General features: G+C 46.4%; 1 protein-coding gene across 2 annotated transcripts; it reads right to left on the reverse strand.

Annotated features, from left to right (window-relative positions):
• Nucleotides 1-22,284: 22,284 nt before the first annotated feature.
• Nucleotides 22,285-95,369, reverse strand: ST3GAL1 (ST3 beta-galactoside alpha-2,3-sialyltransferase 1). Of its 2 annotated transcripts, XM_080939149.1 has the most exons (9): nt 95,244-95,369; nt 76,250-76,386; nt 47,087-47,141; nt 32,085-32,445; nt 31,119-31,315; nt 29,933-30,112; nt 28,752-28,797; nt 27,313-27,432; nt 22,285-25,978 (listed from the first exon to the last, which is right to left on the reverse strand). In XM_080939149.1, exons 3-9 carry the CDS (start codon nt 47,098-47,100, stop codon nt 25,805-25,807), a joined length of 1,092 nt encoding a protein of 363 aa, XP_080795275.1. In that variant the 5' UTR covers nt 47,101-47,141; nt 76,250-76,386; nt 95,244-95,369; the 3' UTR covers nt 22,285-25,804. The 2 variants fall into 2 exon arrangements, with proteins under 2 accessions (XP_080795275.1, XP_080795276.1); XM_080939150.1 differs by lacking the exon at nt 47,087-47,141.
• Nucleotides 95,370-144,179: the final 48,810 nt, after the last annotated feature.

Consider the following 144,179-nt stretch of genomic DNA (forward strand, 5'->3'; position numbering starts at 1 on the left):
CTTCCATTTCTGTGGTCAGCTAAGAATTCAGGCTGGTGGGGCATGGTGGCCTAGTCTGTAATCCTAGAGACAGGGTTGTATGCTGAATCAGGAAGATCAGGAAGTCATGGCCAGTGTTGGCTACTTAGTGAGTTGGAAGCCAGCCTAGGATACATGGGACCCAGGCTTAAATAAAGACGTCAGTGTGGAGTGGCAGATGTTCAGGCTTACCAGAAGCTCCAAGACCCAGCCTACTGCAACCCCACCTCCATCTTTTAAGCTGCACCCCCCACCTCCATCTTTTGCTCCACAGGCCTGACCTCCCACTGAGAAGAAAAGGCTGATCATTGGGCCATCACTAGGGTGCCAAGTCAGCCTCAGGCACCAGTCAGGTGAGCTGTGGCTTTCCCAGAAGTCTTTGTGCTGTGCCAGATTCTCCTGGAATACACCTGTTCGGGCTGCCAAGCAGATTCCTGCTGTGTGCTCTGATCTCCAGGAGAGCAAGTGGTGGAGGGTGCAGTGCGGGCAGAGGCTGGACTGGAGCTAGGGGTGGGCGTCCAGGCATGACTGCCAAGGTAGCTCCAGAGTCAGCACTCACTGGAGGTCTGCACCCACTGCTGTAGGAGGTACAAAGTTCCCAGGAGGAGACAACAGGCTTCTGAGAGAAGAGGGAAAGCAATGTCCCTTACCCGCCTACCAAATCCTCGCACCTGTAAAACTTACTGATAGGCACTGTTCTTGAAGGTCCTGAGACACATTTTCCAAGTGTCAATTTATCTTTATGTATTTCTTGAACACTCTGCTCCATTCTCTAGACTCCGGGGAAGAAAGCAAACAAAGACATCAAGCAGAACACCGCAAAACTGAAAAGCAGCCCATTTTAATCATGATTTATGTTGAAAAATATTATTCTAGGATTGTTTCTAGGAGTATAAACTAAGAAACATACTAATCAAATGGCAAGAGATGAGCTAAATGAAATTTAGTAATTCTGTATGATATTAGGCTAAACTGACTGTAAGCTGAAGTTTTCATGACATTTAAAACAGGATGACAGGAAACAGGAAGCAAATATGTGAGACTGTGATTCAGCAAGGAAATGTGTGTGTGTGCACGCACACACACACACACACACACACACACACACACACACACATACACACACACACACTTCCGAAAGAATGCTCCAAAACATTCAGCATAGTTCTCTTTAAGGCTGAGGTATAGTTTGTAATTTTCTAACATTTAATTATCTGTGTTGTCTAAAATTACACATTAGTTTATGTGTTTTTTTTTTCTTCTTTTTTTCAAGACAGGGTTTTTTGGTATAGTCCTGGCTATTTGTAGACTAAGTTAGCCTCGAACTCTGCCTGTCTCTGCTTCCCAAGTTTTGGAAAGCAAGACATGTACCATAACATCTGGACATATCTTATATATGTTACATTTTAAGAAACAACTTTTTCTTTAGACAAGGTTTAGCTCTGTACCTGGGCTAGCTATGAACTCCTACCAGTTCCCTTGGCATCATGAGTGCAGGGATTACAGAAGTGTGCCACTATGCCTGGATAAAGTGCTTTTTAAACATGTATTTATTTGGTGAGTGTGTGCCCATGCCATGGTGCATGTGTGACAACTTGTGTCAATTAGTTCTTCATGTGGATTCTGGGGACTAAACTCAGGTTGTCAGTCTTGGCTTGTAGTACCTTTACTGGCTGGGCCATCTTGATGACCCAAAGTACTTTTCTTTTTGATGAAATAAACTCAGAGGATGTGCAGTCAGCTTGTGTCCTGTTCTGAGAATGGAGAAGAAGACAGAAGAAAGCTTATGGCAGTGGAAGTCAACTGAGCCCTGGATGAACCAGACACCAGGGACATTCTTCTGGAAACCTTCAGGGCTATCACCATCAGCTGGGGCATAAGGTCAGCCATGGACCAGTACCAAGTTGGCCTCATCTTTCACTTTGATAATATCCCTCACCTTTTCTTTTTTAGAGGCCCTGGCTCTCTGAGTCTCCTGCATGGACGTCCCTGAGCTCACTGGAGTCCTTAGATGGTATCCAGATAATCTTATGCATTTTCTTTCTATTCTGACACATGTCCCACATGTTAACACTGTTCCTTAAGCAGATATGGGAATAACCCTCCAGATGGATTCTGGAGTTCTTAGGGGTAATTCAATGGTGCCTCCAAAGCTAGTAGAGAGAATAGGTCAATGGCTATCTGGTTCAGGACTGGGGTTTCTCTGTTCAGAGGAGAGCATGTATTCTTAGCCCAAAGTCCCCAGGGAGTTGGGGCCCATCAAGCTGTGTTTATAAAAGGCAAGTGGAAGCCTCGGGACCCTGGTTATTCATTACACTTCATGAAATGCTGATATCTCAAATCCTCATAAATAGGCTAAGGGGTGGTGAGTCACTCAAAGGCCAAACTAGACAAATGTGTGCCTTACTGATTAACCGGCCCTGCAGCAGCCTGCCAGCTGCATGGAGGAGGCTAGGGCCCTTGCTAAGGTGGCCAAGGGTCATAGTCTTCCCCTGTTCTGTGGCTCTTGATCATCAGGAAACTAGACATTGCCCTTGGATTTTAGCAGCTTCTGGACTCTCTTATAATTTTCAAAGCTCAGAGGAGTTGTCCCTGAGCCCTGCCTTCCTGGACTCTATGAGGCCCATTGTGGCCTCATGGTCATTATTCATGTCCTACTGGAGACATTCATGTTTCCTTTCACTGAGCCTAGGGTCTCCCCTTGAATTTCTGCTCCACACCTTTAGCTGAACCAAGGTAAAAGTATACTTAAACATTCTTTGGCACCCCTAGGACATCTAAAATTACCCCCTGCTCAAGCTGCTCAAGATCAGTCTCTGTGCTAGAAACAGAAAAAGATGACCTCGGAGGGACATGAACCACTAGGGACACAAAGTTTCAGAGACAGTCTTGGTTGATAGTTAGATGTGGTTATAATCTAAATGTAAAATATCTCTCTGAATACTTAGTTCTTAGCTGTTGACATTATTATTGGAGGATGCCCAACCTTTCAGATGTAGAAGCTGGCTGGTGGATGTAGGCTGCTGGAAGACTGATATTAAGGGACGGAGCCTTGGCTTCTTGATATATGAAAAGCCTTCTTTATAGGCTTGGCATCACAAACTCCACTGAACCTTTCCACCATAATGATCTATACCCATGCACTAAAAATGCACCCTTTCTTCCTTAAGTTGCCACTGTCATGTCAGTTACTAGATACTGGGCCTGCCTCAGAAAACCAGAATAACCTCCCATATCAAGATGCTTAGTCATGTATGCCAAGTCCCTTTGGATATGCTGAATGAACTCCTCCTTGATTCTGGAGATGAGGAAATGGACATCTTTGGAACTAAACTGTCAGCAATGGGCAACGAATGGGTCCTTTGTTCTAAGGATCTTCTAGCTTTCCATTAGTCTAGACACAGTGTTTCAGATTTTTTTTTTCTTAGATTTCTCTCTAGGGCTGGCAGAACAAGACCTGGAACTCTTAACTTAGTTTGACAAGGTAAGAGGAATTTATGCTAAAATGCTTTGGCTCCTTGACAGAACCCTGTGGATACCTTCCACATCATGGTACTGGTGATCCTTGGCTTCTTCTCTATTGGTTTGAATTTAAGCCAGACTTAACTAAGAAAAGGCCACAGAAGACTTTTGGTAAAATGATGCCACCTTCACACTCTGTTTCTTCATGGACACAAAAGGGCTCAATGCCATCTTATCTCCATGACTTTTATGGGAACAGCCTGAAATGTTGGTTGGGTAATTTAAACACCAAGAACAGTGTCCTGACCCCTTGGAAGCAAGATAAAGTTTTCAGAACAAACTCTGGTTCACACTCATCCCCTCACAGTAGGACTTTCAGCAGGTTCTGGGAGCACATCCACTTGAAAACCAGCATCTTTCCTGGAAGTATGTATGCTGTAGAGAAAATCTCTGGTTGTATCATTTGTCAATAAAAAAAAACCTGTGACCTATAGAAAAGGTTCGAATAGAAGATGGGACATATGGTAGGCAGAAAGGATTTTGGGAGAGAGATGAACACAGGAGGATTAGCCAGGGAACATGGAGGAGGTCAGAAAGATGGGAGCTGAGCAGAGGTAAACAGCCATGTGGTAGAACTTAGATTAGCTTAAATGGGATATTGAGTTATAATCTAATCAGGAAACAGTCAAAATTTATGGCCTCGGTATTTGCTAATATTTTTGACTCTCAGATTTGTTATTCCAGGAAACTGGGCGCAGGAGGGAAAACTCAGTTTTTACACCTGGCCCTCTCATATTTCACGCCAACTCATCCTTCTTTCTTATGAGGCAGCAGCTCTATTTGCCTGGTTTGTTCCTCAAACACATTAAATGTGGTTTCCATTCTGGAATATGTATTTGCTTTCTATCCTGCCCAGAGCACTTTGTCGCAGTCACTGGAGCAGCTGACTGTTAATCATCCTCATCCTTTCAGGCAAGCCCCTCTCTTCCTTCTTGGCCTCAGTAAGTCACTTTTCCTACTGGCTCTCTATTTCCATTGCTCCTCAGTTTCTTTCTTGTACTTGTTATGTTCCTTCTTTTAGTGAACCTGGCTGGCTCCATAGCCAAGATATACGTTCAGTTCATATTACAAGATATGTAATCAGACAAGGTGCCAAGCATCAGGGAAAATAATGACTTCCTACCAAAGGAGAAGTCATAAGATTTAGAGCTTGAACCCTCAATCCAATGCAAGACCTTTGATAGACATCTCTAATGGATTCCTCATGACCCAATTATGCAGTTTTTGTTTGGTGCTTTTACTCTTTTGGGCTTATATATTGCCTGTCTTTTCCTCTGAAATACAAGACAAATTCAGGAGATGGGAGCTTGTTCTTCGTGATCTTATTATCACTAAGCATGGTCTCTGGCTTGAAGGTGTATGCCCAAGGCTTGCTGAGGAAAGCAAGCAAGTCCAATGAACCAACTGCCCTTTCCAAGCTCTGTGGATAGGCACCCCTACTCCAGAGTCCTATATCTCCACAAATTCCCAGATATTTAGGTTGAAGGGTTCAGAGATCTGCTGTTCCTATTTTCTTTCTATTGAAAATTCAAGAGCTTTCATTCCATCTTCACATTACAGTAAGTCCTACATCTTCATCTTTTTCTGTGACACACAAATCACAATATATAGACACACACACACACACACACACAGAGAGAGAGAGAGAGAGAGAGAGAGAGAGAGAGAGAGAGAGAGAGAGAGAGAGAGAGAGAGAGAGAGCTTCCCAAGGTCTTTTTGTACAAGAAATCCAATTCAAGTTCAGGGAAGGGTGGTCACCCCACAGCAATGCCTAACACTGCCAAATGAAATCAACAACCAGTTTTCAGCCTCCAGGGCTGTTTTACTCTGCTTCCTCACTGGCCTAGGTATTTTAACTGCCCTTTCCTTCCAGTATTGTTATTCCTGCAGGCTACTTCTCTATTCTTCCTTTTCCTCTTTGGCCTCCCTCCCACCCTCTTGATACCAACTATAGTTTTGTTTTGTTTTTCAAGATGAATGGACCCTGTCTCTCATCTTGCACACTCTTCTAGAGCACAGCCCTGTCATCTTCTTCTTTGAAGAAGGGATGACCCATGGCCTCTAAGACCCATGGCAGCTTCTTTCTTGTCTACTGAAATGCTGCTGCTAGGGCTTCAGTGTGTCCTCTAGATGTGTGTATTGTAAACTTAGGCTGTGGTGTGACAGTACTGGGCAGACAAGGCTGCTCTTACCAGTGGCCAATGCCATGGCCAAAGATTGGGTTACTTATTTTCTTCTCATAGAAGGATGAGTTTGGCTCATTCCTTTTCTTCCTCTACCACCTTCCTCTTCACCTTTCTTTCCACCTCCCTACCCTGTCTCTCTTTGCCTGCCTTTATCCATGGGATAAAATACTTAGAAAGATCCTCAACAGATCTAACCAGATTTGATCTCTTAACTTTAGAATTCCCAATCTCTTCCCAATATGGTAAGAGACAATTTTTTTATTTTATTATTTGAATATATTTTTGCATAGGTATGCATGCACATATCTATTATTTAGAGAGTGTGTGTGTGCGTGCGTGCGTGTGTGTGTGTGTGTGTGTGTGTGTGTGTGTGTGTGAGAGAGAGAGAGAGAGAGAGAGAGAGAGAGAGAGAGAGAGAGAGAGACAGATACACAGAGAATTTGCTTGTCAGTTCTCTCCTCCTTCCATCATGTGGGTTCTGGGAATTGAACTCAGGCTTAGCAGAAGGAGTCCTTTACTTGCTGAGCCATCTTGCTGGCTCAACCCTGTTTTTAATAAATGTTCTGGTCTCCAGTACTCTCTTATGGTGACATAAAACAGATCAAAACATTTTGTTTTGAAAACCAGAGCTGACAAGTCAAAGCCCAGTTCTGGATGTCATATTGGCCGGAAGTTCTGGCCACATGATGCTCTCTGATAAATGTCCTGGTCACAAGCCTCAGCCAAAGCTCTATCTGTGAAAGGGTGAGTGAAGACACAGTTTGATGAATGGTTTGGCTCATGCAACAAGCTGAGGTCCCAGACATCACGGGGCATCCCTGCCAGGCCCTGTCCTACTTCCTGACCCACAGAATTTGTGAGCATAATGAAATTGTCATTTGACGTCACTAGCTCTTTGGAACATTTTGCTTTACAGTAAAACAGAAACCAAGTGGTCCCTTCCCTGTTCTCCACAGGCAGGATGACCATTGCTTTTCTGAAGCAGAGCTGTGTGGTCACTTCTCTTTTGTTCTCCTGTCCTGGCCTACCAGTCTCACACAGTGCCCCAACGTGACTTATCAAAATGTTTTCCTAAACAAAGCCCTCCCAGGGGTGCCTCTGATGCCAGCAATTAAAATAGCAAAGACTTTTTTTCTATGCCAAGGTTTTGAGTCCTTGGCACAGACACAGGGACACTCAATTACTGTTGGTTTTTATAATTCCTGCTTTTCTTTGAAGTTGAGGAGCAGAAGGGTGAATAGGAGAGAGCAGGTTGAGGGAAGGGCCAGGGCTAGCATTGCAGAAATACACTACTGCCTCACATCAGGCCACAACTCTGTCTGGCATGATTCAGTCATAGAAGAGCTCCCATAAAAACGCAACACAGAGGAGCAGGTACAGCATGCTGGGGGGCTCTGGGGAGCCCTAGGTGAAAGCTTGACAGATAAAACCAGGTAGCTAGTAAAGTTGGCAGTTCAAACAAAGATACCTCCACCCCAGGAAATGTGTGTTCCATGCAAATTTGAATGATTTTCACCAGAAAAATAATTTTGGGTTTGCTTTCTTTCTCTCAATGAAAATGTAACCATAACAGGGCTTCCTGTATTTTCATTTGCTAATTTTGGTAATGCTCCTCTGGGGACCTACTGGGAAACTAGAGGTTAGAGCAACAGGGAGCTTCCTTCCCTGGGTTGCAGGATGGGTGGTGCCAGAATTCAGGGGACAAGGCTGTCCTATTAGGTGACTCAGGCAGTCACTGCCTGGTAAAAGCTAGGATGAAGGCAGCCCCTCGCATCTCTACTGTGGAGGTGTTGCCTGGGCTAGCTACCTGAGTCAACTCCGTTCCAGCTTCTTGCCAATCTTCCCACTCCCTAGTGTCTGAGGCCAGCAAGAGTCACTGGCAAGAACTCTTTGAAAATGTAATTTGTCGAAGTGACTCTTGTGGGACCAGCAAGGCACAACAAAGATACTCTACATTTTATTATGTTAATAAAAGCTATTACATTAGATGTCTAAACCACTTCTTCAACCCTCATGGTGTTTGCAACATTATTTTAAGCAATCTTAGCACATTCTTTCAAATTCTTCTTCCCACTCCTCAGGACTTTGAAGTTCGGAGAGATTATTAAGAAATTTGCTTGATGTGTACACAGAAGTAGGGGTAGTGCCAGCCCTTCTTATACCAACAGATGGCAACTGGTTAGAGGAAAATCAGAAGACAGGGATCCATTAACAGCACTATTTGCCACACAAGGAGGGTCTAGAAAGGATGCTATCATGATACTGGACACATACTTTATTTACTAGTGCACCAGAGTAGTGCCTTTCATTCCTATTCTTCATAAAAACAGCAAACTCATGAGTTCTTCCTTCTTGATTCTCAATAGACATGTGCTGGCAGCAATGTCTGTTTTTAGGAAACAGCAGGGAGTCCAGGAAAACTAGAACTGCAGTCCGATGTCCACTTAGAATCCTGGCTGTCAGTTGCTAACTCTGGACACTGGTTGAGATTCTATGGTTGTTTGTGTCCTCAGTTTCTCATGGACACAGTGAAACTGGCATTACAGGGATGACACTCACGGTGATAATGGTGTCCACATCACAGCTGGGCCCACCTAATATGGCTGTACTTTTATACCAGGTTCAGGTATAAAATATGCCTAAAATGTCTGTATGATGAGCTGGCAACTGCCCTACCCGATGACATGAATGGTTGGTGGATCAATTCATAGCAATCCAGGGTCATTGCCAGGGCCAAGAGCACAGTCTGTACCCTTAAAATATTGATATGTTATATGTTATATGTTATATGTTATATGTTATATGTTATATGTTATATGTTATATGTTATATGTTATATGTTATATGTTATATGTTATATGTTATATGTTATATGTTATATGTTATATGTTATATGTTATATGTTATATGTTATATGTTATATGTTATATGTTATATGTTATATGTTATATGTTATATGTTATATGTTATATGTTATATGTTATATGTTATATGTTATATGTTATATGTTATATGTTATATGTTATATGTTATATGTTATATGTTATATGTTATATGTTATATGTTATATGTTATATGTTATATGTTATATGTTATATGTTATATGTTATATGTTATATGTTATATGTTATATGTTATATAACCATCTACATTCAGGGTTATGTACTGGGGACTCCAGGACAAAAAGCTGAAGGTCCCATACCATGTCATGGGGTAAGCATGTCGTACTGAAGTTTTACTCAGCTACCATCATGAGCCTCTGACAAGACAAAGGACAGAAGGGACCAATTCTTACTGGCAGGAAGATTGGCATTCCCATCAAACTATGGAGGAGGCAGTCTTGTAGAAGATATAGGAGCAGCATCAGAAACAGAGCAGAAAGGTCAAGGCTGGACAGAGACCAGCCATACCCTGGTGAGAAAGTGCTGAGCTGTGGCATATACCAAGGGCAGAATGAGAAAGCAGGGTGGCCCGAGGCATGGACACCAGAGAGCTCAGCAAGAGGCATTTGATGTCAGCCTACTAGGAATGACGGTTGTCTTCAGTAGCAGAGGTTGCTTTGCTTATAGCTGAGTTTGGGTTGGGTGGCTAAGAGAACAAGAGCGAGCAAGTGAGAAGGAAAGACCCCCCTCCTGCCCTTGGTACACCTTCTCTACTTCAAATTCATTGCAGCCCCTCCTCAACCTGCACGAGGCTGTTCCTCTGACCCCACACCCCCACGTAGCTTCCGGTCTGGCAGGGCGCTGGATTCCAGAGATCCCAGTCTTGTCTACCTCCTTCCAAATAAATCTGACCTCTGTCTCCCACACTCAGGATCCCCCCTGCTTTGCTCTGCTCTGAGGTTAGCTGAGCAGTCCACCCAGAGGTCTCTGGCATCCGAGCTTGAAGAATTCCTTCTAGGTCTGGTTTGCATTGGACGGAGAACATTACGGTCTCGTTAAGGCTATCAGAGTTGTTTGCTGTAAACTTGTGGACACAATCATTGTCTACACTTTCCCGAAGAGGAACTTGTGGCCTCTCCTCCTTGGCTCTCAGCAGGGTTTTAGGAAATAACATTATGGACGCAGAAGTACACAGGAAAAGTCAGAACTTGGAATACTCTACAAAATTCCTGAGCACACTTTGGTCTAGCACAAAGAGCTCTTTTGTTGTAGGCAACAACATCAAGAGGACATTCTGTAGGAGGTCGCTGTCTAAAACTCCCCTCTGACCTGAGCCTCTGGCTGTGGCCTTTCCCCTCCATTCCACTTAAGGCATAGGGTCCAGTCTTGCAGGGTGCTGCATTCCAGAACACTAGAATCAGACTGGGAAAGATCCTCAGAAGCCCTGCTATGTTTCAGAACCCGGAAAGCCTATTGTATCAGTCATAGGTCCAAGAGTTTGTAGCTTTGTGAGTGGTTGAGAGGAGGGGTGAGGCTTGGGAGATGGCTCAGCAGTTAAGAGCCCCAGCTTCCTCCTTCGTTTCTTTTTTAAAATCATTTTTTTATTGGATAGTCTCTTATTTACATTTCAAATGTTAACCCCCCTTCCCCCATTCTTGTCCCCTCTCCCCCTCCCCTTGCTTCCAGGAAGACCTCTCACTCCCACCTCATGGCATTTCCCTACACTGGGAAAACAGGTCTTCACTGGACCAAAGGCCTCTCCTCCCATTGATGCCAGACAATGCCGTCCTCTGCTGCATATGAACCTGTAGTCATGGGTCTCTCCATGTGTGCTCATTGGGTGGTGTTTTAGTCCCTAGGAGCTCTGGAGGGTTTGGTCGGTTGATAATGCTGTTTTTTTCCATGGGTTTGCAGACCCTTTAAGCTCCTCTATTGGGGTCCCCATGCTCAGTCCGATAGTTATCTGCCATCATCCTCATCTGCATCAGTGTGGTTCTGGCAGAACCTCTGAGGAGGCACCCATATCAGGCCAGTACCCAGTTTCTCTAGACCCAGGTTCAGTTCTCAGAACCTACACGGCAGCTCACAACCTTTCGCAATTCTTATTCCTGGGTACCCAAATGCTCCTTTCCAGCCTCTACCGGCACAAGGCACATATGTGGTCCACAGACATACATGCAGGGAAAACACTTGTATATATAATAAAATAAAATGATAATAAGGAAACCTCCTTATTTTATTATGAAAAGGAGGAGCCCATCGTGAGAAAGTTAAGTCATTGGAGACATGCTACTGAAGCAGATGTTGTGAACCTGCCCCCTCACCGCCCCTCCCTGTTTGTTCTAGGCAACACAAGGAGATGGTTTCTATCTCCCCAAAGGTTCAAAATAGTTTTCTGCCTTGTCACAGTTACATGTCCATGAACTGAAAAACTATGAGCCAAAATAAAGTGTTTTTCCTGATTGAAATTAGGAGTCTCAGGCATTTTATAACAGTGACATAAAGCATGCTGTATACCTCTTAAGCTCCAGAAAAAATCCTGGGATAGTCTTACTGCTTTCTAGTGAGTTGGGGATGATACCCTTTGTCTTTGTTTTGGGTGATAATACTTCCTCTCAGCTGCTTATATACCTGTCTAACTTCTAAAGACTGGTGCCTTTCTCCACTTAACCAGCTCTTCCTGAAACACCTACTAGATGCTGGGCATCAAAATAGGACCTGAAGATCCATGGAGAGAGACAAAGGAGAAAAACATGATTGTGAGAATTTGGCAGATGGAGCATTTTTTTTTAAAAGGCGATTAATCCTCTTGGGCAATCTGGAAACCTAGAAGAGATGGGACAGGGTGACTGATCCTGTTGATAAAAATGGAGAGGACAGAATGATATTCTTTACATTCAAAAGGCTGTTTGTGTCACCAAGAGTCACAGCAACTAGTCCTGCTGGCTGAAGGACAGGTGTTGCGGGGCGGGTGGTTTTCCCACCACAGCTTGGGTTTAATCTTGGGCATGTGGGCAGGAAGAGAAATTCGTTCAGCCTGAGTTTTCTAGGACACTTGCCACCAACAATACCTACCTGAGTTAGGCTACGCGAGTGCCTGCTGTCCACACCATAGTGGCTCCAAATGGCTTTAGACCGTATTTTTCACCTTGATTCCGTGAGTTGGGCTGACAGAGGGAGGCTGGCTTGTGTACCAGGAAGTCCATTTCCAGGACGTGCAATGCAATCTCAGCTTTATTTTTGGAAGACTTCTACAAGTTCCTCCGAGTTTGTCAGAAGCTCACATAAAGCATACACAAACTAACAGGCATTGTGTGTGTGTGTGTGTGTGTGTGTGTGTGTAGGGGGCAGGGCTCAGCTTCTCTTTGCAGAGTTCCTGCATCTGACTTTTACTCCTCTTTCATCCCTTAGACCTACTGCAAAGAATGTGTAGCCTGTACTCCACAGCTGGGATTTAGAAGGATCCCAACCCGTAGACCTCAGGCCTTGACTTGATGTTTATGCATCCTCTGAACTCCCATTACTGGCCAGGAAACTTGCCGGGTAGCCCCAGGTTCTCCTCTAGTAAGGAGAAGCTGGGGAAGGGGGGCTGAGTCTGAGCCCCTGTGGAGCTTAACAAACCTGTTAGCCTCCCAGGACCATATCTCCTTTCTACACTCTTGGAGAAAGAGCAGCATGCTGCCTCTGAAGGACAGCCATTTATTTATCACAAGAGAAGAGCTTTAAGATGTTATCGTTTGTTATTTTGGTGCCTTGAATGTTCAGCACACTCTCAGCCTCTTGGAAATAAAATCCTGACCAACACTGGCATGTTTGGAGCACGTTATTTCCACCTCTACCTAGTTGTAAAAAAATCCCCACCATTCGTTTAAAATAAAATCCTCTACCCATTAAGCAGTTCTTTACCATAGCCTACCCCAACCGTCTATAAACTCTCCTATGTTCAGCCCCTGCAAACCACTGTTCTGTCTTTTCACTTTGGAAGATAGGGTCTCATGTAGTCAAGGCTGGCCTTGACCTTGCTCTATAGCTGTGACTCTCCTGCCTTCATTTGCCAAGCGCCTGGTTGCAGGTGTTTTCACCACGACTGGCTTATAGCATGTTGGAGCCCCATCCTACCACTGTGTGAATTGAAACTGTGTCTTCAAGCCTTGTTCTTTCTTTGGTTTGTGTGAGTTTGCAGACTATGGACAATCATAAAGCAGGCAATCGAATCAGGCTTCTTTCCCTCAGCACCATTCTTTGGGTGGTTGTCCACACCGAAGCGGGAGACTTGAGTAACTTCTGTGTCCGTGTAACGTAGCACCATGTGAAAAGAGCAACCGTTCCTCGCTCCATTCTGCTGCTACTGCTGAATGTGGGGGTTGCTCTCTCATTTCCCCTGTCAGGAGTATTGCTGTGGGGGTGGGGGTATTTGTGGACCTGCTAGCAACTATCTGCAACGCATATCTAGGAACAGAATTGCTGGGTCATTGGCTAAGTTGGCTTAACTTTCTGAGTATCTGCCAAACTATTTTCCTCAGCAGCAGTGCCATTGCATCCCGGCAGCCAGGCCCCAGTGTGCCAGTTTACCCACTTCTCATCAACACTGGCTCTTTCCCACTGTGCTGGTCCCAACCCTGTTGGCTGGTGTGTGTGGAGTATCTCCTTTGGGATCGGTGTGAGTTTGCTTTTTCCTAGTGGTGATTGTTCTTGAGGATCTATTCTTAGATTTGTGGTTCATTTGTATGTGTCCTTTGGAGAATCATCTATGCAAATGACCCCTTCACTTTTTATTTCTATAATTTGTGTGTATGTGTGAGTATGTGTGTGTGTGAGTTTGTGTGTGTGTGTGAGTGTGTGTGTGTGTGTGTGTGTGAGTGTGTGTGTGATTGTGTGTGTGAGTGTGTGTGTGAGAGTGTGTGTGTGTGTGTGTGTGAGAGAGAGTGTGTGTGTGTGTGTGTGAGAGAGAGAGTGTGTGTGTGTGATTGTGTGTGTGTGAGTGTGTGTGTGTGTGTGTGTGTGTGTGTGTGTGTGTGTTTGTGTGATGGTGGTGGTGGTGATGGTGGTGCTGCATTCTGGCTGTGAGTACAGGCACCTATTTCACAGTGACTGTAGCACGAGAGAGAAAACCCCCTAGTGAAGACTTTCACCTCCCACCTGGTTTGAGACAAGGCCTCTTGTTCACCACTGTGTATGACAGGCTAGTTGGCTTGCAGACTTGCCAGAATTTTCCTCTCTTCTACTTCCTTCTTCACAATGTGTGTGTGTGTGGGGGGGGGCAGAAGTAGAGAGACACAAGCTACTTCATCAGACATGTTCTGTGAATCTGAGCTTGTGATTCTCTTGTGCAAGGAGCAGTTTATCCACCTCCAGCCCATTTTCTCTATGTTTAAACAGGATTGCTCAATTTTTTGTTAAGTTGCAAGGGCACTTTATGTATTCTGGGGATTGGACCTTTTGAGGGGGGATATTATTTTCTCCTATTCTGTAGATCTTTTAAAGGATTTGTTTTGGGGACTGGAAGAATGGCTTACCGGGAAGAAGTGTTTGATACGAGCTGTCAACCTGAGCTAAACTGATGTGTCTCATGGTGGAAGGAGAGAACGGACTGCTCAAGGCTGTCCCTTGGCCTCCACATGTGAGCAGACCCTCCTCAAGGACATGCATGTTAATGTGTGAGCATATGCATGACAGGCACATACACACACTTTTAAAATGCTAGTAAGAGATTATTCAGACGAGGTGAAGAGAATTGTTGGTACCTTCTGACACTACACCCCTGGTCTTCATTAAGGACATTTGATATATGCTAGCAAATATCTGAATATCATCACAGGTTTTTTCTATTTATTCCAAAAAATTAACCATTCTTCTTTCAAAGAGGCAGAAACAGAGAGGCAGGGAGAGTTTGCATGTGACTTTTCTATCTACCTGAACACTCCACTCAGACCTGACCTGGCTCCATTTCTCACTGAAGCAATCACTTGGCATTGTCTGAGGACACATTACATGGTGGTTACAATGCATGACAAACCAGGTCTCTTGGACTTACGACTGTTGTTCAAATAAAACTTTGTCTTTTGACTAGCATCTGCCCAGTGCTTCCCCTGTGTCTAATAACCCTCACTGTGCCCTCTGCTTCTGTTTTGACTTCTCCAGATGATACACCTAGGTGAGTTCACACATTATTTGTCCTCTGGACTCATTTCACTGACTACAGTGTCCTTCAGGTTTATCGTGCAGAGCTGGCAGGATTTCCCACAGTTTTTGGAGCCTGACAGAACTCCTGTGTACTGTGTTCCTGCTTCCTTGCCCGCTCATATGTGGGTAGGGTCCCCAATGTTTACTTCATCTGTTGACTGAACGGCGTTGATGTGAACACAGGGCGCAGAGATTCTGACATTATTTTTCCTCGAGATATACTCAGAATAGGAAGCCCTGGATCACACGGAAGTTCTATTTTTAGTTGTTTTGAAGACTGCACATTGTTTTTCACAGTAACTATACTGATTTACATTCTCTCCCACAGAAGTGCACTAGCTGTGGCTTTTTCTTGGCTTGTTGTGAAACGCAATGAAGGTTTATGCATGGGGCTAGAATGGTCTCGGTGATGCACCAGGGAGTGGCAACAGAGCTCCACTTCCGGTGTGCCCTGCTAGGATTCAGGGGGAGGAGGGAATTTTCTCTCATTTAACTGTAACCGTAGCCATAGCTTTTGGTCCGCTGCTAGCTGCTACGGAAGACTGCCCCATAGGACTCTCACTTCCCCAGCCCGGAAGCCTACACTGGAAGCAGGATGAGTGATGAAGGCTCTTCTCAGCCTCACATGCTACAAACTGGGTCAGCTCTCTGGGGGTGCATCTAGGTTCACCCGTTTGCCGAGTTGTTTTTACCCGGGGTTCCTGTTCACACCACAGTCTCTGCAGGCGGTGGTGCTTCCTTCAGTGTAGTGTGTCTGAAAATTACAGAACCAAGAATTCGAAGCTCCCACAGTTTGGAGAGCTGATTTAAGCGGCACAATGATTTCTGTCATCTTGTTAGTAGTGGGGGGAACTTAAGAGGAGGAATATCAAAGAATCGGAGGTTGTTTTTTGATGTTTTTCACTGGGTGTTAGAGGACATGACAGGAGCCAGATCTTAACTGTGCAGGGGGTGAGCAGAAGTCTGTGCCTCTGGTTCTCCGGCTTTTCACATATGTGTCTGGTCAAGAAACATGAGAGAAAATAGAAACATCCTGAATCCCATGTGTGCAAAAGCCTAGTGCAAGTGAGCTGAAGCCTCAATGAGAAGACAGCTATGTGTTACAGATGGCGGATGTGCACTGGCTTGGGTTTCAGGCGGACCGTGTGTATACGTCACGCACAGTGGGTGGGTGAGTGACGACACAGTAGCAGAGCTAGGAATTGATGGTGGGTTGACTTTTATATTATCTGACCGGAAGATGGACATATCCTGAACACATGCTGAGGGACTGGGGCTGTGGAAAGTGTGGTTACGAACCATGTCTCTTTTAGAAGCAGAAGGGCCAGGCTGATGTTACATAGGGGAAGGGAGGAGGCGGCAGGGTGAGCCTTCTCAGGTCTCTACTTGAGATATATGGGCACACTAGTCCTATCGTGGAGATTCATAAACAAGTGGGGACAGTGAAGGGAGGGACGAGGAGGTGTGTGTTAGGGTCTGTGGAGTTCAAGAGGGTAAACATGCTAGGAAACATCTCAGAAGGCTGAAGAATATAAAGTTTATCTCCACAGGTCAAAAGCAGTGTTGCTAGTTTGTGAGAAGTAAGTCAAAGGGGGAGTCTTGGGAAGTCTAGGTACATGAATGTGGTGTTGGGAGATGAGGGATCTGAAAGGTGTTCTAGAAAGATGTAAACAAGAACGGAGGCAGGCCGTGGGAAGTAATAAGAGAGCTTGTGACCCTTCAGCTGGAAAGGCTCTACTCTCTGGTAAAGTCTGATATGCCAGCCCAGGGGCTCCTCTCCAAGGTGACTCTGTGTGGAACAAGACTTAGAGATCAGTCCCCTGACCTTAAGAGCAGAGCCGTTCTCTCCATTTGCATGATCTCATGCCCCATGTGACCCAGTTTCTCTCTGGGAGTTTGGGATTGAAGTGGCTCGTGCAGTTTCAGATGCCTTGGTGATATGGACACCATTCAGCTATTCCAGGGTACCATGGCAGGAGAGGGGCAGACAGTGTAGGTTCAGAGTCTGAGTGCCTGGCTCCCACTGAGGTCTGCTGCAGTGGAGTTGAGCCGTGTGACTCAACTCTTGGGATGCTAGATTTGTGTAAAACGTGTATGTCAGCGTGGCTGCCTGCCCCGAGTCATGTGAGAAGCAGGCAAGGGGCCGTCTGAGACCTGGCTGGAATGATTTAGCTCTCAATACAGTCTAACATTTATTCTGTTTAAACAGAGTTTGATGTGGCAACCAGTATGATTCCCACCAGGTACCCAGTACTTTGCTGGATGCTGGCTATTCAGAAGGAAAATTACTCCTACTGTCTCTGCCTTTTTAGGACTTCTGGGAGTGAGATGACGGGGTCGGATGGAACCTTGAGATAGATATAAAGCTCTTGTTCAAGCCTTCCAGTGTGTACTTTAGGTATGAAAGTGCTGAAGTCAGCACCTAGAAGCAGTCACCTCGAAGTGCCTGGGAAGGAACATAGCTTGGATTTCTGGTCAACCTGCGACCTTTCTGTTGTATTTTTCCTCATGTTCAAGGTACCATTCAGCATTCTCCACCAAGTCTTCTTTGCCTTTACTTGCACATGACTGAGATTGGGGTGAGCAGCCTCGACTTCTCTGATGCTGCGCTTCCTGTCCCCTGGGGTGCCTGTCTATGGCATCTTCTAAGCCTTCTGATCAGCTTTAATCCAGGGTTGACCAGAGCTGACCTGCTGGATTGTCACAAATTGGCTTTAAGACTAGGACCAGATCTCTGACAACAAGGAAAGATGTTGGCAGAGGTGGCCAGTTGCCCTCAAGGATTCTGGAAGCTCTAACCTACCATTCATTTTCCCATTATGATGTTGTTTGGTCACTAAAACTCCTGCTGGTCAGTGGACCTAGTATGAAAGGGGTGGGTATCAGATCTAACTGGAGACATTTGAGAGCTTATGAGCCATTACCAGCTTCTTGTGCAGTGACCTTGAAGGCCATGTGCTGAAGGAGGTAAAGTTGGCAATGTCTTTCATGACGGGCTGGGTCACTTCATGAGGGAAAGCCCAAAACCCTGAAATTGCCTCCAAAAGAAACGAGACCTGTTTTACGTTAGTGTGACTTATTTGTTTTAGCAGCATTAGCCTGTCCCAGCCTGACAGATACACAATCAGCTCTGGTCTTTGTTCTTGGCTGAGGAGTTATGACCACAGGGTGACCACAGGCAAATGACATTATAGTCGTAGGCACTCTGTGTAGGCTGCACTGCCATTTCAGTCCCTTGGGAGAATTCGGGGAGAAACATGATAAGTGTTAGGCACATAGGAAATGGCTGACACATTGCTTCATGCTTACATTAGGAAACTGTGATTCAGAGAGAACAAGCTCTCTCATAGGTATAGCGTTCAGAAATAATAGAAAGCCAAGAACAAGTTTCAGGTTCAGGGGTCCCTATGGTCCTGGGTTTCATGTGAATCATGGGAAAAGGACACGGCAGAACATTTATTATCTTGTCCACACTGGCTGGGGACTTTGGCTGTCCCTTACTGGGCGCAGACCTGTTTTCTTGACTGGTTTACTCAGTTGAGTGACAGAAATAGCAATCTTATCGGGAAGTGTTGCACTTCCTCGTATCTAAGGCAAAGTCCCGTGAAAACCCAACTTTGTTCACAGGTGTGTGTTTTTCCTTCTGCATATCAGCTAGACTCAATCAGGCATGATCTTAACTAAGGTGGCTCTGTTGCACCCTCTGGTGGCCACCACCACTGAACAATCTGGCTGGCAAGGGGTCAGAAGAACCTGGGCAGCCCTGGGCTGGTTCTGTTTTACTGCCTTACACCATTGTTTTTGTGTAGGGCTCATGTCTAGAATTCTGCTAGGAACACCACCTAGAATCTTTGTCCCCCAGGTCCCAAATGTCATGATCAGTGTTTAGGACACAGTTACCCAGACCTCACTTTTGAGGTGCTTGCTAGCTCCACCCTCTGACACACTTCAGGTCTCCCTGAGTCTGCTTCTCTTCCTCAAGGTGCTATGCCTCATCAAATGCACTTTCTTGTTTTCTATGGGTGTGACTGCTGTCTTGTTATCTGTCTGTCACCATGGCTTCCAACCTTCTCCTGGCAAAGACTTATTCTTGTCCACAGCCTTCTGCAGTGCCCTTAATGTTCTTGTGTTAGATGAAGCACATACTCAGCCTACATTTGCGCACGGTATGAACAGTGGCATTGCTTTCACTCCATAGAGGTCCATCTCTGGATGAAGGCTTTACCAGTCACTCCTGGGACCCATGGGTACCCTTGGTCCAATCAGAGTTCCTCTCGCAGGGGAGAAACCCTGCATCTATGGGAAGACTCAAGATCAACTTGAGCTCCTTGCTTCTTAAAACAATGCGTCCACAAAGCTAGTTCAGGTGCTAGAACAAGTGGAGGAAGAGTGTCTCAGAGTCCAGAGGCAGTTGAGAAGGCTGGGTCTAGGAGCTTGAAGCTGAGAAGCCCTCAGCCCATGGAACTTTCTGTTTCAACAGTATTCATGGAACCTTGACCTAAGAGCTCAAAGCAGACACCAAGATCTGTTGTGTTAGGTCTGCCGCAGGGCGGGAGTACTGTGCTGAGCTGATGAGGACCTGAGGGAAGCAGCTCGACTCCCTGACTGTGGACCACACCTGCAAGTGTCCAGGGGACCCGCAGCCCTGACCTTTGCCACTCTCTCATCCGTATCATTGCCCAATGACCCCATCCAGAAGAGGTCCCCACCATCACTTTCTCACACATGTGAGCTTCGGCTGCTTTCTCTGCGCTGTATTCAATCCAGCTACTTGGCCTCAGCAGCCTGACCCCAGCACCTGGCTGCCTGTGTTCCCCTGTGCTGGTGACTCAGTGGTGTGACTCAGGTTCAACTTTGGTACAGTTGTCCTCCATGTCCCACTGCATTCATGCACATCCCTGGAGACTGGTGGCCTCTCTAGCTCTTCTATTTCCTGTCCACTTGTCCCTCCTCAGGTCACCCCCTCATCTTCCGGCAGCTGTGATCCAGACTCAGGGTTTCAGAAACTGCAGCTTCAAGAGGCCCCACTCCTGGGATCAAACGGCTCAGACACAAATCCTCGACCCTGCTTCAGGGCCCAGTTGAAGTGATGGAAAAGCTAAATCAGCAAACAGTGGAGGCTAAGTATGTTCTCTTCCGCTATAGACTAGAGTATAATGCTTAGCACTGCAAGGTGCTGCGGACAAAGCAGCTCTTTCTCATCTTGACCATTGGAAGTGTTCATTTAGTTTCATGTGTGCATGTGTGTGTGTGTGTATGTATGTGAGTGTGTGTATGTATCTGTATTGTATGCGTGTGTGACCGTGTGTGCACGTTTGTGTATGTGTGCTCATGTGAGTGTGTGTTTATTGTATGTATGTGTATGTATATGTATATTTGAGTGTGTGTATGTGTGTATGTGTGTGTATGTGCATATATATGTTTGTGCACATGTGTGCATTTATGTGTGTACATGTGAATGTGTGTGTGTGTGTGTATGTGCACCTTTTTCTGCAGTACTGTACCTGAAAGCTTGCAAAATACTAGATGTGAGAACCAGGAGCATCCAGTTTTTGTGAGGTGAGTGAAAATCGGGACGACTGAATTTAGAAAAGGATTCACTTTACTTCCTGGTTCGGGCCCTGGACAGTCCCTGTGCAGGACCTGAGAGGTAATGCAGTGAGGGGAAGTTCCTATGGTGGTAGGATGGTCCGAACCACATCCTCTGCGGTACCCATGGTGGGTGAGGCTGAAGCTGAGCCAATCCTTCGCCGCAGCTCCTGCTTAGCTATCCCAGTACAGATAAAGTCCATTACCACTTAGTAAGAGATGGGCCTCTGAGCACAGTTTTCCCTGTGTATCAGGGCACTCGCTCTAGCTTTTGGATTTCAAGATCCACTGATGCTGAAATACCTTATATCAAAACCAGGAACAGTCTGGAGGACTCTCTGGATTCTCCAAGACACGGTGGTCAGATGGGATGTCCCGAGGGCTGGACGCTGTTAAAGGCCACTGTATGCAAGAGGTGCCAGGAAATGATTTTACCCCCTTACTGCTCTTTTGCTAATGTACATTCCAGGAACTCAGGTCTGAGACCCGGCACAGGGAGACATACAGGAGACAATGGAAGGAAGGCAGGTTCCTCAGGGACCGACTATAGCATGCTGCCACCATGTGGCTACTTGCCCACTGTGCAACTGAAACCATAGCCAGAATAAGGGAACTGGGTCTGGAGTGTGTGTGTTGTGGTTTGGTATGGTATAATGAGTGTGCGCATGTGTGTGTGTGTGTGTGTGTGCATGGTGGTTTTTGTGTACTGTATATGTGTAGAGTGCATGTTGTGTTATAAGTGTGTTTATATATTTTGTGTGAGGTCTGTGGTGATTGAGTATATGTATATATGTGTGGTATGTTATATGAACGTGTATATATATATATATATATATATATATATATATATACACACACAGAGAGAGAGAGATGTATATGTGGCATGTGTTGTGTCTGTGTACACTGTATTGTAGTGTGTTGCAGGTATTGTATCTCTGTGTTGTGTGTATTCTCGTGGGTTATGTGCATTTGCAGTTTGTATGTATATTCTGTATGTGCTTTGAAGATGAATGGGCTTGACCTCTGGTGAAGAAACAGAAGTGATAGAAGAAAAGGAATTCTAGAGATGAATGAGCCCCGCGGAGAAGATGCGTGGTGAAGCCTGTCACTGAAGATAGGAGGCAGGGATGGAGACAGGAAGCAAGGGTAAAGTCAGACCGGGCTGGACCTAGCTGAAGTGCCTCTACCCAGTGCTGGCTTCCTCACTCAGCCCATTTCATGTGCTGTTACTGCTTACTGTGTGTGAGTGCTCAGGTGTGTCACTATCCCGGCTTTTCCAGGGACGGCAGGCACCGGGTTACTCAGCAACCGCTCACACAGGCAGGCAGTAGCCCCCACACTGTCTGGCTTTAGGGCCACATCTGTACATGTTGTCTTGGACCAGCAAGAGCAAGCGAGGTGGCATAAACTGTGGAGTGCTGTACCAATTACGAGGGAGGGATCACAGACACAAACCAAGTTCACGTGGCAAAGATCCATTCTAAGGTTTCTGGAAATACTTCTTTAAACATCCAAGTAAGAGTGCTTCTGTCATTCAGACCTGGCCTGTGCTCCTCGCAGGGTGTGGCTGTCACCTCTGTGTGCACTGGATCTCAGCCAAAGAAACATCAGAGCCACTGACCCTGTGTCCACTTGGGCCTCCTGGGATGCTGTTTCTGACCTCAGGCCCCTCTAAGACTGGCAAGATCCAGTCCATGTGATGAAGAAGAGCAGAGGTTCAGGGAGTTAGGTACCTCTCAACAGTCACACCGCAGGGAGTGGCTCCACTCTGTCTCCTGAGCCCCCTTCCAACGGGGCAGAGCAACATCCCAGGAGACCCTAGAATGTGGTGCAACCAGCCATTTCAGAACTGGGCAGAAGTCTCGAAGGGAAACAGCATCAAAGCAGAACTCTGAACACACCCGAACAATAAAATAGCTCTTTTTATTCACTTTGATTCAAATCATTGGAAATATTCAACAATAAATAAAACGGAGCAGAGGAGGAGGAAGGCAGATTTACTAACATCACTGGAAATGCATTCAGACCAATCAGGAGGATGACAAGAAAAGGAGGAGAAAGCAAAGTTTAAATGGGCAACGCTGGACCACAGGAGGCAAGGAAGGAAAAGCTTTTGGGCAGAAAGTACATGGGAAACTTTGGCTCTGAAGCGGACTTGGGAAAGGGATAGAGTGATTGTACCTGGAGTGCGGGAGGGACCTTGTCTATCTATTAGGGTGCGTTGCAGGTCTAGATCAGGCTCTTGGAAAATGGTTAGTGATTGTGCAATAGTCTGGGTGGGGCAGAAGTTACCCATGTTCACCTAGTAGAGTGTGCAAGATCTGGATTAGGCTCTGGAGAAAGGGTTAAAGCTGTTGCCATGGGGCCGACCCTGGGCCAGGAGGAGCTGAGGTAAAAGCTAAATGAGCAGAGAGGTTAGGGAGGTAGGGATTGGGTTCAGCAGATGGAAACAGGCCAAGCCGGGCTGATGATGCATTTACTATATTCTCAGGCTGAAGGCTTGGGGCACTATTCTGCTGGTCTCTGCTTTCTCTCTTCACACTCCGTGCTTTTTACAGGGATTAGGTAACACCTGGGACACAGAAAAGGGTGGGTGACAAAGAGAAAAGCTGATGCTAGCCAGGCCACCTGGCTATGATGGAACCAGTGGCTCCAGCTGCCAGGTCCTGAGGGCAGACAGCTGTCACTCTATCCTCTGGGCGGGGTTACCTAGGTTCTCCCCCACCCTGCATGTTGGGAGCTACTTTGACAGGCACAGGTGAAGCCACCCTCTGGGTTCTCAATATTCCACCTCTGACAGGGACACCACATTCCCAGGAGGTGTGATGAGCCTCTAGCAGACGAGTGGAGACTGCAACACCATCTGTATCTTTCTATGGTCTCCAGACCTTCAGATCATCACCCTAGATAGTTGCTGGCCTCCCCATTTTATCCCTGTTTTGGGGTGTGTTCCACTAAACCCATCCACAGATGTGTTTCTCCCTGAACAGAGGCCGAGGGGCATGGAAGCCTGCCTGCCACCAGTGCAAGAAATACCAAATAAACATCAAGAAAAGAGCCTCTTGGTTCACTGCAGGTTAGTAGTCTTGGGTGCTGATGAGAACCCCCACCCCCAGGTAGATGCTTGTGCACTGGAAGCCAGCCCTTTGCTCTCTGCCTGGAGCCCAGCTTTTTTTTTTTTTTTTTTTTTTTTTTTTTTTTTTTTTTTCTCAGCCAACCCTGTCTCTTTGAGGAAGGCTCTTCCTGTTCTCAACCACCCATACCCAACGAAAGCTCCAGTTACCTTAAAGTAATTGGTGCACTTAATTCTGGCCACAACTGACTGTATTTTATTCAGTTGAGAGCCCACTGCTAAGCCAGTGAAAGGCAGGGGAAGGATGAGGTTATGGTAAAGAGAACCATTGGCTCCGGCTGGAGGAGGGACAGACGGAGGGATGGAGAAAGGCAGTTAGGCAGGGGCTCAGGGGTGGAGACCAGAAGGGCCTTTTGGGCAACACTCAGCTAGACATGTCTACACTCTCCTCGCAAGCATTTGCTCTCATGCAGTAGAACCCAGTTATACCCAAACTCACCCCTAGGCAAATGTCCACCTCCTTTGATTTGACCCACAGACATCTGCTGCATTCCCCAAACTGGGACCTCTGAGCCCCCCGGTCCCCCAGCAAGGACCTCACAGGAGCCCAGCCTTTTCGGCCAAGGCTGATTTTAAAAGTGAAACATATTGTTCCCTCATGAAGAGCCTAAATTCTGAGTCACTGGAAATTAAACAAAAGCAAGACCAAAGCCACTCACTGGACAGACTCCTGGAAAATGGCAATCTTGATGTCTGCTCTTTGGTGATGCCTGTGAGTGGCCCGAAGCTGAGTGGGGCCCCTGAGCTCTTACTTGCAGAGAGGAACCTGAGCAGGGGTTACATCTCCCAACCCTCAAGATAACTCTCTTATAATCTGCCTTGATGAAACTGTTGTGGTCTTCGGGGAGTATTTGTCAACAGAAACAGGTTTCTCTTATGAACATCTGTAAGGAGGTGACAGTTGCCTCTAAGTGCCTGCTCTCCTTCCTTCTGCAACGAGGAAGAACTCGCCACTTGTACTAGAAAGGGAGGTAACAAAGATTCTACAAAGGATTGTCAGCACCACAGGCTCGGCCCAGCAGCAAGCTTTCGAGTCCAGATGTCTCAACACACATCCAGGACGCTTCCCTTCCGCTCCTGCTGCCACGTGAGAGGTAAAGCAACAAAAGACACCGTGATTAGCCAAGGGGAGGTGTGCACAGGGTCAGCCCAATCGACAAATCAATAAATAATCAGGATTTCGGTAGAGAAAGGAGGAAGAGCAGACAGAACTGAGAAGAAGAGGTACATGCATTTCAATTGTAGTCCTAGAATGTCCCCAGTGCGACCTCACACAAGTCCAGGAAGGTGACTGCTGGGGACTTGGCTCAGTGTTCAGGACCCAGGGGAGGATGCTGGTTGTCAGTGGTCCTGAACCCAGCAGCCTGAGGAAATAGAAGTGAACACCCATCCCATGCCTGGCATACTCTGGGTGGTGCAGAGTACCATCTGAAAAGAGATTTCGAGCTATGCAGCAAAGCGGGGTGCTGGTAGAGGTTCCCTTTCTCCAGCTGGGGATTTTGCTTCATGTCAGCTAATGCATGCATTTCTTTCTCAAGTTCAAAGGCACGTGGAAGTAGTCAGACCTGCTCTGGCCATCAGTATCACTTTGGAGGGGAATCACACAGAATGGTGACAAGGGTTTCACTCCCGTCAGCAATACATGGCCAGGTTTCTGTGGAAGACCCCTGGAGACAGAAGCTTTGCCTAGCCATCATCAGTGACTGTTTTGAAGAAAGGGACAATGGGGATGTCATATCAAGTGACAGGCTAGGCTTCATGCAAAGGAGAATGATATCTTGCCCCTCTGCTGGTGTAGCCCAGTGTGACTCTTCTCTGCTGATGACTGTTCCAAACATTCCCAGCCAGAGTCTGAGTTGAACACGAGGCCCACAGTTCAGTGGCAGCCTCTAAATGACTTCCTAGAAATGTTTGCTCTTTTGAACACAAAAATCTTCAGGATTTATTTTCCCCATACCCACCCTCTAATCCAACCAAATAACCAAAATAACTGTTGTTGGTTAGAGGTTAGACCTTTCCTGGTATCTGCCCACTTTTCCCCAGCTATGGGACAGCAGTGGGGAAGTGCTCCCACTGTGGACAGGCCTGAGACTTGATCTGTATCCTGGGAGAGTTGAACAACTTTGCTAAGTAGATGATACCAAAATGAGGGTATAAGAGGCTGCCAGAAGAACTGGGAACACCCCAAGTTCATCCCTGGAAACTTCTGGAACACATTGGCTCCAAGGAGGTGCTGGGGCTGCAAGTTGAGAGGTGTGACAGGTTGTGTCCATCCTTAGTGGGTTGCAGCATCATCTCCCCTTGAAGATGCGGATTTTGTTGATGGCTGCCAGGGTAGTTGTGACGTTGTACTCGAAGTCACCATCGTGAACTCCTGTCTTTCGGAATGCACCGGCTGATGGGTTGTTCTCCCAGTAATGGTGCCAATTTCCTTTGCTGTCTGCCCCAAAGCCATATAAGTCCACCTGTGGGGCAAAGCAAAGATGAGATCCAGATAGCAAAACCATGGTGGTGGGATGGGGGAAATAGGAAAGGTAGCCTGTATTTGTCTCTGAAATTTATGTTAAACCTTAGTGATTTATAAAAACAACTTCCTTCAGAAAGCCAAGTCAAGCCAAATAAGGCTCAAACCTGACTCTAACTCAAAGGAACTTTGGGGTGACTTTGAGTGGGTGGTCCTGAGGTCTACTGGAGCTCTTAGGAGTGTTGGAGAGAAGGTAGGTAAAGGGGTTTAGAAGGGAGGCAAATCGTCCCTGATCCAAGCTGACTGTTGACACATCGGATCATTTCAGAACCTCATTTCCTCATTTGGAAAGAAGGCCAAGAGGCATGACCACAGAAGGTAGGTGACAGGTTCTAAACCCTTTCTTCTGAGACCAGCATCTGAGGCTGAGGCCCATGCATACAGGAGAAACAGAAATGGCTACCTGTTGTGCACCTAACGTTGAGCTGACCAGTCAACATGCAGGCAGGCCTACTTGTTTTAGTTGCTACCTAGCAGGTATTGGGGACATTGGGGGCATACCTATCAAGTTCACGGACAAAATGTCACTTAGAGACACAAGGGTAAAATTCAGGGTCCCCAGGGCACCAAGGAGAGGCCACAGACCCAAGGTGATAGGGGGTTCTTTTTAAGAGGAGACATTGGAGTTGGGTCACCTAATGAGTAGGTGGTGATGAGTATGGAGTCACTCCAAAGAGCATTACATTCATTACAAGAAGGACATAGCATGTAGCTACAGGGTGGGGGACAGACTGGAGCTAGAGAGGGGTGTGCACAACAGAGCTGAGGGAGCGCAGTTCAATGCATTCAGTTTCTTAGCCAGGCCTGCCTTGGAGCAGGGATCTCCCGGTGGAATTGGAGATAGGAGGTGTGAGTAATGTCTTTGAAGTCCCACTCCGAATCTCACAGGTGGTGGGTAGTGGAACCTCCATAGGCCTGGTTGGCTTCCTAGCAATGCTGGCAGAGTGTGTGGGTCAGGATACAGAACCCCAGGTGGCTCTAAGAAGCAAGCAGGGGCTGGTGACTATGGCCTTTGTAGCTCTCCCTGCCTAAGCTGTTTAGAACCTGCCTTTTCATTTTGAGCCAAATCAGAGCCTAGCCAACCTTCACTGGAATGTGTCTGACATCCTGCTCCTGAGAACTCTTACTCATGCGTGGTGAGATGGGTGCCAGAGACCCTCGAGGAGATGTGGCTGGAAACTGTCTTCTTCCCTTTCCCATATCCTGGACTCCCCTGGAAACATGGGGTGATAACCCTTGTCCCTGCAACGTTTAGGAAGGCGAGATGACACATACCTCATCACAGACATGAATGGAGAAGATGATCGAGAGGATGCCGGTCGATGGATACCGCCCATGGCCCTGAAGCCAGTTGTCAAAGACATACTTGATGAAGGCTGGGTGGTAGATCAGGATCTGCAGGGAGAATAGACTGGGTGAGTACAGTCAGCAAAAGGCACAAAGCATCCAGTGGGTGCCATACTGCTGTGGCCATAAGAACATGGTCACGAAGGGCTCTGACAAACATCCTTGTTTATGAACTTAGTGCTGGGGACACTACAGATAACCTGCAGCGCCGAGAGCGAAGGCTGAAGAGTGATGTGGACCACAGGCAAGAATTAGCACAGAAGAGCTTCCCAGCACCGGGGGATGCCTTGAATGGGGCAGTGGTGCTGAAATAAAAATCCTATGGGGACAGGGAGTGTGATCCAAGACTCCAGATGTGTTCCAGGAAGCAGTGTGAGGGACCATGACAGTGGCATGCTGCATTAAAAACATACCCATGGGCCACCTGCTCTGCCTGGTACTGACCGGAACCTCTGACCTAAGGCAAACTAGATGCAAGGCTATCCTCTCCTGCTGACAAAGACATTAAGGCTCAAGGGGGCTAAGCAGCATATTCAGTGTCACATATCCAGGGAAGTTTCCCTGTGACAGGCATGTCTCCTGTGGCTGCCTTGGGGACACTAAAGAGGACTTTAGGAACAGCAAAGGCTTTAGGCAGCCTTATATTGATCCGTAGGGAAGGGTGGAAATGAAGGGTTTACAGACCTCTGGAGGGCTCTTCATTTTTCAGCCTTGCTTCAGGATATTAGGGTCATAGCAGAGAGACCCACCTTATAAGATGCTGTGGCTTCCTTTTGGGACTGTGGTGCCTAAGGCCAAGGACAGCATATCACAGGCCCAGGGGGCCTTCATCTAGTCCTAGCGTGACAGAGGTAGGCTATGTCCCTGGGCAAGTTACTGGCCCCTCTCTGAGCCTCCTCAAGTATGACAGTGTATGCAACGGTTCAGTGTGCTGGGTTTCACATCCATGTTCCTGCTTTCCTGAGGACTGGACCTGCCTAGTACAGGGACCCACTGGAAGACAGGGTGAGGAGAGGAAGGTAAATGTGGCTTGAGAAGTTTCCAGGAACAACTCAAAAAAAGCCACTTAAGCCTCTACTACCCCCGTCCTCCAGGGGCTAGGGAGATATGGATGGCCGGGTGCTACCCTGGGTTGGCTGTAGTAGGTTTGGGTACTCCTGGAGGACCACGTCTGTGGCACATTCCCAGTTGGTACTGCTATTCTGGAGATGCCCTTTGAAGACCTATCCTTAGCAAAGCTCCACAGGTACCAACAACTGCACCAGGCCAGGGCCTGAGAACTCTGTGTAGCCCAGTGTAGCATCCCAGCCCCAAATCTTGGAAAAAAAAAATCATGGCAGAGTAGGAGGGTCCCAGCTGCCTCTTACCTTCTCTTGTTTCACATTGATCTTCGGGGGCACAGGGACGTAGGTGCTGCAGATGGGAAAGAGAGGCATTTAACGTGGAGAGTGACAAAGCCAGGGTAGCATGGGTAGGAAGGCTTAGGCTCCCAGAATTCATCTTCCTGCCCCAGCATAGCTCCTTCTGCAGCAGCTCCAAAGAGGCACCAGGGAAGGGGTGGCCCAGGCTGGTTTGGGAATGTTCTATGGCTAGACGGGCCACAATGGAGGCGTGCTGCAAGCACAGCCTTTCAGAGGCCTAGGGATATTTGTCTCCATTTTCCAGAGTCAAAACATCTGTGCTCATTAGTGTGGCTCAGGCTGATGCTGGAGAACTGATAGGGGTGACCTATGGCTGTCTCTAGCTCATGCAAGGAGACACGAGCTTCAGCATCAAGGTTTAAAATCCACTGCCACATGGAATATAACTAGAGCAATTTAGGCTCTCCATGTGGTAGAGTATCAGGCGAGCATCTCGAGCCTGGCCCAACCTCTTGCTGAGCCCTTCCCTTGCACTCTGTACCCTGGAGGCATGGAGTTCTTGGAACCCGAAGTTCTTGACTCTGGCTCTTCTCCTGGGAGACCAGGGCTAGGGCTAGGAGTTATGTGGACATCTGGAAATGGAATCCACTCCCCTTTGAGAAAAGTCAGGGACAGAGGAATTAGACCCAGATGGTTGCATGGGCTCTGGGTCAAGTTCAGTGTTGGGCAAGGGGTTTGGCCCAGCCACGGCTGCTCCCTGGAGGCCAGAGCAGATGAGAAGCACTGCTGGGAGGGCCAAATGAGATGTTAAGTCTCGACTGATAGGCGCCATGCCTGGGGAACAGATGGCAGCTCTTACTGTGGGAGAGCCAACCGCTAACTTATCCACAAAGCATGTGCTCAGCAGGTCCTGGCTGTTCTATGCTGCAGTCTAATAGCAAAGGGGCTCCCAGCACTGAGGACCAGCATGGAGCTGAGCTACCACATGCTTTATCTAAGAGATTCCAGAGAGTTTGGGGAAAGCAAAGCACAAAGTTACAGTACCAATACTAAGAGGTGAGGGGACCAGTCAGGTAGGACTTGACACGTGTTCCAGGAAGCATGGGAAAGAGGAATCCTATGGGGAAGCCCAGCAGGAGGGAGACATGGTAGAAGACGGACACAGGACAGACATTAGAGAAACTCACTGAGTGATGGTGCCTGTGGTGGTGGCACTGATCACCCACTGCAGGTCGGTGGTCTTGAAGGGGACCAGGACCATGTTGACATTCTCTCCTAGCTCCCGGAAACTCTCAGGATACACAAGATGGTGGGTGGTCCTGCTCCCAACATCTGCCTCAAAGCCCTCTGTGGGTGCCCTGTTCATCCTGGGAGGAAAGAAAGATGGGGTATGTGGTGGGGATGATGGAGTTGGAGTTACCTGTGTGGTAACTGCAGGTGAATCCCTTGTTCCCTAGGCTTGTGTTTCTCCATGTGTAGACATGTAGACACAAGCCAGACAGGACTAGCAGACTAGGTCTGAAATTCCAGCTACTTGGGAGGCTGAGCCTAGAGGATGGTAAGTTCAAGACCAGCCTGAGGTGTGGGAAGCATCTAGGTCAGAGGAAGACAGCTTGCCTAGTGTGCACATCCAAATTCCATCCCTAATTCAGCAAAACAGAGGCCAGGGCATTTCGATATTTACTTATGAAAGCAAGTTGGGTGGGCCTTGTCCTCTTATCACTGACGATCACCTGTGTCATGAGTAACTGCACCTAGTAGGTACACATTTTTTGTTATCCAAAGCTCATATAAGCTGTCTACCAAATGATAGCTTTGAACTCAGGTCTGCCTGACCCAAGCCTGACTCGACCTCTCATCATAGTCATTCCCACAGGATACTACGCACATTGTAAGCCAGGAAAGGGGCCTATGGACACAAGGCCAACACAGAAATAAGGTGTTCTAGATTCTAGAAGGTACCTGGAAGATACTGAGTTCCACCTCTAATTATGCTCTCTGTCCTAGAATAATTCTGAGTACGGATTATGGTAAACTCACGGGAGGCCTTTTCCTAAGAGACCAGTTTCACTCAGGGTCAGAGGAAGCAAAGCATTAAAAGTTTGTGGTTCAGGGTCTAGACCGAAAGCTGTGGGTAGACTGAATCACAGAAACAGACTTCAAATCAGTTTTCCACTCAGTAGACCTTAGGTGCCAGGTCCACAGCCCACTGGAAATGTCTAGCAAAACCTTGCTAGGGAAAGATGAAGAAACTAAGACCCAGAGGCCAGTCAGTACAAGGGCTGTAGGTACGCCTTGAATCTTGGCATTCTGAGCTAAGCCAAGGTGTTTCACACACCTCTGAGGAACTTTGGGATCGGGTCCATTTCTCACCTCAGCACAAAGTCATGGTTGTCGATCTCAGGCCCGTACGAGGAGTCTTTCAGGTTACCAGAGTTTCCTACAACAGCACAGCGCCGGCAACCCACCAACCTCTTATTCAACATGGGGTCCACATTCCCAGGCACTAGGCGAAACAGTTCCTTGACGGTGTCGCTCAGGTTGTTGGGTTTCCTCTCCCGCTGGAGCCTCTGGTGTGAGAACAGAGGGAATGCCTAGCTTAGCCCCACTGCCTCTGGCTGAGCAGAACTGGCTCCCCGGCCACCAAACCAGCTATGTGTGAAGGCACAGTGACTGCCACCCCCATCCCAGGAAAACAGACAGGAAGAAAACTCATGTATTCATTCCCCAGGTACTTTCTGGACACCTCAGTGTGAGATTAAGACTTTAGCTGACCTTTGGGCATGTAAGAAGGGGCCGAGGCTAATCTCTAGACACCGAGGACCACTGAATTTATTGAATCCCACGTTCACAGCACCTGTTAAGATCTAGTTATGCGATTGGTGACAGGTGAGACCAGCCTGGATTCAGGGTACACCCTAGGAGAAAGGTCACACACCCTTCCCAGGAGAGGATACCAGAGACACAGGAAAACTTTGTGATGTGGGGACAGAGACTGCGTGCTACAGCCGTGGGCCAAGGGCTGCCATGAATAGTCAGCAGAAGCAGTAGCAGCAGCAGAAGAGAGGCATTGGGAGGGGGGTGATTCTTGGCCTCCAGAACGGTGACCTGTGACCACAACTGATGTCTTAAGCCACCAAGCCCATAGTGATTTGCGATCAGAGCCACAGGAGAAAAAAAAAATAGTATGGCTTTTCTCTGATCATACATAATAGATGCTCAAAAAACAGTTGCTGAGTGAAGGGGTGGTGGGAAAAAACCGATACTCTGAATGCTGCCAGATGCTTGGTGGGTCCCCAGGATTCCCCCAACCCTGCTCCCAGACCCTGTTCTGCTCACCAGCCACCACCGGTATGTGTCGTCCTCCATCACAGCGTTGTGGGCTGTCAGCAGAGGCTGCATGGTCTTGTTGAAGCGCTGGTCGAACCAGTATGAGACCTTGCCCTCGCTGATGCAGTGTCTGCAGGTGCACGGCTGGGACTTGATAAACTTGCGGAAGTTCTCTGAGAACTCCAGGACCATCTGCTTGGGGAACCAGGCACTGGGCACTCCCTTGTTGGAGTAGTTCAGGACAAAGGAAGTGAGGAAGATGAAGAGCAGGAAGAAGGTGAGGTACTTGAGGGTCCTCTTCCTCATGTTCATTATCTCCACCTTTTGCTGGCACCTCTGTGTTGATGGGAGGGTGGAAGAGAGGAGACCCCTAGAGTTGAGCAGAAGCACAAGAGAAATCTCAGAGACACTGGAGCAGGAGCAGGGGAGAGAGTCTGCAGGAAGGTCTCAGATGCAGCTAGGGCGAACCTCAGCCTGTCAGAGACACGCCTAGGTATGTGTACTGGACATCCCTGTGTGGCACATAAGGGATACTTGTGCAATGCAGTCTCAGCCTTGTTGGTAAACGGTGTGGTCTACCTCTTCCGCATCCCAAGCAAAGTTAAGAGTGTGGCTTGGCGACGCTTTAGTGAAACTTGGGAAGAGCAATGTTCTCCTCAACTCAGAAGGGATCAAGCTTAGTTAGTTAATCGTCAGCCTGGATGAACCCCTAGACGATCTGAAAAAGGGTCTTGGTGCAGGATATGAAGCTGTTAGGCCACCCTCCTTCAGAAAACGTGGCTGAGGACAATCCTTAATTAGAGAGCTGTGCCTCCGAGGCTGTCACCAGGAATGAGAACTTAAAGGATGTCTCCAGGGAGGCACAGGGGTTGCTGAACATCTGTGGAGAAGGGAGGAAGAAAGAAAGATGAAGCCTGGTGCCCATGCTACGGAAATTATTTCTCTCCAGTCTTCCGCCACCAGCCTCAGGGGCTCTCTGTGGGCTACGGGGGGTGGATAGCATGCTTGTTTTTCTTGCTTCAGGCCTGAACTTGGCCTCCTCATCCACCCGAGTTTGTCCCTGCTGTGTGTTCTCTTTTGCCACCATGGAAAAAGACGCTCTGGCTTCCACGATTTGCCCAGCACCCTGAAGCGATACACCCTGAAATCATGAATCAAAGTAAATCCAACCTCCCTCAAGTTGCCTCTTGGCTGGTATGCTGTCACAGCCAAAACCAAACCAAACAAACATAAAAGGACCCAAGACAAAGCTTTTTAGTTTCTCAGCTTGCTGTTTCCTGCTTCTTAAACCATGAACCCCAACAACTTACACATGACCAAGTGCCCTGCAATGAGGGAACATGGTTCAGCGCCCAAGTCACTTACCCCATGTTTTCCTTTGCTATGGACACAGCCTCTCAGTGTTGGACGTAGTGCCTGAAAATTTACTCTATCTCTCCACCCTTTCAAGAGTATCTCCGTTTGGCTCACTGCTGTCCTGGGATGCACCCCATGCAGGATTTGGTGAGCTTCATCTCCACTTTATCTCTCCTCTTCACCCTACTTCACCTCCCACCCTTCAGGCCTCGGCTATTTCTACCTGGAGTTCTCTGTTTTGCAGCCACTCATGGATGTGGGGGAAGAAAGGGTCTTACCTGTGTTAGAGACCCCGTGTTGGACAGAAAGGCTCCAGAGAGCCCCGGCGATCTCCCTGAGCAGGTGTCTAACCACGAAGGGGCAAAGTAACAACTGGGGCCTCAACAGCCCCTGCCCTGCCCAGAAGGGCCCAGAAATATCTTGTTTTATTATCTCTATATCAGACTTTCTTCTCACAGCAGCCTTTGACTGATGGCCCAATGACTTTTGGCCAAATCTTGTCCTTCTCATCAGTGACAAGGAGACCCTCTCCAGGCCTCTGGGTTATGGCTCACTGGCTTCATATAGCAGAACCCAAAACCAGAGAATAAGACCCAGGCCAGTGGAACATTTCCAATGTGCTATGGAGAAGAGAGTTCCTTCCTCAAACTGCTCTCAAGCCCTGTCCTGGCCAACCGCACCAGAGCAAAAAGTAACAGAAGGCACACCACACAGTTCCTAATGCACATCTCTGATCCTTGCTTCCTGAAACTCTGTTCCTCCAGGCCAAGGTGGAAAGAATGACTGCCATTAAGGGGACCAGCTCAGAGCACTGAGTGTAAATACGACACCAAACATGGCTGTTTCTATTCCTCGAACCCCACATGCCTCCTGTGTACAATGTAGCCCAGCAAGTTGGCTGGACTGTCTCAAAGGCAAAGTTAGTTGAAGAACCAAATGATATTAGACATGAAAAAATACAAGCTTAAGACACCATGTCTGTTCCTCCAGGTAGTGGCACCTGACTCTTCAGTGCTTCTAGAGAACCTGGGGAAAAGGGGTCCTAACACATGGTGTGTGAGTGTGTGCGTGTGTTAGGTGTGTTAAGGGTCCCAGAACCTGAGATACAGCAAAGACTCAAACAGTGAGACTGATCCAGGGAACTCGCTGTAAATTGTGACTCCCCATGAGCTCCTTCACAGTGGCTTTACCTCCACGTCACCAGCCTGTCCCTCCGATTCCCTTCCCCCATGCTTGGGAGTACAGATGTATTGCCCTTTGGAACCTGTGAGAGTAACACCCCCAAGAGAGGCCCGGCACCCTCATAGCACTGGGCCCCAGGGTTGGATGGGGCAAACTTGTTCTTTGTACTTTACAAGTCAGGGTCCTAGCTGCCACCTGTTAGGCCTCTGAGCAGCCCCACGCACTGGGCTATCACTAGAGCAAGTCTTGGTGGCCAGTCAGGCCCGGTGAATGTGGAACCTGTCTTTCCTGGGTGAGAGGCCCTGTGTAAGTCATTCCGCCTCTGGTGGGTCTGCTCCATCAGGCAGAGTGGTCAACACTTCTTTAAGGGTCTATAGAAAGTATGAGCAAAGCCTCCTGGCATCTAACATTCACAGAAATAAGTCATCTTCACAACCAATGCACAGGCGACGTGGGACTGTGCTTAGTGGGGAAGCCTCTGACTGAATTCACGCACCCAGGAACTGAACCATGTATTTGAACTTCCTCCTTTTCTTCAAATATGGTGCTTTCTCAGACTTGGAAGTGAAAAGCCTAGACACCCCCCACCCTTCCTTTCCTGTCTCTGGCACATCTGCTCTGTGCTAAGCAAGAAATTCCAGGAAGATGCTGGCTTTGAAAGTAGTGTCCCCTGAGTAGGATCTGGGGTTTCTGTGTTCTCATTCAGGGGTGTGCCTCACTTCTGCTTTAACCCCTCATTTGGAGAACCCATAGCCCGGTGAGTCAGAGCTGGAAAGCTCCTGCCTAGAGTTCAAATGTGGAGGGAATGCCGCTTGCTTTGGCTTCCGTGCCATCCATAACCTGCCGTTGAGGACTCCTCAGAGCGTCTTGCTGCCGACACGAGGTGACTAGCTTTCTCCCTGATGACATTTCCCAGTACAACTGGCTGGGGAACCTGGAAGACTGGCGATGTGGAAATCTTCCAAGAGAATTCTAAGACCTTGTAGTTAAAATCAAAGCATGAGGCAGCCAGGAACTAGGGAGGTATCTGCTTTTAAGATGGCTGGTTCCTACTCAAAAGTGTCACTGCCATATACCCACTGAGGACTTTTAGGGAGTGCTGCTTCTTGCTGACCTAGACCCCAGTTTGGGTCACTGTCTACCACAGTGGGGATTTTACCTACCCTCCTCAATATCCCCTCCCCCTCCAGTGACGCAGGACTTGGGCCTCAACAATCTCATGTTTGAGCTTTTACGGCTCAGACAGTTCTGGAGTCAATTAGTCAATGTCTGGGTTGACAAGACAGCAAGGGGTGAGGCTTTTCTTCTGCCCTACCTTAGTGGTGGTGGCTGCAGGTGGCTTCACTCTGCACTGCAGGACCTGCCTTCTCTTCCTTAAGGCTGAAGGTTGATGGGTTCTGTGTACTGACTTCCTGAAGCTTCCTGCTTTCAGGGTCCCAGCTAGAAAGGGATCCCTAAACACCTGAGGTCTCATACCTCCTCCTTTCCCTCAACTTTGCAAAAGACTGGTCTCTGAGGAACACTCATTTTCTTCCATCCTCCGTGCTTGCCTTATAATCCCTAGGACATCTCCAACCAAGCTGGGAAGCCCAAATGACTCTCCATTTTACTCTACTTGGCTGGCCCATCCCAGACAGAGCTACCACCGAAAAGTCTCTGTGCATAGTATGTGCGGGTGTGATGGGAACTTTTCTTGTCAGATCAACTGGATTTAGAATTATCATGTAAGTACAGTAGGTATGAGTGAAAAAGGAGGTAGCTGGAGAAATGGCTCAGAGGTTAAGAGCACTTACTCCTCTTATAGAGGATGGGAGTTTGAATTCCAGGACCCACAGTGGATTGTGTGTAATCCCAGTTCTGAAGAATCTATGCCTACTTTTGACCTCCACAGTGCACGCACTCGAACACACACACACACACACACACACACACACACACACACACACACAAACAAGTTTTTCTTTTTTAAAAAGGATTTCTATGAAAGAGGTTGTCTAGAAAGGTTTAACTGAGCTGGGAAGACCTTCCTGAATACAGGTGACATCATACTGGACTGAGTAAGAAGGAGAATGTCAGCTGAGTCTAGCATTTATTCCTTGAGTCTAGCATTTATTCCTTGCTGTGGAAACACAGTGATCAATCACTCCCTATCTACTATGCTACCCTTGCCTAGGTGACCTGTACCCCAGCTGTGAGACAAAGCAAACCCTCTAATGATGGCTGGAGCAAAAAGTGGATCATGTATTTGAATACTTGGATCCCAGTTGGTGGCACCATTTGGAGAAGTTATAGGAATTTGGGGACGTTGAGGCTTGCTGGGGGAAGTACATCAGTACTCTTGTAGACGCTGCTTTTGTTCAGAGTTCTTGATGATAGCAACATAAAGAAACCAGTATACCTCCCTTCCTTCCTTAAGTTCCTTCTGTCAGACATTTTTTCATATCAGTGAGAAAAGCAACCGAAACTCGGAGCTCAAGCACCTGAAAAATCTCTGAGCAACTCTCTGGAATCCTTTTTGGTAGAGGAGGAAGTTGGGCTCTGAGAGGATGACCTTCACAAGCCACATGGAACTGGTAAAAAAAAAATCAACCCCGTTCAACAGAATGCTAGGTGAAGGCCTTGAAAAAGGAGCTAGCTCTGGGCCATGGGTAGAAAGGGCTCCGCTGGTTCCTAAGTCAGTCCTTGAGTGGCATGCTGTCTTGTCCCTTAGAAACCCGCAACACTCTTCTGAACATAGTAGGTGTGGTGACTTAATTGAGAGTGTCCTCTGTAGGATCTACATTCTTACATTTGGTCCCCAGTTGGCAGCACTCTTTGGCAGGCTTAGGAGATACTTCCTTGTTGGAGGAGGTATGCCACTGGAGGTGGGCTTTGAGAGCTTAAGGCTACCTAATCCTAATCCTAGTTCACTCCCTCTCTGCTTTTTGCTCGGGGTTCAAGACATGAGCCCTCAGTTTCTGCTCCAGTTGCTATGCCTGCTACCTGCTGCCTTTGCTCCACCGTCCTGGACTTTAACTGTCTAGAATCCCAAATAAACTCTCTTTTTTATCAGTTGCCTTGGTTACAGTGCTTTATCTCAGCAGCAGATAAGTAACTAACACACCTGTGTGCGTCATCATCACCAGTAGATAATGAAGCCACAGACTGGGCCAGAGCCATGAAGTATCTTGACAGTCCCTGTGTTAAATCCACTCAGAGGGGCCAGTGCCTCCTGAGAGGCCTCTCCAAAGACTTAAGTGACTCTGACATGGCCGATGAGTGACAGCTCAAGAAAGGCTCCTTGGAACAGAAGGCTCTGCAGATAGTTGAGGCTCGGTAAGGATGAAGGGTGAAGGGTAAGAATGGAACTCATTGCAGCATGTAGTAGTGACAGTGGCAATACCAGTCAGGACTGTGGAGACCTGGGTGCCCTGTAGGATTATGTCCAGATCTGGGAGACACTGCCTGGCCTTGGAGTATTTGGAAATTCGGACTAGAGATGAAGGCAAAGGGGATCCACAGCCAGTGTGTGAGAATCATCAGGGCTACAGTGAAATTCAAGACTGGATGTAGACGGGGCTTGTGACATGCTAAGGAGGCTAGAGAGCAGCTTCATCTCATCCCAGAGACCGACGAAGTCTATCTCCGTTAGAGGCCTCAGGTTCAATGGTCCATCCCGTACACTCATCTATCTCTCCAAAGCCAGGAGGTGCTAGCAAATGGGAGAACTGGTGGCTACACTTGCAAGTCTCTTTCCGGACTCTCCTACCTGCCCCTCTTGCTCATTTCCTTGCTGGGAGGATAGAGGAGCAAAAACTCCCTTAAAATGCAGATAGCAATTCAGGACACAGTTTAGAGACTCTGTGAGAAGTCTGATTAACCAGAATTAGAGTCACATAGGGGGCAGCCAGGTTGTGTTTTCCTATTCTCAGCAGAACAAAAGGAATTTAAGTCCTCGGATCTTCTAATCTGGAAGAAAGGGTACTCAACTGGAGTATGAAAATGTGCAAACAGCAGAAGTGAAGAACAGGACTGGGAACCTGGGGGATCCTGCTGCCTGGGTCCAGGTACATGGGTTCTCAAAGGACAGGGCATCCCTGATTTGAATGGTGTAGAAAGCACAGCACAAGAAAGGCGGCTCAGGCACCTCCACCCCACCAAAGTGGCCTGTGGACCCGTCAGTTGCTCGCAAGGTGCTCATGTGAGTGAGAAGTATCAGCTAGGCTGCTCAGAGCTAAGCTTCAAAAAGCTGATTGGTGACTCAGAGGGTTCAGATAGAGGCTGAGAATCCCGTCGGTGTGCCAGGGATGGGTACCCAGACTATATGGTACAGAGTGCAGCATTCACCAGCAGGTACCTCTGAGAATCCCTGATACGGAGGGTTCAGGCATGCCTCTGTGTGCAGTGGGGGCTTAGGTAAAGCTGCCTAGTCCCCGAGGTGAACAAAAACTCATCAGAAAGAGCCACCCTTCCACTTGACAGTTTACTGCACCCAATTTGCCTGTTGACATCTCTCCTAAACTAAGGGAATGATTGCCCTAGGTAAGGGACCACTGAGAAATCCTCTTGAAGAACTGAGTTATCAGGTTGGAGTAAAAGTTTGGGGACCAGCAGTGTAGAAGCAGAGAACTCACAAAGCAGCAGCTGGGGGAGAAATGTTACTCTTAATGTTTCCCTATGTGTACCCTTGTCGGAGCAGCCTGAGCACAGTGAAGTAGCCCTACGCTGTGGAAGACAGCGCGGGGACTGTCTTTGGTATACAGCCTGCTCTGCTGAGTGGCTCGGAGCTCATTTTTTTCTTAGTATACTGGGAAAATGGAAATAGAAAGGGCTAAGGACATAATTTATGGTGAGTGACTTTTGGGTCATGCTGCCAATGCCTGTGATGGATACCTTGTGCTGGGGACCAGAGGCATTCTGATAACACCCTGGTACCTGACGGGTCCCTGGTGCAGTGGGTGGTCACAGAGGTACTTCCTCATCGATCATTACATGATCACAAGGCTTCAGGCTGCGTGGAAAAACTCACTAAGAGAACAGGCCGTAGGTCTGGGGTCAACTGCAGGACGATAGCCTGCCATCCTTCTCCATGGAGGAGACGATATAACAGTTCCTTCACTGTCCACTAGAACAGAGTGGGAAAGTGCAGGCCTTGCTTCCAGGCGGGCGTTAACGCGCTTGCCCCTGCTCTGGTCCGTGTGCACTTCTGCACCGCAGGCAGAAGCTTCTATCTTCTCTTCAAAATGATGAAAAAAAATATTTTGAAATTGAGAGGCTAGAAAAATCAATAAGATTATTTTAAAAATATGATCATCCAAACCACCTCAGTGTAAACTCAAAGCTAAAATAAAGGAAAAATTCCAGGGGTGGGGCTGGGCTTTTAAGGCTGTCATCAGATGGAGGTGATATATCCTTTATTTGAAAGGTGGTAACACTGCAATTCCTTATTATCTACTCTCCAATGTCCGATTCTTGGGACACTATGAAAGTTCAAATGCCCACACTACCCTCATATGACAGCACTGTACACAAATGGAAGAAAGACACAGCTCTTTTTTCCCTCTGTAGAGCCGCTGTATTCGGTATTCTGCCCCATCTCACCAACCTGCCAATGTGTTCACTAGATGCATTAGGATAACGAAGCTGAGAAAGGGGAATTCACTTGCTCACGTATGGGACATTTTATACAAGTTATGCTAAATGGTTCTTTCTGCTGAATCTCTTTTTGGGGTAGAGCAGCCTCCTGCCCCAGGAAGTCCGTGTGAAAAAGGAAGAGCCATCCCACCCAGTGCTGACCCTCCCAAAGCGACCACAGATGCTATCCTCTCCGTCTAACTGAGGATGCATGGGTGGAGGAGAGAGGTGTCCTGGGCTTGTCCCAGTTATGACTGGAGGTACAGCGGGAGCAGAGCCAGGCAGCTGGCAAGTGGGTACTTAACACAGACTTTCCCATGCCCCCCACCATGCAGCCTGTTCTGTATGGGGAAGGGGTGAGAGGACTGTGGTACCTCTTGCTGCCCCTCAAAGGCCTCTTCATAGAGAACACAGAGTTTTAAGAGCACCATGTTTTGGTCCATTTGCTTTAAAACATACAGGTGTCCTTCTATCCCCTCCTAGCACTCGTGGTGAAAGGCAGCTCTGGGAATGTATGGCTGCTGCCCTTGACTCCTAGAGACATGTCAGGACTGGAATGTGGCAGGGTATGAGCAGGGCACAGTGTTCTCCGTGAGGGAAACACACTCAGGTCGGGGTGAGAAACATCTCCTGAACCTTGCTCTCAGACGTGGTCAGTCAGGTACAAATCTTTCCCGAGAACACTAACACGGGCACAGGGCACAGGGCACAGCTATGTAAGGGAGGGAACCGTATGGCTGTGTACAACGATGCACAGTTCTAAACAGGGGCAGGTCCTTAATATTTCCTTTTGTCCAATTTTTTGACCCTGGTCACCTTCCCTCTCTTAATCCATCCTTCTCTTTGACAGGAAAAAAGTTGAGAGGTTAAAAAAAACTGGACGAGTGTGTGTGTGCATGTGTGTGTGTGCTGTACTCTGGAGTTCAGATTAAACGTCATTTTCAGTAAAGAAAAGGAATAATCAAACTGAAAGGGTGACTATGAGGGTGAACTGGGTTTTCCTGTGAGCACGGATAGTACACATTTGCAAGGTGCATAATATGTATCCCTGTAGTTCACTGAGGTCTTCTTCCTGACCCAAAAGTGTCATGTCCTTTGCAGGGTCTGGAATCACTTAAAGTCTGAGTGGCTAGTTCGAAAACATAAAACATAAAACAGAATCCAGACCCCGTCTCCTGCTCTTTTGATTCCTGTGTTTCTCTTTACCGCAAAGCTTCTCAGCCCCTCCGTAACTGGAATACCACCCAAGCCCACATCACCTCTGCGAGAGCCTAGCTGAGGGACCTGCTGGCCTACGACAACCACTACCCTGGCAAGACATGGCGTCAGTACAATTGTGCCATCACAGCCACGGGGCACCAGTCACTCTCTGACTGGATTTAGGGCTCACTCACACATATGCTCCCATGCCTGGCCAAGAATCCATGCCCCAGGAGGGCGGAGGGAGAGGATATTAATATTAGTTTACTAAACAGACATAGTTCAAACTGCTTTCTACATAGCTGTTTTGTATTCAGAGATTAGTACATCGATCGGCCTTCATCAGAGAAGCTTCTCTTTGTACTGGATGGTGGTTGATACAAAAATTCACAACTGGTCAAGTGTAGAAAATAAGTGATGGAAGAATATTCGTCACACACACACACACAAACATACACACACAAACACACATATACACAAACACATACACACACACAAACACACACATACACAAACATATACACACAAACACATACATACACACAAACACATGCACACACAAACACACACAGAAACACACACACAAACGCACACATACACAAACACATACACACACAAACACACAAACACACACACATACACAAGCACATACACAAACACACATACACACACACATACACACACACAAACACATACACACACACAAACACACACACATACAGAAGCACATACACAAGCACATACACAAACACACACATACACACACAAACATACACACACAAACACACACAAACATACACATACACTAACACACACATACACACACAAACATACACACACAAACACACAAACATACACATACACAAACACATACACACACAAACACACACACATACACAAACACACACACACACAAACACATACACACACACACACACACACACAGACACACACTAACATGTATAATACACCAGAATGTATCATCTGTATCACACCTCCTCTCGTTAAAGGTTAAGGTATGTTGCAAAAGGGAATAAAAAAAAGCAAAACTGAAAATGAACAAACAAAAACTATAGAGACAGCATTCTCAAAGGCCAGGGGAGAAACAGTGTTTTCTGGACATGTCAGGACCACTGTACTCTTGAAATCATAGCAGTGGCTGCCTGTACAGGATAAAGCACTGTGTACAGATGTTTGTGGATGGGGGGGGGTTGTGCATGCACACGCGTGTGTGCTCATAAGACCCACTCCTCTAGCTGAGAAGCCATTGATACTTAATGGCCACTCTTGGGGAGGAACAGTCAATTTCTTCAGGAGTGTGGCCCTTGGTAGGTCAACCATGCTTCAGTGTATGTGTAGGGTAAAACTAACTGAACATAAATAGCTACAAATTAAGAAAATTTCAAAAGATGACATGAAGTTGGGGGGTCTGGGAAGAGCAAGAGGGGAATGAGGAACATATGCGCAAAATATATTGTACACTTGTTAAATTCTCAGAGAATAAATACAATATATGTATACTTAAGCACACCTTCCCGTGAAGGCATTAGCTCCATCATTACTGAAGGCTTTGCTGTGTTTCTCCCACGTGTTTGCCGTGACACAACCTGAGGTGACTGGCACATGAAGAAAAGGCCTTGCCCTGGGAACATGTATTTTTGTCATCAGGAAGACAAACACTGACTAAGAAACACTAGAAAAAAATTCCACTGAAACTGGCTCTCTTCGTTGATTGGGTATACAGAAGACCCCAAGGGACGCCAAGCCAACAGGCCCAGGAACTTGCACGAGCTATCTGCTCTTCCCTGACAGACCCATTCAAATCAGGATGGTGGGTGGGCCAACGGGTCTGACACCTCTTAGGCCAGACGCAAGCTGTTCCTATGGACTGTGAATCTTCCTGTTGTAGGCCACACAGGGATTAGGGAACACCATGGGTTGTGCAAAGCTAAAAGGGTAGGGCTGAAGCTAAGCATCCCCCATGGCCTTCTTTCCACCCCTCCCCTAGCTCTGTCTTTCATTGTTTCTACTCTGTTCCTAGAAGTGAGGCCAGGAATCCCTTTCACAAGGACAACAGGAATCATACATATACGTTTTACAAAGGAAACCAAGGCTGAGATATATCTAGTGACTAAATCATTCAGTCTCCACACCGTAACTTTTTTCTTATGCCGCCATGGTTGGAAGCCTTCCTTCCTATCTCTTGTGCTCTCCAGGGTCATGCTGATGGTCCTGCAGGGCCAGGCAAGAGGGCTCTGCACCCATCTGTTGCAAATGGTGGCACCCTACACTTGAGGTTCCTGTCTGAGAGTGCAATCCACTGTATGGGCAGGCATTGGTTCAGGCCTTTATTTGCCTCTGAGAACTTAGGGAAGAAAGATTGGAACCCTACATCCTCCAGGAAGCAGGGACTGGGTAGCACATTCACTTACAAATCATAAAAATCAATCATACCCACATGTCCAACTATTTTTATTAATAATATACCTTGTTGCCAGAGCAGATCTCTGTCCCTGACTCTTCCCAACAGGTGCACCCTAAGTCACAGCACTGCCTTCCTCTGAAGCTTTGAGGTCTCCAGCACGCCTCCCCCCAGGATCTTTGGGATGTTTGCATTATTGGATAGAAGGCACCAGAAACAAACTGACCTGACTGACAAGTGAAATTAGTCGTTTCAACAGGACCATGGTAAGCCAACGGATTCTGGGCAGATACTGGGGAGGAAGAACACGCAAGTGGGAAATTTCTAAGTATTTACACCACGCAGCCTGTGAGAATGAATTAGCCAAGAACTCTCTGCAGTAATGCCAATAGGGAAAGGCTGTTAGGATGAAGGGCCCTCACAAAGAGCATCCTGTTAGAGACACCTTTGTCCTGTCCCCCATTTAACTGACATATGATGTATTTTTCTTGTTTCTAGCCACCATCCAATACCATAGGCCCTTGTAGATGACAGACAGAGGGCAATAAAGAGGAGTGGTGGCTGTGATGGTGGGGGAGGGGGCAGTGAACACACTGTTTAGTCAAGGTGGAAGAGGTCAATGGGGTTACCAAGTACCTCTTCCTTCCCTGTCTCAGGGTTGCACACACTGCTGTCTACACAGTGTCCTTATCCCAGGGTCTACAAGGAGGGTCTGACCCTCCTGTAACCAGAGTCTGAGTCTGTGCTGGAGACTGGGTTCTTGACCTTCATGAGGATCTGTTTCCTATCAGGCATATGGGATCAGGATAATCCGATGATGCTTGGTGAAGCAAGATTGCTGGCCAAGCCACAGACTGCCCCTGGGGCAGGGCACCAGAGGACTGGGTTGAATGCCACCACACTAGAGTTTTGGCCTGTTTCTTATGAAATACTTAAGCTCCTCCAAGCCTGGATCCAGGAAGAATAGCTTTCCAATGGGTCCTTTTCCAGGTGACTAAAATCCAGTTCATGGAAGGTTTAATAATTCCTTCTGGGCTCGCAGAAAAGAACTGCTCAACTATTCCCAGAAAAAAAGTTTCAGCCTGTTCACTTTCAGGCTACAGAGAGTCTGGAGATACAAGGCTAGCCCGAACTCCAGCTCGCAAGCCTTGGACAGGAGTGCCAGAGTTAGTAGATTGTAGGGTGTTTTTTTGCTAAGAGAAAGAGGCCTGGAAAAAAAAATCCTGGATTGCTACCAGGTTTGTTCCCCTGCTCACTGCTGCAGACCTCAGAGACAAGCTTTGTCACATCTCTGGATTGCAGAAATGCTCCAACGGCTTTAACATCTGAGGTTCACAGAGAAGATGGGACCAGCCCAGGGATGTCCACCAGTCTGCGGTGACATTGCGGCTAAAACGTGGGGTTCTTGGCTGTCTGAGCATATCCCCTATAGTATGACCAGCTGTAGGAAGTGCACAGTGGGTGCCCGGTAGGTGCCAATGCCACCACATGTTGGAGAAGACCTGGATAGAAGCCATGCCTGCTAGCTGCTGCCTCTGCACCTCTCTAGCTCCAGCCTCTTCCTGCTGGGCCTCCCTGTCCGAGGCCAGCACTCCACATCAACCTAGCCTTGCTTTATAAATAGAGCCTTCTGCTCCACTTGGAATTATGGGCTTGGCGTCATGATGTTCAGAGGGCTCACGGTCCTATCTGAGAAATGCATTTTGAGAATGAATACAAAGTGACAAAATGAAGTCATTTCAAGTCTCACTGAGGGCAGTGCACTCAGGACCAGCAAACTGCTTCCTGCTAGAGACAGCCTTGTCCTGTTCTCATTTCACTGGCTGAGGTTTTTGTTCCCTCTGAATCCTATAGGCACTTGGAGATAACAGAGAGAGATAGAGAGGAATGGCTGCTGTGTTGGTGGGAAGAGGGGAGACTGAACACAGAGTCAAGGTGTGGAAGACGAGGCAATGGGAGACCAAGCACATCCCCTGCCTCAAGGCCTTGCGCACACTGGTGTTTAGAGCAGTCTCCTTATCCCGGAGTCTTAATATTCACTGCATTCACTTTGATATTCTGGGTCTATGCAGGTATACATGCATGTGCATGGGTGTGCACAGGGACACTCGGAGGCCAGAGGTCAATGACAGATGGCATTTTTGTCAGGACCCATCCACCTCGTGTTTTGGGGCAGGGACCTGGGATCACCAGGTTGGCTATGCTGGCTGGTCAGCGAACCCCTGGGATCTGCTTGTCTTAGTGTCCCTGGTGCGGAGAGGGCAGGCATGTGTCACTATACTCAGCGTTTGAAAATGTTGGGTATAAAAAGCAGACCCTGGTCTTCATCCTCACGAGGCAGGACTTTACTGACACCATGACCGCTCACTGAGTTTGTGATTCTGCCCTATAGTTCTCCTGACCACTTTAAAGCCACCTTGATTCACTCCCTGGCTCTGTAGCATGTCCCCTCCTGCCTTCACCATGAGATGACAGACACTGCAGCTCAACTTACTTGTTTTTCTGGGTGTCCCCTGCTGACCTGTCCCTGCTGATCTGTGGGACTGGAGCTCACTAGTCTGTCTTACTCTGGGCCCTAGTTGAGAACAGTGACTTGGGACACAGGTGAGCACTCAGGGCTGGGAACAATGTTCTTCCTGCCTATGCCTCACAAGGGCTGAGACCTCAGTGAAAAGAGGAGCACGTCAGACAGCAGCGTCCACCTGGGACAAGCAGCCTATAACCTTGAGACCTTAAACCTGGAGTTTGGCTTTTCTGGTTGGCCCTGGCTTAACAAATCATTGTTTCTGGGATGGCCTTCCTTTGGCTTTGCAAAAACCAAACAAATAAAACAACTGTCTAACCAACCACCTAAGACTGTGTCACCAGGGGTGAGATGTATCTGTGGGCACCTCTGAGGGCTGAGGTAGCATGAGATGAAATCACGAGGAAGCATCTGGTCTCTCTGAGGGCTCAGAGTCCTGCTTCCTAGACAGATGGATCTTCAGAGGGCGTTTTGGGGACATGGATTCCTGTCAGTCACCTAGGACTGACATACCAGATCACTGAAGCTCTGGAATGTCCTAACCACATACCAATGCCGCCACCACCCCCAATCTCAGTTAAACACCCTAAAATTCTTAGTGCATGAGGTCACATCACAAAAGCCACAGCCCAGCCTTTGGTGAAGGATGCAATCAGCCCAACACCATCCCAATCAGAGCAGGGTCTCTAGAGTCAAGGAGAATAGAGTGCTTACCGGAAGTGCCACATCAGTGGAGTTCCTTAACCTCTCTAAGTCTCAGTTTCTTCATCTGGAAAACAGAAACAAGGGCTCAGCTTCACCATCAAGAGGGCAGATGCTTGTAGGACCAAAAAGAGAGTTCCTATAGTTTGCCCAGCTCAGCCTTACACAGCAAACACAAACATGTGAAATGGAGTGACGACCCTGTTAACCATTCAGGGCCAGGGGATAAAACATTAGTACCTAAAATAGCACTGGGCAGGGTGAGAGAGCCACAGGTCTCAACTTTCTGTCCAAAAGAGAAACTGCAAAGCTCTGGGGACCAGGCCTTTAAGACCACTTTCAGTTTCAAAATGTTAAATTTGAAGCACTTGCCCCAGGGTCTGAACTACCTGGGGATGCTGTTGGGTCCAGCTCCTCCCACTCCTGGGGGGATGATTAGCACAGGAAGCAGACACAGGAGCAGGGACTAGCCACTTCCTGTGCGCCCACCAATACACATCCTGCACACATCCTAACCTCCAGGGCATAGCAGCCTCACAGCGAGGGGGCAGCAGGAAGACTGTGAGCTTCACTGGAACCAGGAGGTCACAGCCTGGGCTGGAGATAAGGTGTGGCCTTCTCTTAGGTGAAAGGCCATGACCTCTGACTTGGGCGCCTGCTGTAAGTGCTGCAAGGTTCTCAGAATTGGGGGTCCAGGCACAGATTGTCCTTCTCGGTAAGAGATTTATTTATTTATTTATTAGGTGGGTTCTGAACACTACGGAAACCCAGCACAAGAGGGAGAAGGGCTCTTAGAGGTTTCAGAGGTGGGGGAGGGACTCCCCTGCCATGTAGTTAGTTGATGAGTAGCCTATGCCCGCATTCAGCTTGTCTCTGATTCCAGGGACAGAAGAAGGCAGAAGTCCTGCCCTTGAGTTAATGTGTGTCCATCATGAGGGACATGTGACACATAGCCCCCTTTGTCTAGGGTCTCAACAATCTTCCTTTAAGTAAGAAAGAAAGCTCAAAGTCACAGACAGGTGGACGGTCGCAGTGCCTGCCATTGCCCTGTAGCAGCGGGGATTACAGTCAGCTGACTGCGGAGGTTGCTGGAAAAGCCCTGGCTCAGACCTAACCATCTTAGGTCACGCTGGGAGGAGGCAGGAAGAAGCTGTGAGTGGATGCCATTCTTTCTCGGGGGAAGGAAACAGATAGTTGGTAGTTTGTAGAGGGAAGGAGGTGAGTCTGAGAATGAGGGAAGTCTGATGGTTGGTTGAGCTGATGCCCTAAGTTTGAAGAGGGATGGAGACATCACCAAACACCATATACTGAATAACTGCTCCTCCCTTCGGCCATTCCTCCTGCCAGGAGGAAAAGAGCTTTGTGAGAGGCCAGGCCCTTCTCTTTCACTGGACTACTCCCATGGCCTTGAACCTGGGTTAACTGAGGGCTGCCATCAAAGTGGATGATCCAGAGCCCAGATGTTCATGTGTGCTCAGGGGCACCGGCTACGGATCCAGATGCCTGGGCTGTCGTTCAGTGGCTCCACACCCTCAGTGAGTCACAGCATGTAGTTACCTCTCAATTTTCCCATCTATAAAGAATGCCAATAGTGTGTATTTCCCACAGCTGGTGGGATGATTCAGAGAACAAAATAAGGACAGCACTTACGATGTGTATTATAAATGCAATCTAAAGGCTGGGGATCATCCTCGTCACCATCATGGTCATAACCACAACCAACATCAGCACTAGCACCATCATCACTACTGCACAGTGCAAATAGTTGTTTCCTGCCTTGTACTCATCACTACTAAAAAAATGATCGTCATCACAAACACGATATCAACTCCTCATATCACCAACCATTACCATCGTTTTTTATCAGAAACATTGCCACCATCATTATCATGATCAAAAAGAACACCACCAACATTGTGGTGACCATCTGTCTCAGTTTCTTTTCTGATGCTGGGATAAAATGCCCCTACTAAAGCAACTTAAGGAATAAAGGCTTTGTAGGGATCACAATTCCAGCTTACCTCCCATCATTGAGAGGATATCAAGGCAGCAGAACATTAAAGGGAATGGTTATATCACAGTTGGCCAAGAGCTGAGCGTGACCCTAACGGATGCATGCCTGTGGTCAGTCTGCCTTCTCTAATCTTCAAAAGTTCATGACTCCCACTTCTCATTTCTTTATAACCCATTTCAGCTCTCTCTCTCTCTCTTTTTCTCTCTCTCCCTCCCCCCTCCCTCTCTCTCCCTCCCTTCCTCCCCCCTCTCTTATCTTCTTTTCTCCTGGTTATCTCCTCTCCTTTCCCCCACCCCTCTTGGTCTTAGTCTACTAATTTCTCTCCCTGCTCTCTACTCTCCTTAATGCCTCTGTCTATTTTCCCATCATATCTTTTTTCAACCACGTCCCAGAGCAGCCATGTCCTCTATCCATCTGGTGCCTCTATGAGGGAGGGCACAGCCAGAGGCATCTGAGAGGAGAGAGAGCAAGAAAGAGCGAGAGAGGAAGAGAGAGGGAGACAAAAGAAGACCATGAGAGAGAAGAGAACTAAGAGCAAATTGCCAAAATAATGGGTTCAGTAGAAAAGGGAAGCTGGTGAAGAGAGGCAGAGCTTAGGGGCTGGAGATGTTTAGAGTGGGGGTGGAGTGAGAAATTCTGAGAGGTGCACAGACTCTGTAAAGGGTACTTTTGAGGTTGAGAGAGACTAGTAGCCAGAGTCTGCTTTGATATGTTAATAGGCACCTCCAGTTTCTTTGAGACCCAACAGGGTAGAAACCTTCAGTTCATACATGTGTTGCTGTATTTTCCATATTCCCGTGCCTAGGGAATGGTGCCATTCACAGTAAACTGATCTTTCTACTTCAGTTAATGTTATCAAGATAATCCCCTATAGACATGCCCTCAGACCCACTTAATCTATACCTGTTTATCAGGTGAGTCTAGACTACATGGGGTAGATTATTCATCTTGAACTGTCACCACTATCGAGACAACCATCGCCATCATCATGACAGGTATCCTCACTCCATGGTCACCACTGTCATCACCCTCACCACCGTTACCACCATCATTACTATTAGTCAGCACCATCATCGTCACTTGCGTTTGGCCAAATGGTGCACATTTCCCATTTTCTTGTGCTTGCTTCCCAGATAAGGACGTTGAGGTCAAGGACAAACAATTAGAACCAGTCATTGTCACAATAGTTAATAATAGTGCACTATGGGGAGGCCAAGAACGTGATCCTTCCCCAACCCTGCCAAGGTGGGTCATGTGCTAAACAGCCTCAAGTTCCACAAGACTACATGTGGCACCAGAAAATATGACAGGATAGAATCGTATCCAGGCAGAAAAGGAAGGAATGAGGGAGAGAGACAAGCAAGTTTGGAGAACCCCTCAGCAGAGCCAGAACTGACACCTTGACTTTGAACTTCTAGCCTCCAGAACTCATTTCTAAACTGTAAGCCTCCTGATGATGGTATGTTTTTTATGTTCAAACCCAGCAAGGAAATGCAAAGTCATTGCATTGCTATAAACCCACTTTAAGATGGGAAAGCTGAGGTAAGGTTGTTAGTTACCCTACAGCCAAGTGACAGAGGTACAGGTAGACCTGGGCATTCAGCTACACAACCAACTGGCTTGTAGACAAAGGTACTGGGAAAATATTTATTACCCATCCATGTTGTGAGAGGGAAACACACCATTGGCCCACCAATGTTCAAAGGCTCTGAAAATGATGTGTGCCGAGGGTATAAACGGGATTGTGTGGTCCTTTTAGGTATCACAGAAGTTAGTCATGTCGCAGTTAGTGACTGCCCTCAACCTGATGAAGGCTGAGAAAACTCTCAGAGTAGCACTGAGCCACCACCGCAGATAACATTCACTTGACACATGAGCAAATTCTTTTACTGGAGTTAAGCGTTTAGGGTATTGTTTTTATGCAGCAGAGCTGAAAGACCCTGAGCACTGGCTACTTCCCACCACCAAGCATTCGATTTGTAACAAAACTACCCATGGTGATGTTTAGCACCTCAATGGCCATGAACAAAGCCACTTTAGCTCTCTGACCCTCTGTCCACACCTGCAGAAGAAGGGCAGTGTTAATAATCACTGCAGGCTCATAGAAAAGAGGTGACACAGAATTACCCTTCAGAACCTTATTAGGAGAACCTTGTGACCATGGGCAGCCATGGTGGAGCCTTGAAGTAGGAGAGAAAGAGAGAGCAGCCATATATAACATGATGGAAGACCTGAGGAAATAGCCTTGAATTCCCGAGAACAAGGTAGAGTTTATACTCTTAAATTAAGAGGGCTGCAACAGGGTGTGGCCTGATTCTAGGAGATGGGGAGAGGGAGAGTGGAGAGTCTGTGTTCTAATGTGATCTGGACCTGTGTTCTAAAGCAATTACTAGAATCACATTTGAGACACAGAAACAGTGTACCTGACAAAGGAGAGCTCAGGGATAGACAGCTCGGGATGACTGATGTACGAGGGCTGAAGACAGGCACAAGGGGCTGAATCTAAATTGATAAATTGCTTTCACATATGCTTACAGTAGCTCTTCTTGGGCCCACTGGGTAGGAAGTTCCCACTGAACTTGGATAGGGTGATGGCTTCTGGGAAGGGAAGGCTGATATCTTTAGGCACACAGAGGTACAGAAGGGACAGTAGGGTGGGAAGCACATGTGAGACACCCCTTATTCTTTGCAAGATCTTTTTTTTTCCTGGCTAGCCAAGGAATTTAGAGATCTGCCGAGCTTCATCCTGCTGCCTTCTTTTCGAATAAGGGAAGCAAGTCCCTCCACCCCCATGCTGCCCTCAGAACAACGACAAGGGTCACCGCTCTCAAGTGTGGGCTGCTAGTAGTTTACACAGCACACCAAAGTCTGAGTCACTTCCAAACTCCTCCTTTGCCTGGGAAAAAGCTGTCACACGTGGTGTCTCTAAAACAATCCACAGGACCCAAGGGATCTTGGGTATCTGAATTCCAGCCAAAGAAATAAACACCTGAAACCTGCCTGTCCAGTGAAGTGACCCCAAGGGTCACTGGATTCATTTACCACCCAAAGAAAGCCCAGCACTCGGTCCTGATCAACAAGTCCTGCTTTCTCCTTTGCTGCTCAAGTTTCTTACCATATCATATAGTAGTTGCTTCACCTTAGAAATCCCTTCCCTTCTGGCCCACCACCACAGGCCTTTTCCTCCAAAACAGGGCCATCCCTGTGCTATAGACCAGAGTGAAGGCCAGCCCTGCCACCCACCACAGAAAGCTGGTCCCCCTGCATGGGGGCACATCTCTGCTGTGGCTCAGAATAAAGGCAAGTCTCAGTAGGAACTCTGTGGTGCCTCAGCGTGGCCCTGCTCCTGGACCCCTCTGAAAACATGTTTTAGGTAGTCCATATACTCTGAACTCCTGTCTCAGGTTCTGTTGGGAGGAACCAAAACACAGTGTGAGGCTGGTCTGAGCTCTGAGCATCAGGATAAAAGCCCGCAGAAGTGATGCTCTTCCGAGTACAGCAAATTTGCTGAGAGCAAGATTCTAACCACAAACCTGGTCCAGTCCTTTGGGTTCATATGCTTTGCCAGAAGCCTGCGGTCACTTGGCAAAAAAAATTACCAGATCCCCAGTACATGCCAGGCTCCATTCCTGATCTTAGTAACTGTACTGTAAGCAAGATGAAGTCTTTTCTGGTCTGGTTGCTTGTTGAGACTAATCAAACAAACCAGTAAACAGTGAACAGGTCTCTTGGAGGGAAGCAAAGCTGTGATGGACCCATGAAACTTTTGTCTCTTGTCCAGACGCTAGGGTCTTTGTAGCATCTGCCAGCAGGCTGATCTGTTAGCTGAAATGGCAGGCTCTCCCAATGTTATAGAACTACTGGCTTCATGCAGCTAATTCTAATTCAAATTCAACCTTAGAATTAAAACCTAGCTCTTCCTTGTACTAATCAATGAACCAATTAGCACTACTAATTCAATAAGGTAATTTGATCAAAATTAAATAGGAAAAGAGTCCCTTGATGGTAGCAAACTTTGGGTGCTTATTAGCCTGGTGGCCGGTGGCCACTGCACTCACTGTCACCAGCAAAGTTTCAGCTCCAGTAGAAAGTGCAGACCAGGGAAGTCCTAGCAGCATTCGAGCTGCATGCCTTGGGTCAAATCCCTGTCCTATAGCTTCCTGGCCGTGTGGTCTTTTGTAGATGACCAGTTCTCTCTGAGTTGTTTATTCACTTTTAAGAAAGGAGGACTAACACCTTGAGTTCTGATAAATAACTTCTTTTTTTTTTTTTGTTTTTTTTTTTTTTTTTTTTTTTTTTGTTTCACTTTATCTGCATTTATTTTATGCTGAATGCATTCCCATGCCATGAGTTTTGGCTTCTTCTGCTTCTCTGGGGCTATCTCTTTCTTCTGTGCAACCTCCTTTTCTGGCTTTGGAACAATCTGCTCCTTCTCAGTGAGGATCATCTCAGTGTGGCAGGGGGAGCTCATGTATGGGTTAGTCCGGCTGTGAGCTCTGTAGGTTCGCCGGCGCATCTTCGGTGCCTTGTTCACCTGGATGTGTTCAATGACTGGAGAATATGCTTCTAAACCCTTAAGTTCAGCCTTACTCTCTGCACTCTTAAGCATGTGCAGCAAAAATTCAGCACTTTTTTGGCAATTGTCCCTGTGTCCATCCCCACTGTTTGGCCTGGGCGCACTTACCGACTCCACCATTATACCTCTGGAAAGGCACATATTGCTTCTTTAAAGTGACATCCTTTGGATACTTGGTGGCTTTGCTGATATGCATACTCTTGATGTCCTGGGCAGTTTCTCAGGTGTTCTTAAACTGAACACAAAGGTTGGAACCTCTGGATTTGCATGATTTTGTGGGTTTTTCTGGGTCAAGAGAGTAGTGAACCATCTTCCCGGGTCACCTCTAGCCGCTTACAGGAAGAATGATCAAGAACTTCTGAGTCACTGAGGTGGTCTGAGGGGAGGGGCCCCAGAAGAGCATCTTGCTGGGCTCCAGAAGGAGACCTTCAGGAAGCACAGGGAGCAGAGACCAGGAAGATTGAGGGACAGAGAACCTTCAGATGGAAGGAACCTGCAATGCATGGTGGGAGTTGACAGCAAGCTGAACTGAAGGAACATCTCTGTAGGTTGGTGAAGTAAGACACCCCTTGACAGGTCCAGGGACATTCACCCATTAAATTACTGAAGGACAAAGTCTCTTCACACACCTATGTTCATGTCCCTTCTACAGTTTCATCTGTCCTTGAAAACCTGAACACCCTGGAGTGCCCAGGCCAAGCCCATCTTTTATGCTAGGCGTTGTTATGCCAAGATAGAGTGACTCCCAAGAAGAAAGTATCGGGGCCTCTTGTCTACCCTCTAGGGCAACAATTCTCATCTTGAGAATTGCAGCTCCTCTGGAGACTAAATGATCTTTTCACAGGGGTGCCTAAGACCACTGGGTAACATGAATATTTATATTATGATTCATAGCAGTAACAAAATTACAGTTATAAAGTAGTAATGAAAATTATTTTATGGTTGGGGATAGCCACAACATGAAGAACCAGATTAAAGGGGTCTCAGAATTAGGAAGGCTGAGAACCATTGCTCTAAGGACTTCTCTGGGCTCCAGGCGAGGATGCAGGATGGACCTGAGCGAGGAAGTCGTTTATCATCACCTTAACTCATCTCTGCAAAAGGCTGGCCACAAAGGTGTGTGCCCATGAAGGGCCTAGGAAAGATGTCGGGAGATGGAGCTGAGCTGTGAAGACACTCACTGCTCTTAGAAGACAAGACTTTGCAAACTTGCTGAATACGTGGCACAGGTCAAGTGTTGAGGGTCCCGTGGTGACCTCTTTTAATAGGCACTTGGAAGCTGCTTTTGCTAAAATGTCCATCACTTGGGATCACACGCAGGGGAGAGCCAGACCTGTATGACTATGGTCCCAATAGGCTCAGTGGGAGTGGCACAGTTATTCTTGGATGGAAGTATGTCAAGTCAATGGGGAGGGTTTGAAGTCTCATATGCTCAAGCCAGACCAGTGTCTCAAGGTCTTTTCCTGCTGCCTACTGATCAAGATGCAGAACTCTCAGCTACTCTCCCACACCATGCCTATCAAGCACGCTGCCATGCCTCCAGCCATGATGAAAATGGACTAAACCTCCAAACTGTAAGCCAGCCCCAGTTAAATGTTGTCCTTTATAAGAGTTGCTATAATCATGGTGTCAAGTCACAGCAATAAAGTCCTAACTAAGACAGGACTGTAGCTCCTTTAGTACAGTGATTATCTAGCATTATTGAAGCTTCGGGTTTGATCTTTATCATCCCCCAAGCAGGCCATGGTGGTCCACACTTATAACCTCTGCATTAATGAAGGTAAGATCAGATGACGTTCAAGAATAGCCTAGCTACAAAGCTAGGTTCAGTGACAGCCTGGGATAACTGAGATTTATTCTCAATTGAAACAAAACAAAGGTAAGTCATGGCCCTTACCCTGCAGTTTCCCAGAGTTCCAGGAATAGCGAGGCCTGTAGGCAGACAGCTTCGCCCTCAAGATGAGAACAATTATCTATGAAGGAGAGGCTGCACCCAGGAGCAGTTCATCTGGAAAAAAATAGATTGGTCCTCTAGGGCAAGGATGGTGAAGGCAGTGAAGACAGAGATTAATAATTTATTGATCACCTTGCATGACTGAGGCTGAGGCAATGAGGAGACTAAATTGTAAACAAGAGTGATGCTCGTACCAGGAGCCCTGACAGAAGCCAACCCGGGAGCACCGATGAAACCTCTGAGTTTCAGCCTTTTTCATCTCCTTCATAGATGTGTCTGGATGGGGTTGAGTTGAGATTGCTGGAGCTGCTGGGGTGGGACTTTAAGTGTAAAGTTGCAGTTGCTGTCTGAGATGAGGAAAGCAATTGGCATAAGACTGCAGTAAAGGTGCCGTGAAAATCTGCCTAGCTTTCATCAGTACAGAGAGCATCCCATGCTGGGCACAGAGATGCATGCGGGCATCAGGAAGGCATCACAAGCTGAAACAGTGAACAGGCAGGAATTGGAGCTGGAAAGAACATGACATGGCTAGCTCCCAGGTCTTTATCTCTATGTTCTGGCACTGGACTTTCCAATTGGAATTTGAAGGGAGAAACCTAAGTGCCTATCGGCATAGCAGAGAAAGGGTGAGAATGTGCAAGCCTTCCCATTTCCTACTACAGTCTCCAGCATTCTCTCAAGCTCTTGGGTTAAGTCTGCATGTCTTGGCAGTGTGCACTCATCTCAAGAGTTCAAAAAAGACCAACAAACACTTTTTGTGAATTCTTGTCCATCCAACATTTGCTAGGACAGGAAAGCAAGTCTGGGGGCACGGAGGGCTCAGGGAATGAGGTTTGCGGGGATCAGCGTGTCTGGCATCTTCAATTCTTGCAAAAACTGCAACCAAGAGTAGAATGGGACTTTTCTAGTTGACCTATCAGCAGATGGGTGCTTGCACTTACTGATCATCTACTGCATGCTTGGTACTTGCTATGCTAGCAAATGTTAACTGCTCAGTTATTCAGTTTCAAACATTAATCCACCAGCCTTTGGTGATGAGCCACAGTTAGGAGACTCCTGTCATCTCAAGTTTTGACAGGCAAGAGATGAAGCTCCTTGTTTTGGGTCACAGAGCTCTGAGAGGACAGTGCCAGTGTCTGAATTCAGGTCTGCTGACTCTGGAGTAGATGCCTACAGGCTCATATGATCCTAAGCTGACTCACTTGATGGCTTCTGACTCAGCCCCTCCAGTGTCACAATAGGTCCTGGAGATAAGAGAGGAGACAGGGGTCTCCAGATGGGGACTTTTTAGACTCCAGTCAGCTCTTCAAGTCCGGTTCTGTGATGTATTACCAAGTCACGAAGCATGGCAAAGCCAATGGAGGAACAGCCACACAGTGAGCCTCTACCAAGCCAAATTGGGTTTTCCAGTTGATGACAAAAATTGGTGAAACAGTCTTGGCTGCCGAACATCTCTGGAGCTGGGTCACAGTCAAGAGGAGGTGTTCTACAAGCTATAAAATTCTCCTATTTTTTTTATTGGATACATTTTTATTTACATTTCAAACGTTATCCTCTTTCCTGGTTTTCCCTCCATAAACCCCCATCCCATCTCCATCCCCCTGCTTCTATAAGGGTGCCCCACCCACCCCTCCTACCTCTCCACCCTGACATTCCCCTACACTGGGGCATTCAGCCTTGGTAGGACCCAGGGATTTTTTTCCCATTGATGCCCAACAAGGCCATCCTCTGCCACATGTGCAGGTGGAGCCATGGGGCTGTCCATGTATACTCTTTGGATGATTGTTTAGTCCCGTGGGGGCTCTGGTTGGTTTGCATTGTTGTTCTTGTGGGATTGCAATCCCCTTCAGCTCAAACATAGACAGGGTACTCATATAGGCAGTTTCCCCTGAGTCTGGAACATTTCATTCCTCCTTCACAGAAGCTCAGTAAGGTAGGAAGTATAGGGTTCAAAATAGCTTCAGGAAGTCCTTGAAACTGGCCAGATTCTCTAGGCCCCTCTAAACCCTGGAGTACATGAACACTAAAGACTTTATCTTTGACTCAGACCTTTGGTGGGGCTGACAGTTTCCTTCATCATAACAAGAGGCTGTGGGAACCAGGAAGGAGAGGGTCCTGGCAGCCTCCACCCTATTCACAAGCTTGCTTCTCTGATATGTCACCAGGTCACCAAGCACGACAGAGCCAACAAAACAGCCACCCAGAGAAGTCTCTGCAAATTCAAATTGGGTTATTCTTAGACATGGCCACCCCACTGGAAGAAGCAGAGGCTAGCAGACTTACCTGGAACTGAGCCACCAGGAAAGGACACTCTCCAAACTGCTGAGCTGCCTATAGACTATGCAGTGTGCTCCACGTTCCCAGATTTTATGGCTGTCATCTATTCTGCATTGGTGATGCAACTGTCATGGAAACATTTCTGGTCCTGTAACTAATCCCTCACCCAGATTCCTGCAGTAACTTGAATAAAATTCATTGACACACCAAGTGGGACTTTGGTTGAATCCACCCTGGGTTTGTTGATGGTTCCCTCTGCCATGCTGTGTCTCCCAGAAAAAGTTTGCTTCACAATAGTACATTCATGGAGGAAGGGAATAAAGGGGCTGGTGGCTTCCATGAAAGGAAGATGGGATCCTCCTCTTATGTCCCCTAGACTCGTCAACCCTGTACTGTCAATTTGGCCCCTACAGATGTAACATTATGATCCTGTGGCTGCTTACCTTCCTAACCCCTCTGTCATCCCCTGGGGCACACAGAATGCCCAGTTTGAGGCTATCCCTCTCACTGTCTCCCAGAGGGATCACCCTCCCTCTGCTGGACCCATGCCCTGGCCAGCAGAAAGACAGCACCTCAGGGCACATCGAGAACTCTGCCGCCACCAAGGCCACCTATAACTACCTTCTGCATAGAATCAAGATCCAAATGGTGAAATTTGGGAAAGTTCCTACTCCCATTAATTTCCTGTTTGTAGAATTCTAAGGTTGGGAGGGACTTGAATAAAAGCATCCAAATTAACTCAACACTTCATGTTTTTTCCAGGAAGACTGGTGACTGGAGGTCTAAACTGTGAATACACACACACACACACACACACACACACACACACACACACACACACACACACACACACACACATCTCTGCTGTGATGCAGACCAGCCCAGAAGCCCAAGAGAGACTGCAAGACCACTCACGTCTAGAAACTCACTCACCCCTGCTCAGCTGTAGTATGTGTCAGGTACCTCCTAGTTCCCAAGAAAACACTCCTTGCTCCTTTAACCCTCAGCTTGCAGGTAGAGACCTGAAGTTCAGAGAGGCAGAGGCCTCTGGTTAAGACTGTCGTGGGAAAGACTCATCTTAGGCACGTGAGACTTTAGACAGGCTTGTAAACCTGACAGCCTGCTATGCCAGGAGAGAACAGCTGAATTTAATCTCTCCAGGTAACTTGTGATGGGCAACAAGTGGGTGGAGTGGAAGGAAGCGGAGGCCAGATGCAAGGTGGAGAAGGTAAAGAGACTTCCTCAGCTATTGGAAAAAGGCAAAGGAAGACAGATGGTGACATCCTGTGACACTGATCAGTTTTGTGGAAATGAGAAGGCATTGGGATGTCATATGCAGGCTGTGATGTGTTCCTGTGTTTTCATCAGTGAGAGGGAGAAGACATTAGCCATGCTGAAGAACCTTCTGGAACGACTATCAGACATGTTTCATACAGGCTTGTGAAATACCCCAGCAATTAAATCCCAGAGCTGCCCAAATTATTGACCAGTCTCCTGGAGGGTGTCATACATGTTCAAAGAAGAAAAATTGTTGTCTGTAAAGAGCCTACAACAGCATGGGGCTATGTTGCTATGAGACCATTCACAACAGCATGGGGCTGTGTTGCTATGAGACCATTCACAACAGCATGGGACTGTGTTGCTATGAGACCATTCACAACAGCATGGGACTGTGTTGCTATGAGACCATTTACAACAGCATGGGGCTGTGTTGCTATGAGACCATTTACAACAGCATGGGGCTGTGTTGCTATGAGACCATTTACAACAGCATGGGACTGTGTTGCTATGACATCATCCGTTATGGCACCAGAGTGGCAGGACTCAGGAAACAACTGTTAGGATGACACAGCAGAAAAGCAGGCTTAGGAGCTAGGTGGAACCTGCATGAACCCCATCTTGGGGAAATCCCTGTCTCCTTCCTGGTCTCCATGACCTCTTGTTACAATGGAGGGGACTGTCTGCAGCACCAAAGGTCTGAGTCAAAGGTGAAGTCTTTAGTGCTTATATACTCCAGGGGACAAAAGGGCCTAGTGAATCTGGCCAGCTTCAGGGACTTTCTCAAAGTCCCTGGCCATTACCTTTTGTCAGAAATAGTGTCTAAGAAGACACAGGACACACCTCTAAAACTGAAAAACTGAACTAACTAAAGGACTGTGTACTGGCTCGTTTTGAATGTCAACTCAACTTGACACAAGCTAGAGTCATCAGAGAGAAAAGAGCCTCAGTTAAAGAAATGCCTCCATGAGATCCAGCTGGAAGGCATTTTCTCAGTGACCAATGCGGAAGAGCCCCGCCTGTCATGGGTGGTGCCATCCGTAGGGTATTAGTCCTGGGTTCTATAAGAAGGCAGGCTGAGCAAGCCATGGGGAGTAAGCCAGTAAGCAGCACCCCTTAATGGCCTTTGCATTAGCTCCTAACTCTAGGTTTCAGCCCTGCTTGCATTCCTGTCCTGACTTCTTCCAATGATGGGTTGGATTATGATCTGGAAGTGTTATCCAAATGAACCTTTTCCTCCCCAACTTGCTTTTTGGTCATGGTGTTTCATTGCAGCAATAGAAACCCTGACTAAGACTGACTGACGGTTATCACTATATTTGGGACCTGGGTGGAAGTCTCCACAACTTCATCTATCATACTGCATTCATTCCACTGGTGATGACTGAACCCTTGTATTGTTTTAAGTGATGTCCTAGGCTGAGGAGGACCATAGCAGGAATAAACCCAGCTACAAAGTGAAATTTTAAGAGCAGCAGAGAGCAAATGAAGGTAGGAGTGCACAAAGATTTGATGTCTCTAAGGCTCTTGAAAAAAAATGCAGAATTGGACCAGAGAGAAGTTCATAGGAGTTTTGTGGTTATTCTTTAGGGACTTCTATCTTGCTGTAGGTGGCCCCTTTTCTGGCATAGAAGCTTCTGTGCACAGACATGCTGAGTCAGCCCTTCCAAGAGCTCTGAGTCATTCTAGCCCCAAGTCAAACTTCATCTGATCACAAGGATTCATACAGCTGCCAAGTCATCAGTGTAGGATGCTGAGTTAGATGCCAGCCATCCCTGCATTTGCTGAGCCAGAAGCTCCCAAGGTTTGGTACCTGCTCAGCACAAAGAGCCACAAAAGCCCCTGCCAGGAGGCCTGGTCCTTGCCAGGTCTGCTCTACCAAAGCCTTCCATCTGGCATGAAAGAACAGTCACCCAGGCAGAGAAAGCCTAGAAAAAGGCTGTTCCCTTCCATCCTGAAAACCCCCTAAGAATCTATTCCAGGAAAAAGCTCAATGTGTCATCATTGCTGTGTGCAGAGATGCTTATCATCTTGTTCTTTTTGCGAGCACCATGCCAGAGTGCTTCAACAGCTGCTGCTGCTGGGGTGAGGAGGGGCATGGTGCAGGCTGTGATCCCAGCACTCAGGAGGTGGAGGCAGGGGGATTAGGAGTTGAAGGCTAGCCTCAACTACATAGAGAATTTGAGTGGAGCCTGGGATATGTAAGATTCTATCTGAAAGAAGCCATCAGGTAAGTCACTGGTACAAACATGCTGTCCAATAGACTGAGCAGCATTCAGCACGCAGCGTCCTCACAGCCCGAGTTTCCAATGGCACCAGAGTTATCCGCTTCAGTGTGTACTCAGGGAACATGGGGGAAAAAAAATCACTGAACCAGAACTCCAGGGAGTAAAAGAGCCTTAAGCACTGGGACAGGCGGGTATTTCCTGGGAGGGGTGTCCCCTGGGAATCTGGGTGTGTGTTTTGTTTTTGTGTTTTGAGCTCTCATGGGTTGCTCACCTTTCGAACATGTTCCTTCTACGCCCACACAGCAGTTTCATGGCAGGAAAAGGTAACTTTCTAATTTAAAACACTGCAGACAGGTGGTGTACGGTGCTGGGCAGGAGGATGGGGGTGGACAGATCTCCACTCTCAGGATTTTCACCCGAGAGCTCTAGAAACGGAGTAGCAGAGCAGAGGCAGCCTAGGAACCACTTTTTGAGAATCAGCTTGAAGTCAACCGATCACAGGGCAGTAAAGAACACCCAGGAAGGTGAGCGTAGGACCGGTGTGTGAGAAAGCTGCCCCTAGCAACACAAATGCTGCCTTGTGACCAAGGTTAGAGGATGCTGCACTACACCAGGGAGACCAGCCCAACTGTTCTCTCTAAATGCCAACCCCTAGCACACCGGACACAGTGTGCCTCCCAGATAAATTAGGCCCTTCTTTACCTCAAAGCCCTTTCCCCTTTAACATCATTTACCTTAGGTCTCTGTCATAGCCAGCACATGCAAAGACAGCCAAGGACCGTAAACCAGCTTAGAGCAAGTGATTAGCAGGGCCTCAGAGAGGTTCAGTTTTTCTCTCCTTGGAGCTTGGCATCTGATGTGTGGGTCTTTGAACACAACCTTGGGCCAATTTGTAAGGCAAATGGCTTGCAGCCAGCACAAAGCTAAGCAGTGATGTTCTGGAAGTCCACCAGGCTTGGGGTACTTGAAGGGAAGATGAACGGGGTGCTTGAAGTTGATACAGCTTTGAGTGGTAGACTAAAAAACATACCCATCCAGTCTGAAGTCCTCACACTGTGCCTGGCCATTGAATAAAAGCCTTGGATTGGAAGGCTGGCCCAGCTTAGATTATTACTCTCTGTGTTACACTTACCTGCAAACCTCCCAAAACCTCCTCAGCCCTGTCTCTAGACAGCCCAGATCCTCAACCTCATTAACTGTTATCACCCAGGGCACTCCGGCTGTTCTAGACTAAAAGGTAGGAAGGTAGAGAAGTGAGGGTTGCTAAGTCTCTCTAGTCATCCATCTGGAGCCACAAAATTCCCATGGGAAACCTCTCTGTTTAGTTTGGCAGATTGCAAGGTTTGGTTCAAGCTGCCTATGGTGTCTTTTCTACTCAGACTCCTGACTTGTTACAAAGCATCATCTAGGGCTTGGGGCCTAATGGCTGTGAGTTCTTTGAGATACAATTAAAAGTCAGAGCAGAACAGAGAATGCTGGGCTTCAGGTAGCACAAACTATCCTGAAGGCCTGAAATTACAGGCAAACACAAGGTCACAGCCAGGACTCTGGGTAAAAATATCTCACAGGAATTTCCTAGACTAAAAGCCACAGGACTAAGAGCTCATTGGGCTCTTACATGAACTCACCAGCTTAGTACAGAAGGTGGAGTCCCCATGGTTCTTGGAGGGCTGAGAGAACTATACAGAAGAGAATGAGAGATACAGGGCGCCACGTGTGTGTAGGGCCAGGGCTCAGCCACTGCTGTATTTCAGTCCAACATGAGCTCAGGTCAAAGAGAAACCCGGGCAATCAAATTCTGACTCCCCATTGGCCAGCCAGGATAACTGAAGGCCAGAGGTAAGAAGACACGCCGAGGCCCACACTAGCATTGTCTTGATCACTTAGGTGAGCATGTATTTTAGTAGTACCCTCAGTACCCCCTTGAATTAATGCCTCTTTCACATGAGGAAGTTAATTCCTTATAGCCTGATAAACCATCTGCATTTTAGCAAAGGATGGGTTATTTCACTCTTCACAGAGAGAAAGAAAGGTGCGATTTCTGTCCATTTGTCCCCAGTTGAAAACTAGCTTCTGTCTGGGGACAGATCCTTGAAGTAGATGCAATTTCTCAGGCTGTGAACACTGCAGCAGTGTTCACATCTGGAGAATGGGCATGGAGCTGGAGAGTTCCTTGAGGCTCCGAGTACTTTGCAGGGATGGGTGTATCAGCTTGCTGCTATGAGCAAGGGTCTCATTATCAGATTGCCCGGTACAAATCCCAGCTTGTCCTCAAATTCTGTGTGACCTCAAGCAAGCAAATAACCTGTGGCTCAGTTTCGTCTCTGAAAAAAAGGAGGATAGAAACTATGGCATTTGCTTCACAAGTTGTGATGGCAGCTAAGTAAGCAGACGTACACAGAGCCCTTTATAGCATGTGCACATGCAGGCGCTGCACAGTGAACAGTAAGAACCACCGTCCACGCCAATGAAGAGCCAGGCTGTTCTCAAGCAGGAATAGCTTGTCTCTGGGAGCGTTAGCGCCTCTCCGTCTCAGCCCCATAGCTACTCCCTACTCAACCCCCAGCAAGGCTGGGAAGTTGTAAATCCAGGGCCATTACCAGGAGTAATTTTCTAGACATAGGAGGCTTGAAAGCTAAGGTTGAGAGCCCCTAACCGGCCAGCTTAGGTCACTAGGCCAACATCTGCTGAGGCTCTTTGAATATTTGCAGGATTTAACCGTGTACATGAGGAGGGGTTTCAGCTTAACTCCAAGTCTAGAAAGCCACAATAATCCCCTCTTTATACCACGAGCATACAAAGCGGCAGTGTCCCCTCTACAGTCTTTATACTAATTAGACTGGTAGTTACTAGGCATGGTACCTCACAGGACAGTATCTACTGGTTCATTGCCCATCACACATTGAGTTTGGGGGAGCAGACTAGAGTCCCTGTGCAAGGCACTGAAAGTGCCATATTATCAGCAGCATAGTCTAGGGCCTGGAGTGATGGAGACATAAATCATTAGTAAGCAGAGGCACACCAGGTCACACAGGCTAAATATGGCCTGCTACCTATGTTTGTGAAGCGGGTGTCTGTTACCGGCACACAGCCACACCCACTTGTCTCTGTGTTGCTGTGGCTACTTCTAATCTACCGTGGCAGAACTGCATAATCAGGACAGGAGGTCTGGCCAGCAAATCCAAGTCTGTTTACTGTACGTCTTTCTCAATAACCCTACTCTGAAGCATACATAAAAGTTGTAGTAAACATCTGCTCGCTCTAGCCAGGGTCCCAGGTAGGACAGGACAGCCCAGTGCAGTGAGGCTTTAGTACTGTTATGTCATCAGGGGGCAGTGTTGCAGTAAATATTAAATAGATGGCTTGTCCTTTTATTCCCCCCCACCCGCCCCCTGCAGTCTCACTCCCTCACTCCGGGGATGCTGCTCTGGTCTGGAGACGAGCACACAACATGGGGTCCCCACATTATTTTGGTGCTCCAGGTGGCCTCTAAGAACTCAGACACGGTTCACTCTACCACCCCTGCTGCTTCTGTCCAGGGTGAATAGACCACCCTGGCATATTGTTTTCACTCACTTCCCCTTAGCATGTTGTTGCCAAGCCTTAGACACTCACGTCCCAACTCTGTGGCGGACTTTATACATCCCACCACCACACTCTTTGAACTCAAATAAGCAGTCAATCAACGAACACACCAAACTACTCTGATCCAATAGGTATAATAAAATTTGCCAACCTAGATAAGTCAAATGATCTTGTATAATTCCATCCCTTAGTTAGAGTCAGTGGATTACTTGCTGGGGAAAAAAAGAGGGGTAGGGCCTCTGGGCAATGAGGCTAGCCTGTGCAAACAGAGGACACTGCGGAGTGAGCTAGTGTAAGAAGCTAAAGAAAGCCTTTGATTATCTTGATATATTAGGTGACTCACTTTACAGAAGTTTCTACAAGATGGGGGAAAAATTGGAAAATGATTCTGTTGGCATGCTACTCTTGGTATCTCTGGAAAAATTGATGAAGGAAAAGAATGAGCTGTATGGTAAAATCGAAAGGCTCCAGATGCAAGTAAACAACCAAAAGGTTGCTAGGCGTGTCCTTGAAGAGAATCTTCTCTCCAGCAGCCACAGAGCTCGAGTTGCAGAAAACCAAACTGAAGTCCTCATAAGGTTGGTTATTCAAGTCTCAGCCTCAGAGGGTGTCAGCAGTTAAAGTAAGGGCATTAATTGGCAGAGAATGGGATCCTATAACTTGGGATGAGGATGTGTGGGAAGATCCTGTTGAAACTGAGAATTTTGAGTCTTCAGATTCTCAAGGATTTACCCCACCTGAGGAAGTAGTACCCTCAGTCCCACCCCTTGAATTAATGCCTCTTTCACATGAGGAAGTTGATTCTTTATAGCCTGATATACCAGCAGTACCCTCCACTAAAAAAAATGCCAGTGCCATAGGATGATCACCAAGAACAGCAAAGATGTAGTGGATCAGCTTGAGCTTGAAGTACTACAGAGGGCAGAGCTGGAGAAGTGATCATGTGTGCATCCCAGACACTGAAACAAGAAGCTGTAATACTGAAATTGCCTTGGAGACCCAAAGATGTTCAAGATGCCAGAATGGCGAGATATCTACCAAGGAAAGCTGCTAACAGAGAGTGGAACCAGCCCAGGAGAAAGAAGTTTGTTGCAGTCAACAAAGATGAAAAAGGAATTGAAAATCTGAAGACTGCTTTGACATCAGGCACGGAGATGGCAGAATTTGGAGTTTGCTCAGCTGGTTGTCTGACTTAATTCAAGGATTACAGTTAAGTGATTGGATGGATCTCAGAAAAGCTTTGGACTTTTCACATTGTTGATACTGCTACAGACTATGGGGACGTTGGAAGGTGGACTAAATGTACTTTTAATAATGCTATATTTAGGTATGGCCCCCATAGACTCTTGTGTTTGAACAAGCCAGTGGGGGTCCAGGTAGTAGAATGTGATGGTTTGCATATGCTTGGCCCAGGGAGTGGCACTAGTAGAAGGTGTGGCCTTGTTGGAGGAAGTGTGTCACTCTGGGAATGGCTTGGAGACACTCCTCTTAGTTGCCTGAGGATGCTCAGTCTGTTCCTGGCTTCCTTTGGATGAAGATGTAGAACTTTCAGCTCCTCCTGCACCATGCCTGCCTGGATGCTGCCATGCTCCTGCCTTGATACTGCACCTCTGAACCTGTATGCCTGCCCCAATTAAATGTTGTTAGTTATAAGACTTGCCTTGGTCATGGTGTTTGTTCACAGCAATAAAACCCTAAGACAATAAAACCCTAAGATACTGGACTGCACCTCTGAACCTGTAAGCCTGCCCCAATTAAATGTTGTTAGTTATAAGACTTGCCTTGGTCATGGTGTTTGTTCACAGCAATAAAACCCTAAGACAGCTAGTGATGCGTTTAGGGGCCTGCTGGAGACAATATGGGGCCACAGGGGGCTAAGCGTACGGCAGGAAATATTTGGCACCCTGTACTCATAGGCTCTCAAGCTGCTAGAAATAGCCTACCTAAGAATGGTTTTCTGTCTCTCTCTGGCCACAGAGAGGCAGGGGAGATTGGTAGAATGGGCACGGAGCACATTTTCTGAGGTAGAACTTGTAGAATCTAGTATCCACAGGGGAATCTGACAGACAAATAGTAGCTAGCACACGACTGGTCCTAATGATGGAGAGGGACATGCATCTGAGGATATGGGCACAAAAGTCCTTGAGGGACTGTCCTGGGGAAGGGCCCCAGGGGCTGAGAGTGAGGAGGTGCTCCAGAAGTTCGGAGTTTATAAAAAGTAGGGCTGCCTACTGTTAGCAGAACTTTTGAATGAACTCAGGGGGCAGGCACCCCAGCAGAGGCTTTCATTTTATGTCTTCAGGCAACTGTCACTTCAGGACCTCCACAATGGCCTCTGGGGACCTCCCTTCCTCCTCCCAAGATGCGGGTCCGTTAGAACTGGAAGGCCAGATTTGGTTTCAGGTCCTAAAGAGTCTCATGGGTGGAAAAACTTGCACCTTCGTTCAGCCCACACTCTGGGCATTCATGCAGAGCCCTGGGGGGAAAACATTCCTAGCCAAGGCTCTGTGGACGCTGGGCTAGCCCTGGGGTTTCCTGAGCTGATTTCTAGGTATCCAGGTGCTGCAGAAACAGCAACAAAATGCAGAAGACAAAGGTCACAGCTGTTAACAGCATAAAGGAGTTCATCAAAGGTGGCTCTTAGCAGCTGGTCATTCCTTTGTACCCCATCTTTCCAACTACATTCTGTGCAGGACCTCTGAACACACTGGTGGTTGTCCCCCTGTGTTCCTCATTCTGGGTGCAGAGGCTGGAGGAACTGGTTACAAAGAATCGAGTGACTTGCTGGAGTGACCCATGAGATTTGTTTAAATTGGGTTTAGTGTGTGCACAGAGCACTTAATATATTTAGAAATGCATATGATGCGCATAACACAATGGTATAATGTAGTACATGCTACACCGTGCTTCTGTAGATGTACCTATATGTCATTACACAAATGAAGCAAGAATATACATATATGTGCATGCATACAATATGAATGTGCGTGTAGAGTCAAACCCTAGCAAGGATCCACCCAGCAACACCACTCCCCTCACTAACTGGATTTCTGTCGAAGTATTTCTCATTAAAAAATTTCAGGCATCACCTCACAGTCAATTGTTACTATTTTGGGGCCACAAAATAAACATTGCAAAAATTCTTCAGTATTTTCATCCACTGCAGGTCTGTATTATGTGAATGGTGTGATTGGGACCATCCAGATGCACGGAGGAGGGACATCCTATGATGAGCAATGTGGAGGGCAGCCAGGCCACACACTAGGCACACCATTTCTCAAGGGGACCTCTTCACTTGTGTCACAAGCTGCCTTTTCTGCCCATCCCTGGGGCAGGGTGGTATGCCTAGAAAGTGCAAGAAGCTTCCTGCTGCAAGAACAAGGGACAGTTTCCACCCCTCCCCCACTTTGTGTGTGTGCGTGTGTGTGTGTGTGTGTGTGTGTGTGTGTGTGTGTGTGTGTGTGTGTGACCCCTGCTGTGCCTCCCTTCCCTGGCTCACTCCCATACTCCCACATCCAAGCCATGGGTAGCTGATAGTGTGGCTTATGCTATGATGTTCTTCTGGACTTCAGAACATTTAGAAGAGCCAAGACTATCTGGATTCCACTGGATGTTAGAATCCTGGAAGCCCCCGAATGTAATCGGAAGGTGGGCATTCCACTTCTCAAAGCCCAAAAGCATTCTCAATTTCTTGGAGATCTGAAGTACCGCCATCAGGTACAAATGGCCTGCAGGCTCGGTAGACACTTGGAGCAGGCACCACAAGCCATGCTTGCCCCATTTTTGACCTAGATTATCAACAACCCAAGATGACCCAAAGTGGGTCACAGTCCAGTGTAGCCCATTAATTGCTTGAAAACATCCTGCTCCACCCACATGCTAGCCCCTGATGAGGGCAAGATTGGAGAGTGAGTCCTCATCCTATCAGAAATAAGCTTCCTTGACCCCATGTCCTGCCCTTTTCTTTGCTTGACATCTCCTTGTTCCTGTTCCTCCATGATTTGGATACTGAGCCCCACAGAAAAAAGATCCACTTGCTCGTTACATGATCTCACCATGATGTGGGATCTCCTTGGTTTTGCCCTGTACCTCTCCCAGCCTCTTGGGATCATCTTCCAGCTCCTGTTCCCAATCTTCCTCGGCTTCCTTCCCCAGCAAGGTCACAATTGTAAACAGGAGAAATTCTCAAAGCAGTTCCACTCAACCTGGAAACTCATCCCAGGAACACAGTACAGATGATCAGAGGGCTGGTAACAGTAACCAGGGCGATCATACATACTGATGTGTATGACATGCAAATACGCAGCCATAGGGATGGAAACGTCCAGGTTTTACTGTTTGCTAGAACATTGCACAACCACCGTACAGTGTAATGATTGCTCATGGTGATTCCTGGAACACTTCTAGAGTGACTCTCCTTGACTCAAGCACAGATTTCAAGTGGGTGTGTGTGAAGAGACAATCCCTGACCCCTAGAAGCCCTACTAAGTGCAGGAGGGTGATTCTATTCTAATGGACAAAGAGAAAAGCAAGTCTGTGTCTCCAGCCTTAACGGTCCCTTTCCTGCTTTTTTTTTCCCTCCTGGTGGCCATTACTCTTAGCCCAGAGGTAATACTAGTGCTTAGAAGTGTTTACACAAAAAGCATTGAGCAACATAGTGACGTGTCTTCCCTGAACAGCCTCTTGGACATACTGTGGGATGTAACACAAAGGCTTGCCAAATGGATCTCAGGCAGGCTGGCTCTGTTATTCTCCCTTTCCCTTCCTCCTCCTTGCCCAGCCATTGGTTTCAGAAAGGGCCGGACACCACTTGGGTGTGCTTGCTTAATAAAGTGGGAAGCATGCAGGGATGTAAGTGGTAGCTGTTTGGGCCAGTATCCAGAGAGAGCCAAAGTTCCCAAAGTCAAAAGACCTCAAGGCCACTTCAGCTTGTCCTAAGACTAGATCTGAGGCTGTGTCACAGGGTGGCAGGGACCTGAGGAGGATGAAGAGGGAAGACAGATTCCCAGGAGACCTGCCTGACTCCCACCCACTCAGATGGCTGCACTCTGAATCTTGTGCTTATGGATTGAGCAGGTGGGCCAGCCAGTGGCTCTGAGAGCATTGGGAAATAGCTTGGCTTTGGATCGCATGTTTTAGTGCATTGGGAATGCCTAGACTTTCCTGGTCCATCATCTTCCCCAGTGCTGGAAAAGAAAAGCTGCACTTGGTGCAGGCAGGAGCTCACAAGGGGAAAAGGAAACACCAGCTCTGTTCCTCCAAAATCCTAAATCACACAGGGCTATTTAAGACTGGCCATGGTGACAATGACATGCAATGGGAAGATGGGGTAGCAGATGCCAAAGGAGACAACCTGGTTGAAGGCTGGGGTTAAAGTGGAAATAGAAGGGGGTGGTTTCCAGAAGACAGGACATGGCATGCACTAAGTTTTGAAGTAAACATGGCAATTGAGTCACGATGAGACAAGGACCGAGGTGGTCCAGCTAGGAAGAACATATGAAAACCACAGGGGCATGAAGTCCCTGAGGCATGACGTTCCTCTGGTGTGGTCATAAGAGCTATGACATCACAACCATATCTCTACCCACAGCCATCCTTTTGTTGTGGACTCAAGTTCACAGGAATAAAAAAGCCACACCTGTAAGAGATTTAGCAGACTGACTAGTGCTCAGTAATTTTGGGTAGCCAAACCGTTGTAGACAGAAAATATGGCCCCAGGTTGTGGGTGTAGCTTAGGTGATATGGTGCTTACTTAGAATACCCTGGCTTCAACCCCTAGCATTGCAGAAGTGGGGCATGCTGTTGCAGACCTGTAACCTCAGCACTGGGGAAGGAGAGGCAGGAAGAACAGAGGTTCAAGGTTATCCTTAGCTACATAGAAAGTTCAAGGCCAGCTTGGCTATACAAGACCCTGACTCATGAACAACTGCTACGGATTATTTTTAAGTCTTCTTAATATACAGTTTAACTTGTCCACCTGATGTTCCCACTGAAGGTTTGGGTAAATGCATTGTTGTATGAGTTTCTTTTGCTCTGTGACTACAGAATCCCTGTTATCAGTAAATGGAGAAAGTACATCATTTGGGGGAACCCGGGTCTGTGGTCCTGATTCGGGTTCACTTACATTTGGATCAGAAAAATAAACTTTCCTTCCCTCCAGAGCAAGAGCTGCACTGAAATCAATATGCACTGACGATTCTTCTGTTTTATACTGGACTCCAGAGTGCGCTGTATCTAGAAGGACTCTGAGTACTGTTCTATATATTCACTTCTTCAGGCTATCATTCACTATTTTGTCCATTATACAGGTAAGGAAACTGAGGTCAGGATAACTCGGTGAGTAGCAGAAGCAGGATTTGCTGCCAGGCCACATTAATCACTACAGGCTGATGGCTTTGTGCCTAGCAGGGGAGGTGAGATTGAGATCTAGGATGAGACTGGGAACTCTGAGGAGACTTTGAGTATTGCCCTTCTTCCCACAAAACTTGCACGCTATACCAGAGCCATCATGGGCAAGAACATTAGGAGGAAGAGCACAAATAGAAACCATGCCTGAAACCAAGATAATCGGCAGAACTAGTAAAAGCCTAAAAACCTCCCACTCGCTGGGTGTGGCCAGACCGAAATCTGGTCATTCGTGAAGAGTGATAGACTCAGGGTGTGGGGTTGGCTTCTACAAGTGCCTGCAGAATTTTCATGCTGCTGGCTGTGCTCCCAGGGCCTGCCCACCGTGGTTGACTGAAAATATCCATTGTCCATGAAGGAAAGTGTTGGCTCCAAGGGAGGCTGATGTGAGTTACATCTGGTACAACAGCGAAGAAGCAGCTAATAGCAGAGAGCCCACAACAGGCTGGACAGCGAGTAACCACAGTGCAGGAACACTCCCGGTCCTGATCCCTAAAGGCCGCCATGTCCTCAGGATTAGAGCAACAGAACAGGTGCCCGTGCATGTGGGTGAATGATCCAGCTGTAACAAGCACAGCTGAAGGTGTATCTACATCACCAGCCCCCAGGATCCATTGTTTTTCCATACACAAATGAGACTTTCCCCCTTAGTATCGAGTACCTAGAAAGTTCCAGTGTTCTAGGGAAAACTCTACGTGGACCCATTATGAGTGATTCCATTCTAATTAACCCTACTGTTATACTTGGCCATTTAGGATATTTTCTCAGGCATCAGAAGCTATACAAATGAGGACCAGGGATCCTGAAAAGGCAACAGAGCTGGAGGGCATGGCTCTGGAAACACGCTGCAATTTCTAAAGACCGTTTCAGAGCCATGCGCCTGTGGGTACGTTACTAAACCACACCATGCCTCTGTTCATGAAAGGCTTAATCAGTTTGGAGTTGTTGCTAAGGGAACACTATATGAAACCACACATTTAAAACAAAATGCAAGCTCTTGATAAGTGGAGTGCACCTGGCTTGTAGGTAGCTATTTCCCATAGTGGCTGGCCATGTGCTCTAAGGAATGAGCTCTAGCCAAGCCTTTGAAGGTGCTCCTACATGCTCCACCCACACTCAGCTCAGCCCTTCCCTTCTGTAGTTCAGCTGGTCCTTGGGATGTAGCCTGGAAGTGAGAGCCCTAGGCCCAGTGTCATAGTTACTGTTCTATTGCTATGAACAAACACCATGGCCAAGGCAACTCATGAAAGAAAGCATCTCATGGAGGGCTTGATCAGAGATTAAGGGTTAGTTCATGATCATCATGGCAAGAAGCAGACAAGCATGGTGCTAGAGCAATAGCCAAGAGCTTTACAGCCCTGGGCTTTTGAAACCTCAAAGCCCACCCACCCCCAGCAACAAGGCCACAACTCCTAATTCTTCTAATTCAACAGTTCCACTCCCTGGTAACTAAGCCTGCCAGTATAGAAGTATCTGGGGGCCAGGACACCCTTAAACCACCACAGGTGGCCTAAAGATTGTGTAGATTGTGTTTTTGAGTATCCCAGAAGCATGATAGGAACGAGAGACTTCAACCCATTTTCATCAGCCAGAAAACAAAGACGGAAACACCCAAGTTGCCAAACACCACTGCGGATGTTCCTGTCCTTCAGTGGCCTTCCATCTGAGCATGTGTCCAGGCATTAGCAGATGACCTGTTCCACACCTGAAAGCTCTAGAGACCAAGGAGAGAAAGCCTGATCATCCCTCAGCTACAAATCCACTGGAGACTGGCCCTCACCCAGGAGAATGGCACCCCACCCACAGAGCACCCCACTTATCAAGGCTTATATTTTATTTGAAATCTATGACAATATTTCCTTACAGAGAACTCCAAACTGCATATGCCGTAGGTTCCACACAGGCTCTACCCCCTATGCCTGACACTGATTGGCGATTTTTTTTTTCTGCCTGGGTTATCTGCAGCATCTCATATGGGGCCTGCTGATCCAGGGCTGGAGGCACCCACGAGTGCCTGCCAAGAAACGGAGGATGTGATGTACAGACAGAAACAAAAGCTATCATCCTTTCCTTCTCATTCATCCACTAGGTGCACTCGTTAAATCGCCCTTCCCAGTTAAACCTTCACTACCTAACATCCTTGTGGATTCTCCCTTGCCTGTATCTCCCCTCTTCCAGGGAGGGGAGATACTCTCGACACTGCCCCTCTCCTTTCAAAGGCTATCAACAAAGGAAATTCCCCACGCTCCTCTCCACCCAGGTCAGTATCTGTTGTCCACCAACATGGCCTCTTATCTCAGTTACTGGGAGCTTCGCCTGAGGTTGTCTCTGGTCTGGCTGATAACACAGCCTGTTGTTTTTAGAGGAAATAACAGCCCCAAGAGCTTCCATGCACTGCCAGGATGTGTGGAGGCAGGAACAGACCCAGCTCTCTACATGGTCATAGCTCCTACTAAGGAGGAAACATGCCTGTCATGAATTGTGACCAACTAACTTCAACTCTTTCTCACCCATCAGCAATGGAGCTGGGCTCCCCAGACACCTGAACATCTAGTGCACTCACAGTGGCAGTGCTCCGTACCCTGGTGCCCTCCCACTTGCTGCCACGTCTATGCTTACTTCCCTCTTCCCCACTCCAGGCTAGGACATGAACTCTCTGGGCCACCGTCTAGAATAGCACCTGACACATTCAAGAACTGAAAAGCACTTGTAGACCCACAAGGGAAGTTACTATTTGTCAAGTGATGGTGGAAAGACAGCTGTGCTTAAATTAAGGCTTCCTTGTTAACACATCTCAGATAGGTAAATCCAGGACAACAGAAGAAAGTTCTTAAGTCTTCCTCCCACCCTGAGTTCAGGACAGGAGGCCGTGTGCCGCGTTTTCACATGCAACTATATTTGCACAATGCTAGGTATTGTTGGTGTACCTTTTTGAAAAATAATACTGTGTGGGTAATGTGGATCAAATCCATGCCCCATGGGGAGCAAGGGAGAGGTAGGTGTCCATCAGCCAAGTCCAGCTGGCCACTGCCAGGACCAGAAACCTATACCTATGGGAACAAACACTTTTCTATTGTTAAAGTTTAGAGGGGAAATGTCTTTGTCTTAAAGTCTTACATGTTTGCACGACTGATCTCCAGTTGGTAACCCCATTTGGGGAGCTTTAAAACCTTTAAGATGTGGTTTTGGAACTCTCTGAAGATAAGGCCTGACTGGAGGAAGTGGGGCCTCTTTCTCTCTGTCTGTCTGTCTGTCTGTCTCTCTCTCTCTCTCTCTCTCTCTCTCTCTTTCTGTGTTTATGGGTTATAGCTCAGCTCTAGTTCCTGCCATAACTCTCTCTCCAGCTTTTAGGCCTATCTGATCTGACCAGATGTAAGCTTCTGCTGCTATAGCTGAAGCCATTCCTGCCCAGCATGTCTTCACATTCATGCTGGGGTAGCATCCCCTTAAACCAGAAGCCAAAATAAATCCCTCTCCCCTAAAGTAACTTTTGTCAGGTATTTGATCACTGTAAGGAGGGATGGATCTGTGGCCCCACCTTCTGCTCTGGGCTTTTTTTCTTCCTTTTATGGTGCATTCCTGGCCCTTTCAGTCTGAGCACAACAGTCAAGACAGGTGTTCACTGGGAGCAGCTGCTTGTCCACAACAGTGCAACGAGGCATGACTTTATTAGTGTTTGAGGGTAAGGGTCTAACCCAGGCCCTGGGAGTTTAATAATGGTGGTAGCTGGAGTAGCACTGAGCTATTTACTAGCAAGACAGGCTGGAGATGCGTGGATGTTCTAGCATCATCAGTGAGAACTTAAGATGCGGTTAGTGTACAAGGAACTCAGTCAACTTGATGAGGTTTAGAACTGCCATAGAAATCAAGTTCTGGGCATGTCCCTGGGGAGTGTTTGTAGTTAATAAATTGAGGTGGGGATATGTACACTAGTTGTGCTGATACCCAGGCATGGACTAGGGTCCTGACCTAAGTCAGGAAAAGAAAGGGAGCTGAGAACTAGCATTCACCTCTTGCTGCTTCCTGACTGTGGATGCCACGTGCCCGGCTTCATGCTCCCAAGATCACAACGTCTCTGTCGCTCTGAGCTCACCTTGTCCTTTCTTAAATTGCTCTCTGTCAGTGAGAAGCAGCCAATACAGTTTGCTATATAATCTGGATGATGTGTATAGATGTGTGTTTATATAAATATATAAATGTGTGTGTTTGTCTTACACAATACATAACCTTCCCTAGCATTATATTCAGAATGTAGGACTTCTTCGTGCCTGCTATACCATTCTCCCCTGAGAGGCATCAAGGCACACTGACAGATGCTGACTCCACATACCTGCCAGCCATCTTCAGATCTAGCTGCACAACATACAAAGCAAGTGAGTCTCATCAGGCTTGTCTTCGGCGGCTGCACAGAACACTTGACCTACAATGCAGTAGTGTCAGGCCAGGCCATACTGTATCGACAGTCACACGTCATGGAAGCACTTTCACAATTCAGGCGTCTCTTCCCAGTTTTCATGAGAACTGCAAAGTTCTCTATCAGACGCCCACTCTGTGTTTCACAGGGAGAAGAATGGCTCCCCTCTGGGGGAGCTGCTCCCCACGGTGGACAGGCAGGGCTTGCTATGAAGAGTCTATGGAAACAGGGCGACACCCCCTTGCTTTGCTGCATAACCCACAGAAGAGTCTGAAAAACGGCACGTCTCATCCCCTACGAAATCCCTCAACATAATTCCAAAGAATAAGAATAATAATAAAAAAACAGCATATTTTTTCTCATCCCTCAAGGCACCCATCGCACAGCCCGTAGGAGAGTCTGGAAAAGAGCACTTCTCCCTCACATGGGGGAAAAGCCACTTACCTCAGGAAGCTGAGTCTCCGACTGCCCCTGGCTCACAGAGACAACTGCCCGGTCCCACAGCTCTGAGCCTTGCTCAGCACGGACACAACAGGTGCCAGTTGCTCCTCGATGGCATTGCTAGCTCAGCGAAGTCAAGCCTGGAAACGGAGAGCAGAGAGAAAGTACACCTTAGTTTGGGCATTAATCCCATCCCAGGTCTTTTCAAAGGACAACGACAAGGAATCCACCTACCATCCAGCCCACCCAAATAGTCTCACTGTACAGGGGGTTCCAACAGCATCACTGCCCCATGTAGGGACAGGACAACAACCCACTATGACTCCTGCTTGCAAGGGATGAGAGCACACAACTGAACAGAAAATGCAGGGTGATGGTCCCAGGACAGGACGTAAGGGACACTTGGGAAAATGAAGGAGGAAGTGACCAATTCATGAGAGAAGGATGTGGAAGGAAGGAGGTGCGAGTTGTTGACCATGACTACCCATCAGATGTCACTTTTAGGAAGGCAATAGGATTGAGGGAGAGTCCAGGACCAGGAAAAATGATGCCCACATGAAAATTGAAAGGATTATTGGAGAGTGAGCAACAGTAGAGAGTCACTGGTCCCCTTTGGCTGGTCCCCAACTCTACAATGCATTCATGACATCACCAAGGTCACAGTTCCAAAGATTCCCAAATTATGGATTGGAAGAGTACGGCACAACAAGGACAGCAGAGAACAGGGAACAGATCACACTGTCCCACCAGGACTGTCATTGCAGAGGGGATCCAATATTCCCATGCTATCTGTACTCGAAGCGGTTCTGCTTCTCATCACAACTAGAGTCTAGTTCTTCACCTTTCAGTCTGAGATTGACTCTGCAGTAGTGAAATAAGAGATGGCTCAGGACTACGGCAGGGACTGGGTGTAGCTTATCAGCAGAGCATCCAGGAGGCCTCGGGTCCTACTCCTACACCCCAGAGTCCTCATGCAACAAATCTACTACTCCCTGATCGCCGCAGGGACTCATTCTAGTACCATAGTCACTGGCTCGGACAGTCCGATGGAGAATCCATGACTATCCAGCTGGACAAGTCCCGGCTAAACTAAGTAGATCATAAGTATGCATTCACCCAGAGTCAGGAAGATGAGTGTGGTGGGCTGGATCAAAGCCTGGGGCCTGAACTATGCATCTTGCCGGGGAGGACTGTTAACCAACATACTCATTCTGGTACCTCTCCACAGGAGCCCATGGCAAATTAGGAAGGAAGCTGGCCTATGGGTAACAACAAGTAAACAGGATTGGCAGGAGGAAGAGGGAGCTCAAGATCTGCTTCAGGTTAAGAATTGGTAGAAAGGATACCAACAGCAGCCAGCTTTGTTTAAAGGCTTAGGTCTGGCTTTGGAAACTACACATGTTGTTGACTATAAACAGTCTGTTAGGAGCTGCTGATGGGACAGGAAGTTTACAGGGAAGATACACGGAAGGGAGACATAAATAGAAGGACTCCGATTTTCAGTATGGAAAAAACAAGACCCTTTCCTTCCAGCTCCATCTTAAATAAGCTGCAGGGGAGGGGGTTCTAGTCCCAGCATCCTTTACTGTCTATCAGCACCTCCAATGAAGAAGTCTCACTGCTCTTCAACAGCTGAAGCAGGCCTTGATTACCACTAACGGCTAGAAGAACCTTGTTCATCAGCAACAACTGGACGTGGTCTTTCTCTCAGTCACAGCTGGAGGGGGCCTTTACTCTTCTCAACAGCTGGAGGCTCTTGCTTCTTAACAGAGAGAGGTCTTTACTTCCATAACAGACCGGACTCCCTAAACTTTTAGTAACTGCAGAAGGAAGCTCTGACTTGCTCAGCAGCAGCTAGAATAGGCTTTGATGTCCTTAAGACCTTAACAGGACCTCTCCACTTCAATGGCGGACATGATTCCCCTCCCTGATTTCCACTCACCCATCTCATTTCCCAGGACCCTGCTGCCCACTCTCAGATGGGAAAGACTGTAGTTCCACAAAGTACTTTTCTGGCTTGTTAATCAAAGCCCCTAATGTGGCATATGAAGACACTTAATCACACTTCTTCCTCTTGCTCCTCCCTTTCTGTTGTCTTCTTCTCTTCCTCCTTTTTCCTTCTTTTTGGTACTGCTAGGAATCACGTCCCCGCATACAAGCTGGCCTAGAGGTTTTACCCTGGAGTCCCCACAGTTCCCTTTGTTTCACCCACTTATTGTCTATTCACTCTTTGATGCAGCACTTTTTTTTTGTTTGTTTTTTGTTTTTTGTTTTTGTTTGTTTGTTTTAAATACCAGACTCCTCTCCCTGGCCCCAGACTACTATTGCTCTTCCAAGAATGAGCTCCTTAGTGGAGGAGGGGCTACACTTTGCCAGCTGGTTTTCCCAACCCACCCTTGTTACCTCTTGTAGAACACTGTATTTTATAGGCAATGCCGAGGAGGCACTTTGTGATTAATGAATGAACGAGTAAGAGATGAAGCTCTGAGTATCAGCGGGAGTAGGGCTGGATCAGTAGAAGTCTGTACTTGAGTTTGGGCCTTATAAAAGTTAAATCTTACTGAGTAGTTGAAAACCATTATGATAGAAAGGACTACACTCACTCGCTTGCGCGCGCACGCACGCACGTGTGCACACACGCGCGCTCGCGCGCGCACGCGTGCGCACACACACACACACACACACACACACACACACACTCTCTCTCTCTCTCTCTCTCTCTCTCTCTCTCTCTCTCTCTCTCTCTCTCTCTCTCTCTCTCTCTCTCTCTCTCTGCAACCCTAGAGATAATATGTTGATTTTTCTATATCCTAAGGCATAAGGGAGGAAACAGGATTACTTCAGTGTGGGATCCTGTTTCTCACTGAGCTTCACTCTATATTCTGCCACTGTAAGCATCAAGTGAAGACCAGAGATCTCACTGTAGCAGTGCAACCAATTCCTTCTTTGGTCTGGACATGGCAGGGTTGAATCTGAAATATTTTCCCAAGGCTTATAGGTCAAAGGCTCTGTTGTCAGCTGAGGAGTCTCAAGGAACTGAACTGACCTCAAGGACTTTATCCATGGATACATCTACTGATGGGTTGCTAATTCAATAGCCTTACTGGGAAGTACTGGAAAGTAGGACATAGGGGTTGGAGGAAGGAAGTCACTGGCAGCTGTCCCTTCCTCTTCCCCTTCTCCTATCTCTCTCAGCTTCCTGGTATTGTGCTGAGTGGTCTCCTTTGTCCCACGATCCCACAGGTTCTGCCCCACCACTGGCCCAATGTCATGCAATCAACACACTGGATGGAAAGCTCAGAAACAGTACCAAAGTAACCCGCTCCAAGCATGTGGTGGTTCTCAGACGTTTCCTCAGAGGAGTGAGAAACAAAAATCCATCTGTGCTCAGCTTGCCCTCCGCAGCATCAGGTGCTCCATTTTGAAGTTTTGGCACTGAACTCTCAAACACAGAGAAGACGCACTGCTGGTGCCAAGGACAGCTAGTTCATTACTGTGACTCCCCATGCCCCGAATTTTTTTAAACACAAGTCCCTGAAAACCTCTGCAGAAAGGCCACCTTGCAGCCCCGTTCCCATTAAGCCCCGATGCCATGCTCTATTTGTCCGGGTTGAGGCTTCCACAGGGGCTTCTAACATGGAATTCTCACCACTGAAACACCATAGTGGGTGTTCAGACGCTCCAATCACGAGCTTTAGATGAAGGAAAATCAGACACAACAGTTATTCTCTATGGGTCCAGGAATAACTTCCCAAGACCAGAAACAGGAAATCCAAGTTCCAAGTAGTAGTTCCCTTAAGGCTTAAGAGTGGTTCCTCGTTACCCAGTCGGTCCACTGAGTCTGAGGAGTGAGCAGACTCCAGGCTGTGTCAACTTGCTCCAGGCAACTCATCTGCTTATGCTGTCTATCTCGAAGGCAGCATAAAATCCAACCTATACCCTCAGTGGGAAGATGCTGGATTCCAACCAGGATACTCAAAGACAAGAGAGACATTTACCAACTAGCTGGAGCATGGATTAAAACAAACTCCAGCTAGACACATCATGGTTATTCTCCACTGTGTTCTTATTTCCCCTCTTCTGGATCCACAAGTCAGTCTTTCTTTGACCCCATTAGCACATCCACCATTCATTGCTCTGAGAGCCATCAGACATGCCTGCCTTCTTACCGCACAGGATTATACAGTAAATCTCACAAGAGACTGTTCTCCAATTTTGTTCCTTCTCAGGTTAGGGCAGAGAACAAGAAATAAAACTTAACACCATTCCTGGAAAGACAGAGCCAGTTTTCTTAATAAATCATAGCCTTTTCCCCTTTAATTAGAAAATGATCGTCTGAATGTTGATTGGCCCGCTACTGTTGTTGCATTAATAAATTACAGGACTTTTCTTTAGTCAGGGGCCTGTGGGCATGTCAGGTTCCGGCACTGCACAGATGCTTCTCGCTGTGCACAGGAAGAGCAGTCCAGTCAACCGTGTGACTTTACAAAAGTAGCTTTACTCAAACTTACTCATGGGTATGATGCAAAATGTACCTGCTTCTTGTGTGTGCATACGTGTGTGCATGTGTGCGTGCATGCACTGTCAGTTTTTATCATTCTGAGCACAGACATTGTGGTGGTTTGAATAGGCATGGCCCCCACAGACTCATGTGTTCGAATGTTTGGCCCATATGGAGTGGCACTATTAGGAAGTGTGGCCTTGTTGGAGGAAGTGTGTCACTGTGGGGCAGGTTTTGAGGTCTCCTATGCTCACGTTATGCTCAGTGTAGCACACAGTCTTCTTCTGCTGCCTGCATCACGCAGCAGAAGCCTGTCTTCACACTGCCACGATTCCCATCATGATCAGGGACTGGGCCTCTGAAACTGTAAGCCAGCCCCAGTTCAACGTTTTCCTTTCTAAAGTGTTGCCTTGGTCCTGGTGTCTTTTCACAGCAGTAAAACCCCAACTAAGGCAAATGTTTATGGAGGATTGGGATTAAGCAACTTGGTGATATGACTAGCATATCCTAGGGTCTGAAATAGAAATTAACACATAGCTAAACTCACTTGTAAGGATCAGACGCAGCACCGCTTACTTCATGCGGACATTTATAAGGCTTGGTTGGGCTGTGACACACCGTGTGCTTTGCCCCAGTAAAGCTATCAGTAGACTCTTGGGTGCTGCCTTGCAGAGGCACTACGAGAGAAGGGACAGACTCAGATACAAGGAGCTGATTCCTCTCTGCCCTCTGGGACTATGAATGTGCAAGTGGGTGGTTTCCTAACTAAAATCCTGTCCTAAACATGTCATTCAGATAATGGGATCAACATGAAGAGTGTCTGTCCATAGCTAACTGCAAAAGGGATAATGGAATGAGAAATGAGAACAGAGAGAAGCTAAGGAGGGCTAGTGCAGAGGCCCTAGAAAAGTCGGTGTAGTTGCCACAGGCTGATGCTGAGGGTATAGTCACAGAGAACTGGAGGATGGCCTGCTTCTGTGTATAAAAACGACACTGTCGCAAAAGGCTGGGCACAAACAGGAAATGCTATTGCTCACTCGACGCCCCCCCCTGTCTGAAAGAAGATTCACACACTGGACACTCATGGTGATGTGTATTTTTTCATCTGAAAGTCAAACGCTGGGTTCTGGCTACTTTGAGGAGGACATGATATCACTAACAACAGTAGCTATGGTTGAGTCTGGCCAGGGATCCTGACGCTACACTAAGAACTTCATGTGCATAATAAAGTTCTCTCCACTTTCTTTATACAACATCTTGTCCAGCCCTATTTCACAAGCGTGAACACTGGGGATCTGAAGTAGTTCCCTCTTTACTCAAGGCCATGCAGAAATGGATGGAGGTGAAATTCATAGCCAGGGCTCCCTGAGATAGGTACTCCAACGTTCATGTTCTGATCCGAGCCTCACCCCAATTTCAATTGCAGAGACAATTCTATAGGAACATGGCTGTGAAGTGAACTTGTCTCATTCTCCAACCCATGACCTCTACCTTGAGTAAGGTACATCCCCACCTAATTACTCTGCTGATACTGGCTTTGGCATGCCAGGGCAGAAGGTAGAGTCTACTTGGCCAGGCAGCCCGCCTAAGAGAACATTAAAATAGCCCACTTATTCCCTTCCTTTAGCAACAGGGTAGGATCCCAGCCTTAGTGCTTGAATCTGTACATTTTGTTTTGATTATCCTCAGTTGGTCCCTAGCTCTTAAGCCTAACTTTTATGTCTGCAAGGTGGAACTGCTGGATGACAATGGTCACAAGGAAGGATGGATACATGCCTTTCCCTGTTGTTCCTGGACTGCAGGCAGATGGTCTAGTCCCATGGTACCTGGGTCTCCTCCTCCTTTGGGGATACGGATGAAGACAGAGAAAGTCCTTGACTTCAGGTAGGACATTCCTGGGCATTCTCGACGTGCACTAGATTGTTTGTCAGAAGAGGTGGCTGCAGCCTGAGTGGTTCTTCTCTGGGCATCAGATGCAGGTCAGTGCACGTTCTCATCGTCTGCTAAGGACTCAGATGCTGTGTGTGTGTGTGTGTGTGTGTGTGTGTGTGTGTGTGTATGTGTGTGCCTGTGTGTATGTGTACCTGTGTGTGCCTGTGTGTGTGTATGTGTGTGCCTGTGTGTGTGTATGTGTGTGCCTGTGTGTGTGTGTGCCTGTGTGCCTGTGTGTGTATGTGTGTGTGTGTACCTGTGTGTGTATGTGTATTTGTGTACCTGTGTGTGTATGTGTGTGTGTGCCTGTGTGTGTATGTGTGTACCTGTGTGTGTATGTGTGTGTGCCTGTGTGTGTATGTGTGTACCTGTGTGTGTATGTGTGTGTGTATGTGTGTATGTGCCTGTGTGTGTATGTGTGCGTGTGCCTGTGTGTGTATGTGTGTATGTGTACCTGTGTGTGTATGTGTGTGTGTGCCTGTGTGTGTATGTGTGTGTGCCTGTATGTGTGTGCCTGTGTGTGTGTGCCTGTGTGTGTGTATGTGTGTGTGTGTGTGTGTAATGAGCAATATTTTCTAGCTAACCTCTTCTTTAGTGGAGGAGACTTGTAAACATGATCATAATTGGGGGAAGACAGAATGAGGGAAAGGGAAAATGGGGATGGAGAGAAGAGAAACCTCACCTATGGGCATGAGAACATCGAACCCAGCCTCCACCTCTAACAGGTCAGCTGGAGTGCCTCCAACAATCACTTGACTTTTGGTTCTCAGTGGTAGCTCAGTGTCCATGCTGTGGAGGAAGATGACTGTTAGGCTCTTTATCTGATTGAAGGAATGAGGTGCAGAGAGGTAAAGAGGCACAGGGAGATGAACAGGGGACACAATACAGCAAAGGATGGAGGAACTGCAGTACCCCCATGCCTCCCCTCTCTTTCAGAACAAGTATGTAAGAAGGAGACATAACAAGTTAGTAGAGAACCAATGTAATAACCCTCATTGCCTGTTGAGTTTTGACTGGTTTCTATGCCTCATCCTCCCACTGTCAAAACACGAATAACACTGGTGTCCTCAACCCTACCCAGAAAAAGAAATGAACCCGAATGGCCAAACAGTGCACTTCCTGGTAGGTGCTTGGATGGATAAGGGGCAGAGAGAAGCTGGCTGAAATACCCAAAGGCCAACACAGACTTGCTCCAGGTGTGCAAGTGTCTTCTGACGTGGTCAGTGACATTGCAGCCCGGCAGCCACATGAGTCCTGCTCCTCGGCCCACACTGATGTGTAAAGATAGCAAGACAGGGACACCGAGACTACTCCTAAAGGGACAAAGCAAGTTCAGTGCAGGGCCTAGCCTGAGCCAAATAAAGTACAGGCCCAGGGACCATTTTGCATTTTTCAGCTGCCTCTGACGCCGAGCAAACACTTTCTGGTGTCCGAAACCCAGACAAAGCTCCTGGATTCAATTCAGATGGTTCGAGAGCTCCAGAGTCCCTCCCCAAGTCAAAAGATGCATAATAAACCATTTTTATGATTCTTTATGGTCAGAGAGGTCCCTACATGCAATTTACAAGCCCAATCAGGATATTCCGAGTCAAGCCAGGGAAATGGCACCAAAGTGGCCACGCAAGAGGGTTCCAACAGGCCCTGTGATGCTGAATGAGGGTGTCATTCAGAGCATCATGTCAGCAACCCTTTCCAAACACTTCCAGAGCAGTGACTTCCTTGGCATTTACATAGCACCTCCCGGAAGATAGGTACTATGAAGACCTGTTTTATAGATGAGGCCACGGAAGCACAGAACAGCTAAACAACTCACCCCAGGTCACACAGCTAGTGCCTTAACGGATGAGCTGATGCGTGACTCAGCAGATGAATAATTGAAGAACTGGGGAGAAGAAGGTTGACCAAGGGCATCCACTAAGATTTCATAACTATCTCAGCGTGCAAACTCCCTAATGTCCTATCACTGGATTGTCTCATGGTATCCTCACCCACGCCAAGCAATAGGTACAGATTCCATAGCCCAGGGTTAAAAAGGAAGCCTCCCTGACTGACTGCACTCCAGGGATGCTTTCCAGTCATGCTGGTTGTTCATATTCCAAACTCACTCACTTCAGGGCCTCCTCCACTTTGTGGGGTTGGCAGGGCATAGGGATCGGTTTCAATTGTAAAATCCTGAATGCACTGCTGGGCTCACAACTGCCTCCTCCGTCCTGTTCCAGGTTGCAGGTAGAGGCAGGCAAACATAACAGGCTTCTTGTTGGAGCAGTGCGGTCACTGCAGAAGGTAGGTTTCCATTCTTTATCATTTAGTCTCTTTCCCCCTCTCTCTCTCTCTGTGTGTGTGTGTGTGTGTGTGTGCGCGCGCACGCACACAATGAGGTTGTGTCTCGCCTTCCCAGGGGTTCTGGGATGGTCTTCCGGCTTGCTTGGTGAGTACTTACACTGGCTGCTGGCTCCTGGAATGTATTTTTTTTCTTAATCCCGAGTTCCTATGAGCTGGGTGGGCAAGGACAGCTAACAGCTCATCTTATCTTCTCGCCTCATTTTTAATTTCCCTTTTGGCCCAAAGACCACATTTTTACATTGAAGATTTGCCTTTGAAATTTCCAGCTCTGCACCCCACAGAGCAGTTCTTGGCTCTGGCAGCTAATATGTTTCCCAAGCAACAGCCTTTATCCCTCTGACCCTCTGCCAGGTGGTGGGATTAGCAGATCTTCCACTAAAGGAACAAGGCACCTTCCTGTCTTTTGTGAAGATGTTATTAACAGGCGGGTTTTCAAAGTCATAGGCTTTCATTCCTCAGTTCACTTGAAGCAGGTTGGCCTCCCAAGGAGCCCATCTAGGGAGCCAGGAAAAATTCTCAGACTGGTTTGCCAACCAGGTGCTTAATCTTGCTAAGTTCTGTTTCATCCTGGAAGACTCACCACTGCATTGAGCATCACTGGGTCCCTAGGCATCATAGGCTCTCCAGATTCAGTGCATGCCAGCACTAGAGGAAAAAAAAATCCCATCAGAGACACAGGATGGAAATTTTTGTGAAGATGGCAAAATCACAAGTTCAGAACCAACCAAGACAACTCATGAAGCCTGAGTTGAAAGTGACTCTTGGGGCACACTAAAGGTGCCCCAAGAGGGTGAGGCTGCAGGTCTTAGACTTGGGAGTAAGGAAGTACTGAGACTCAGTACCTCCTACTGACTAGGTAGTTAAAGCACTGAGTCCACAGCCATTAATAAGCATGGTTCAGATGGGCTAAATCTCAGGGCTAGGTTGGGTGCTGATGCCATGTCAGATGCAGTTCTGCTTTCCCATGCAGTTTCCACAATGCAAAGTGGGAAAAAAAAAGCCTAAGTACACTGCATGTGTCAGGGACATGGGCTCTGAAAGCACCAGTAAATTCCAGCTGTCACTTTTAGCTATGGGACTCACCTACATCAGTGTCATAACCTTGACGACTCTCTTATTGAAATGGGATTAGAACTTACATATAGAAACCTCCCAGGCGGCTTCGGGGATGAAGATACAATGTTAGAGGGGTCAGATTCTCCTCCCAGGGAGCTTGCTTGCAGGCTAGGCTGGGTTGAACAATGATCCTAGCTCTCTGTGGTCAGGTAGTAACACAGTCATCCTGTCTCCCTAACTTGAAGATCTAAGGCAAGTCAGATGGTTCAGGAGGCAAAGGCACTTGACACCAAGTCTGGCTGCCTGAGTTAGAGTTCCAGGACCCTCCCAGTGGTGGAAAGGACAGAGAACCAAAAGTCCAGACCTTCACAAAAGTGCCTTTATATGCTGATGTCTCAGACCCTGGAACTGCAGAGTAGGTAGAAGTTTCATCTCTAGTCTGACACTCAGAAGGTGACCCAGCTACAGATACGCAATCCATGGGAGCCAAGGCTGCCTGTTCCCAAGATATCTCAGTTCTCGGACCCCGGAGGCTCTTTCAGGTCACCTTATAGCCACAGTTCACCAAAGCAGAGTGAAGGTCCGAGTTCATCATCACATGACCAATGAAATCAGGAGATTTATCTGAAGCTCCCATCACGCTTCTGAGGCTTTAGAAAGAGTTGTACTTTTATTTTCTTCTTACTGACCCTTTTATTTTTGAAAAAGTAAATAGCCAATTAGATGAATTGCCGTCTTTCATGTGAAGTTGTTCTGGGTCTGTTGAATATTAAACAATATTTTGGAATCTTAGCATCTTCTTAGCTAAGTCATAGGTTTGCTTTGGTTGTTTTCTGTTTGTTTGTTTTGCTTTTAAATAGATAGATTTTTCTCAAGAGCTCTCACGATATAAATATGCAGAGATAGCTGCTTGCCTCCATTCGTTTCTTGTACGTTTAAGTGTCTTTCTCTTGTTTTTTTTTTTAATGAAGACAAATCTATCACAGTACAGTCTATAAGGGATTTTCCTTCTTTACTGTATCTAAAAAAATTCAGACTAAGTACTTTCTCTGTGAATGCTAGTTGTCCATTCCTAAAGTCATTTCTTAATTCCACCAAGTTGCTTGGAACTAATGTTGTATTAAATTTTTCTGATGACTGATTCACGTATTTATGAAAAAGGACCTTACTATATAGCCTGGGCTGGCCTTAAGCTCAGAGATCTACCTGCCTCTGCCTCCCAGCTACTGAGATTAAAGGCAATGTGCCATTAGGTCAAATTGATTTTGATTTTTTTAAACCCCCTTTTTATATATATATATATATATATATATATATATATATATATATATATATATATGTGTGTGTGTGTGTGTGTGTGTGTGTGTGTGTGTGTGTGTATATAAAACTCTCAAGTTATAGACAGGAGAGCGGCCTCTGTATGCATCTGCACTCATATGCATAAATTCATATATATACATATATCACATAAAATTTTAAAAGTACTTTTATACTTACATGGTTGAATAACTTCAGTAGTTTAGAGGAGAAAACAAAACAAAATGAAACACATATAAAAAGAATCGGAAAAGAAAGTTCTAAATAACCCCAGACTAATCAGAAGACACTTTTAACATACAAATATTTCCAGTCTTATTCATGTGATGTTTAAATGGGCTTTTGAAAGGCCACAGTGGGGCACAGCCTGCCCCCCACACTAGTATGTCCAAAAATTAACCATCTTGGGAATAAAAAAAAAACAAAGTTTAGAAAGCTAGGGAGAGGTCTTAGTGGGCAAACCACTTGCTTTGCAGAGAGAAGAACCTGAGTTTGAGCCCCCGGTACCCATGCAAAAAGCCAACCATGACTGCACAAGCCTCTAACCTTAGCATTGGGGTTCAGAAATAGCTGGACCCCAAGAGTTTGCTGGCCAGACAGCCTTGACCAAACACTTAGCTTCTGGCTCAGTGAGTCACCCGGACTCAAGGTAAGAAGGTAAAGAACCAATAGAGAAACTATTCCGTGTACTGCTCTCACTTCTGAAGGTACCACTATAAATAAACATCACTGTATGTGCTCACATGGGCACACATCCACTCAGACGTATGTACCAGACTCATGCGCAAGCACACATACACAAAATGTCCAGCATCTGCTGAGCAAGTTTTTCTAAATATCTATTTATTTATTTACTTATGCATTATGTACACAGCGTTGTGTCTGCATATACGCCTGCACACCAGAAGAGAGTGCCAAGTCTCATTAAAGATGGCTGTGAGCCGTCACGTGATTGCTGGAAATTGAACTCAGGACCTCTGGAAGAGCAGTCCATGCTTCAATCTCTGAGCCATCTCTCCAGCTCCTGGGCAATTCTTATAACCCAAGATTTATGGTGAATTTATTAACTAATGGACTTGTTTTTTTCGGCAATTATACACAGTATATATGTGTGAGAAAAGAGAAAACGGAGTCAGGGAGCAGGTCTGGTCACTGAATTAAGCATCTAGTTGAGGTGCCCGGAAATCCAAGCACTCTTCAATCCTTGCCCTTGAGATGTGAGCCGAGATAAGCGGAAGGTCTGCGGGGATTGGATGCAGCTTCTGTGGGTCCGGTAAGGATCCCAATGTTGAAAGCTTGGTCCCCAGTAAACAATGTTAAGGGAAGGTGGAATCTTTAAGGGATGGGACCTAGTGGGAGGACATCAAACAGTCCCATCCTCACCACGGCCTGCATTTTGACTGTTGAGTCACCAAAGGAATCTCTCCCGCAGGTGCACCATCCTTCACGCCATTCCGTGGAATCTGAGCCAGGGGACATTACTGGGGCCTATGCTATGCTGCTTGAATTCTCAACTCCGAATATGGAAAAGGAAATAAACCCCCTTTCTCTACAATTGACTTCAGACATTTTGGTATGTCAACAGAAAACTAATGAAGGACCTTCCTACCATCTTATCTTTGGTGCACTTAGGGGCAATCGGATACAGTGGTTTGGTTAAGCCAGTAGTTGTAAGAACTCTGTAGCCCCCACTATGGGGTCCACACTCTGCCTTCTCGTTGACAGGAGGGTAATCTTTGGACAGACATACCGCTGCCTCAGGCAGTGGCAGGATCAGAGAGGGTAACAAGTGTGGGTTGGACCTCACCAGTCTACTCAGCAAGTCCTCTACGCTTGAATCCTCCCAATTTCCTCCCCAGGATGCTTCACTGAGGATTCCCTCCTGCTTCCCTGTCCTAAGCCCCAGCCGCATCCCAGGATGCTGGGTGGCTATATTTCCAGAGGCTTGAGGTTGTGCACAGCAGTCTGGATCAGGGCAAAATGCTTGAGTTGGTCCTTCTTTTCCTGGTCCCCGTGGTCTCTCCCCAGGGCCTCTTTACATTTGTGCTGCCATGCCATCCTGGATCCCAGCCTCTTCCTGTGGCTCTTCTCCAGAGGTAAAGAAGGTACTGCATCATTTCCTGCTGATTTCTCCAAGCGCTACCCCAACCTGTATAGGAGGGGTAAGTCCTTTATTCAACCTTTATTCAACTTGAATTTCCTGTCTAAACTCAAAATGTCAGAATATTTCAGACACACACTTTCGGGCATACACTAAACACTTAGTAAAAAGGAGGTGCCACTAAAATACTTCTCGGGGAGGCAAATAAGGCATGCTTACATAAACCTGTCTCCTGGGTGGAGACATAAACAGGGTGAGCCTTTTACGTGGCTGCCTCCTACTTAGGGCACGGAGGGCTGAAGGGGAGAATGGGAGAGCCTCAGCAGGACCACAGTGATCACAGGATCACGGGCTCAGTCCATTCTGGGCACCTTAAACTTGATTGAGGTTCTTCCCCCAGCCAGGTTACAGAGTGTTTTGGTCTCAGGCTACTGTTCCCAGTAACAGTACTTTGGGTTCACTTCTCAGTCTCTGTTAGGACCACTTGATAATTTTTCATTCTCGTTCTTCCATAGGGAAGAAGGGGATTTTAATGGTTTAATACAACTCAAAAGAGCAAGAATGCAGGCTCCCCCAGGGCAGCACAGGGAGTCTTCAAAGAAGTTAATGCGCCATTTTTACCTTAAAGTCAGCTGCCTATTGACAGACTTTTCCTCTGAGTTTTCTAGAAATTTTGGACTCCATTCCACCATTTAGAAGAAACTCATGCCCCGAAACAATCAATTTCTCTGCTAAATAGACTTAATTCACCTGGAACTTGGAGGCTCTGAAGCTTCCTTGAGTGAACCTGCCCTTTCATTTTCTCATATTTCTACAATCAGTGAAGAGACCCATGCATCCTCAGCACAGAGGTCCAAGGCCTAAGCTGTTCACACAGATGGCCTGTGGCTGTGTCCCACTGAAAGCCAGTACCTTTTCCTCACCCCGGCCTACCGTTTCCTTAACTCCACCATCCTAAATCTACTGCTCAAATATGAATGAGTGCTGTCTGTACAGGTGCAAGACAAATATTCAAAATAAAGCATTACAGCTGTGTCTTCCAAGCGAATCCATTGTAGCCTCCTGGCTTCACACAACGGTGCTGAGGTCCGGAGTCATACTGTCAGAAGTTTGCAGCCAGGGCCCTGCATGCTCTGAATATCCTAGTGTGTGAACTGGCCCGGGAAAAGGACACACTGCTGGAATAGGAGGCCATAGTATGTAGTTCCTATCTCTAGCTGCCTCGCCTCTTTGTAGAGAAGCTGACAGCAGCCTGGCATCTCAGTCTCTCCGTTTCTTTTGCATACACAGGATGTGCAACACGTTTGATATCTGCATGGCACCACCCAGGAAAACACACCTGTTCTACTGCAGACTGACAGCAGAAACCCTACATCCCTGAAGCTTGGAACCCCCAAGTTTCCTTCTTTGGACCTTTCAAAGATGGGGGTTCTCACCATCTTTCAGCACAAGAGGCATTGGTTCTGATAAATATCATACATGGCATGGCTCTTCATTATCCCCTGCTCCTCCCCAGAATACTGAGAACTCTGGGATAGATGGAGTTCAAGGACTACGTGTTTTTCCACTCCAGCACCTCCAGAATCCTGAGAAGTTCCCATAAACATTAGCTCAGATGGAATCAATGCAATCCAATCCTCACCACTGAAGTAACCAAAGAAGCAGTGAATTCCAGACTTTCCAATGATGTGTGATGTTGGGTCTCCAACAAGAACATCAAGATGTGAGTGGATAAAAAAGAGTGACTTTGAAGATGAAGAGCAGAAAGCACTAACACATCGCTCTTGTCTTCTTCCTTGGGGCTCATAGTTTTGCATTAAAGCTAAAGAATTAAACAGAATAATGTCTAAGGTCACTTTTAGTGTGTGGACAAGGAGGTCACGCTGGTCTCTTTACATCTGCACACAGAAGACCCTTAGACACTACTATAAATGCACGGTCAGGAGGCAGACCTCATCTCTCAAACCCAGTATTTAGAACTGCTGGGCAAACACATGACCCAGGGAAAGACAGGAAGTCACTGTGTCAGTGAGAGAGGAGGAGCCTGGGGTAACACTTCAGTTTCCCCAAGCTCACTAGTTCTGAGGAACAATCTGAACAAACCTAAAGGAGGTGGGGACTGTCTTCACAAAGAGGTTTTGCTGTAGGCCAAGTGCCTGTCAGCAGAGAGCCACAGCTTCTTAATTTGCAGAGAGTGAAACTGAGACCCAGGACCCAGAATAGCTTAGGTGCCACGTTGCAAAGCAATTGAGCCTTGGCACTTAGACTCAAAGACAGGCTCTGATGGAGCTCATGTCTGGCTTTCTGACCAAATTAGAACAGACATGCTCTCGGGTTCTCAGGCCGGTGATGAGGAATGCAGTTTCCATGTGGGTCAGGCTACAACTGATCAAAAGAGCCTGAAAGTCTGATTTTAGAATTTGTGCTAAGCAGGCTACCTCTCTGTGCACAAAGTGGTCACTGGGAGGTACTCTAGAAGTCCCCCTTGCCAGCTGTTTCACTTCCCCATTTTCAGTAACTTACAATCAGCTGAAATTAAAAAAAAAAAAAACATGTAGAAAGTTCTAGAACTTTTAAGCTGATAAGTTTTGAAGCAACGTTCGTTGCTGAATTATTGTTATAATTGTTCTGCTTTGTTGCTAGTTTTTGCTGGGCTCAGTATAAAATTTGGACTTTGTCATTGCACTCCATACTAGCCAGGGTCTTGGGTATTTAGTGGAATCTTGGGAGCTATCTGGATAAGAGACCATTGTATGAGGACAAGCTGACTGGTGGACTTTACTTTTTGTCTTCTCTGTTTGCTTTTTGAAGACTGGGAAGGGCTTGGGATGAAAGCTAAAGTTCAGCTTCCACAAAGTAAAGCTCTGTCCAAACACAAACCCTTTGAGTCAGCAATTCCAGCCAGGTAAATTGATAGGGGTAGGTATCAAAGGCACACATCTGGAGTCTCTTTCCTGGGGAGGTCTGCCTGATACTCGTTTCTAGGTTAGAGTTCTGACAAGACAGGTTGCTTGGTGGGAGAAGAGGGGGAGATTTATTTGTCACAAAGTCATACCGAGGACCCAGAACTCCGTGACATCCTCTTCTTTCAGCCCATCTCCAAGGGGCAGGGGGAATCAAGAACCTCTAACATTGGTGACAGCCAACTGTTCAGAGGCCCCAACCTCAGGAGTGTGGAGGAGTGACAGTAGCCTGTGCCTGAGGACTGAACCATCTACAAACAGCAGAGAAAGGGTCAGCTTCTGCTTGCTTGCTACCGAGCCCAAAGAGAGAGTGGTGCTCACACTCCTGAAGAAACCTCTGTGGTCACTTCCAGCAACACTTCCTGTTTTCTAGCCCCATATCTGCTCAAAGCCAGTGTGGGGGGCTCCTGCTCAGCCCAGGCCATGCTTTTGCCGGCCACTGTGACCTGAACAAAAAAGTTAGGGAGAGGAAATGTCAGAAAGGACAGGGAAGAAGTCCTCCATCCATTCCTTTATTCTGTTCCTGTTCACGTACATGTATACACACAAGCATAGAGTGAGCATGTTTGCACGGTATATGTCTACACACAATTATACGTAATATCTATTCTTCAGGACTCATTCTGGAGTCCGTAGTAATGGCTTTGCTTTACAGATATGAAAACTGTGGGTTTTCAGAGGCTAAGTCACATGTTCAAAGCGAAATTCTTCATCTTACATCTAATTTTAGGCACGCACAGGAGACTCACATGGAGAATTTTAGTTTTTTGGTTTTTTTTTTCTTTTTCAGCCAATCATTAAAGTTCAGAAAATGACTAGGCTTTGGTGTTTGGTACAGGAAAAGGAAGTGCAGAGGCGCAGGGGCCCAGCCCAGAGGTTTTGGTCACCCTTCCTCAGCAGCTTAGCTTAACCGTTGTTTCCAAAGTAGCCAACAGGGGGCAATGCATCCCTCTTTTTCAAACCTGGGGGCGCTCTGGGCCATCATCCAGGAAAGAAAACCTGGGGACACCACCTGCAGTTTTCAGAACCCAGCACACTGGTTTAGCAGGGTGGGTGCTCGGCGCTCTCCTGGAAGCCACTGGGTGAATTTTAATTCAGTAGTAATAATGGAAAGAGGCGAGGGGCGTCCCGACCCCTTCTAGCAGCGCCTTGTATCCTCGAGGCCTTTTCAGTGAGCACAGTATTAGCACCAACTATGTTGCCAGAAGCGGTGGCAGAATTCGTCCCTAGCTTTTAGCAGTTTTCCTATTGGGGAGCGCCTCTCACCTGAAGCAGGGAGGCGTGGGAGCTCCATCTCACCATAAGTCCGTAGAGACATGGGGACCCAACACAGTGGGAAGCTGGGAGAGGACAGGGTTACCATAAACACAGTGAAAGTCCAGCTAATGCCGAATGTAGCAACTGTGCGAGCTTGTTTCTGTCCTGGAGTCATTGGTATCTCCTGGGGAGTCGTTCAGCTACTGAGATGCCTTGGTCATCCCCCCTCCCACCCACTCGCACACTTTTGGGAGCGCACATGTCCTCTCATGGAAAGCCACCAATTCCTGCTGGCGGTAGAAGCCAGCCAGGACCCTTGTGCAAGAGGTTGGAGAAACTCCAGGTTCCAGCAGGCGGATGGAGGTCCGGGCACCCTTTTTGAAACTCCACGGTGAGGCAAGGCAAAGCGTCCCACACCTTACCTGTACTAGGGCACCGGGAGACTTAATCCCCATCTCCAGTTCAGTCGCTCTGATTCCCGCAAGGTCACACTCAAACACCCACGCGAAGAAAAACAACGAGAGCTGAAAGTTGCTTGCGCAAAGGTCCGACTCCGAGCTAACAGTATTCCAACCAAGTCGCCTTATCCGGTGTCACCATTTCCCACCCCGTGCACTTATGAAAGCGGCAGACGATGCCCTGCGCAGGTCACACTATCGACATGTAGACAAGTTACTAACTTTTGTCACATTATTTCTTGGCAGCTGCGGCGCCTAACGGGTTTGGGGCAGATTCCAAGTTTAGAGTTGCCACCTCCGAGCTCACTTTGCCCACCCTAACCTACCCACTTTCCAAAACACCGCTTCTATGCTGTCCTAACCTCCAACTTCTCCCCAAGATCTGAAGCTGGACTTTATTAGAGGTGTCCCGGGGGCCAAGAGCTTCCTCTCGGGTCTGCGCCTGGCCACGGCCGATCGGGAGACTCCATCCGGATACTGTCCCACCACCTCTGGTCTTGAAAGCCAACTCTCTCCAAGTGTCCCCAGTGTCCCAGCACGAGACCACCGCTTCTCTAGAGAGTGGGGGCAATCTGCGCCTGATGGAGTCTCCTACCCGTGGCCCCGGCGGGGATCAACTGCGGTGCTGGGTGCAATGTCACCGCAGCCGCTCCGGGAGACTCAACCGCGGTAGACTCTCCACCGAGCTCCAGGAGGCTCCTCCAGTGAGCGCCGAAGAGCCTGGAGCCCCAGAGCTGGACTCTCCTCCCTGAGAACACTTTGGTGGCCATGGAGGAGACAGGGATCTCTCCTCGGGTCCCCCCGTTGGCGCCTAGGGTCTTTAGTCCCACTTCTACTGTTACACCCTCCTAATACCTTTCCCCACCCCTTCTGTTCCTGGGTCGGCACTCAGAAGACAAGCGAAATTTCTCCAGTCCCAACTCGCGAGGGGGCGCCGTCCCTGGGGCACCAGGACAGAGACCAGCTGGGTGCGCACTCACCAAAGCCAGAGACACGCCGGAGTTGTCCGGTTTGTGGCAACTGAAGAGGTTCAGAGGGGTATCTAAGGAGATGTGCCCAGGATACTTACCCCAGCCAGCTCACGGTCCTCCTCTGTCTCCTCCTCTTTCCTCCCTCCGGTCTAGGGCTCTTTGTCTTTGCAAAGTGTCGAAAGTGTCTGGCATAGTGGGCTCAGCCGGCAGAGGTTAGCGCCGAAGAAGCGGGAGGCGGGGTGAGGATGGGAGCGGCCTCTGGAACACCTTCCCCCGGGTGTAACGGGAGTGAGAGGCGGGGCGTCCGGGGAGGGGCCGCTTTCGCCCGCCGGCTGGGACCAAGCCGTGACTCCGGCGCGCCCAGTCCCGTGGCCGCCTCCTCGGTGCTCGGCCCTCCCCTTCCTCCGCCCAGCGCCCGCCCCTTGGCGCCCGGGCGCCCCCCTCCCGCCGGCCTCAGCTCGGCTTTCCCCTAGCTCGGGGCTTCCTGCAAGCCCAATTTAGCTCAGCCGAGCCACGTGGAACGCAGCGGGCTGGGTAGAGGCTGGACCGGCCTGAGAGACGCCGGAGGAGGCGGCACGGGGACAAGATCGCTGCCCCAAGAGAGGGATCTGCCGGAACAGCTGGCGAGGCTAGGAAAGAACTCCCGAGAGGCTCGAAGCCCGTGGGGTCAACCCCGGGGACGAGGCGTTGGGCGTACACCCAGAGGAAGTAGCTGGCGGTGCCCAGAAGAGCCCCATTCAGGGGCGCGGTGGAGAGAGGGGGAGATCAGGCAAAGCCACCTCTTCCTCTAAGGGCGCGGGACTCACGGTGGGATTTAGGTAGGCTGGGGGAGGGACACGGCGGGGTTAGGGATCGCGGTGACCGGAGCCTCGGACGGCGCGGCCAGGACTGAAAGCCGCAGGGCAGGTCACTGTAAGCATCCACGTCCCCGCCCTTCCCGCCTGCTCCACCTAGGGCTTTTTCTTTGCGGATGGACTGTCAGCTGCGCGGCCCTGAGCTGGGCTGATAGTGGGAACAGAGTTAGAAAGGTCCCGGAAGCAGCCTGGGGATGGAGATTTGGTTTAGGTTAGGGTAGAGGTTTCTCTGGCCCTCCCTGTTTTAATAGCGAAGTGAGGCTAGTAGGTAAGGAATTTAACGCGTGTGGGTCGTAGATCATGCACGGTCGATTTAAAAAAGCATGTATAAGATCTGATTTGTAAGTGGGTATTCTCTCACTGGAACTATCTCTTCTACAACTTTTCCGGGGAATGTTAAGAGGAAAGACTGTGAGCAGGAGTCTTTCTGTTTTCAGTACTGGCTGCTTCTGGGGACAAGCCTTTGCAGTGGAGGAGGCTAGAGCTATCGCTGTTCGCTCACCAGAATGAGGCTGGAATGTTGGGGTGAATTTGCAGTGCTTCTCCATTACTGTGATCTTGGATGCATTGGAGGAAGCCCTCTACTTCGATGTACTCCCTTGTCAAGGGCCCTAGTCCTAGTGTTTGTTTGCTTGGGTTGTTGTACAGAGCAAATGGATACGGGCTCCTGAAACTGCCTTTGGCGTCTAAGAGCTCAGTTCAATCCAGTTTTCGTAAGGAGGAAGGAGTGGTTTTCAACTGTGCTCCTGGACTGCCTAGATAAAATTGAGACATTGTGTAAGTCCCAGGGAAGTGGAAGAGAAATTATTAAAAGGGAGGAAGGGGAGGACAAAGAAACAACAAACTACTAGAGGAAGGAAGGAAAAAATAGACCTACAAGTTCCACTTGTGGAGGGGAGGCTAGGACCCCTCCAGTTAAGACTCATTGGGACCTAATCTTCCACAGGGCTGTCCCTTCCCAGGAGTTTGAGAGGAGGGGTCTCCACAGTGTTTTATGATGTGTGCTGAGTAATTTTCTCTGCTGTTCTAGGTTGGTTTGGGTTTCCATGCTAGAAATGGAGTGAGGCTCTGGAATTATCTCTGAGTTTTGTTGTTTCTGAGAAGCTGTTCAAACTGCAGCTCCTGACATCCTTTTGTGTGTATGGGAGAGGAAGGCAGAGATCCCATCCTGACAGCTACTCTCTTCCATAGCACAATATCTTACACACACACACACACACACACACACACACACACACACACACACACACACACACGGTGGTGACTTTCAATAGAATACAATTGAAGTGGTCGCCATCAGGGTTAAGAGGAGAGCCCTGTGGTTTGCAAGCCTGTATCTGCTGGCCCTGTGCCTCTTGATTTGATGAGCCTTACTGTGGCTGAGGGACACTGTGCCTTGACTCCTGCTGACTGGAGTCCTCTCCCTGTAGTCCAGAAGGGAGTAAGGGAGTGCTGAGTGAATTAATTGCAGTGTTCTTGCTAGAAAGCAGAGTGCATAGGGACTCACATCGGGAGATGGAAAAATACTACATGAAGAGAAGGCTGCTATTCTCATGGATTCTGTTGGGGGAGGGTTAGATTAGGCAAAGGAGTAGCCCCAGGTCATCTAGCTGCTTACACTGTGTAGCTGAGAGTCCACACAAGTCTTAGTGGGTTCCTGGATGACTCCAAAAATGACTGTGGTGAACTCTGGTGACTGTATATAAACCATCACCTTAGCTACATAAAATGCAACTACTTCTAGTAAGAAAATGTAGGTGGAACTTTTTAAAATCCACCTACTTCCTGCCTGTCAGCACATTCCTCTCTAGGTAACAGGACAGGCCTCCATATCCCTCCCTTCCTTCTCTGCTTCCTCTTATTTATATTTATTTATTTATTTAAGTTGCGGCATTCCATGCAAGCAGCACTTTTGACACACCCTGGACCATCTCAAGAAGCAAGGGAAACAAACTGAATGCCAGGGGAGGGTGTATACGTTTCTTTTTTGTCATCCTGATCATGTCTCCCAACATGCCCTGCTGGGAAACAGCTGCAAGTAGTCATTACTGGAAGGGTCTGCACAGCGGGTGCCCCGGGGAGCCCCGTGTGAATTTAGTGCACGCTGCCACCTCCTCATGAGTTCAGAGCACGGAAATGGACAAGGAAATGGATTTTCTCTTTTCCAGTCCCCCTTTGTTGGCACACCAGAGTGGAAAAGTAGTAGTGGTCCAATCCCACTGGGCAGTTGTGCAGAAAAGAGGAGGGTGATGTGGCTTGTTGGAGGTTTGGGTTTTGGGTGGTGCTTTCTTAGGTCTCCGGGCTATGAGGAATTTCTGAAGTCTCCTTAGGTTAAGTGGTTCATGTAGGAATGTCCAAAGTAATGTGACTTGGGAGGCTGGAAGAAGCGACTGCTTGTTGCTGTCATTCTCCCCCCACCCCCGGCCGTGTGTATGTGTCTGTGTGTGTGTGTATCTGTGTGTGTGTGTGTATCTGTGTGTGTGTATCTGTGTGTGTGTGTGTGTGTGTGTGTGTGTATCTGTGTGTGTTGCATTAAAGTTTCTAAGGAGATGCACAGAAACCTATTCACACCTAATAGAGAGGTCATGGACAGTCTGAAGTAATTAATCCATTCAAGTTTAGCTTAGAGACCATTGATGGGGCTCCTTAATCGGAGCCTGGGTGTTAGGAAGGTAACATCACTAGAGATTCCAATATAATGTGCAGACAGTTACTACACCAAAGACTCCTCTCTCCCAGGCAATTGCTAACTGCTTGTATAATCTCAGGGAGGAGTCCCACAAGTCCTATACATTTCTTATGAGTTTAATGAGCTTCCACCTTACTTACCTCTTGTGGGAATGTTTTCAATATGAAGTTACACAACACATTAAAAACAGTCATGTAACAGTGTGTATGTGTGTGCGCGTGCGCAAGTGTGTGTGACATTTCCTTTTCTGGGAATACCCTCATAATATTTTGGGTGAGTTTTTGCCCCAGCCTCTAATACCACTGCAAAAATAGAGAGCTTTTTAGTCCCATTCTCTGTTGATCCCTTCAATCTTTGAATTTGTTTAGGAGAGGAATCCAATTGATAAGCCAGTCCAGGGGTTAATGGAATCACCAGTCCAAACTGTGTAGGCTGCCAAGCATTGAGTGTCCATCACTGGATAGACCTTGACGAGAAAGAGCCCTCTAAAATTGGCACTTGTTAGAATGTAGAGACTATAGCCTGTTAACCCCCTCCAGTCCTGAGATGCCATAAGGGCTTTTGAGCCGGCCAGACCTGTCTGGTCAACCTCAGTTTCAGACCCAGTGTCCATCCAGGTGTGCTCATGGGTGTCAGTCATTTGTGACTGCCCTAATCTGTCCTGAGGTGAGCTTTAATACTAGGTAGAGACACCAGAATAGGGAGATAAATGCACTGGGCTTCTTAAGAATAAATTCTAGGCTGGATATTTGACTCCATGCTAGCACACTTGACTAGGCTGTTCGAGGTCAGGGTTCAGCTTACAGTACTTCAGAAAAAAAGTGAGAAAGGTAAACTTCAAAGTAGAACCAGAAAGCCCTTATCCACTTGTATAAAACCAACAAGTTTACTTTGTTTGTTTGTTTATTTAAGAGGGACACTCATGTAGGGATGAGGGGACAACCTGAAGAAATTGATTCTCTTTACCATGTCAGTCTCTGGAATCAGACCAGTCACAAGGCTTGGGGGCAAGTGCCTTTACCAGCTGAGCCATGTCACTAGCCTGAACAGGAAAATTCTAATTCATTTTCTCCGTTCTGTATCCTGTGCTTATGAAAGAAGTCAGATGGAAGACCAGCAACTTTCTGAATAGTATTCATTTAATCCCACTAGAACTGTAACCGAAGGTTCGATCACAGCATGGAAATTGTAAGAAGTGCTCTGGTCCTTTAAGAGGCAGGGCCTTTAGGTCTTTGGAGCATGCTGTCTCCGAAGAGACTGGGAGGGAGCCTGTCTATTCTCTCTGCCCTGTTTAGACCTATGCCTGCTCCTCCCTGGGATTCCAACACAAAGTGTTGCTGTCAGGTGCCCTCAGCAGACAGCCTAACCAGTGGTGGCCCCTGACCTTGAAGCTAAATAAATCTGTTCTCTTGTTAAGTCACCAGTGTCAGGGATTGTGTGGCAGCTCTGCACTACATCTGTAGATCCAGGCCTTGTCACACTACCAAAAGCCATCTCCAGACTGGCTGATGGCATGAATCAATAAGCGTATTTAGCTTAGACCACTGCAGGTCATAGCTGTGACTTGCAGCCACACATGTAGTAACTGTAGCCAGGTTCGTTTTCCAGAACGACATCCCCACCTTCTCTCAGGTCACTCCCAAAACCCAAACCCTTAAAGCCTAATAGATCTCCATGTGACAAATTTCCAAAGTCTTACTTGGTGTGACCCTAGTGTGCTCCTCAGTTGTCCTTTAACTTTCACATTCTAGGTTAGCAGGTGTCTTGGTTAAGTTGCATGTCAGGTTCCTGAGGGCAACAGTTTGCTGGGCAGCTGAACACGTCCGTGTCAGACAGCACGGAAGTCTAGAGGGCCCATGCGTGGTCTGGCTTCTTCACAGCATCCGAAGCTTTTTCCAACTGCTCTAGGAAATACAGGGACCATGGGATAGAAGCATCCTTACCCTAAAGCCCTCCCGGCTGAGGGAGCTTTTATGTGCTAATGTGGCCGAAAGGAGGAATTCCAGAAGCTCAGGATTGATCTAAGGCATAGGCAGAACAGGGCTTTTTAGAGGAATGAGTCAGAAGTGACCCCACCCCTCTTTCACTAATGACTATCCTTGATATATCTTAACTATTACTTGTGTGTGTGTGTGTGTGTGTGTGTGTAAGCCTACTAGTTTTTGAATTTAGGACTCACCCTAAATTCAGTATGACATCATCTTTAACTTACTTCAGTGAACTTGAAAAAAAAATCTATTTTCAGATGAGGCGAGACTCTAAGGTTTCTGTGGGTCATGCATTTGGGAGAGAACATTCAGCCCATTGTGTCCAAGACACTGATCTCCCCTGCTGAGCCCTCTTCAGGAGCATCTCTAGAGTGTGGCCCCACTCACCAAAGCAGCAGCTGATGCCCATAGTCTTTTTTTGTTTTTTGTTTTTTGTTTTTTTTTTTTTGTTGTTGTTGTTTCCAAGAAGCCTGACCCTTAGCCACTTCTTCATGTCTATTAGGCAGCAGCCCCGAGACCAAAAATATGAAGGGCTTCACATCAGTTTTACGATGTTAATGGTAGCATGGGAGATACCCTAAATTGACATTTAAAACAAGTGTCTTCCACACCCATATGCATCCGTCACTACAGGACTCTTCATCCCTTCTGGAAAACCGAACACTAAGCTTGATGTATGGACCGTTGATATCCTGGAAGGTTCCTGCCTCTAAAGTTCTTCTCATCTGGTATACACCTGAAGCAGGATGCCATGTTCTCTGTGTACTTAACTCTTCAACTTCCAGAATCCTGCCTCCCTTTTGAGACTCTGGTATAACCTCTGTTGCTACCTGCTTGTAAGTTCAATTGTTACTGAGTAGACGGACCGGAATAGGTACAATTCCAAACCATGTTCCATGAAACTGAGGGCTGCTGTGCAGGAAATTGAGAGGACTCGATCCATGACAGCACGCAGCCCCGTAAAATGCGTGGTCCATAAAAGGGCGTGAGCTGCACTGGAGAAACACACCAGACACTGCAGCTGCCCTCAGAGTCAGATGCTGTAAGGTGGCCTCGTCCAATAGCAGTAGACATCATAAAGGGATCTGGAGGAGAGGCACGAACACATGAAGAGGTGGGCTGAGACAAAGAAGACGATGGTAATGTAACGGTTTAGGGTATGTGCGTGTGTGCTTTGTGCTACTGTTTGGATAGGTTCACAGGGTTGAAACGCTGGCTTACCTAACAGCCCTTGCCAGAGAAACCTTTTGTTCTATGATATTTTCCCTGACTGAAATCAAAACAGCCAAGACAAAATGACTGGCTTTTGAAGTCTTCGCCAAAACACAAGGTCAATGCCTTCATTCTTGGAAAGAAACAGTGAGACTCCTCAGCGAAAGAGAATGCTCTGTGTCATGAGTCTAATAACAATCACAACCAACACCTGAACACGAGGAGCTGAGTGTCAGGCTCAGGAGAAGGGTGAGCCCATTCCTCCTGTCATCAGTGTGAACAGACAGTAACTTTAAGCCTGAAGGAAGCACCTACTTAGTTCCTTACACTGGAGTCTTTGGCTTCAGCATCTCCAACTGGCATTTCAGCTGTTTTAAGGAGAAAGGTGCCATACGGAATTGACTAGCTGAATGCCACATACTCACAAAGTCTTGGGTAATGATGGCCATTATTAATTTAGGTATCTTTCTGATGTCTATTATGTGTGCCAATACATCTATCTATAAATGCTTTATAAATGAGAAAGAAACAGTACACAGTGAATTTCCAAGACATTCGAGGTCTCTGTCAAGCTGGCTGCTTCTCTTTGGAGAATTTCCAATTGTGTGTGTGTGTGTGTGTGTGTGTGTGTGTGTGTGTGTGTGTGATCTGTCTATGGGAGTGGCTTCAACACTGCTGTTTTTTCCTTTCTCTTTTTTTGTTTCTGTGCGTTTTTTAAAGTTGTTTGTTTTCTGCCAACAAGAAAGCTAACATTTTTTTCTCTAGAAAAAAACCAAGGCTCAACATCAGATCTGTAAGAAAGGGTTCCCCTGCTTAAAAAGGCTTGGGTAGTGTCTGTGGCTGTTCCTGGGAAAATCGATAAGTCCTCACACAGTCCCGGCTGTTCTGCTCTGCTTTGCTTCTGTACCTCAGTGCAACAGGTTGACTAGTCTTAAGACAGGTCCACCAAGCTTTCCCTTTTGCTTTTGGTAGTTGAATCATACCCCAAATACACTAGGGGTGACACCTCTGTGTCTTGTTAGGTGGAACTGTTTTATAAATAGGCAAGGTATTAAGACTCAGTTTGCTGACCTAACATGAGTAATGATGGAGTTAGCCTTGGACCGGCAGGAAGGTCCATTATCCTGACACGTTAAATGAGCACACTTTTCTTTTAAATGTTGGGACCACACACCTGAGAAGTACCTTAAAGGAAGAAGGCTTTCTTTTGGCTCCCAGTCGGAGGGCACAGTCTATCACAGTGAAGCACAGCATCAGGGCCATGACAGCAGAACTCTGGGCTGCTTGCTCACATCTTAATGGATCAGGAAGCAGGAAGGTTGGGGCTAAAAGCAGGGCTGGGTTATAAACCACAGGCACAGTCCTCCAGTAACGCACATCTTCGAACGTTTCCACGGCCTTCCGAAACAGCACCACGAGCTAGGGACCAAGTATTCAAACACATAAGTCTATGGGGGATATTCTATCCCAACCACAACTATGTAGAAGTGAATGTCTCTCGTTTTTAGTTCTGAGAACAATGCTGGTACAGCATTTTACAGTTTGCAGGGCCCGGGCTTCAACTACCTTGATCCACAGATGTTAATAATAAAATTCCAGCCATTCCTGAGTATATCTCATAGGACCAACTATTTTAGCTTTAGGCATCAGATTTTTTTTTTTTTTTTTTGGACACTAGGAGAAAAGATCACCTTCTTTACCATCAAAGGCAGTACCTATAGGGTCTCCTAAATACTTTAACTAATATATCCCTGCTTGGTTTAGTTTCAATTCTGTATCATTGTAGGGTACTGAAAAAACATTTTTATTCCAAGTATTCAGGTGCTAAAGGCAGTGGGCATCTGGGGGCCATTAGCAGTCTGTGCTGCAAAGTACAAGAGGCTAAATCACCAAACTTAGATCAAGGCTAAGAGTATGAAAACCAGACCCATCTATAAAATGTGGACTTGTAGTTTCTTGTTGCCATAGTAACTAGAAAATAGTCTGTATCCACCTGTGTAGAGGAAGGAACCTGCCTTTGCACTACAGTCAGAGCTGTCTGGCTGTTAGATCTTAAGTTCAGGATGGAACTAGCCTGTGTATTAAGCTCAATTTGTTTATGCCAGCTCTAAGCCCTTGTCCACATGGGAAAGTTTGGAATCATACAGAGATTTGGAAATGGCAGGGGTGGTTGTGGAGGAGAACTAGCCTCTTTGGGAGTGAGGTGTACTTAAAGATATTTTTAATGAGCTCAAGGCAGACAAGTCTTTTGATGACTATTTCAAATGGGACTGAGTTGTTCCTTAATTTGGACATAGTCTTTCATTGAAGAAATTTAAATAAGATCTTACCAACCTTGCCATTTAGTTAACTCAGAGAAGCCAGTGGCCCTCCAGTTGTAAGTCTCTTTATTCTTGCACTGCTGGCTTTCCATCTGCTGGCATGACCTGTCAGTTTAAACACTGGGGGAGGACGTCTGAGGAATCTGTTCTCTGGACTCTGTTTAAGGTGAGCACTAACATGAGACATCTTAAGGAGAATGAGTAAGATTTCATCTATGTTGACATGGATTGTCGAGTTGAATTCAAAGAAAGCTGGATTTGGCAGATTCAGGGACTGGGAAGGGGAATGACTTGGGAAAGAAGAATGCCTGCTGCTCTTGCAAGGGAGTAGGGTCCAGCTCCCAGCAGACACACAGTGGCTCGACCATTTCTGATATCCTTTTCTGGCCTCTGAGTTCTTAGCAAGAAGCTGGCATAAATACAAGCAAAAACACTCATACAATATAAATAAAAAAAGGTTACGCAAATGCATTATAACAACAGAAGTTTTATTTCTATAGATGATGCACACACACACACACACACACACACACACAGAGAGAGAGAGAGAGAGAGAGAGAGAGAGAGAGAGAGTGCATGTAGAGATCAGAGGTTGGGTGTCCTTCCTCAGGTAATGTCCTGCTTGTTTTAGGCAAGGTTACTCTTGTTTGGAGCTTGACATTTAGGCAAGACTGGGTGAGCAGCGAGAGTCTTGTCTCCTCCTCCCTGGACTGGAATTGCGCCTGTGCACATAACACTTGACCTTATATGTGAGTTCTGGGAATCGGGCTCAGGTCTGAGTGCTTGTAACCACGTCACTAACCTATCCATCTTCCCTCCAGTCAAAAGTGTACGTTTTAAATGTATACTGACACAGTAACATTTATTCATATACGAAACAAGGCTCATGGATCGTTTTTCTTTTTTCCTTTGTAAAAAGAGTTATTTCCTTTTCTGTTTCATATTGAATTTTATTCGAAGTGTTGTGTTGACTCCGTTTCAAGAAGTGCTGCTCCCTGTTAAAAATTGTCTGAGGAACTTGTAACCAGGAGACTCCACCTTTCTTCTGGCAGCCCTAGTAAGGACATTTTACCACCTTCTCTCTAGATTCCAGGACTTCCTGTCATTGGCACAATAGCCTGTGTTCTGGCTGGGTTTGTGTCAACTTGACACAGCTGGAGTTATCGCAGAGAAAGGAGCCTCAGTTGAGGAAATGCCTCCAAGAGATCCAGCTGTAAGGCATTTTCACAACTGGAGTTCAAGGCGGGAGGGCCCAGCCCAATGTGGGTGGTGCCGACCCTGGGCCTGTAGACCTGGGTTCTATAAGAAAGCAAGCCAATGAGTAACATCTCTCCATGGCCTCTGCATCAGCTCCTGTTTCCTGACCTGCTTAAGTTCCAGTTCTGACTTCCTTTGGTGATGAACAGCAATGTGGAAGTGTAAGCTGAATAAACCCTTTCCTCCCCAACTTGCTTCCTGGTCATGATGTTTTGTGCAGGAATAGAAACCCTAAAACAGCCTATAACCCTAATTCAATAGTCAACCATTGTGTATTTAATTCAAGTACCCATACTTCCTAGCCCTGTGACCTTGGGTTTGTTACTTCTCTGAGTCTTTGTTTTCTCATTTGTGAAATCAGGAAAGCAACTGCACCTTCCTGCAATTATTGTAGGAAGTCAACAGGGTAGCTTATCAGCAAGCATTAGATCTTATCCTAAAAATAAGATAAGGTGTACATACCTGGGGCGTGATACCCAAGGTTGACCTCTGGCCTCCATGCACACACCCAGAGGGAGTAAAAGAGAAGAAGGAGGAGGAGGGAAAGGAGAAGGAAGAAGAGGAGGAGAGATTTTTTGCTAAGAAGGAAGTATGTAATATTCCCTGGGGAAATGTCAGTGGCTCAAAGGCAGTGGCTGTACAAAGGGCTAGGACTTCAGCATTCCTCACAGAGGGCACTGGGATTACTCACTTGAGTGTGCTGAGCTGTGGCAAAGTTCAACCCTAAGAACGAAGAATTCTCAGTCTTCCTTTCCCCCATTGGCTTTTCTCATATGCTAATTTTTACCTCACTTTCTGCTATCCTGCCCTATTCATCTGGACAGGGTTCAGGACCTCCAGGCCACATTCAAAACTACTGGCTGAGATAATCAGCTGAATGCTGGTTTAGTGCACTCTTGTGGCTCTGATTGATCATGTTTTCTGGGCCACAGGATCATATAAGCAATAGGACTTCAGGCTGGAATCATAAGAGGTAGGTGTACATAGGACTCTCAGGAAGACATAAAGTAGAGCATAAAGAGGAAGAAATGGAGAAGGGAAGAAGGAAAAAGAGGAGAAGGAAGAGGAGGAGGAGAAGAATATATTCATATCCCTGTAGCTATGCATGGAATTACCTATTGTTACCCCTTATACCTCTTTCATCTGTGGAGTATAAGGGACTATTCCTCAGGAAGTCTCCAGACTCTATGTTCTGCTCTAGTCCCTTCCCTCAGATACCCACTTGTGCCTCCTCCTTGAGGTGGTTCAAATGAGAAATGTCCCCCATAATCCCATGAATCTGAATACGTAGTCCCTACTTGGTGTGGGGTTTAGGTGGTATAGCTTTGCTGGAGGCATGCTTTGAGAGCAAAAAAATCCTCACTTATTTCTAGTTTACTCTCTCAGCTTTGTGCTTAAGTTCAATGATGTAAACCCGCAGCTTCCTGTTCCTGCCACCATACCTGATGCTTACAGTCAGGACTGTACTCATCCCCATTGGAACCCCAAGGCAAAATAACTCTTCCTTGAGTTGCCTTTCATTATGATGTTTCATCACAGCAACAGAAAAGTAACTCATATACTACCTCTTGCCCCGTGTCCAGCAGAAGCAGCCTCTATGCGTGCTACTGCCCCATGCTTTGTCTGCTGCTGACCCTGTGAACTTCCGTTCCTCTCCAGTCCATCCCCAGGTCCAACTGATGCAGCCTCAGCTCAGCTGCATTCTTCCCTGGAGAAAGCCTGTGACTTCCCAGCACGTTGTAGAGTCACATTATCTGCTGCTTAATTGAGTCTCTGATGCATCCCAGTTTCCTGACTGACCACAGGTCCCATTCCGTCCTATCATTTTATGCTCACCATTGGCCAGGGTTCTGATGCAGAATCAACAGTTTTGAAAAGTTCCGTTGTCAGGTCATGCTGTCTCTCTAGGGGATATTTTCTTTGAGTGTCTGGCTGGTGGGCTGAGGTATTTGTTTAGTGCCTGCAGTCCTCTATCTCGTTAGACACTGTCTCCTTTTTTAATTATGGCTCCCCAGTACCAACCTAGGTGAGTTTAGAAGACGTTAAACAATAGGATTTAGATACAATGGCAACTTTTGCATATCTGCACCTACAGGTCTCTGAGTATAATCCTGCTGAGACCTTAAGTACAAAGGTGATTAGTTCCAAGTAGACAGATAGATTGTCATACTTGTCTTTCATGACCATAAACATATATCTGGTGACACTCAGCTACAGAAGCATGGCTCCTGAAATCTGTAGATACAAGCACTCAGGGTCACAATGAAATGATTTGGGGTAGGTATAAATCAGTACTGTAGACCTATAATAGGTGCAAGAGATAATGTCAGCCTTACTCAGTGTCAAAACAGTGCATAGCAAATTCCATTAGGGTGGGTGAGGGAAATTCGAGGACATGAGCAAAACATCACTTGAGGAAGAAAGGGCATGTGGCAGGTGCCAGGCTGCTCATTACCCATGCCCTCTTGTCCTCTTCCCCTCCTAACCTACAAAGGAGTGCACAGGTGCCCATGGTCTCCATTGCTACTCCTCTGGGAAGGTAACAAAATATGTTATTTGTCTTGTGTGCTCATTTCTTTAATAAAATATAAGATGCTCCACTATAACAAAGTGACAGATTCCTGCAAAAGAATAGACACATTAAGAAGTCATTTATCCAGAATCATGGGGAAAGCTGTAGTGGCCATGTGTGCTGGTCACCTGCTACCTGCCAGACTTGACAGTCTTTGTGACAGGCAGATAATCAGGCACACAGTGACTTTCAGCCTGCCCTGCAGAGTCTAAGGTTGAGTTCTGAGCCCTACTCTGTATTGAAACATGTGCTTCCTCCTGTCTCCATGTGCTCCAGACCCATGCGCAGTTGTTATCTTTTTGATACAGTCCACCAAGTGCTCCTTGAACTACCTAAACCGTGGAAAAGGACAACCAGTCCATGCAGTGGTTTGAGTGTGTACAGATTCTATTAGCTCATATGTTTGAATACTTGGTTCCCAGTTGGCAGAACTGTTTGGAAAAGTTAGAAGGCCTTATTGGGGGAGGTGTGTCGCTGAGGGTGGTCTTTGCAGTTCTCAAAGACTGGAGAAATTGCCTGTATCTTTCTTTCTGTCCAGTGGTTGTGATTAAGAGACTCGCTCTCAGCTACTGAGCCAGCACATGCCGGCTGTCATACTCCCTGTCATGGTGGTCATGGACTCTAACCCTCTAAACTCCTAAGCCTCCAGCAAACCCTTTCTACTATAGATTGTCTTGTTCATGTTGTTTTATCACAGTGATAGAAAGTAACCAACATAGCCTGCTAGCCATGTTTGTCATCACCAAGAGAGGTCTCTGTACTGCTTCCCTTGGCCTGGGCACTATAGTCAGGCAGGATCCAGCTATGCATTCATCCAGTCAGCTTACTCTGTGACCACAGAAAGTTAATCACATGGTTATTCATTTCTTCTTTTTAGCATCAGCACCATATAAAGGATTATTCTCAGCCTCACAGGGATCTTGTGAAGAATCACTCTAGCACAGTTTGTGTAAGTCTACATACACCACCAAGCTACATGTTGGTTTTGTGTAGAATCTTGGTCTTCTCCATCCCCAACTTGTGGTCTACAATCTGCATGAGGCCAGGACCAGCTACAGATGGAGCCCAACAAAAAGTCATCGATGTACTCAGAGCATAAAATATTTTTCCAATTTTTTCTGCAACTTGGTTGTGCAGATCTAGGGTGTGAACACAGAAAATGACAGTATCATGTCACTATGTCAGAAAGCTGATGTTGGACCTGTGACTCTAGAAGTCACACTGTCAGGCTTCTCATTCAAACCTTGCACTTCACTGCAGAACGACCAGGGCTCAGGGAAGAGATCCAACCCTTAGCATCCTGAGTGGAGATCAATTCACATGGAGTCCTATACTGATTTATGTGTTTAATAAATACTTAAATACTGCTTATCAGTACTATTTCAGGTTATTCACAAATATAAGCACTTTTTCTTATGAGTGTTACTGGAAATTGTACCAAAGGACTTCAGACGTCCAAGGCAAGCACTCTCCCAGTGAACTACCTCCCCCAACCTTACCCCTTTTATATTTTAGTTTGAATTAGAGTCCTAGTAAACTGCTCAGGCTGGATTTGACCCTGTGACCCTTCTGTCTCAGCTGCTCCAGAAGTTTAAATCCAAGCCGTGCCACTAGGTTCAGTAACATCAGCATATGCAGAAACTTTGGAATATTATCTGATTCATGTTACATGTCTCAGTTATGGTTTCTATTGCTGTGAAAGACACTGTGACCAAGGCAACTCTTACAAGGACAACATTTAATTCCAGTTGGTTTACAGGTTCAGAGGTTCAGTCCATTATCGTCAAGGTGGGAGAGACATCAGTGTTCAGGCAGGCATGGTGCTGGAGGAGCTGAGAGTTCTACTTCTTGTTCCAAAGGCAAATAGGAGACTGTTATCTTCCAGGCAGTTAAAAGGAGGTATTCAAACCTTCCCACCTCCCACAATGACACACTTCCTTCAACAAAACTACAACCACTCCAACAAGGCCACACCTCCTAATAGTGCCACTCCCTCCCTAAACCAAGCATATTTAAACCATCTTATCACATTTTATTAAAAAAAGAATTAACTAATCTGTATAATCTGTGTAGCTACAAAACTAAAGAGGCAGACCCAGATCAACTGCCTCTGAACTTTGCCTAGAGCCACTACTTCAGTCTTTGTTTTGTGACACCCCTCAGTTTCCCTTAACAGCAACCAGAAGTTCAGTGTCTCCCTCCCCTGTTTCTCTTTTCCTCCATCACTCCTCTCCTCTCTTCTTCTTTTCTTCTCTCTGAGCCATCATAGTGAAAAAGGTGGATGATTGATTCCCATGGGGCTCTGCCATATCTTTCCAAGTTTCCTTTATAAATCAGGGGAGGAGGAATGAGAAGAAGTTGGGGTTCAATGCTCCCTGGCTGAGCATTGCTCAATCTCTTGATATTCTCTCCCAAGATCCTACAGGGTAGTGGTGGCAGAAGGTTCCTCCTGGGAACTAAATCTCCATTGACTCAAAATTGTCCTTTGGGATGCCTATGAAGAAACACAGTGTTTGAGATTGTCATGATGGGAGGGGCTGAGCTATGGGGAACTGGGTAGGAAAGAGGCTAAAGAATAGAGTCCAGGTAGATTGTGAAGAACTGAGGATTCCAGGACAGCAGGGGACCTCATTTACCTGAGGCTTTATTAATACCAGGTCTATCTTTTCTGGGAGAATTCAGATGTTGTCCTAACAGCCATGGAGTATCTTCAAACCAGGAAAAGGAAGCAAGACCAGTTCATGAGCCCTGTGCTTCATCCCTTTCTGTCTCTGCTGAACATCTAGAAGTCCAGGCCCTGGAAGGTCACTAAAACAGGGATTCCTGATTCTGAAATCTGAGCCATTACAAGAGGTTTTACTCTCTGTTTATCAGTGGATGTCCCCTTCTTCAAAATGATACATCAAATGTCAACAATTTCCCTTATTTGCCTTATTGTAAAGTAGGTTAACTGAGTGCCCAAGACATTTGGAAATGATTGATAAAATGTGTAATTCTGTGAGTGATAATTTTCATGAGCATCAAGGCCTGCGGAGGAGGCTGTTGAAGCTACAAAGCATCTTTGATAACTTCATGCTCTTCTTAGGTACCAAGAACTGCTCAATAGGGGGCATCAGACAGAATGCACTGAATCTTCTTCCATGCAGACCTGGGACAGAGGAATTCCCATGAATATCTCTGTTTTATAGACAAAGAAAACTTGGCTCAGAGAATGTTGGGGTCTTTCCTTGTGTCGTGCAGATGACACAGATTGGAACAGTGACTATAGGCCAGACTCCTGCTATTAGTGTAATGCTTTAGATTTCTCTTTGCCCTTTAAGAAGTACCCTAACCTAAGTGAACTGTAGCTTTGTAATTTAGCCTGAAAGAGTAAACATTTGGGGCAGGGGTATGGCTACAGCTGCATATGGAGCAGAGGACGGCATTGTCTGGCATCAATAGGAGAAGCCCTTGGTACTGTGAAGGCTGGTTTCCCCAGTGTAGGGGAATGCCAAGGTGTTGAGGTAGGAGTGGGTGGGGGCGAAGGGGAATATCCTCACAGAAGCAGGGGGAGGAGGTATGGGAGAGGGGTGAACTGGGAAAGGGGATAACATTTGAAATGTAAATATAATCTAACCAATTTTTTAAAAAAAGGCAAACCTTTTTCAGGAGGCTATAGAGTGAGGCTCTGGACTATCCATTACCCTGGGACTCTGCCTTTGCTAGGAACTTCACACTTTAAAACTGGGCTTATCTACGTTCTGTTTCAATGACCCTGAGAGTTCACGTCAGGAGCCTCTGTTTTTTATCAGCAAAAAGAGGAAAGCCTTCCTGTGCAAGGTCAGGAGCACAACCTTGCAGCCTGGAGATAACCTCCAACTAAATTCCAGGAGCCTCAGAAACTCTGCCAATGTCTGCTTCCTCCCCTTCCCCTGCTGAATTTCTGAACTTCCCCTGAGATTACCCTGCAACTGATCTCCCTGCTTCTAGATTGCTCAGCTATGACCCTTTCTCGAACATTCCCTGGTAGTTGTGAGCTCTGCATTCTCTTCATTGGCTTCTGTCTGTCCTGTCCTGGAGTTTCCATGGAACTGGGCTGTGAATTTACCTCCTAGAAACATCCCAGAGCACAGTCACCTTCTAACACATGCTAGTCTCACAGATAACCACCAGCAGGATGAAGACAGGAACTCCGTCATGTAGGCACTTGGTAACTATTCAGGATTTAGATTTGATTAGTAGCCAAGTGTGCCCCTGAACTGCTCTCCATGAGGACCAGGGGACAGGGCTGTATGGAGTCTAAAGTGATTATGGCAGGGGTTGATCCTACAAAAAGACTATAGCCTTACCCGAATCTCTGGCCTCATCACAACAACTCTTGCAAAGCCCCAAGCAAACAAATTAGCCACTTGAGGAATATTTTTAATGGATATACCCTTGTCTTCACTTTGTTTTAGGATGACAGCTCAGCAGAAAAGGCAAGTAGGTAGGCTCAAATACAAAAGGTGTTTGAATTTTGTATTCCTTCAGCTTACACACACACACACACAGAGAGAGAGAGAGAGAGAGAGAGAGAGAGAGAGAGAGAGAGAGAGAGAGAGAGAGAGAGAGAGAGAGAGAGAGAGAGAGAGAGAGAGAGAGAGAGAGAGAGAGAGAGAGAGAGAGAGAGAGAGAACACAGAAGAGGGTGTGTAACCCACTGGAAGGAACCCACCTGCTGCTGTATCAGCAAGCACAGGAACATCTACTCTGATGGTATTCTATGATGGACAGATGCTCTAGGGAGAAGAGAAAAATGACAGAGGCCGTATAGGCACAGGTTGGATAAACACCTCTACATAGGATAAACAGTCAGTTTAAACATGTTTCTGCTTGGTGGGTTGGGCTTACACAGGCATGTGGCAGGGCTACACTCTCTTTGCAATAAACCATGGACCATTCTTTCAAGGAGTGCCATTAAAGCAAGCCCAGCAAGACCTGATGGAATCAGATGGTGCGTGAAAAGAACCTGAAGTAGAAAGACACATGGAGGCAGACATCCTTGTTTTGTTATGTGTCATAATATTCATGGCGTGTTCAGGGAAGTGCATTTTACCTGAGCATGCATTTAATATGCAAATAACACCTGGACCTCACTAGACACAACCCCAGCACTTAGCCTTGTCCATTCCGGCAGACACTTTTTTTTTATGTGTGTGTGTATGTGTGTGTGTGTGTAAAAGGAAGAGTAAATACAGGCAATGGCATATGTGTTTTTTCCCTTTTACTGTGTGGGTTCCAAGGATGAAATGCAAATCATCAGTCTTGGCAGCAAGCACTCCACCCACTGAGTCACCTTCATCGTCCCTATTCTGAGAATTCTTTTCATTTGTTTATATCTTGTGTGTATAGGTGTTTTTGCCTGCATGTATGTCTATGCACCATGTGTATGCAGTCCCCATGTAGGCCAGAAGAAGGTGGTACAAGGTGGACAACTGGAGTTGATAGCTGTCATGTGGGCGTTAGGAACAAAACCCAAGTCCTTTGAACACCAACCAGTGTTCTTAATCACTGAGCCATTCTAGAAATTCTTCAGGGAGTATTACTTTCCTCTTTTATCCCAATAGAAAAATGTCCTTTCCTTCCAGTCTTTCTTCCTTCGCCTGCACCTTACTGTCTTTCTGGGCTGTGGGGATATAGAACACCTTGAAACAAGCACCAGCCTGTGAAACAGGAGGGAAATAAAACTTACCTCACTCAATTCATTGCTAGACCAGAATTAGAAGGCATCATTTTAGTCACACCATCCTTTGGATGGAGAAATGACCTATGGGAAGGAATGTTCCAGAATATTTCTATAAGCAGAGTTAGAATCTGGCTGGGCCTTATGATACTTGGCATCAACGTAGGGATGGGATGAAAGCAGCCTGCTTGGTCCAGGTTCCATCCCACTCCATTCTGGCTTTGTGACCTAAGGGAAGTTACTTAATATCTGTGGGCCTTGGCTTCCCTTTCCTATGAATGAACAAGAGCACTGACATATTAATGTGTGGAGACACAGCTTATGACTGATGATCCCAGTCCCACGTGCAGAGACACACTGCCTGCAGCAAATTCTGTAGTTGCGCTGATGCTAGTGTGTCTCCAGAACTTCCCTGTCTGTGGCCTGCTGTCTGCTCACACAGCTGAGCAGTAGGTGGATGCAGCCTGCCCAGTAAACCTGAGTCTAGACAGCTGGCAGGGCCTATCCCATTGGACAAGAGGTACTGCAGAGATAAGACTCAGCTGGGGAGTCTGTGCCTGTCAGGCCAGCTTTTAGGAATACATGTGCTTCTCACCTACATGTGAAGGGAGGAAGAGTATTTCTGTGACCCATTATCTTTACAATGTGGGGGATAAGATCCAAGCTTTTACTTATGCTAGATAGGGCTCTATGGCACTGTTACACGCCAGCCATGTGTTTCCCTGTGTAGCATACGTTCCATAGAGCATTATAATCATCACTTGATGCAGCCAGTACTCACGTCTATTCACCCTTCCTTTGTGCTTTCCTCCAGACATTTCCATGTATCTTTCCAGGTTGCTTTTCCTATTGTTTAAAGGACACTACTTCATGTTTCTGCTCTGATTGCCCTAAAATCTTTTTTTGTTGTTGTTGCTCCATTCTCTTTTGAAGATATTCTTAGTGCTTCTGCAGAATTCCAGGAGGCAGATACATTCTCTCTGTATTTTGAAGGTGCCGTTCCATTGTCTCTTGGCTCACATTGTTCCTGTTTAAAAATTAGCTGCCTTAGGAACAAATGCAGTTTAACTGGCTTACATAAGCCAAGCATGCCACAGAGTAGCAACAAGATGAAAGTAGACACGAAGGTAGACATATGCTACCACACCCCCCCCCCAAAACACATTCCTAACACTATCAGCACAATCTGACTTTTAATTCTTTTCTGTGCTTGTATTTGAATGTAGTCACGGAGAACTACATTGGGCTGTCTGTGACCCTGATCTTGCAGCTATATTCTCGGTGCTGAGTGTGGTTGCATGATAGGAGGCTCTAAAATTCACTTGTTAATTCAACCATGGATGGGTGTGTGGTAAGAGCCACTGGTGCTAAGAGCATTCCACATTGAGTGGGTAAGCAAGGCATCCAGTTGCATGTGTCCATGAAAATGTACATGTTTTGCCTTTGTTGTTGCTGCAACCAGTTAGCTGCATACAGTGGTTCTGATTCCCAGCTGCACTAGTATGAGCGATCTGATTGCTTCATACCACGCTGACCAATAAACTTTGCTTTTTCCATCTCTGTCACCCTGGGGGATACTCATTGCTGAAACTCCTGGATTATAGGACAAGTGTAAGGCAGTTAAGTGTGCCGATCTGGAAGGCAGATATCATGTTGGCTCTGTTTTACACGATGAATTGAGAATTCCCAAGAAGCCCCAGGGACTTGCCTATGACCACACAGCTAGCAGGAGACAGGCTGTAGTCCAGGTTATTTTGCTCTCCCCCTGAGCCACACAAGATAATTCTAGAGTCCCCTTGTTCTCTTCTGGTGCACCATGCTGCCTGCCTCCCTTGAATCCTTGTGCCTGACTTTAGGTATTGTATCTGGGTCTTTTTTCTGCCCATAAATGCATGTGAATGCACCTCTACACACACACACACACACACACACACACACACACACACACACACACACAGCACAGCATTGAAGGATAGAAAGCAGAACATGTACAACTCAGCTTTCAATGATCTTCCTGATCTATACTGATTTGCAGATCAGACTGGAAGCCAGAGCAGTGATGTGACTTTCCTAAGCTCATAAAACTACCTGGTAACCAGGCAAACTCCTGACCTGCTAAGCTGTTGCCACCCTTCCTGGCCACTTCTCTGGCCTCCCGAGTGATGCTAAAGGAAGAAGAAAACAGATTTGTGCTTCATATCCTTGGCATGAATGAATGTTTTTTTGAGCCATAAGGTAAGAGTTATTTCCAGTGTGTGTGTGTGTGTGTGTGTGTGTGTGTGTGTGTGTGTGTGTGTCTGTGTCTGTGTCTGTGTGTGTGTGTGTGTAAGCAGCTGTGCTGTGGTGGTTCCAGAATATCAAACATTGCTACAGTTCTTTGCTTCAATTTCAAAATCTTCACTTGAGATGATCTTGAACACAGACACTTCTATATTTTTCAAATAAACTGCTGATTTTGATTATTTGTGTTCAAAGCACATACCGCTAGTTGCATTCATACACACATGGAGGGAATGCTGTATTAATGTCCCTGTTTTCAGCAGAACAGTGACAAGACTAAAGGACAATATTTACTGCTCAGGGCATAATGCTGTGAAGGATTCTAAGAACATCAGAAAGCATACATTTAGTTTGGATCTAGCTCTCACATCTGATTAGAAATAAAACCAGAAAAGATCTTGGTTTATGCTCTGTATGCATCTTTCTGCTCACTGGTGTGTCTATCTACCCACAGACCCATCCATATATCCATCTTCCTACCTTTTCATTTGTCTGTCCATCCACCCACCCATCCATCCACCCATCTATCCACCCATCCACCCATCCACCCACCCATCCACTCATCCATCCACCCATCCACCCACCTACCCATCCACCCATCCACCCATCCATCCATCCATCCATCCATCCATCCATCCATCCATCCATCCACCCACCCATCCACCCACCTACCCATCCACCCATCCACTTACCTATCTACCCATCCACTCACCCATATACCCATCCACCCACCTACCCATCCACCCATCCACCCACCCATCCATCCATCCATCCATCCATCCATCCATCCATCCATCCACCCATTTACCCACCCATCCACCCATCCACCTACCTATCCATCCACCCATCCACCCACCCATCCACCCACCCATCCACCCACCCATCCATCCATCCACCCATCCATCCATCTACCCATCCATCCATCCACCCATCCATCCATCCACCCACCCATCCACCCACCCATCAATCCATCCACCTACCCATCCATCCATCCATATTAACTGAACATCTGTCTTTTCCTACACATGACATGGGCAGGAGACTCAGGCTTCTTGTTCATAGGAATTTGGAGTGACACACAATGTTTACCCTTCCTGTATGGACAGTGCCCTATCCACATACATGAAGGTTTAGGAACTCTGAGAAAACAGGGGTCTTCCTTCCTCTTGACACTTCCACACCTCAAGTAAAGTATAGACATTCCCTCTGTGCCTAGTGGTAAGCATAGAGGTGGAATTGGCTCTACTTATGCTTAGAACAGGGAATTAGCTAGCTCAGAAGCTCATGGATGCTAAAGCTTAGCTATCAAGAAACTGGAGCCAAGCTTCCTATTCATTCTGTTGACTCAATGATCCATCCATTCATCCTTTGTCCCTTCAGGGGTTAAGAGAGCCATCTCCTCCGTCCTGCTCACTGTTTGGGTGACAGGGAAAGTAGAAGGATCGGCCCCCTCATTATTTCCTTTGTTTAGGTTTAAGAGAGACCTTGTCTCAAAAAACAAACAAACAAACAAACAATACAAGGTAGGTGACATTTTGAGATACAGTAGTTTAAAGGAGAATGGTCCTCATATGCTCTTACATTTAAATACTTGGTCCTCAGAGGGTGGAGTTGTCTGGGAGTGATTAGGAGGAGTTATCTTGCTAGAAAAGGTGTGTGACTAGGGGCAGTCTTTGAGGTTTCAAAAGCTCATGCTTTTCTCAGGGAGAAAGAGAGAGAGGTGTCCAGGATCACAGCACAGGACAGACAGAGATGACAGCATATCTAGGCCTCTTAAATTGCAGGGGAAGGATTCTTTCCTGGAGCAACTAGATAATCCAGCCATGATGGTTATGAAGCGACTCTGAAACTATAAGGGGGTCCCCAACTAAATGTTTTCTTTTGTAAGTTGTCATGGTCATGGTGACTCTTCACATCAACAGAAAAGTAACTGAAACAGTTGTGTTGGGGAGAAAAATTGGGTGATAGGGAGATGATATATTAAGGAGAAAGAATGTCAAAGAGTGGGGATGTCAGAGAGAGGAAAGGCCAGAGACAGGGTGTATCAAATGGACAGTGTATGAGAAAGTGAGTGTAACAGAAACAGTTTGTTAGAGTCTGACCATAGGAGTCCATAGGACGTTGCTAATGCTGTCTGCTGACTTAGGTCCTGTGATGGTGGGCTTGCTATCTAACACCACACACTCATCTTGATCTTAAAAACAGGGAGGCTCACCCTAGTCTGCAGGATTGTCATCAAGTGGGGGTGAGGCGGTGTCTGCTTTGTATTTTAATAACATGTCCAGCACCTCTGAGCTCAGACAATATTTCCTCTAATTAATGTTGTGCTGAATATTAAATTTCTAACCCAAGCCTTCGCCCTGCTGAGGAACCCAGAGGCACAGTGAGCAGTTTTGGAAACTGACTTGCTCATAGTCTAAGGAGCAAGTCATTTTGTCCCTTCTGGGCTTTTCACTCTTCAAGTCAGGTTCCTTAATGTCCCCCCTCAACCCCCAATAACACACTTCTTAGATTAAGGTCAGGAGGGCTTGAAAGAAGCATCCCTCATTCCCAAAAAAGGGACCTGACTCAGCTGGTCTCTGGGGCTTTACAGTCCTTTATGTTATTTAGTGGATGTCAAAAAAAGACAACAAGACAAGCTTAGTTCAGAGGCTGACTGGGTAGGTCTCAGTTTGAATCCACAAGGCCTTTCTATAAATACAGTCAGTCAGCTAAAGAAGAATAAATGTTTCAACATCTGCCTACACTGTATTCCATTAAAACCTCTGGGCACTTTTCCAATTTCTTTCTCACACTGGGGGTGGGGGGAGGAGAACCATTTTAAAAGGAAGCAAACCTAGAGAATTGGGCGAGTTGGTAGCAGACTTATGACGTGAACTGGGGTTCTTCAGCACATTCACTGTCCTCTGAAGTCCCAAATGGAGTAGCACCAACTGGCTCTTCAAGTCTTGCTCAACAATTTCTGTAACTAGAGCAGCCCTACCTCAGCCTTCTTTATTGACACCTGAGCACTAGACTGAACCATGATCACACTGGTTGTGTTTGTAGACATGGTGACACTGGTGACTTGGCTGATCCCAGAAGTCTTTCAACTTCTGAGAAGAGGCTGGGGAGTGGAGGGTGGCCATGTTATTTCCTGCTTCTTTGGAATTTCCAAGAATGTGTTTCTCTGGTTTCTCTCACAGACCTAGAACAGAAAAGGGAAGTCTTGGTCTACCGTGGTCAGCCCTTTCTGCAGGGTACAAAGGGTATATGCATTCCAATAGAAGTGAGTCAAGGTTTCCAGTTCTCCATTTCTACATCCGAATGTGGAGGTGCTCACAGCCTCCAAGTTCAGTGGTGCACACTGGCAATAGCCCCGCCATAGAAGTGCTGTTGACAGCTGTCTCCAGGCCTCAGACCCAGGCAAGGGGATAGGAGCAGCAGTCATGGTACATGGAGGAAGGGGCAAAAACAGATTCCCCAGTCATGAAGTCTGGGGTCAAGTGTAGATGATGACCTTGAAGCAGTTCATTTACTCCCCCCCACCACTATCATCTGATGATGGAACTGTCCTGGTAGCAATGAAGATATTCTGAAGGGTAGCATGCACCCCTCCTTTTGTCTGATAAATTATTCAAACAGTGGTCCCCAGGGATTTGAATTTCTCAAGGATTTCATGCTGGGAGAAAGAAGGCAGTCAGAGGAGGTACTTGACTCCTGAAAAGAGATTTCACACAGTTTTGACAACTTGTCATAATACCTTGGAGGAGAGTCTGGAGCTCAGACAAGGGTGGGCTGGAGACTGGGTTGGGACTGCACCCAGAGCAGGACTTCTTAGTGATGCCAAAACTTTGTCACTTATTTGAACCTAAACCTCATGTCAAGCTCCTGAAAATGAGCTCATGGGGGTGTGAGGGGGTATCACTAGATCTTATTGTTCCTCTTCCTGAAGTAACCAAATTGAATAAATTTCATTTTTCTGCTTTTTTACTATTAATTGTGCTTTTATCTGTCCTATTGAGGAAGGGTATCTGAGCCTGGCTTCCTAGGATTTCCAGTACCCAGGTTCTCTCCTGAACAACTATAGTAACAATAGGGACTGCTGAGCGTAACCAGTCCCTAGGTTATTCTAAGAATTACATCTATGCAGAGCACAGCTCTTAGATGCAGCATTGAATACAGAAATCAGGTGAAGAAGATGTTGTGGGTTGGAAGACACTTTCAGACTTGGACTTAGTCCAATTTCTCAATTCACAAATACCTTACACACTGCAGCTCCATCCTTTGTGGGATTTGGACCCACACCCAGGGACCAGTCCACCAACAGCTAAATGCTCTAGTAGCAGAAAGGGAAGGTCAGACTCAGGATTGTAGTCACCTGAAATTGACCTCACTAGTCTGCAGGCCTGGGTCCATGTCTTCTAGCTTCTTCTTCTTTTTCTTCTTCTTCTTCTTCTTCTTCTTCTTCTTCTTCTTCTTCTTCTTCTTCTTCTTCTTCTTCTTCTTCTTCTTCTTCTTCTTCTTCAAAAGATTTATTTATTTTATTTATATAAGTACACTGTAGCTGTCTTTGGACACACCTGAAGAGGGCATCAGATCCCATCACAGATGGTTGTGAGCCACCACGGATGCTGGGAGTTACATTTATAACCTCTGGACCAGCAGTCAATGCTCTTAACCTCTGAACCATCTCTCCAGCCCCATCTCCCATCTTCTAGCTTCTGAGAATGTCTTGACACATACAGAGGGTTTAACCTCAGCTCTTGTTCCAGGATATAGCATCATGATCTTACCCCTGGCATACTATCTAGGCTGTATCCATTGTGGGAAGTTGCTGAGCATTCTAACACTGGAACCCTCTTCTGATAGTTGCTGAGTGCCTGCTAATGGGGACAGTGCTTTGATGATGACATTGATAGCATTATCCACGGAGTATATCCACAATGTCCCCTCTCCTTTCCTGTGAAGGAGAGTTCTTAGTACCTTAATACCTTTTGAAATCAGTGGTTTGCCATGGCTTTAGGATGAAATAGTAACTGAACCACACCACATCTTTCCTTCTCTAAATTTCCACTTTTATACAATGTCCTTCAATTAGACTGAGATGAAATCATGTTCACTGGAGAAGCCTTTTTAATATTTGCCATATCCTTGGTAGGAAGAAACAATCCGTGCTGTGAGAGCCCTTGGACCTGTAGAGACGCTTGTGGACACCCTCACAGACTAATACACTAGCACCTCCCCTATGATTCCTCACTCCTGGCTTCATTTAGATGCAGGCCTTCCCGCACTAGTCTAGCTCAGCAGCTTCTTATCCGAGGCTCTTCTGTGCCATTTGAAATCTCTATTCAGTGTTCCCCAGTGCATGCTTGTGAATAGACAGAGCTGGGAAAAGCAGACACATCCCCCTCCCTGTCAAATGACCTCAGCAATGAGCACGGGGCCTAAGCTTCCGCTGTGGTATTCCTCCTCCCTTCCTCAGTAGCAAGGATGGTCAAGCCACCCATCTTTCTGGTGTCCTGGGAGAGAACCTTCTTACTCTCTTGACTGGCTGAGCTAACAGGAAGTGGTTTCCCAGCAGTGTGTGTGTGTGTGTGTGTATTGGGTCTTACAGCTTTAGAAAACAGTGCCAAAAGGCTAAGATTTGCTGAGAGCAAAGCTTTGCCTCATGACATTAGTGTAGCTTTTTCTCTTCACCAGTGAACCTCTCTACCCCTGAACTATGTAGGTCAAGCCGAGTTATGATAAGGAGGACTCCTGTTATCTCCCACATATATGCCTTCAGAGATTTACTAATGACACCTTAAGTATGTGGATAATATTAACATACCATGTCCCATCCCCAACTTTTTTTCTGTCTCACTTCGAGAAATTAAATCAAATATGGAATAATGAAACTGTTTAATAAAACAGTCTGTGCTTGGAGATTCTGTGTGTTTGAAGTACTAGATAGTTCTTGGTAACAGAAAGACAACCCCTACATAAAGGCTGTTCACCTCTTGGCAGGCCAGATCTGTCTGCTCTCTTCCTCCTCTGCATATTGAATCCCTCTCCAAGATTCCACTTGTCATTGTGTGGTGACATCCACTTGGCCAGTTGGACTCCTTGTCTGTCTAGGCATTCCATGAATGCTGGCCATCTCTACACAGGTTGTGTGAAAGCAGTCTTATCCACAGGAGATGGTCCATCATTTTGCATAAACAGCCAAATGACTGACACAAGCTCATTCTACCCTCCAGGGCAATTTTATGGAGTAATTTATCCCAAACCCCTGAATTCTGTGCCTCCTCATCCTCTCTGAAGTCTAGTACGGTGTGAGGCCTTCCCGGAAGCAGGAAGCAGCTGGATCGGCCATTTCTTTACACACTCCACTTCAGATTGTGCTGGCTTTTAAAAAAGTGGCAAATGGATGAAGTTCAACAAGCTATTCCCTGTAGTCAATTAAAAATTTTCTTTTGATTAAAAAATACCTGTTAGTTCAAACACATAGAATCCACATGGGGTTTGTCTTATTAAACTGTTTCATTACTTTAGAATAGTTGATTTGATCTTTTTCCAAAGTGGGATGGGAGACAAACCAGGCATGAGGACATAATTCGCTCATGTTGTTCATGTGGCCAAAGTGTGGTTAGTAACTCCTCTTTGGAGAGGTGCACATGGGAGTGATGGCCGAGGGGGTAATGTTAGCTGACTAAGTCTTGCCTCATGGCTAAATGACAGGTCTGTGAACAAGCAGGGCAAGGGAGCTGCTGGCTGAGTTTGAACCTTGGACTAGTCGGCAGCTCCTGGCTTGAAAGCTGCTTGTGTGAAGTGAATATTGTTCTGTTTATTTTCAGTCTTATGCTTCCAATATCCAGCCCAACATAACAGGGGCAGGGAGTATACCATCCATCAGCCTTCAGGAAAATTAGGAATGAATTCATGAGACCAGTATCTCACAGAGTCTCCTGGTAGCAGCAAGCCATGGTCATCCTTGACTCATGTTGAGTTAGAAATAAGCGCGCGTGCGCGCGCGCGCGCGCGCGCGCGTGTGTGTGTGTGTGTGTGTGTGTGTGTGTGTGTGTGTGTGTGTGGAATGGTAGTGATGGCAGTGGGCATAATTCTCTGTCCTTTCAGCATAATTTTCACTCTCATGAGATAGGAATGCCTCTAGCCAAATCTCATACAATGTCCAAGGCACAGACAGATGGGAGAGGATCTCGATTCTGGAATTCTGGAGACTAGCATCTGATCTGTCTGATTTAGACCCGTGTGTTCTCAGGAAAGCCACGAGCCATCTTCTTGCTGTCAAGGGTTGACCTGGATGACGACCTTTAACAGCCCTCCTGGGGCTGATGTTATCACCCCCACATCTCAGAATTACCATTTGTATATTCTCCACAGAAGGAGATGACTGATTCTGGTGAGATAACCTTGCAGTGAGAGGAGTTGGCTGCTCCTTCCTGTCTCAAGAAACATTAATAATTTGTTTCTTTGTGACCCATGACGTCCTTAGGGCCACAAAGAAGATCATAACTGGTACCCATTAGCTCCTTTATGAGTTTAGCTCATAAATGATGAGCTCTCTGGAGTTTATCAATCCCTAACTCATGCCTTTTTGCAAGGTTAGAAGTTTCCCCTCTTTACTCCATAAACCCCTACCAGCCTGCAAAGAAGCTCCAGAATTCTTTTCTTCTGTTATCTTTTTAGGATGTCTCATCTCACCTGCTTGGGAACGCTGAGTATTTCAACCTCAATTTCTAAAGTATGATTACTTTTCCTGATGTATTTATCAGACAACAACAGCAAAAACTTGTCCTAGAGATTCAGATAGGTCCAAATACACAAATCCTGTCCCCCTAATAAGTAAGGCACAAGCTGTAGTCTCTTAGGTTGAGGGTTCAAGCAGAAGGGAGCACAGATATCTCTGAGAGCAGAGTTATGAACAAACCTAGTTGCAGATGTCCTCCCCACTGGACCACAGGCTGATGGCCGGAGCCTGGAGGATGTGGGGGGGGGGTGCAGCACTCAAAGGTTGTCTGCTTGCTGAGAATATGTAAGCTCTGAGCCTTTCAAGGTGAAGTCATTTAAGGTCCCCAGAGCTTCCTATGGAGTCACTAGCAGTACTTTCTTAACAGTACAGCTTTCCTAATTTAGATATGCAAGATGCTATTTTTTATTGTTTTAATATTACTTAAATTCAGAAATAATTTGACCAGAGAGTACAACTTGTGCCTGTGAATACTTGGCCTGCTTCCTTAGTGCTTGACATTGTATGTGACCATCGCGTCTTTTCCAAAATGCAGGAGGCATCATTAGCACAGAACTACCTGAGTTACAAACAGGAGTTGGGCTTCTTGGGTTTCTCAATGGCCTCTCTGTTCATGGAGACCACTACTCAGGACCCAACTCTACAATCAGCCGTCAGACTGCACTAATCTCCTGTCACTGTTGTGTCTCAACTGTCGTAGCTTTAGTAGCCTCTTTCTGAAGATGTACTTCAGAAATTATCTCATAGAACCCCCCCAACCTTAGCATCATTTGTAATCTCAGACTAAATGCATATTCAGGAATGACGCATGTATACATTGAATGTTTCTAGAATTTATTTCTGCTAACTAGGCACTGAGAATATTTGCAACTCCTGGAAATTAATAAATTATTTGTTTCCTTAAATTATGGATGGCATGTTTATAACAAGTACATATAAATTGTGAGTGTACGTTATAAATATATAATCCTGTTTGCCAACATTTATCGCCCTTGTGCTGGGAGCTGAACTTCATGCTAAGCACTGTGCTATAAGCTTTTCATTTGAGTTTCATTCTTAGCCCACAGAGAAAACAAAATGTCTCACATTTCAACTTTTGTTAAACAGAAATTTAAAAATATATATTTCATAAAAACTTTAATATACAGAAGACGAAGGCTTCTGGGAAAGGTGAGGACTACTGTTCAAAGGTGTCCTTACTGGGAGACAGTGGTACCCCCCAGCCTAGATTAAGGCTGCTCCCAGGCACATTGTTTAATACAGACAAGCAGAGTAGACCTCAGTGACTTTCTGTTATTCCTTCAATAAAGCCACTGGAGTGACCTTCTGGTATCCCTTTAATGAATTCGCTGGATGTGTAGGTGTTGTTGGGTGTCAAATGCTTAAGAACCAGCATGCCTTGAAATGTTAGATGATCCCTTGGAAGGAAGGCATGGATAGTGTACTGACAATGGCTGTCAAAGCCAAACAGGTGCCAACCTGCTATAGAATGGCCAAGAAGAAGGGCTTCCTCGTCATTGGGGATCTTTGCTAGACTCCAAGTTCAAGTTCAAGCTTAAGCAGATCTATCCCCTCTCCAGGTTCAGCTCTCCGTGAACATCTAGAAACTTCATCTCTTTAGAGACTCTTATGCAACTGGGGAGAAGGTCCAGTTTCCCTGAACATCGAATCCTTCAGTATAGGCAATCACCCAGGATATTGGTACATAGCTATGCCTTTTTCTGTAGATCAGGAAAAGAATGGAACTGGTTTTGCAAACAGTACATCAAGAAGATAGGAACCAAATATTGTATAGCTCTACCCTAGAAAGGAGCACTTTCCCAAAGCCAACTCACAGCCATGACCATAGGTACCATTCAACCTTCTATTTACCCAACTGGAAGAGGATGGTTGCTGTTTTGATTTCTGCTTCCTGATAGAGACCATGAGGATGTTTGCCCTCCTCAAAGTCAAAGAATTTGTTTAAAAAAGTATCTAAGTCTTGATTCTTCAGACTTTACATTGCTATCCTGCCCTTGATTTGACCTAAGCTAAGAGGAGCCAGGAGAAGACTTGATACTTCTAATTAAAGAGAGACTGCAGGGACGGTCACCCATCTGGACAGTGTGCTCTGTGTGCCCCAAGTACTGCCCTAGGAACTTGTCCAGATTGCCTAAGACTGGAAGCAAAGGAGACTTCAAGGAGGAGCAGTGTCTCTTGTCCCCTGAGTTAAACTATGCTATTTATTTCCCATTCAATCACAGTGGAGGTATGGAAGCTCCAATTAACACTCAGGATGCATCTCTCGGGAGTGTCTCTCAAACACTGGCACATAAACGTGTATTCTAAAGCCAGATCCTATAACCAAGTATCCCTGCAGGCTCTCAGAGCTTAATATGTCATGAGCTCTGCCTCTCCCGAGCTTTGGAGACTAAGGGCACAAGCTGTATCGCCTTCATTATCAGTGTCAGGGCAGTGAAGGATGTGGACAGTTGTCTTTGTCTCCACATGACCAGGCAGGTCAAGTCTAGGCCTTGAACACTTCCGGGTTCACTCCATCATTTCATGACTTGAAGGAACCGATGCCACAGGCAAAACTGCCACAATTCTGGAGCAACCTTTGACCTTAAGCCATACCTCATGTCCTGGGGATAGAATTGTGCATTCAAGGGCTTCATCCGCCCAGGTTCCTCATTATTTCTCACGATGAAGTGCCTTGTGTCTCTAGAGCTAAAAATCAAGATTTTATTTTGATAAAATCCTGGTCCCACACAAAGGTGATGAAAAATAGGATGGGCCTTAACACTTGTGACATTGAAGTTGGTGCCTCACTTGGCACAGAGCAGACACATGGATGCTCTGTGCAACAGAGCTGGTGCTCAGTACCACGATGCCTCTACCTCTGCCCTTGCCCCTGCTGTAGCCTGTACCTGTGTCCAGGCAGGCTGAGCATCAAATACCCAGACCATAGGGATGACCTTTTCACTGGCATATTGTGTCATCTCTTTGCTTCGTTTCCCTGTTGTGGTGTCTTTAAACAGGAGCCTAATAATGTCACTCCAAGTTCCTGCCTCTCTATAAGGTTGGTCCAGCTGAGTTTCTCACTCTTCCCACTGAGTCTGTGCTTCTATAATGAGAGTGACTCATACTTTTTCTAGAAATCATGAACCTGCCTCTGCCTCAGGGCCTTTGCAACACTTCTCCTTCCTTTTGTTGCCTTCTTCCTTCAGATATTGATCACTCTGTGCTTGAATCTCTTAACTAACTTATTAGAGGAAGAGTGACTGAAATACACTCACAAGACAAGGCAGGGTGACCAGGAGATTCAAAGTTGAAGATTAAGAAGTAATTGGGAGCAACAGATGAGGATCAAGCTCAGTTAAGTGTCGCAGAGGCTGGGGAAGGCACTGGGAAGAACCAGGAGAAAGGCTCAAGCCACTGTCACTGAGACCTGTCTCCTAGCTCTTCCTAAAGAACCAGTAGGGCTGTGTGGGTTGAGCTGGGCTGAAAGGCAACAGGCAAAAGACTCATTATATCCTTGGGATTGTAGGGAGGTAGAGTTGTATATATCCTCATCCACTCCTCCACTGGGTATGGCCTTCTGGGGAGACAGAACTTGGGGAATTTGACTGTGCTCTTTATCCCATGTCAGTGCCTGGGCTGTAGGGAAGTATGAGACGTCACTTCAGGGGTGGGAAAGCACAATTTGAGTTGTGGGAAAGTCAGATCTGGTTTGGGGGTTCCCTAGGTCTGTGGTGAGACCAGGGTCATGGGGTTTCTCAGATTCTTGGATACCCAGGTGCTGCTGGGAGTACAGAAGCATATTTATTTTATCCACCTTATTCTTTCTATGCCCACGTCAGGACTGGCCATGTAGTAGATGCAAACAGCACCGAGGAGCTTGATTCCCACAGGTTCTGCCCTTCCCTTGATCCTGACCACAGACCCTGGTCATGGGCAGTGAGCCTTTTCCCACAAGGAGGAGTCTGTCAGTGATGAGGAAGGATGACTCACAGAAATGAAGGTTTGGTGCCTCCAGGAGGGTGTTACAAAATCACTTAAGTATTCTACCGATTGAATAATATCTTGATGACTCACAGTGGCAAGGGCACCTGGAACCAGCCCTGACTCTTGATCCCAGGAAAGATAAGTCACAGACCCATGTATTGTTATGCCCAGGGGCCCAAATTTTCTTTCTTTCTTCTTATTTTTTTTCTAGAAGCAAGCCCAGATCTAGTGGCTCTTCCATAAGTAGGCTTTTGTCACTTTTTGTACTGACCCATAAGAGAAACAGACTTTGCTTCAAAGAGCACAGAAAGGCACTGGGGATAGGACAAATCATGCTGCAATGAAGATCTCTACATTGTTTCCTAAGCTCTGGGATCTAGGTGCCTGGTTGTAAGGACATTTAGGTACATTTCTAGTCTCAGTGGGTTATTTCTTAACTGTACTCCTTAAGCTGTTACTGGCTTGAGGTCAGCCATGGAGAGAACTAGAGAGGGAGAAAGGGCCTGATGTATAGTTTTGTGGAAGGAGGCCAGGGCTCAGTCACCAGCCTCAGCTGTCTTTTTTCTTACCACCTAGGACTTGAGGATGTTTGGCAGGACACACTCTTCTTCTCTTCTTTTATTATTGCTTTACATATCAAGGGCAAGACAGCTCTCCTATCCATCTGGGAAAATTAAGTTAGTTTCTTGACCTTAACTCTTTCATGAAGCTTTTATCCCAGATCAAAAGGAATCTGCAGTTTTCTCTTTTGTAGCTCACACCCTCTTGTAGGTCCACAAAAGTAGTGCTCTGGAAGTACTCCTGATGGCTTTGGAGCTTTCTGATGGACTTACTAGTACTTGTAGGGTTTAGGTGCTTTTATGTACATTACAACCAATGGTCCTGCAATCCTAAAGCACATCGAATAAGGTGTTCCTACATCAATGGATGTACTGCATAATTTTTTTCTCAACTTGAAACAAACTAGAACCATCTGGGAAGAGGAAACCTCATTTGAAATACCCCCTGTCACTTTGCCTGTAAGCATATTTGCAAGGTCTTGATTAATGATGTAGGTGGATGGGTCTTACCCGACTAAGGGCAATATCACTACTGTTCAGGTGGTCTTGGGTGGTAGAGAGCCATAGACAACAAGCCTGGTAACAGTGTTTCTCCACAACCATTTTAGTTCCTGCTGCTAGGTTCCTGCCTTGTGTTCCTGCCTTGACTTTCTTCCAGGATGGATGACAAGCTATAAGCTGAAATAAATCCTTTCCTCTCCAAGTTGTTTTAAGTCATTTTTTAAAATCAAGCAATAGAAAACAAACCAAGACATAAATGTGCACAAATGAAAGCTAGCATTTTAAACTATGAGAATATAAAAGCAGGTCTCCTAAGAGACAAACACTATCTATTGCTGATAGAATATGACTTGTACTATCTATAAGAATCAAGGGCTGTGGACCACAATTTGTAAGTCAGCAAAGCATGATTTAACTATCTCTCTCTCTCTCTCCACTTCTCTCTCTCTCTCTCTCTCTCTCTCTCTCTCTCTCTCTCTCTCTCTCTCTGATTGACCAATGTAGAGTAGTCTGCCTTGAAATCATAAACCCACACCACCAAAAATACAATCTTAGTAGTTTGTATTTATATATAATTTAGCATACACATACACACATGAACATATATGTATGCAACAATAATAATCAAAGAAAAGGGGGCTATCAATTTAAGAGTGGAAAATAATATAGCAGTGGTTTGAGGCAAGGTAACTGGAAAGGGCTGGAGAGAGAACAGGTGATATAATTTTATTTCAATAACCCAAAGAAACACTTGTCAAGTAAATTTCCCATCTGCCTTGTCCCTCATGGTACCATCAAAATTCAATTCACAGCACAGCAGAAACATCTTCCTATTGTCTGAGAATGTAGATGAAGCCACAAGAAAAAGAAGCAAAGATAAACTGTGAGAATGGCAGGTCAGTTCAAAGAAGAGGACTATGAGAGGAGACTTTTCATTGGATAAGAGGAATAAGGAATGGAGACAAGACACTGGGCTCCAACAGGGAATATGGAGGGGAGCTTGGAGCGGAAACATAGAGAAACTTGTCATTCCATGGAGACAGAAGAGTAGCTAGGATCCCCGTGACTCACAAGCATGAGACACCTACAATGGTTAGAAGGTAGAAGGTGTGTAAAGCTTCAGTAGGAAGTGGTTGGGATTCCTAGGCAAGCACTAGGTTTTCTTAAGTGCCATTCAAGCAGGTGTATGCTGGGTATGAAGACTAGAAGATGCTGCCTGCAAGAAGTCCATCTTGGCCGTCTAGGACAGAATGCCAATAGGTCGTCAAACATTAGGTAGAATATGGCTCTGCCTGGTCTCCAGGGAACTGTTTCAAAAGCCACCACTTAGAAGCCTGGTAGGCAGGACCCAAGCACAGCTAAGGAGAAAGACATCTGCTTCTGTCTTCCTCCCTCCTTTTCCTGCTGCTGACCCTAGAGCATCCAGAGCAGCAGAGAATAGGACAAGGCTGAGATGGTTGGCTGGGTATATACGTATAGAAGTTGAATCTTACTCTGAGCTCTTGACTGTTTCTGAAGTTGAACTTGAAGTTATAATGTCTCTTCGAGGTGTCATTCAGGGGTGGGGAAGGGAGTGATGACAAACTGTGTCGTAGCTGCCTAGCTTGTAATTATACCCGACCAAATTTAGCTGTCAAATAAAAGCAGTAATTACCAGCAGGCCCAAGGATCATCAAGGCATCTTCCTAGAGCAAGTGCAGTCTTTAGATGCATCCAGTTTTAGATTAAGGACTATTCAGGCTTCTCTTCTATTGTTGCATCCTCCATTTTGCAAGGCATATTGATGCCTACCCAAGTCATACTATTCTATGACCATACTCTGATTCGTGTATTACATCATGGTCTCAGGCACAACGATGGTCCATATAATCTGAGACTCATGCAGGCCACACAGGCAGGGACAAAGCTTCTCACAATTTTGTGCTTAAAATCAGAGATGATATATCCTTCCTTATAACTTATGCAGTCTGGGAAGGCTCCGGAGAAGAGTGAATTTCTGGGGTGATTCATCTTCAAGAAAGTAGTAGTTCTCCAGCAGAGAATACAGCACGCACACAAACTTAGAAGTAAGAAAGCCATAGAAACACAAGGGCATTGTAAGTGTAGTGTGGCTGGAATGTGAAGTGTAAGGGGTGGGCAGGTGAGAAGAGTGAGCTATGGAGAGACACCATGTCTACCCACACACTTTGTTCAAAATTCCCTTCACCCATCTGTTGTAGATCAGATACGAAGGTGTTGGATGTGGCCAGATCCCATTGCTAAAGATTCATCCTATCTGGGGAGGAGAGGAAGTGATATTAATCCTAGTCACTGGGCAAAGCAAGCTGTAGCTTTGAAGGCGGCTGTGTGAAGGAGGTGGAGGCTGGGAAGCAAGCACTGCTCACCCATTTGCTGTGGGAAGAAGAGGTTTGCAGATTGAACTGGGCACTTCATTGTGATGAATCTTACTACTGTGGATGGAGAGAAGAGATTGAAATGAAAGGCATGAAACAAACAAACAACAAAACCAAACTGAATGTTATCTACAGAAACATGGTTGGTATACAAAAATAGAAGTAGGAAGCCAGTCCATGTGGAACTGGGTTCAGTTTTTGTGAATCTCACCTCGACCCAACTTCCCCAATGAAATTTGATTATGATATTTATGCTGCCAGATTTGTAGTCTAACAAAGAGGTGAATTATATTTCATACACTGGCTTAGTATGTGTGTATTTACCTTGTTTTATAAATGTCCCTCTTTCGAAGGTCTTCAAATGATTCTGAATTATGCCATCTTGGACTGGGACTTTTTGTTTTGTTTTGCTTCTTTTTTCTGCCTGTAGTGAGTTAACTTTTGGAACAGGCTTCAGAAGCAGCAAACTGGGTGTCAGAAGTGAGGGTCACTCCATATTGTTACTCACTCCCTTTTAGTGGCCTGACCCTATAATTAGCCTCATAAATTGTCTCTGGAAATATCAGACATTTAACTGCTATCATGGATAAAAGTAAGGAACTGGGGGAAAGTCCCTTCAGTTAAAAAAAAACATGTTTTCCTATAAATTATAAAACCAAGTAGAGCTAATATTGAATACACAGATCTATGAGAAGAGCTGCTGTTCCAACTGCCAAATGGGCTCCTAAGCAACACACTAGTGATCACTGCTATTTTAAGCAGGTTTGGATGGAGGCTCAGGAGATTGGCATTCTCAAGGCAAAGAAGGCTCAGGAATTGCTTTCTTAGTGGAACTGCATGAGTCACTGTCAGGGCATCATATTGGTTTGTGGGTTCAGCACTAGCAGACAAATCTGCTGACCATTCAACAGTGGAAGAGGGTAGCTAACTTATAGGTCGTCTGTGTTTGTAATTTTAGCTATGTCTCTTAGTATTTGCCAGAGTCGAAACTCTGTAAAAAGGTTTGTGGCATCAGGCTGTGACACAGGGTTACGCTATCTTAATTATGGTTAAGAATGTGCTATTCGTGCCTGGTAAGTTGCCTCAACAGGTAAGTCTGCCAAGTCTGATTAGCTGGGTTTGAGTCCTAGGATGCACACAATAGAAGAAAGAACTGATCTCTTCCCACGGTGTGGTACACATGCCCCTACTCTTGGTCACAGAATGAATAAATAAGTGTAACTAAGTGTTCCCAAAAAGAATATGCTAGGCACATTTAGACATCATAGTAATCAATAGCAAACACAGCCATATTAGATGTTTTCAGAGATGATGACCTTACTATAATAAATTTTCTGAGTAGATATTAAGGTTTCCTCTCATAAAACGCTTGTATCTAAGTCTTTGACTCTTCCAAGATCACATTGTCAGAATGTAACTCTTCTGTCCTTTAACGTTTATATCATTTGGAATGTGAGGAGGGTCTTAATGTGGACTTTACTCCCATGATGGCCAGAGAATGGATGAATGATTCTACCCATGGTCCATCACACCTTTGTTCTCTAAAGGAAGTTTCTAAATAGTAAAATTGTACTTGGACGACTAGGCTCTGGTCTGGATACAAAGGCAGAACTTGAGTGTAATACAAGTGTTGGTCCAGGGGAGCAATTTCTGCTAACTTCTGTACCCAGCAATGACTCTCGAAGTCATGTCTTGGTGTCATGATGTCTTCTGCAGATCAGAAATACATCTATATCGCTCAGTGCTGGCCCAAAATTGGCATGGAAGAAGGACCCTTCCTTTGAGTCTTGGAGACAGAGATGTACTGTTGTACAGTACAGCTCTCTGAGCCAAACAACTGCCATCTTTAGGAGTCTATCTGTTCCCACTTGCAAATGACTATGACAGCTGGGCTCACTGACTGGTGAGGCTCAGAAGGAAGTGAGAATCACAGAAGGAGGTGTGAGAGAGTCACAAGGGCCCTGCCTGTGTAACTGCTCACTTCACACTACCTATTGTACGTATTTCTACATGACTGTACTTGGTCTCAGGGAGAGCCAGAGTATATGGGCTAGGGGAGATTTGGATGAGATGCATCTATGACTATGAGAAATTCTTTACCTTCTGGATAAAGGATTTCCAGTGAGGTCTTTTTTCAAGGGAACACCCATACTCTTGTAAGTAACACCTTACATGAGATTTATAAATAAAGCTAACAAGTGCACTGACTATTCTGAATGAATTTTGCTAGAATTGTACCTCAATTTGTTGGTGGGATCTTAGGAGGAGGAGGAAAAAGAAGAGGCTGGAGGAGGAGAGGAAGGAAGGAAGAGAAAGAGGAGGGAGGTGAAAGGTAAACAATCTTTATGTCTATCTTGTGGAAAAAATTTCAAGTGATCTGGTCCAAGCTGTTCTTTCTCCCATGACTTCTGACTGCTCTCAGCTTCCTGTCTGTCTTTGATCACCTGCTTCTGGGCTCTCCCTACAGGAACTCATCATTTCCTTTGCTACTTATCTTTTAAAAAGTTTAGTTGAACGTTTAAACCCCATATTCAGTAACATAAATAAAATAAAAACTCATATTCAATACTTACGTATTCTGGAAAACCTAGATGATAACCAGGCAATAAATCACCCTAGAGCAAAGGCAAGGCCTTATTTCTTTCCAACTTCTATAGTGTGAATGTCTTCCTTATTTCTGCCATTAAAGGTTTGTTGCTACTAATAAGAGGTAGCCCAAAGGGTCATAGCAACAGGGGAGGGGATGAAATAGAGAAATGCATTTATCTTTTCTCATTACTATCATTCAGAACAAAAGAAACAAGTGCTTCACAGTCACATGTTCTTTTCTCTCGGTATGCGGAAACCCGAAGATCAAGTTGAAGGACTGTCTAGGAGAGGATCAATAGGTTTTCAAAATAGTTTTCTGAGTCCATCCATGCAAAAATTCAGCAAAGGAAAAGATAGTAAGGGACCACACACCCCTGCCACCATTGGCCTAAAAATGTGCCTGGGGCAGGTAAGAATGTGAGAATTTGTTCTCTCTCATATCCATTTACTAGCAGTACTAGTAGCAGGGGCCCAGTGTATGCCTGAATTGTTCAGGTTTTGAGCTAGGCATTAGGAACTTAATAAAATAAAACACCTGAGATTCTTATCTGAAAGAAAACTACACAATAGCCAAGAGCAAATGTTCCCAACTCTTTTGGTTAGTTTTTGTTTTTGTTAACTTGATACTTGATATAAGGTAGAGTTATATGGGAAGAGTAACCTCAATTGAGAAAATACATTCATCAAATTGATCTGTAGATAAGTCTGCAGAGCATTTTCTTGATGCATGATTGATGTGAGAGGAAGCAGCCACTGTGGGTGATGCCACCTCTAGACAGGTGGTCCTAGGAAGTCAAACAAGGTTCACTGAGTGTGAGCTACAGGAGCAATGGAGTAAGCAGCGTTCCACTTGGTTTCTGCTTCAGTGTGTTCTACAAGTTCTTGCCTTGGCTTCCCTCCCTTGGTCTGTAAGCTTCAAGATGAAATAAACCCTTTCTTCCTCAAGTTGGTTTTGGTCAGTATTTTATCAGAGTGATAGAAAAAAAAAACTAACGAACTGACCTTAGCATTGCTGATATTTTGAGTCATTTCATTCTCTGTTGGCAGAGAGGGGCTGTTTGAGGCATTATAGGTTTTCAACATTGTCCGACTTTTCCCCCACAATCAAAACTGTCACCTGGAAAATGCCAAATGTCAAGGGGAAGAAATGTCCACCAGTTGAAAAGCTCTTTTATCAGAAGTATTGAAGCAGGTGATTCGGTAATGTGGAGAGAATAACGTCAGCCTTCTTCCATTTAGGGTTCAGTGCCCATGAAGCCAAACTGCCATAGGTTTAAAATTGGGGGGGGGGGGAGTCATCTGGTAATCCAGTAAAAATGGATGAGATTTTCATGCTCCACTGAGAATATCTGGAAGTATTCTCTAAATGTGTTTTCTCTCTGCCCTAAGTCAAATTTGTCCTGCATAGGTGGTGCTTACTGATCCTGGAATGGAGAGTCGTGACACAGAGATGCATCTTACTCGCAGTTTGCAATGGATGCTCTCAACCGTCCTTCCGTGATTCTTCTTTCTAGGATTTCAGCTACCCATGATCAACTATACTTTGAAAACACTCAATGAAATATTTCAGAAATAAAAAAAATTCTTAAGATTCAAATACTTTTTGTTATATCAGATCATGGTAATTGTTTTATCATTGATGGTAAATGTTACTCTCAAAGTGGACTTGAGTTATAGACATGGCTTCCTCATAGGTTGGTATGAATATGTAAAACAGTATGTGTAGGTTTTGGTATCTTTTGTAGTTTTGGGCATTGAGTATGAGACTTGGAACAAACTGTCTTTTTTTTTTTTTTCTTTTCAAACGTCAAGATCTTTATTAGCAGATCTCAAACTTAAGAAAAATTTTTAACTTTATTTTAAAAAACAAAGATAAAAGAAAAAAATTTAAACATTTTTGCATAAATGTATACAAATACATTTTTTGTCAGTGCTTGGCTTTTTTTTTTCTTTTTCTTTTTAAGGTTTGATACTCTGCAATAAAGTCTTACTAGTTACAATGAGCAAAAAGTACATTTAAAACAGGATGTAACCCGGAATTAGTCAACATTTTCTTGATGTGTAAGGATTGAGCATAATGTTTATTTTTTGTTGTTGTTTTCTTTTTTTCTTGAACTTCACACAGTCTGTGAGTTGTTTCTGGGACAGTCCGAGCCTCTGGGGTTAGTATCCCACTATCAGTGACTGCATATTATGTCTGTTCTTTTGTGACTGGGTTATCTCACTCAGGATGATATTCTCTAGATGCAACCATTTTCTTAAGAATTTGGTTAAGTCATTGTTTCTGATATCTGAGTAGTACTTCATTGTGTAAATGTACCACAATTTTTGTATCCATTCATCTACTGAATGACATCTGGGTTCTTTCCAGCTTCTGGCTATTATAAATAGAGCTGCTATGAACATTGTGTTGCATGTGTCTTTGTTGTATATTGGAGTGTCTCTGGGGTATATGCCCAGAAGTGGAATAGCTAGATCTTCAGGTAGTACTATGTCCAATTTTCTGACGAATCGCCAGACTGATTTCCAGAGTAGTTGTATCAATTTACAACCCCACCAACAGTGGAGAAGTGTTCCTCTTTCTCCACAACCTTGCCAGCATCTGCTGTCATCTGAATTTTTGATCTTAGCCATTCTGACTGGTGTGAGGTGGAATCTCAGGGTTGTTTTGATTTGCATTTCCCTGATGGCTAAGGATGTCAAGCACTTCCTTAGATGCTTCTCAGCCATTCCATATTCCTCAATTGAGAACGTTTTGTTTAGCTCTGTATCCCATTTTTTTAATAGGGTTGTTTGATTCTCTGGTGTCTAGCTTTTTGAGTTCTTTGTATACCTTGGATATTAGGACTCTATCTGATGTGGAGTTGGTAAAGATCTTTTCCCATTCTGTTGGCTGCCGTTTTGGAACAGATTGTCTTAAGTGATGGATTAACAGTAAACCAGAAACACATCTTGGCTTCTACAGTCTTTTATGGATTTTGTGGTCCCACGTTCCTGCAATTCAAAGCCTATGGTGATGATATACCCTTTGTGGCTATGACTGTCCCAGATGAATGAGGTGGATAAAAGGCTGGGGGCAGGAATACCATAACACCATGTATTTGTAACACACAGTACAAGGGGACACAGTGGCTGGGAGGAGAACATGTTGAGAACCTAACCTTGCAGACAATCATTAGCTTAAGAAGCCTAGAAGACTATCTTCTACCCTGGCATTCGAGGTGTCACTTATGTGATGGTTTTTGTATACCAGAAGGCTTTGCAAGTGAGATCACAGACATCACATCATCGCCTTGGATCTTCCCTCAGGTTCTAGAAGGCAGATGCCTATTATTAGCAACACTTTAAAGATCAGGATATAGAGGCATAGAGCAATTAGTCATGCATACAGTTGAGCTGAAGCAGAGTGGTAATTCCTGTTCATCAGATTTCTTTGATGCCAGCATCTTCCCATTCAATGGTAGGGTGGATTGCTGGCTGGGCTACCTGTAGGCCTGCTGATAAAAAGATAGTTTCTGCTAGTGGCTGACAGTGGGTAAGAGTCATCAGAGCAAAATGCTGCCCAGAAGCATGGAAATCCTTGGCATTTTGTTCTAGGGAAGACTCCTCCCATTGAGGCTGGCAGGCAGGCCACGGTTGAAAAGGCGATGCTCTGAAATTAGAGGTGAAAGAGACAAGCATGTAAATCACGTCCGTTCACAAATTGAATTAATTATAGTTGGCTGGTGCACAGGTGGAAGGAATCCAGATGGAGTTTGTTTAAAAAACAGGAGAGAAAATGATGGAGTAGGAATGAAGGCAGTAGTAAAAAAAAATATTTAAAAAATCTCGCCGCGGGGTTTCTTCCCACCTTAGACCATTTATGTTGCCGGATGAAAGACACACTCATAGCCTTTATATTTTAATACGCCTTATGCAACATAATAGTGGGGCAGCTGCTAACGTCAATAACCCTAAACATCAGTCACTATTCACTGTGCTCCATCTGGGTTCAGCCCTCTGGGTCACGTTCTCTTGGCCCCTAGCCCACAGCACCTCTCCTTTCTCCTCTCCCGAGTGTTCTTTTCTATCTCACGTCAAACCTCTTGCTTCTCTTTCCTCTTCTTGTGGACGCAAGTCTGGGAAACCAAAACCCCACCTTTGTAACAGTGTGAAGGGTAGGCAGCTGCCCAGCTGTTGTACTGCAAAAGACCTATATAAAAACATAAAGGTTGTGTGTGTGTCTTATCCAGGAACATGTCAAAAGCAAGAAGAAATGCAGAGATGGAATTTTTAAAACATGTATTAATTACTACAGCGTCTAGAACCGGGCATAGGAACATGGCAGGGCTCAGGATGGCTGGAGCCAGAGCCCGAATATCCAAATTTCCATTGGCCTGTTCCTATTTTCACTGCCCCAAACTTATGCATCTTCCATCACCTCTCAGGTTTCCTGATTTGTGTTTCAGCCACCATGGATACTCATGACTCATTTTCATTGTCAGACACCAGAGGAAAAGACTGATTCAGAGAGCTGGAAAAGCAATTCAGTTAGCAGAGTACTGGACTTATCTTTAGCCACAGAGTAAACTCAAGGCTATCTGGGGCAGCATGGAAGCCAGTCTGAATGAGGAAATGATCTTTTTGTGGCGTTTGATTCAAGTGCCTCCTGGGTGTGATAGTGTATTGTAAGACAATTCTTACCATGCAGGTTGATGAGGCAGAGGAGTCTCTAAGAGAGGGGCAGCCACCTCTTTGGAGACCCAGAAATCATATGCCCCAACGGATGGCTAGATCTGAGGAAAGGCAATAGGGACAAAAGTGGAGAGCATAAAGATATTTTCCCCCCAAGAAGGACCAGTCAGTTGGTGTATGGTTCTATTATATATTTTAAATGCCATATTCTCTATAGTTAAAAGTGTATCACTCACACTAGCATAACGTATTATTAACAGAGACCTATTTTGATTGCCAAAGGCTTTAAAACTGCCTTATAATATAAAGCATATATATATATGTACATATGTATGTATGTATGTATAATAGACACATAACATGTGCTTTCATCTATGAATACAGAGTGAAATATTAGCATATATATATAAAATGCATACAATCAGCGTTCTAACACATTTATTGCCTGATATTTTTAATCATGTTTATGGGTGTTAACAATGCAGAATCTTCTCTGGGAGCTACTTTGAATTACACAATTAAATGTTGTTCACCACAGTCTCTGTATTCTATAGGGCATTTTAGAAACTCAGTTGCAGTGGTGGGTTCTGCTGTTGGCAACTGTAGCGACTTAGTAATAACAGCCCTCATGTACCAGAGCTTTGATGTTTCTCCACTGGCTCATTTAGCTGATCTCAAGTAAATCTAAACTTCATGGCCCAGAAAAGGTGACCTGAGGCCAACTGGCCTCTATCTTCCGCCCACTGAAGTCTGGACCCTTAGACAGATTTATCTGACTGGAGTATGTTCATTGGAGACACATGGGTGAGTCTTGATATGCAGCCAAGTGAGCAATCGGAAACTGCCTAGCAGCGAACAGCAGGATAAGGGGCAGACCCACGTGCTCTTTGGCGTGCCGAACCTCGAACACCTTGTAGGATGATTCAGGGCAGAAGTGAGAAAGGCCAGTTGGAACTTGATTTGGCTCCTGAGTGGAGGCAGCAGTCTCTTTATGCTCCTTAGAAAACCACCCAACCAAACGAAATCCAGGGGATCAACACAGAAAACTTCGGTACCATCTCTTCCTGTGGTAAAGGCTTTTTTAATGCTGCCAGTTCTGGAGAGTTCTCTGGTCTCTGGTGGAGGCTATGCTGCCGAAGGAGGGGGACATTGCCTTTGCATCCAGCCCTTCCTACCCACTGCCCTCCTGAGTAAGCTTGTTTCAGTGGTTCTGCCAGCTGGCTGGTGTCTGGTCCTGCTCTGCCTTCCCTCCAGCCCCATTCACTCCATCCCAACACCCACTGCCACCGCTGGATTAATGAGTCAGACCGGCCTGCCACACGTCTGGGCCATTATGCCATTGTCACAATTGGCGTTTTGCTGGTGCTGTTATCCAGTTGCCTTCTGCGTGTGTAATTGCAAAAGGTTCATTTTCCATTTCAGCCCGCCACTTACTTAATAATGGAGCCTCAGAGGAAAAAGCATCTAGTCAGTAAAGTTATGGAGAGTACTTAATGCCTCCACCTAGGTGTCTGTATTGAGGTCATTTTGCCTGGAGTGGGGCAGGGGCAAAGTGGTCCCTGATACTGCTTTGAGCCAGGGACCAGCAACAAGAGTCAGGTGCATATCTGGATTTTAGAGTCCAGCAAAATCTCTCTCTCTCTCTCTCTCTCTCTCTCTCTCTCTCTCTCTCTGTGTGTGTGTGTGTGTGTGTATGTGTGTGTGTGTGGGTATGTGTGTGCAGGCTCACATGCTTAAATTTATGTTCATACTTGTCTTTGCATATGTGTATGTCTCTGTAGTCTGCACGTGTGCAGGTGTGCTTGTGTGCACATTCTGACGATGCGCATGATGCAAGTGGTAGAGCATGTGCAGATATTTCAGAAAGGTGAGAATTCAAATTAATTCTCTCACACATCAGCCACCAACTACAGGAGCACGGTGAGAGATGGCACTTTTGGACTGAGTTCTGGGGACTGACTGGACAGTTGAGATTTCGGCCCTCAAGGAACATACACAATGTACGACCTTGGCACACCTGACATTTGATTCAGATCTTTCTTTGTTGGAGGATAGGGACTGTTAGACTCATTGCAACATGTTCAGCTGTGCCGCTGCTCCTTACATAGAACCACAAGCATCTTCTAGGAGTATCATTGCTACAGGTCTTCTCTGGGGTCAGCCAACTATGAACTAAAACCTTGAGAAGCAGATATTCTTGCTGGCCATAGTCTGAGTAGTGGTTTCAGCCACAGAGCCCCTGCATGCCGATAGTGATGCATAGGTCCTCACAGGCCTGCAAACCAAAGGAGGTGCTGAACCAATTCCAGGTCTCTCATCTACATGTTCCCTCTAGCATTCATGTTACAAAATTCACAAAATCACACAGGGACCAAGGACTGAAAATAGCCATCTTAGTTCTCTGTGTGCCCCTGATCTTCTGTGTTCACAATGCTCCCATTTTCCTCCTCCATTGGCCTAGCATCCTGTTCTCACCATCAAGGCTGTGAACCTTTGCTTCGTGCTGCAAGGGTAACATATCCTGTTTCCAAAATGCTCTTGTGATGACATCATCCCAATTGGAAATTTTGCTCTCAGGACTATGAAGGACTATGTCATACAACTGGATGGGAGTGGTAGATGTCACCTATTCCATATTGGGGAAGGGGACACATTTTTAGTAGGGAGGTGGACTGGTTGATTTTGTGTGTCAACTTGACCCAAGCTAGAGTTATCAGAGAGAAAAGAGCTTCAGTTGAGAAAATACTTCTATGAGATTCAGCTGTAAGGCAATTACAATCTCAATTAGTGAGCAATGGTGGAAGGCCCAGCCCACCGCAGAGCCATCCCTAGGCTGGTAGTCCGGGTTCTATAAGAAAGGCTGAGCAAGCCAGCAGAAGCAAGCCAGTAAGCAGCACCCCTCTATGGCGTTACCCTAGCTCCTGCCTCTGGGTTTCAGCCTGTTTGAGTTCCTGTTGTGACTTACTCAATGATGGATAGTTACTTGGATGTGTAAGCCAAATGAACCCTTTCCTCCACAACTTGCTTTGTGGATATGATGTTTTGTTTCAGTAATAGAAAGCCTAACTAAGACAGGGGCCTACTAAAGAGAGGGGACCGGCTTTTTGTGTTTGGCTTATTTTTTTCCTAGTAGGATACCTAGGTGTGCAAATGAGGGTAACATAAAGATCACTAACTATAGTTCACAGATAATGAATGATCCCTTGACTTCAAGTAACAGTTTTGATTTCATGTGCAGCAGGCAGATTTGGGCGGATGTATCTAAATTCTTCCAAGAGACCCCTTTTTCTCTCAATAAATGCAGAAAGAGTGCGAGTTCCTATGCACAATTAGTATGGGACAGGGGTCTCTGTGAGAGCTTCAGCCTCTGGGAGAACTGCTCCCTGGCAGCTGCTGGGAGCTAACAGATCAATTGATCAGAATAATGACATCCAAAGCCACAGACCTGGTGAATGCCAAGTCTATATGGGACTGGGAGCTTCATGGTTCTCTGAGACCAAGATTTATGGGACCAAAGCTATTGCTTGGCACATAGCAGGTGCTCTAACAACATTGCATGAAATCAGGCAGGCTGATAAAGACAACTGCATGCTACCAGCTTTGTTCATAATCTTGAGAAAGCCTCTCTGTTCTCATCTCTGTGTTGAGCATCTTACCCATACCCAACTTAAGAGTCTTTTAAGTGTTACTTTTTCTCTTTCCTTCTCTCCTTTCTTTCTTTCTCCCCTTCTCTCATTTCTTTCTCCAAACATTTAGTCTCTCTCTTTAATAGACATATTATCAGTGCATGTATCTATGGGATATAGTCTGACATTTCTTATTTTTCCTCTCATTTTGTATTAGTTCTTTGGAAATCCCGAATATTGTATTTTGGTGAGTATTCACCTCTCCCTCACCAGGGTCCACGTACTTCCCTATCCACCTATCCAACTTTGTGTTCTTTTCTTCTTTTAACCCACCAACTACAGCTGGGGATCCCTATATACTCTTTACTATGTGGCTTTTAGTTACGAGTGGTCAACTTACCAGGGTCTGCACCCTTAAAGGAAACTGGTGTTCTCTCAGCAGTCATCAACTGCCAATAGCTCCTTAGGTAACAGTGTCCCCAGACCCCTACCTTGTCTCAATTGATCTTGCACAGGTTTTGTGCACAGTCCTCCAGCCACTGTGAGTTCATAAGTGTAATCTCCAGTCTAGAAAACATCATTTCCTTCTTGTCATTCGCCACCTCTGCCTCTTCCAAATTTTCCACTCTTCTGGAAAAACCTCTGTGTCTTTTTGGAGGATACACATGTCCCATTTAGTGCTGACTATTTCTCGGTCTCTTAGTCTCTGCACCAGTACATGTACGCAGAGCATAACGGCCAGATCATCATGTGGAACATCATTGCTTGGTGTGGGGAGTGGTTGAAATCCCCCTCACTTGCTATTCCCACCCATAGAGTTCACTGTAGCCAACCATAGTTACCCTGCTGTGCTACAGAACACAAGGCATTATTCTCCCAATCCAAGTGCTTTGAAGATTTTGTAAGAAATATATGTCCACATTCAATAGACCTATACAGGACACATAGACTTGCGAACAAAAAGCTTAGGAAGCTGCCTCTTCAATGCTCCACCAGGAGTATTCCAAATGTTAATTTAGAGGCTGAAACTGCCCATTTCCCTAGGCGTTGCTCAGCTCTAATCGTTACCTGTGTTGTGTAAACATATATGCTTGGGGCCCAGTAAAGCCATTTGTGTCTTCAGTGGGAAAAACATGGCTTGTAAACATTCTACTTTTTCTTCAGTTGGCCTTTGTGTCAATAAACGTTGCTGAGAACTGACTGGAATGTTACTCTTTGGAGCTGGTGTATGGAAGGGAGCAAATAGGTCAGAAGGCAGCCAGTACTCTGTTCCCTGTAAGTCAGGCTATCTATTTTTTCCCATTATCTTCTCTTGGTTATTAGCTGGAGACATCTCAGAATCTCAGCAATGCTGAGAGAAATGGGACTGAAGTCTGCGATGATCCCTGAAGCCCTCCAACAGCTGGCTAAAGTTAAAGTCTTCTTGCTTCTGTGACACATTGTCACAAGTGTAGTACTTTAAGGAGCACAAATTCACTTTTTCGTGGCTCTGGAGATGAGCATAGAATTAAGATGTTTATAGGGCCGTGCTCCTTCTAGAACTTCCCTCAGCTTCTAGATGACATCTGATGGCTGGCACATGACTTGGCTCTGAACACTACATCTGTCGTCAACCCATCAGCCCCAAACCATCTCTTAACTTGTTTCTCCCTGGTATTTGTTTCACAGAGACAAAAGCTGACTACCCTGGGTGGCTTTGTTCACTCTCCCAAGCTACCATGCTTCAGGTAAGAGTCTCAGGTACAGATGAAGCTTCTCTTGTCCTGTACGCTTAGGGAGAGATAACTCACTGGCCACAAGATGAACCTTTGAGGGATCTGGCTTGAAATTCTAGGACTGAGCCCTTAGCATTCTACCAATCATTCATTGATCGTTAATGAATTGACTGCTTGCTTACTCCTATCTGACTAAACTGCTCACTCAACAGTGACACCCTTTCTGTGACACCCAGGCAAGACTTTCAAGGTCATCATGATTTGTGACCTCCCTCCCTCTTTTTCTCTTTCCTTTCCTTCCTCTCTTTATTCCTTACTCCCCCTCTTCTTGCCTCCCTCCCCCCTTCTTCATAGTATTCTCAGATCCCTTGATTTCTTTCATAC

This window comes from Micromys minutus, assembly GCF_963924665.1.
Source record: "Micromys minutus genome assembly, chromosome: 27".
Lineage (NCBI taxonomy): Eukaryota > Metazoa > Chordata > Mammalia > Rodentia > Muridae > Micromys > Micromys minutus.

What these genes read in the sequence shown, in the direction of transcription:
- ST3GAL1 (XM_080939149.1), bottom strand. An exon ending in ACACATACCGGTGGTGGCTG is followed by an intron (nt 31,316 to 32,084) that starts GTGAGCAGAACA and finishes TTCTCACACCAG; the next exon opens with AGGCTCCAGCGGGAGAGGAA. An exon ending in CCATTCATGTCTGTGATGAG is followed by an intron (nt 25,979 to 27,312) that starts GTATGTGTCATC and finishes TTTGCCCCACAG; the next exon opens with GTGGACTTATATGGCTTTGG.